At 39.1% G+C, this 144,179-nt stretch overlaps 2 protein-coding genes across 6 annotated transcripts; one reads left to right on the top strand and one right to left on the bottom strand.

Annotated features, from left to right (window-relative positions):
• Positions 1-60,445: 60,445 nt before the first annotated feature.
• On the bottom strand, positions 60,446-106,965 carry sec24a (SEC24 homolog A, COPII coat complex component). Of its 5 annotated transcripts, none has more exons than XM_051680564.1 (22): positions 106,713-106,965; positions 103,882-104,319; positions 102,446-102,568; positions 99,586-99,749; positions 98,618-98,799; positions 94,124-94,226; positions 90,760-90,886; positions 90,404-90,513; positions 89,776-89,888; positions 89,569-89,687; positions 89,434-89,489; positions 82,051-82,257; positions 80,224-80,347; positions 78,830-78,988; positions 76,513-76,686; positions 76,314-76,424; positions 75,588-75,763; positions 71,225-71,362; positions 65,933-66,037; positions 65,753-65,845; positions 65,150-65,250; positions 60,446-61,523 (listed from the first exon to the last, which is right to left on the bottom strand). In XM_051680564.1, the coding sequence occupies exons 1-22, from the start codon at positions 106,765-106,767 to the stop codon at positions 61,409-61,411; spliced, it is 3,093 nt and encodes a 1,030-aa protein (XP_051536524.1). In that variant the 5' UTR covers positions 106,768-106,965; the 3' UTR covers positions 60,446-61,408. The 5 variants fall into 5 exon arrangements, with proteins under 5 accessions (XP_051536524.1, XP_051536521.1, XP_051536523.1 ...); XM_051680561.1 differs by having other exon boundaries at positions 65,150-65,253; positions 106,713-106,964; XM_051680563.1 differs by having other exon boundaries at positions 65,150-65,253; positions 99,586-99,746; positions 106,713-106,964.
• A 1,493-nt stretch (positions 106,966-108,458) lies between these two features.
• Positions 108,459-143,216, top strand: sar1b (secretion associated, Ras related GTPase 1B). Its single transcript, XM_051680665.1, has 7 exons — positions 108,459-108,616; positions 114,319-114,393; positions 123,438-123,557; positions 133,571-133,636; positions 133,712-133,815; positions 133,899-134,030; positions 141,761-143,216. Exons 2-7 carry the CDS (start codon positions 114,336-114,338, stop codon positions 141,875-141,877), a joined length of 597 nt encoding a protein of 198 aa, XP_051536625.1. The 5' UTR covers positions 108,459-108,616; positions 114,319-114,335; the 3' UTR covers positions 141,878-143,216.
• Positions 143,217-144,179: the final 963 nt, after the last annotated feature.

Here is a 144,179-nt window from a genome sequence, read left to right as displayed (position 1 = left end):
CACTGCTACAGGGTGTCTATAAAGTAACTTAATCCAATCAATAAAAGTATTCCCGAACCCATACATTTCCAAAATCTTAAAAAGATAATCCCATTCTACCATATCAAACGCCTTTTCAGCATCAAGTAAGATGGCAGCGATCGGAGTCTGATCATTCGCCACTGCCCACATGACATCAATGAAACATCTAATGTTATCAGAAGAGTTATGGCCCCAAATAAACCCCACCTGATCTATATGTATAAGAGATGTCATAACTTTACTTAATCGGTTAGGCAAAATTTTTGACAGTATTTTAAAATCTAGTTGGATCAGGGAAATTGGACGGTAACTCTTACACTCACTTGGATCTTTGTCCTTTTTAGGAATCAGACTGATCCGGGCTTGTGTCATGGTTGGCGGAAGGTTTCCAGTCTTTAACGAGTCCATATAAACTTCTAGCAAAAGTGGAGCCAGTTCTGTAGCATAAGATCTAAAATATTCAGCGGCAAAGCCGTCTGGCCCTGGAGCCTTGCCTGTAGGCAAGGCCTTAATTACCTCGCCAAGCTCCTCCAAGCTTATCTCAGCATCAAGAGAATTTTTTTGCTCAGTCGTCAGTTTAGGAAGTTCTAATGGTTCTACAAAGTTTCTAATATCCTCATCAGTAGACAAAGACGTGGAACTATAAAGATCAAGATAGAACTCTTTAAAGGCATTATTAATATCAATGGCTGAGGTAAATATTTCACCACCAGCAGATTTCACTGAGGGAATGGTAGAAAAAGACTCTCTTTGCTTTATATATCTTGCCAAAAGCTTCCCTGCTTTGTCACCCGACTCAAAGTATGACTGTCTTGCCCTGAATAACCAAAACTCCACTTTCCACGACAAAATAGTATTATATCTATAATTCAATCGGGTCAATTCTCTGAGGCCATCAGCTGACATACGGCACTTCAGCTCTGCCTCTGCACTTTTAATATTTCCTTCCAACTCCATGAGTTCTCGTGCTTTGGATTTTTTGATGAATGAGGCATACTGTATGATCCGGCCCCTAAGAACTGCTTTAAGTGCCTCCCAAGCCACACCCACAGAGGATACTGAGGACCAGTTGGTCTCCACATAAACATTGATTTCAGTCTTTAACATTTGTTGGAAATCAGGATTTTGCAGAAGGGATACATTAAGGCACCAACTATATGATTTCTTTTTCTCTATATGTGGCATCACCTCTAAACTCACCAGGGCATGATCTGAGACTAAAATGTTTCAAATTGAGCAATCAACAACAAATGAAAGTAGGGATTTGGATTTCAAAAAAAAAAATGTATTCTAGAATAAATCTTATGGACTGATGAAAAAAATGTATAGTCCCTACCAGATGGGTTCAAAAGTCTCCAAATATCCAAAAGACCAAGATTTTTACACATCCTGTGAAGAGTCAATGTTGCTCTAGGGGGCTTACATACTTTTGCTTCACTATGATCAAGGACTGAATCCATCAAAAGATTAAAGTCTCCTCCCAATATTATATCATGAGGGGTGCCAGCGGTTTGCAACATCCCTTCAAGATCTATAAAAAAGCCCTGATCATCAGCGTTAGGTGCGTAAATATTAGCCAAAATCAACCTTTGCCCTTGAATTTCAGCTTAAAACAAAAATTACTCTTCCTAGTTTATCTTTAATCTGTTTGAGACATTTGAATTGTAAATGTTTATTAATCAATATAATGACTCCCTTGCTCTTACTTGTGCCAGCACTAAAGAAAGCATGTCCACCCCATATCTTCCCGAATTTTTCAGCTTCCTGCAGGGAGAGATGTGTTTCTTGAAGAAACACTATATCATATTTCTTACGTTTAAGAAAATAAATAACCTTCCTTCTTTTTATGGGGTGCCCCAACCCATTCACATTCCATGTGGAGAGAGATAGTACACTTATATTAACAACTGACATATTGATATAATAGAAAAAATAAATTGTGTGCCAAAAACAAAATTATGAAGACCACATTCCCCATTAGTGAAACAATCAACCCCCGAATATCCCCCCGAACAAAACAAACAGAAAAAAGAAAACGTGCGCATTAACCCCGTGCACGACAGCGCCAACCGGCGACAATCCCTCTAAACTCAAAAGGTCCATGAACGCCCTCGAGTCCCCACGACAACTTTGCCATCGGATTGCTCAATTTAATTACATAACAGAAAATACTTTGTGAAATAAATCCAGTCAATAGGAAGAATGAACACAAAGAACATGTGGATTCATTCACAGAACTGTCTCAAAGGTGTGATCTTCCACAAAACAAATTTCAGCTGATATTAAACCATTCAGATTCCTCGGACAGACAAACGAATGTTCAGTGAGCCAGCTGTTATGAGTTCAGCGGATGACATGATCATTCCAATGTCCCATAAAAAAACAAAAAAACAAAAAAAACAAAAACCACAGCCAGCAGGAGGAATAAGCACGAAGAACGAACAGATGAATCAACAGCTGTTCCAAAGGAATGCTATTCAACAGAACAAGCTCCAGCCGCTAGGCGGAACCAATACAAAAAGAAACAAAACCGGCATCCCGGTTCCCCTGGATGATCGAGTCAATTCACTCAGAGGCTGCATAGAAGTATATACCATGACTTACACAATCCGTCAGCTTTATAAAAGTCATCCTTTGTGTGAGCATGTAGATATTTTGCGGTCATCCATAGTGTCCACTCTCAATCAGTCTGGGAACTTCAATGCAAAAGTAATCTTTCATCAATGCAAATGTTTCTTTAAGGAAAGTGTTATTCACAAAACAAGCTCCAGCCACACGGCAGAGCCAACGCAAAAAACCTAAAATGTCGCCCAGCTTCCTCAAGAGTAAATACAGCAAGTCAGGCCCACTCACATGAGAAACATCCAATGGTTTACTCAGACATTGATTCTATAAAAGACATTGCCAGATTTGGACATGTAAATACTTTGCGACCGACTTTCGTTTCTATTCTCAGTTTGGCAGGAAACATTAGAGCAAACGAGATCTTTTTCTGATGTAAGAGTTTCTTACATTCCTTGAACCGATCGCGTTTCTCTTGTCGAACTCGCAAAGTCCGGGAACAAGAAAATATTATGGTTCTTCCAAGAAAGCTTCCCTTTGCTCCTTGCCTGGCGCAACACAAGATCTTTATCGGATGATCTCAGAAATCTGGCCAGAATCGATCGGGGCCTTTCTCCCTCAGCAGATCTGTGAGCCGGCACTCTGTGAGCTCGCTCGATTTCCAGCTTGTGGCCTGTTATGTCGAGCAGACTCGGGAAAAACTCGTCTAGGAATTTCACCATATCTCTGCCCTCCTCATGCTCAGGAATTCCAACAATTCGAACGTTATTCCTGCGGTTTCTATTCTCAAGATCTTCAATCTTGTCAAGGAGATGTTCCAAATCAACTTTGGTCGCGGGCGGATTAGCGGTTAATTCCCTCTCTGAAGATTCCAGAAAATGTATTCGTTTTTCAACATCAGTCACTCTTGTATCTTACTCAGAGAATTTTGTTTCCATCGCCGTAATCGATCGACGTATTACAGCGAGATCCTGCAAGTCAGCAAGAATCTTCGTCAACATCACCGACATGTTGGACAACTGACGCTGGATTCCTTCTCCCGCCGTGCCATCCAAATCGAGTCCCTGGTCTGTAGGCCTGTCGGGGCTTTCATCCTGAACACGTAAGTGTCTTTTAATGTCTCCAGAGCCCGAGGATTTTGACATCTTTGCCATGTTTTGCAACAAAGGGCAAATGTGTAACTGGGTGTATCAAATTTCACCAGATTATAACATGAGAATAATTGAAAATTCAGCAAAGTGCGCAGAGCTCGTTGCTCACACGTCCGCTCCTTGCATGGCGTCACGTGACCCCCCCACAATATTTAGTATTTTTTAACATTTTATTTGAATAAAGTTTACTTAATTCAATTTGATGGAATTTTATGATGAAACTGAAACGCATTAATCTTAAAATACTTATTTTTTGAGTGTTATTGGCTAATAAACCCAGAAAAGTCAGGGGGAACAGTGTTTACTGAGCTTCAAGGAATGTTCCGGGTTCAAAACAAGTTAAGCTCAATCGACAGCATTTGTGGCATAATGTTGATTACCACAAAAATAAATTCCTGTTCTTTAAAAAAAAAAAAAGCAAATATCGAGGTTACAGTAAGGTATTTACAATGGAAGTCAATGGGGTCATATTTAGCATATTAATATATAAACAATACTATTACAATCACAAGGCACCAGGTCAGAGAGTGAAATTTTTCTGAGCATCAGGTATACTGGTGAAAGGATTTTACTGACTTACTGTAAAGGGACATATGGTGCGTTCAAGTCATGTCAGAATGATCGTATTTACGAGTTGAGCGCACATGAACGCCAACACAAAGTCGTAATTATGAGTGAGGAAACTCAGGATTTTCTTTGAGCCCCGACTTTCTGAGTTGGGGCTTGTCAATTGAAGAATCATGGCGGAAGCAAATTGTTATTGGTAATAATTTTGTTTTGCTTATGTATTTTGACCGTGCAGTTCAAGGAGTTGTTTGTATGCATTTTTGTACTGTTAATGAAGAATAACAATAAAGCTTGCCATAAAATAAGACTCATTTTAGCTGGATTATGCAGCGACAGGCTTGTGTAATAAAACTACATGTCCCATCATTATATATAGCCACAGGAGAATGAAAAACTAGATAGATAAAGCATTAATTACACACCTAATGTGCAGCTTTCACTTCATTTTGTTGCATTGGTGCTGAAAACGCTTGTATAAGTATAAGAAAAAGAGAGAAATAAATATGAAATTGCAAAACGAGTCCATTCTTTCCGACTAAAATCACTTGAAAGCACATGACATCGTATGTAAGATTTCTTTGGGATGAATATAGTATCAAAATTATTCACAAATGCGTAAGCACTTATCCATCAACTCTATAAATGTCATACATGCATCTTACTATCCACACACAAATGCCTTTCAACTTGTGTTTGTGAAATTCTGAATTAAATGAATGTGCAGCGATTTGTACAAACAGAGACATATTTGTGAATACAAATGTTCCCATTTGTATACATGTAACACAATTTGCATGTCTAACCAAAGGAAGACATTCCAAATTAAACATAAAATGGCCTTGTGAAGCACTGAACGTGCATTTGTGGATCAAGTGACATGCGTGCATTCATTGACATGTTTTTGTGTCTATTCTGTTTTTTTTATTTGAATTTTGAGACTTTTGTTTAGCTGTTTTTACCATGGCTGACCCACACACAAACAACTACTAATGAATAAGTCCTAAATTCATCCATAAATGTGGGCACATCTACCCACCAATTTGGGAAAAATTCACAAATGCTTGCTATTAGCCTTAAACAAATGTCTTTTTACTTGTGTCTGTGTAATTTATTGTTAAATAAATGTGCAGCTATTTGTAAAAATAGGGACATATTTGTGAATATAAATGTTCCCTTTTGTACAAATAAATCACAGTTTGTGGATGCAACCAAATGAAGATGTTCCCAGTTAAACACAAAATGGTCTTGTGAAGTATCGAATGTGCATTTGTGGATCAAGTGACACGTGCTTTCATTGACGTCTTTTTGCGTGTTTTCTGTTTCATTCATTTGAATTTTGAGACTTCCTTTCCGCTGGTTTTGCCTAGCACGATCCACACGTAACTTTGTGTAATAAAAGCAGCTACCGCTAGACGGCGGTTTCATTTTACGGATGTACCATCAGGCGGGGCATGGTTTATTCACAAGTTCACTTGGCATGCGCAGTTTACAAGCGCCACTTCAAACAAACAGCGTCTAAGATCAGCAGAAAGAATCAAAGGTTTGTTTCAATTTTTCTCATATATAACCAAGAATAATGTCCTGTCACATTGTAAAAGGCGAAAAAAAGCCAATTTTAGAGTGTAAGTCCTGGTGACAATATGTTTGTGTTACATGTCAGTAGCTTTCTAGCTAATAGAATTCCAACACCTGGCTCACTGGGTCTTTGTTCCAGGATAGCGTTAGAGTCTGCTACTTCAATCTTAACTAAGTTTCTAGACTGGAAATCCTGTCTACACAATGGGAAATATCTGTTTGTGTAGTCAAAGCATGAGTACAGTTCTTAATATTGTAGTATCCAATAGGGCTGTGTAGAATAATGATAAATATCGTGGCGACGGAATAAAGTGTCAATCGGTAGAAATGTTTCTGTATCATGGTATGCAAATATCTGTGCATGCAATGCTCCACTTGGATGAAAGTAAGACTGATAGTCATAGAGATGAACAAACAAACACGGAGATAGATGAACAAACTGAATGCAGGACGACTCTGAAACAAATCAAACACAAGAGGAGGAATATATTTTTGCATTAAAGGTGCGGTCTCACGTTATTGGTTGAGAACCCTGTTTATGACGCGCATGTAGAGTGCGCGCCTCAGCTGCTGTTAATTAATTACCATTGACACCTACCGACTGTTCCTACTGACTGTTCTCCCGCAAGCACGGAAAGAGAAGCGATCGCAATTACATCAGAAATTAATAAATAACACCTTTGTCAACAGTGCATTTATATCAAGTAGACTATATAGTTACCAAAACGGTTTCCAGTATCTAATGGAAGACAAAATCCAGGCCAGGGGTTTTCAAAGTCAAAGACAGTGGGCCTCCTTTGTGACACAACGTACACTGTGTTGTCAGAGAGTGGAACAGAATCAAGCTTAGAAGCTGCTGCCTCTCCTACCATCAAGGAACACATATCTTTGGCTGCTGCAGAATCACTGTCTCTCCGATGTTATGTGCAATACGCAGCGCAACATGATATGAAGCTTCAGTGGCCTTTACATTTAATTTAACAAATTCTCAGACAACTTTTTTCTGAAAAGGCTTGAAGTTTTCTTTGGAAAAACTCAGGAGCCTCTCCCTCAACGTCAGTAATGGATGGACTCAAGATGGCGCCGAGTATGGCTGCTGCGTTGCGAGCTCCGACACAACATAGCAGTGTTTTGTTTGTTTTGTTCACAATTCTTATGTTTTTTGTCTTGGATGTTGTCTGCCTTATTGTCTACGACAGACAAACACTTTTGGACATTGGTTCAGCAATTTCACACCCTAAACCGGACTTCACATTCCTCAATGCCGACCCACTGTTTATAAACACGCAAGCGGAGCCCTTTGTCTGGGCAGCACGGCCGCGGAAACGCAAAAGGAAAAGGGGAAACAGAGCTGGCGTTCTCATCAGAGTAAGACGCCGTGCAAATCGACCCCCGCTACCCACTATTCTACTGGCAAATGTTCAGTCTCTGGATAACAATCTCTGCGAGCTGAAAGCGCGGATCTCTTTCCAACGAGATACAAGGGACTGCTGCATTATCTGCCTTACGGAAACTTGGATGTCTGCAGAGATTCCAGACTCAGCCATTGAACCCGCGGGGTTCTCCGTGCACCGAGCGGACAGAGCGAAAGACCTCTCAGGTAAAAGCAGAGGAGGTGGTGTATGTTTTATGATCAACAAATCCTGGTGTGATCAGAGGAACATACATTCTATCAAGTCTTTCTGCTCTCCTGATCTGGAATTTCTTATGCTTCTGTGTCGACCATTCTGGCTACCGAGGGAATTCACAGCGGTCATTATCACTGCTGTGTATATCCCCCCACAAGCCGACACAGACCGGGCACTCAAGGAACTGTATGGGAGTATAAGTGAGCAGGAAACCACGCACCCTGAGGCCGCGTTCATTGTGACCGGGGACTTTAATAAAGCCAGTTTAAAATTAGTTGCACCAAAATACCACCAACACATTAGTTTCAACACACGAGGGGACCGGGTTTTGGACCATTGCTACTCTCCCTTCCGGGATGGCTCCAAATCCCTCCCCCGCCCACCATTTGGCAAATCGGACCACTCTTCCATTCTGCTTCTGCCTGCTTACAGGCAGAAATTGAAACAGGAAGCACCCACCCTCAGAACGATCCAGTGCTGGTCGGACCAATCAGATTCTACACTACAAGACTGTTTTAATCACACGGACTGGGAGATGTTCCGGTCCGCCTCTGATGATGACATCGAGCTTTACGCTGATAGCGTAATGTGTTTCATCAGAACGTGCGTAGAGGACCTGGTTCCGACCAGAACAATACGGATCTATCCGAATCAGAAACCTTGGATTAATAGCGATGTTCGCGCGGCACTTAATGTGCGGACCTCCGCTTTTAATTCCGGGAACGCGGAGGAGCATAAACAAGCCAGTTATGCCCTCCGAAAAACTATCAGAACTGCAAAACACCAGTACAGGAGCAAGATTGAAGGACAGTTTAACACCACCAACTCTAGAAGCATGTGGCAGGGAATTAACATCATCACGGACTTTAAAGGGAATAAAAACTCCGCCATGTACACCGCTGCCTCTCTCCCGGATGAGCTAAATACTTTTTATGCTCGTTTCGAGGGAAATAACACCTCCCTCGTGGAGAGAGCTCTCGCGGCTGAAGCTACAGAGGTTAGTTCACTCTCCGTCTCTGTAGCGGATGTAACCCGATCCTTCCGATGGGTGAATATCCGCAAAGCCGCGGGCCCAGACGGCATTCAGGGCCGCGTCACCAGAGCGTGTGCGAACCAGCTGGCTGGTGTTTTTACGGACATTTTCAACCTTTCTCTCTCTTTGTCTGTAGTCCCCACATGCTTTAAAACATCCACCATTGTGCCTGTTCCAAAACATTCAAAAATAACTTGCTTAAATGACTGGTGTCCTGTTGCTCTGACCCCCATCATCAGCAAATGCTTTGAGAGACTAATCAGAGATTACATCTGCTCTGTGCTGCCTCTCTCTCTTGACCCGCTGCAGTTTGCTTACCGCAACAACCGCTCCACTGATGATGCCATTGCATCTACAATACACACTGCTCTCTCCCACCTGGAAAAAAAGAACACTTATGTGAGAATGCTGTTTGTAGACTACAGCTCAGCATTCAACACCATAGTGCCCTCCAAGCTAGATGAGAAACTCCGGGCTCTGGGCTTAAACAGCTCGCTGTGCAGCTGGATCCTGGACTTCCTGTTAAGCAGACGCCAGGTGGTTAGAACAGGCAGCAACATCTCCTCATCACTGACCCTCAACACTGGAGCCCCGCAGGGCTGTGTTCTCAGCCCACTCCTGTATTCCCTGTACACACATGTCTGTCAATCACTGACAATGATGAAACAGCCTACAGAGAGGAGGTGCACACTCTGACACACTGGTGCACAACCTCTCCCTCAACGTCAGTAAGACAAAGGAGCTTGTGGTGGACTTCAGGAGAAGAGATAGAGAACACAGTCCCATCACCATCAATGGAGCACCAGTGGAGAGAGTCAGCAGCTTCAAGTTCCTGGGTGTCCACATCACTGAGGAACTCACATGGTCCATCCACACTGAAGTCGTTGTGAAGAAGGCTCATCAGCGCCTCTTCTTCCTGAGATGGCTGAGGAAGTTTGGAATGAACCACCACATCCTCACACGGTTCTACACCTGCACTGTAGAGAGCATCCTGACTGGCTGCATCTCTGCCTGGTACGGCAATAGCACCGCCCACAACCGCAAAGCACTGCAAAGGGTGGTGCGAACTGCCAGACACCATCATCGGAGGTGAGCTTCCCTCCCTCCAGGAAATATATACAAGGCGGTGTGTCAAAAAAGCTCGGAGGATCATCAGAGACTCCAGCCACCTGAGCCATGGGCTGTTCTCACTGCTACCATCAGGTAGGCGGTATCGCAGCATCAGGACCCGCACCAGCCGACTCCATGATAGCTTCTTTCCACAAGCAATCAGACTTCTGAACTCTTGATCTCCCACGATCAAATACATCAGCACTGCACTTTATTACCCTTACTCTTATATCTCACACTGGACTGTCATAAATTATATTATTATTATATTAGATTCTCTCTTAACAACTGACTATCAACCGACAGCCTGAATGTCAATACAGTACAATACTGTACATTCTATATATACTATATATACTTTTTTTATACATTTTTATTTTTTATTTTTATTGAATAATGTGTATCTATATAGTGCGTATTGTATACTGTACAGTGTATGTTATTATTTGTATATTGTTGTGTGTAATTATGTGTATATCAGATGTTTAAATTGTGTTGTGTTAATTTGATGTTATTGTAAATTGGTATATGTCTCATCACTGTCACGACTGCTATGTTGATCGGAACCGCACCCAAGAATTTCACACACCATTGCACTTGTGTATATGGCTGTGTGACAATAAAGTGATTTGATTTGATTTGATTTGGAGGTTTTCCCGCTACCTCAGCAGTTCGCATGCTGTCATTAGCTAAAATCACCTGACAAATGACACATAAAGGTCATGGATAGGATCAGTTGATGCACCATGTAAATCCTAAACTTAAATACTGCTCATCGTATTGTCATCTTTTGGGTTTGACCCCTGAAACTGAAGGATTCTAATTTGGTTGTCTCTTGGTTTTTCCAGCAGGACAATGCTCCATGCCACACAGCCAGGTCAATCAAGGTGTGGATGGAGGAGCACCAGATCAAGACCCTGAACCCCATTGAAAACCTCAGGAATGTGATCAAGAGGAAGATGGATGGCCACAAGCCATCAAACAAAGCTGAGCTGCTTGAATTTTTGTGCCAGGAGTGGCATAAAGTCACCCAAAATCAGTCAGAAGCTGTTACTTCTTGATCTCATATAACACAATAAGATTATCCAAATCTTACTGCTTTGTTTTGAATTTTTTATTGAGAGAAATAAAAAGCATTAATGTAGAAGAACAGCAGCACAGCTAGAAGTGCCTTTACTAAACAAGAATCATGATAACAGACATACCATAAATACCTTTATATTAAAGTTTGTAAAAGATCTGCTGTTGTAAAAATGTATTTTTTTTATTTTTTTTTATTATGTAAATGTATTTCATGAAAACTATTTTTCCAATAAGGTTATCAAAATGAATTTCAAAAGCATTCTTTAACACTTTTGTGTTATGATAGACTGGCTCAGTGTTATTAATTAGAAAAACAAATGTTATATTAACCTTGTAAACAATGTGTATTACGTTTATTCACTCAGGAGATATATGGCTGGAAGTTACAGGAGGACCAAAGATCGGAGAAATTGTGGTCTCTGCATCACAAAAAGATGGACAGCTGCAGGGCTTTTGTGCAACTGGTAAGACATAAGGCTTCATGGCAACAGTCTTATTTCATTTTATTATATTTTATAAGAGGAACTATCTAGTTTTTTATGTACTTATTATTTTAATCTGTCCAGATTGCTCTTGCTCTGACTACAGGTACCAGTCCCAGACAACTGACACTTCACCATGCAGTAGCAATGAGGAAGGGTAACCTGAAGTAAAGTGCCAACTGTGATGTTTTATTCCATTGTTTGTGTGTGTACCTAAAATGTGTAGGGGAAAAATGCTGGTACACTGCTGTTTCCAGTTTAAGGACATTGTTTCAACCGAAACATTTCATTTTGTTTGACCTGACAAAGACTAATTCAGGGTCAAAACATTGTCTTTAAACTGAAAGGTTAGCATTGTGCAAGCCTTTTTCTCCCATTTATCTATGGATATTAAGTTGCAGATGTGCACCTGCATTTATTAGCTACAAGTTTCACATGTTGTATATGTGAATATAAATTCAATACCTCTTCAGCCACCAGACTTGCATGAGTCATTTTTATATTGACATGCTTTCTTAAAACTTACTAAATTCAAATACCTTTGTAAAATACTGAATGAAGAATTTACAGATTTAAAGGGATAGTTCACCCAAATATGAAAACTATCATAATTTACTCATATCCCAATAAAAGAAATGTTAGGCAGTATGTATAGAGACGGACAGCCTCAGTCCTCATTCACTTCCATTACATGGGAATAAAAGCAATGTCAGCATTTACAATTTGTGTTCTACAGGGGAAAAAATAGATTATATGGGTTTGAAACAACGTGAGGGTGAGAAAATGATGACATTTTTATTTTTGGATGAACAATTAATTGTAGCCAAAAGAAGACAATGTTAATCATTTAGGTAAATGTTTATTGCACTTTCATTTGAAAACATGGAATTATTACTTAAGTCTGACTTCACATCAGAGAACAATAAAGGAGCATATTATACAGTTGTGCTCAAAAGTTTGCATACCCTTGGAGAATTGGTAATATATGTACCATTTTTAAAGAAAACATGAGTGAGCAGGAAAAACACATTTCTTTTATTTCTTATGGGATTCATATTCAACTGTAGGTTATAACAGAATGGCACAATCATAAAACAAAACCTGGCAACAAAGAAAAAAATGAAATGACCCCTGTTCAAAAGTCTGCATACCCTTAGTTCTTAATACTGTGTATTGCCCCCTTTAGCAATCAATGACAGCGTGCAGTCTTTTGTAATAGTTGTCTATGAGGCCCCAAATTCTTGCAGGTGGTATAGCTGCCCGTTCATCTTGGCAAAATGCCTCCAGGTCATGCAAAGTCTTTGGTCGTCTTGCATGAACCGCACATTTGAGATCTCCCCAGAGTGGCTCGATGATATTAAGGTCAGGAGACTGTGATGGCCACTCCAGAACCTTCACCTTTTTCTGCTGTATCCGCTGGAGGGTCAACTTGGCCTTGGGCTTAGGGTTATTGTCGTGCTGGAATGTCCAAGAGCGTCCCATGCGCAGCTTTCATGCAGAAGAATGCAAATTATCCGGCAGTATTTTCTGATAAGATGCTGCATTCATTTTGCCATCAATTTTCACAAGATTCCCCGTGCCTTTAGAGCTCACACACCCCCAAAACATCAGTGAGCCATCACCATGCTTCACAGTGGGGATGGTATTCTTTTCACTATAGGCCTTGTTGACCCCTCTCCAAACATAGTGCTTATGGTTGTGACCATAAAGCTCTATTTTGGTCTTGTCACTCCAAATTACATTGTGCCAGAAGCTGTGAGGCGTGTCAAGGTGTTGTCGGGCATATTGTAACTGGGCTTTTTTGTGGCATTGGCGCAGTAAAGGCTTCTTTCTGGCAACTCGACCATGCAGCTCATTTTTGTTCAAGTATCGTCGTATTGTGCTCCTTGAAACAACCACACCGTCTTCTTCCAGAGCAGCCTGTATTTCTCCTGAGGTTACCTGTGGGATTTTCTTTGTATCACGAACAGTTCTTCTGGAAGTTGTGGCTGAAATCTTTCTTGGTCTACCTGACCTTGGCTTGGTATCAAGAGATCCCTGAATTTTCCACTTCTTAATAAGTGATTGAACAGTACTGACTGGCATTTTCAAGGCTTTGGATATCTTTTTATATCCTTTTCTATCTTTATAAAGTTCCATTACCTTGTTACACGGGTCTTTTGACAGTTCTTTTCTGCTCCCCATGGCTCAGTATCTAGCCTGCTCAGTGCATCCATGTGAGAGCTAACAAACTCATTGACTATTTATACACAGACATTAATTGCAATTTAAAAAGCCACAGGTGTGGAAAATTAACCTTTAATTGCCATTTAAATCTGTATGTGTCACCTTGTGCGTCTGTAACAAGGCCAAACATTCAAGGTTATGCAAACTTTTGAGCACAACTGTACATTTTAAAATGTATCCTGTATTGCAGCTGGAACCACTAAGTTTGGGAGCTGGTGAGTCAGTGCATGAAGTTGACGGGCAAAGCACGGGGAAAAATCTGAAAAGATAACAATTAGTCTGAATCTGAATATCTCATATTGCCTTACTGGGGGGAAAAAATTTTTTATATACATTTACATATCGTGGAAACCAATTCTTACAACAGCAGATCTTGTACAACTTTAATATAAAGGTATTTATGGTATGTCTGTTTTCATGATTCTTGTTTTGTAAAGGCACTTCTAGCTGTGCTGCTGTTCCTCTGCATTAATGCTTTTTATTTCTCTCAATAAAAAATTCTAAACAATGCAGTAAGATTTGGATAATCTTATTGTGTTATATGAGATCAAGAAGTAACAGCTTCTGACTGTGAGACAGGATGCAACACTGCCAGGTGTTTGGGTAGGGGTGGGCGATATGACCAAAATTCTATATCACGGTAACGGTATATATCACAATATAATAATTTTTCCTGAAACAAAAAAAAAAAAGGTTAAATAACCATGTGATGGGGTGGGCGATATAAGCAACAAAGTATATAATGTTTAAATTTTTGGTCAATAATGATATGTATGATATGGAATATAGCCTACAGATTTTGATGGAAGTGATTAAAAAAACTTATGAAAAAATAATAAGTTCCTTCCTAATGGAAGGCCTGTCATGTACATTACAATGAAAAACGTTATCAATAAATCAATACTCAAAATAATATTTGATCCGCTTTATCTTCTCTGCATCTCTTTTCAATACATGCACAAATAGGCTTTTCAATTTTGCATTTACTTTGATTCTGAAGCAAAGCCCTCAATCAGTTTAGTTTTGGATTTTGTCTTCCATTAGATCAGGGGTTCTGAATGGGGGAAACTTATTTTCTTTTCAATTATTTTTTAAATATATGAACAACACCACTTTTATTATTAGTTTCTGTCTTTGCATTTTCTTATTATAGGCCCTGGATATAGCCCTCCATCTGTTTGAATTCAAGAAACGCAAGGTTTGGTCTCACATTCATGACACGTAAGCCTGCTGCATTTATTAACGAAACTTAAAAATTATGCAATGCATCGAAGTTTCATCGAGAAAATTAAGTAAATAAAAATACTGAGTTTTGTGTTTTATGTTTTATAGGAGGGCTTTCATTTAAAAAAAAAAGGTTGAGAACCACTGCATTAGATACTGGAAACCATTTTGGTAACTATATAGTCTACTTGATTATACGCTTCTCTGTCCGTGCACTGTTAAAGATTTTCTTGTAAAGAAAACAGTTAAGAACTGGCAGCAGGGTTGCCAGCAAGTTACTGTAAAATTAACGGTGTCTTGCTGTTGCTGAAATTAACAGCTAGATACTGATTTTACAGCTGCAGTATACAACTGTAATTTAGCAGCATATAGCCGTCAAATTACGTACTATCTACCGTTGTTGAAATTAACAGCTATGTTCCCAGCATGCACTGCGGCATGAGGAAATTACTTAAATGTTTTACTATTTATTGGTTTATTTTGATGTTGTTTTTGTTGTAGTCTAAGTTACTTGGATTTTAATGTTCAGCTTTTTCTTTTTTACGTAAAAGTACAGTATGTTTGTTAATTGTCACCACTATTGCGTTTTGTATGCCGAGAGTTGATTTCTGTGTGTGTCTTGATTAAAAACTCGAGTTATGCTGTAAGTTCATCAGAAACATCAAACATTCATTTTGCTAATATCATTTTTCTGAAATATTATTGACTGTTTTTGCTTTTATGTGTAATGCATCACTATTGACACATATAGTGCCATTTGCAAGGAAGGATCATATATTCAGTTTGACCTTATGTTTTGTCTTCCAAGTAGCACAGTACAACAATTTGTGTTTTATTTAAACACAAATTGACTGGCTGGAAGAACATAATATAATAATAAAGAAGGTCCAAGGTGCCAGCTCAAGAGAACACTAATCACCATAATGGTGACTTCCAACAAAACACAACTATTGATAACAAAACAACAACACTAATTAAACTAATACTTCTATTAAATCTGAATAAAAACTTTTGTATGTTTTTTTTATTTTTTATTTTTTTGTACAATTTTTGTTCCCCAAAGCATACATCTTTATTCAAGCGCAAAGGCTTATGGGTATTTCACCATTATAACCCACAATGCAGTGCTATACTGTTATTTTACTGTGTACAGGTTGTTGTTGTTGTTGTTTTTTCCATAAAAATACACTGTTCAATCCTGGCAAAATTGTACATTTAAAATGCACATTGCTTCAAAGGTTGATTTATTATTATTATTATTATTATTATTATTTTACTTCTCATTAGACAGACAAGTGAAGGCTGATGTGAGATGATAAAGAACAGATTTTAATGATTTTAAATGTTCATTTTCCCCTAATGCCTTGCATAGAACAGCTATTTACCGTAAAACTAGTCACTTCACAGTGAGACTGCTCTTGATCTCCCAGAATGCTAAATTTCTAACAGCAAACTACTGTATTTAAGAATCACAGTAGATTGCTGTAGGAATTTAGCCGTAAATTGACAGCAATTTTTTACAGTGTGCTTGTGGGAGAACAGTCAGTAGGAAAGCTTGAAAGTGTCAATGGTGATGAATTAACAGCAGCTGAGGCGTGCGCTGTACACGTACGTTATAAACAGGGTTCTCATCCAATAACGTGAGACCACACCTTTAATGCAAAAATATATTCCTCCTCTTGTGTTTGACTTGTTTCAGAGTCATCCTGCATTCTGTTTGTTCATCTATCTCCGTGTTTGTTTGTTTGTTTGTCTCTCTCACCATCAGTCTCACCTTCAGCCAACTGGAGCATTGCATGCGCACAGATATTTTCATACCATGATATAGAAACATTTCTACCAATTGACACTTTATTTAGAGGCCTGCAACCTCACTTGGGCCCGACGGGACCCGAGAACCTGATGGGTTTCGGACCGGTTCAGGTCAGTTTTTCAAGTAGGACTTTGGGTTCAGGTTGGGTTCCGTTTTGTAATGAATGAAAAAAATAAACAGGCTTACCGAACTTGTTTTGTGCACACGCTCTCACTCCCAGACATGCGCAAAAGGACGAGTTAGGGGCCGTTCACACTGAACGTGTTTTTGCACGTATCTGTACATTTTTCCCATTGTTTTCCTATGTAAACATGCTGGACTAATGTCTTTGGCATTTGCACCACGTCTTACTTTTTCTTCAGTGTCTCGTGCAGGACCGGCACATTTTAAACACCATGTCAAGTTAAAAAGAATTTCAAAGGGGGCCTGGGTAGCTCAGAGAGTAAAGATGCTGACTTCCACCCCTGGAGTCATGAGTTCGAATCCAGGGCATGCTGAGTGACTCCAGCCAGATCTCCTAAGCAACCAAATTGGCCTGGTTGCTAGGGAGGGTAGAGTCACATGGGGTAACCTCCTCATGGTCGCTATAATGTGGTTCTCGCTCTTGGTGGGGCGCATGGTTAGTTGTGCATGGATGCTGCGGAGAAAAGAGTGAAGCCTCCACACACACTATGTCTCCACGGGAACGCGCTCAACAAGCCATAAGATGTGAGGATTGATGGTCTCAGACATGGAGGCAACTGAGATTCGTCCTCTGCCACCTGGATTGAGTCACTATGCCACCACGAGAGAGCGCATTCCAAATTGGGGAGAAAATTGGAGAAAATAAAAAAAAAAACGTAAAAGTTTCCAAAACACATGTTGAGACACCTGCACTCGGATTCATTCTTTGCACTCCATCTAGATTGTTTTTAGCGCAGTTGTCACAAAGATTCAACGTTCTGAACAAGTTCAGGCTGCATAGTGGGGACTGTTGCATTGCTTCATTTTATTCCAGACTGTTCTGCACCAAGTGAAGTTTCAGCGCATATATGGTAAGGCAATGCTTTTTTTCCCCTTCTGCTCTAGTGTAAGGGGCTACTGTGCCTTGTTAAAACTGTATGTTTACTGTTTCAGTACTGTTACGAATGTTGCCTATATGCTTACATAAAATTCAGCCTATTGCAACAGTACTTGCTAGAAGAAATTAGATTTCGGGTTTGGGTCAGGTTCGGCCTTATAATCTGATGGTATCTTTCGCGCCGGGTAGGGTCAGGCCATATGGTCTCAGGTACAGGTCAGGTTCCATTTTAAGGCCCATGCAGACCTCTAACTTTATTTCATTGCCATGATATATATCGCCATTCTGCCCAGCCCTATTACATACTACAACATTAAGAACTGTACTTATGCTTGGACTACACAAACAGATACTTCCCAGAGTGTAGACAGGAATTTCAGTCTAGAAACTTAGTTAAGATTGAAGTAGGAGACTCTAACGCTGACCTGGAACAAAGACCCAGTGAGCCAGGTGTTGGAATCCTATTAGCTAGAAAGCTTCTGACATGTAACACAAAACATACTGTCACCAGGACGTAACATTCTAAAATTGTATTTTTTCGCCTTTTACAATGTGAAAGGTCATTATCCTTGGTTATACAGTATATGAGAAAAATGTAGACAAACCTTTGATTCTTTCAGCTGATCTCAGACAGCTTGAAGTGGCGCTTGTAATCTGAGCATACCGAGTGACCTTGTGAATAAACCATGCCCCGCCTGAAGGTACATCTGTAAAATTAGACCGCCATCTAGTGGTAGCTGCTTTTATAACACAAAATTACTTGTGGATCGTGCAAGCCAAAACCAGCGGAAAGGAAGTCTCAAAATTCAAATTAATGAAATAGAAAACACACAAAAAGATGTCAATGAATGCACGCCTCACTTGATCCACAAATGCACGTTCAATGTTTCACAAGGCCATTTGGTGTTTCATTTGGAACATCTTCATTTGGTTAGACATGCAAATTGTGTTACATTTATACAAAAGGGAACATTTCTATTCACAAATACAGTATGTCTCTATTTGTACAAATTGCTGAACATTAATTTAATTTGGAATTTCACAGACACAAGTTGAAAGGCATTTCTGTGTGGATAGTAAGATGCATGTATGCCATTTATCGAATTGATGGATAAGTGTTTACACATTTGTGAATAATTTTGATACTATATTCATCCCCGAGCCATGGGCTGTTCTCACTGCTACCATCAGGCAGGCGGTATCGCAGCATCAGGACCCGCACCAGCCGACTTCATGATAGCTTCTTCCCCCAAGCAATCAGACTTTTGAACTCTTGATCTCCCACGATCAAAATACATCAGCACTGCACTTTATTACTCTAACTCTTATATCTCACACCGGACTGTCATAAATTATATTATTATTATATTATATTCTCTCTTAACAACTTACTATCAACCGACAGCCTGAATGTCAATACAGTACAATACAACCTACCGTACATTCTATATATACTATATATACTTTTTTATTGTATTGTGTGTATTGTATACTGTACAGTGTATGTTATTATTTGAATATTGTGTTGTGTGTAATTATATGTATATTAGACTTTAATTGTGTTGTGTAAATCTGATGTTTATTGTAAATTGGTATATGTCTCATCACTTTCACGACTGCACCCAAGAATTTCACACACTATTGCACTTGTGTATATGGTTGTGTGACAATAAAAGTGATTTGATTTGATTTGATTTGAGTTGCCAGTGTGTTGTTAAGAGAGAATATAATTGATGACAGTCCGGTGTGAGATATAAGAGTAATAAAGTGCAGTGCTGATGTATTTTGATCGTGAGAGATCAAGAGTTCAAAAGTCTGATTGCTTGGGGGAAGAAGCTGTCATGTAGTCGGCTGGTGCGGGTCCTGATGCTGCGATACCGCCTACCTGATGGTAGCAGTGAGAACAGCCCATGGCCCGGGTGGCTGGAGTCTCTGATGAATTTGCGAAAGACCTCTCAGGTAAAAGGTGGTGGCGTATGTTTTATGATCAACAAATCCTGGTGTGATCAGAGGAACGTACATTCTATCAAGTCTTTCTGCTCTCCTGATCTGGAATTTCTCATGCTTCTGTGTCGACCATTCTGGCTACCGAGGGAATTCACAGCGGTCATTATCACTGCTGTGTACATCCCGCCACAAGCCAACACAGACCGGGCACTCAAGGAACTGTATGGGATTATAAGCAAGCAGGAAACCGCGCACCCTGAGGCCGCGTTCATTGTGACCGGGGACTTTAACAAAGCCAATCTCAAATCAGTCGCACCAAAATACCACCAACACATTAGTTTTAACACACGAGGGGACCGGGTTTTGGACCATTGCTACTCTCCCTTCCGGGATGGCTACAAATTCCTCCCCCGCCCACCATTTGGCAAATCGGACCACTCTTCCATTCTGCTTCTGCCCGCTTACAGGCAGAAACTGAAACAGGAAGCACCCACCCTCAGAACGATCCAGTGCTGGTCGGATCAATCAGACTCTACGCTACGAGGCTGTTTTGATCACACGGACTGGGAGATGTTCCGATCCACCTCTGATGATGACATCGAGCTTTACGCTGATGGCGTAACGTGTTTCATCAGGAAGTGCGTAGAGGACGTTGTTCCTAGCAAAACAATACGGATCTACCCAAACCAGAAACCTTGGATTAATAGCGATGTTCGCGCGGCACTTGATGGGCGGACCTCCGCTTTAATTCCGGGAATGCGGAGGAGCATAAACAAGCCAGTTATGCCCTTTTGCTATCAGAATAGCAAAACGTCAGTACAGGAACAAGATTGAAGGACAGTTTAACACCACCAAATCTAGAAGCATGTGGCAGGGAATTAACATCATCACAGACTTTAAAGGGAATAAAAACTCCGCCGTGAACACCGTTGCCTCTCTCCCGGATGAGCTAAATACTTTTTATGCTCGTTTCGAGGGAAATAACACCGCCATCGCGGAGAGAGCTCTCGCGGCCGAAGCTACAGAGGTTAGTTCACTCTCCGTCTCTGTAGCGGATGTAACCCGATCCTTCCGATGGGTGAATATCCGCAAAGCCGCGGGTCCAGACGGCATTCCAGGCCGCGTCATCAGAGCATGCGCAAACCAACTGGCTGGTGTTTTTACGGACATTTTCAACCTTTCCCTCTCTTTGTCTGTAGTCCCCACATCCTTTAAAATGTCCACCATTGTGCCTGTTCCAAAGCAATCCAAAATAACTTGCTTAAATGACTGGCGTCCTGTTGCTCTGACCCCCATCATCAGCAAATGCTTTGAGAGACTAATCAGAGATTACATCTGCTCTGTGCTGCCTCCATCACTGGACCCATTGCAGTTTGCTTACCGCAACAACCACCCAACTGATGATGCCATTGCATCTACAATACACACTGCTCTCTCCCACCTGGAAAAAAAGAACACTTATGTGAGAATGTTGTTTGTAGACTACAGCTCAGCATTCAACACCATAGTGCCCTCCAAGCTTGATGAGAAACTCCGGGCTCTTGGCTTAAACAGCTCACTGTGCAGCTGGATCCTGGACTTCCTGTCAAGCAGACGCCAGGTGGTTAGAATGGGCAGCAACATCTCCTCATCACTGACCCTCAACACTGGAGCCCCGCAGGGCTGTGTTCTCAGCCCACTCCTGTATTCCCTGTACACACATGATTGTGTGGCAACACACAGCTCCAATGCCATCATTAAGTTTGCTGATGATATGACGGTGGTAGGTCTGATCACTGACAATGATGAAAGAGCCTACAGAGAGGAGGTGCACACTCTGACACACTGGTGTCAGGAGCACAACCTCTCCCTCAACGTCAGTAAGACAAAGGAGCTTGTGGTGGACTTCAGGAGAAAAGAAAGAGAACACAGCCCCATCACCATCAATGGAGCACCAGTGGAGAGAGTCAGCAGCTTCAAGTTCCTGGGTGTCCACATCACTGAGGAACTCACATGGTCCATCCACACTGAGGCCGTTGTGAAGAAGGCTCATCAGCGCCTCTTCTTCCTGAGATGGCTGAGGAAGTTTTGAATGAACCGCCACATCCTCACATGGTTCTACACCAGCACTGTAGTAATGAGCACTACACCAGCACTGTAGTCCTTTCAAAAGGCGATGTTTCATAAGCTATGCTGAATGCGAGATCTGCATCAGTTTACTTTACACTGCTAAGAAAGAGAGAATGCTCTCTGACAATTGCATTTTTATTATTTTGCCAAGATGAAACAAGATGCAGTTTTAATGCGAAGAAAGTTGAAGCAGCATTTTCCCGGCATCTTTCTGCTCTCTGCTGGTTGTGTAAAGTTTGTGGAGGCGTGTCAGATGGTGTGGAGGACTGTCCTGTCAGTGCCTGATTTCATTCATTCTGCCAGTGCAACAGTGTGATACAACGATGACAAAATGCGATAAATGATAAAACTATATGCGCTCAAAACCGCTTTTTTATGAAAGTTTATGAAAATCCTAATTAATGATAATCAGGGTTGGGAGGGTTACTTTTGAAATGTATTCCACTACAGATTACAGAATACATGCTCCCAACCCTGATGATAATAATGTTGACATTTATTGCTAGCCTGTAATATAAAGCAGCATAATTTAGTATTTTTGTATAGCTAAAATAGCTGGAAGTGGCTTATAGCAGAAGTGGTCCACATTCACGGTTGATAATGGTGCGCTCTAATTAGCTGAAAAATAAGGTGGATAGACATACCAGAAATACAGTAAAGCTTAATTTACTGTAATGTAAGTTTTTCAAAATATAGTAGCCTGGGATCATGCAATGCTAAGGAGTTCTTTCTATTTTGTATTTATTTCTTTTCTTTTTACTTTTTGCAGTCTCAAACAATTGATGTTCAGTATACTGTACATTTAATCTACCCCAAACAATGACAGGAGATATAATTAGCCTCTTTTCCTTTTGTTCCATTAATCATTTTTGCCATAAGGGCTGTGGTAGAATGCATAAACTTCATAAAAACAGAATACTGAACATTTCAAGATAACCCACAGCTTTGAAATGCAAACATAAACAGCTTCTCTAATTTATTATCAAGAATAGAATGTTAATTTAGGCAATATTTATAATATTCATAATATTTATAATACACAAGGCTGATGAAAAATGGGAGAGGACACATTAAAGAAGGTGGACAAAATACAAGTTTATTAAAGAAAATAATATTTCATATAATAATAACAAAAAGAAGAAGATTAATTTGTTGCAGATCAATGGTAGACTGTAATCTGGTCACATTTATTTTAATAAACTGCACTCTTAGAATATCCTATGGGATAGATAGAAGTCAAATTAAGTTCCCCCAAAACTACACTATTACATTTTACAATGTAGTTTTACACATGGGAGAGATTACATTAATATAATTTCAGATGAAAGTGGTAGCCAACATGGCCAAGCTAGTAGCTATGTAAGTGTAACTTGGTAACCTAGATAACCAAATACTAATATAGACCAAAATAAGAGAGCTAGATACAATAGCTAGTAAGCCTATTGGCAGAGTACAGACTAAAAAATATATTTTATTAAGGTTAAATAAAAACAGTTAAGACAACAAAATAACTGCTTTCGTGTGGTCATAGTGTTACACATTTTCTTTCTTGAAAACAAACTATCCCCTTCTCCTCTTCCTCTTGTTTTTATTAGCAAACATTTATGATCTGTGGTCTAGCCAGCCAATAAAAAATGTACCACCTAATCTATGATTGGCTGAAATTCTGGCACAATATAATGCTGTAAACTTGATGAGCAAGCAAGCGGTCAAAGCTATAAGCGCACGCAGAGTGGGTATGAGGAGAGAGCGAGTGAGATCTTACACACGCCAAAAACAGTGCAGTTACATACATTTTAGAAATCTGAATTTTGAGTGCAAAATTGATTTTTGTTTGCTCAAAATGAATTCATTTTTGCAAGAAGATACATTGCTTTACAAAACTGAGTTCAGGCGCATACAAAATACCTTTTAATGCACTCAAAATATCATCTTGCACGCGCAGAACATTTCTGTGTGCTCAAAATAAAATCTCGTATTTATTATATTTTGAGAGCGCAGAATTGTGGCACATATATAACTCCATAGTTTCCCATCATGCCTTGACTCAGCACAGACGGGGGAGAGCAACCGCGCCCAACTGCACCACCTGGCACAGCCGCCTCGCCGTCACGAGAGTTTTTTACATAGGTCAGCATGACATCAGAACAAGTCGGACCACACTCGGACCCGACCATGCTGCTGTTGCCACTGGTGCAGTCTGTGAGGTGAGGGTCTTTAATTTCTTTAATTTAGTGCTTTTAACTACTATCTATCACTATACATGTTAAATTGTTATGAAGCGTCGAGAGCCTGTAAGCTAATGCTGACTCACAACCTGCAAAATAATTATTTTATATTTTGTGCCTACGGCCTCGCCCACGTGTTCGTAGTTACCTCTTAGAATTTTGAGCAGAGGGAGGTGTCCAAGATGGCGTCCTGCTAACTTAACTTTTGCTGAGCTCTGCTGACAAACTTTATAACGGCATAAATATCATTCTTTAAAGCTACTTTTGTGCAAAATAGATTCGGAATATTAAGTCGACCGCTGACAAAAGGAAAGATATGTCGCATGTTTCATGGCTATCTGACAAGATGGACTTTCACAACTACGTGTCTGCGGAGGAAACTTTGACCGAGGCCAAAACATCGCTTCCAGATAGCCCAGCTAAACCTCCACCTAAAAAGAGTAAGGCAGATGATGATATCTCCTCTGTTATCGCAACGCTTTCTCATCTGATTAACACCCATTCTGACACCATAGAGAAAATGGTGAGTGAAAATGCCTTGAAAATTGAAGGTTTGAAAAAAACAGTGGATTTCGTATGTGCTGAATTGAATGACATCAAAGGCAAAGTTAGTCACATTGAAATGAGATTGAACACTGAGGAGAAGAAGATGGGATTCTGTGAACAATGTCTCACTGACTTGGAAAGATACTCCCATCGCTGGAATCTATGTTTACAAGGTGTAACTGAGAAAGAAAGAGTGGATGTATGAGCGGAGTCCATCCATATCTGTGAAGCTACGTTCCCTGAGGGAGAATGCAGTCTAGCAGACAAAATCGACACAGTTCACTGCATTGGAAGGAATCTCCAGAATAGTTCACGACCTCGGCCCATCATTATTCCGTTTTCTTCGCGAGTGACGAGAGAAGGAGTGTGGAAGGCAGCGAGGACATCGGAGTTTCTTTGTGCTAATCAGCTCGCTTCACTGAGGATCTCATCACGTCTGATCAGGAAAGAAGACAGCTGCTTTGGCCCGCTGTTGATAAGGCTCGAAAGGAGGGAAAGAGGGCTCACTTAAGCATGGTATACCTGTTTGATTTTGGTGGGTGTAAGCTTTCATTTTGCGTAAGCTCACTTATTTATCTGCGATTATGCCGAAGATTCATTTGACTTTGTTAGTCAGCTACCGATGCACTTTTATCCTTCGAGGGTTCTGCTAATTTTTGTTCTCTGTTATTTTTGTTCTGTTCTTTCGAATGTCTATTTCAATTGTTTCTCTCAATGCCAAGGGGTTACGTGATAATGTAAAGCGTAAAGCGTTGTTTTTGTATACTAAATCTTTCAAAACTGATTTTTGTATCACTCTGTTTGCAATTACACTAATTTCTGGAAAAACCAATGGGGCAATGACGTTTGGATGGCTCATGGTTCAGAGCATTCTGCTGGTGTAATGATAATGAAAAACAAATTTGCGGGATCAGATTTACAGAATTATATTGATCCTAAGGGGCACTTTGTTTTATTGGTAATTAGTATTAATACTTTTTTGTGTTATTGATAAACATTTATGGGTACAATACCACTCGGGAAAATGACTTGTCGTTTGAGGAGATAGGAGAATTTTTTTTTTGTTATGGCTTAATACACTTCCAGATGCTTTAATTTGTATTGGTGGAGATTTTAATATCACTCCTGATAATAATCTTGATAGATTCCCTCCTAGACAATCTGCATCTCCTAATTCAAAATTGGAAAGGTTCATGGAGAAGTTTGATTTAATTGACATTTGGAGGGAGAAGTTTCCAAATGCTAAGTCATACACTTGGGGTAATAAGAATCAATTAAGACTTTCTCGAATAGATTATTGGCTTGTACCATACTCTTTTAAATATTACAATGTTTCAGTTAGTATTCTTCCCTCTCCTTTTACAGATCACCACACTCTTTTCCTTTATACTTCTCTATCTACAGAATACTTGAATACAGGTTCTAGTTCTTACTGGAAAATTAATTCCTCTCTGCTTAAGCATGATGAATTAAAAAAAAGAATCTCCTTTCTGATTCGATACTACTGGGTGAAAGTTTCATCTGACAAACAATTTTGTCTAAATTGGGAGTTACTAAAATATGAAATAGGAAAGTATCATTCAAGGAGGAAATGACTAGAACAAGGAGAACAGAGCCCTGCTTATTTTTTTAGAATGGAGAAACCCAACTCTAGGAATCTTACTATTGGTTCATTGCAAATTAATGGCATTTTGACAGATAATCCTAAGGAAATTGCCTCTTTTTGTAGTAACTTTTATTCAAAACTTTATAAATCCAATTACTGTATGGATTCAGCTTCTCTTTTCTTTCAGTCTTCAGGAGGTTAAATCAATATCTAGAAATGAGCAGCTTGCCTGCGATAAAACTATAACCATCGCTGAAATAACTGAGGGTATTGAAGGCCTTAAGAATAACAAGTCTCCTGGAACTGATGGCCTAACAGCTGAGTTTTACAAAAGCTTTGCTGAAGAATTAGCACCGTTCATGCTAGAGATGTTTTTGGAAAGCATTCAATCAGAATCATTGCCTCCCATTTTAACACAAGCGCTACTGACTCTGATACCTAAACCTAAAAAAGATACTTCTTTGATAGATAATTGGCAGCCTATTTGTCTTCTTAATAATGACTATAAAATATGAGCTTGGGCTTTGACCAAAAGACTTAAATGTGTCCTGAGTTCTGTTATTGATGAGACTCAATCAGGGTTTATGCCAAAAAGACATATAGCAAATAATATCAGACTTGTTTTAGATTTATTAGACTATACCGAATTAGTCGATGATGACAGTTGTTTTCTTTTTGTAGATTTCTACAAAGCTTTTAACTCTCTCGAACATGAATTTATTTTTCTATCTCTTAAAAAGCTTGGGTTTGGTGATCCATTCTCTAAATTTATAATAACTCTTTACAATAATGCGAACTGTTCCATCAACCTTAAATCGAGTACCTCTCCTAGATTTCAGTTGTCAAGAGGAGTTAGTCAGTGTTGCCCTGTATCCCCTTATTTATTTATTTTCGCTGCACAACTTCTTTCTTCCTTTCTTTCGAGTAGTTGTCTGCAGGGTATAACTATTGCCAACAAATGTATCCTTATTAGCCAAATTGCTGATGACACTACCCTGTTTTTAAAAGATGAATCACAGATTCCGATTGCCATTGAGCACATACCATTTTTCTCCAAAGCTTCCGGCTTAAATCAAAATCTTGATAAATGTGAGTTGTTAGCTATTAAAACCTGTCCTTCTCTCTCTCTTTACAGTATACCAGTTAAGTCACAGGTGACTTATCTTGGTGTATCCTTATGAAAGGAAGATAAAGTCAGATGCAGATTGAACTTTGGCCCAGTTATTCAAAAAGCTAAGAGGAAATTCAATTCATGGTTACAGAGAGATTTATCTCTGAGAGGACGAACTCTCCTTGCTAAAACTGAGGGTCTCTCAAGAATGACTTACCCCGCTCTCTCGTAGATAAATCTGTATGTGCAGACATTGACAGAATGCTATTTGACTTTTTGTGGAAGTATAAGAGGCACTATGTCAGAAAGTCTGTGGTTATAAATAAATATGTATGTGGTGGTCTAAATTTTCTAGATTTTGCTTCCTTAAATAATTCTTTCAAGGTAAATTGGTTAAAACAGTATTTAACAAACCCCGACTCATTTTGGAATATTCTTCCTAATCTTGTTTTCTCTAAGGTTTCTTATTGTTATGTAACTACAACTAAATTGCCCCTTAAACTCTCAAATTTTCATAAACAAGTGCTTTTGGCCTGGCACCTGATTTATAAACATAATTTTAGCCCTCACTGTTACTTTATTTGGAATAACTGTAATATTCTTTATAAAAATAAGTCTTTGTTTTTCCCAGATTGGGTCAATCATAATGTTATTTTGGTCTCTCAGTTAATTAGTGCTGATGGTCACTTGTATTCTTATTCAGAGTTTTTGAATATATATAATATACCTGTCACTCCACGAGAGTTTGCTATTGTAAAGGACGCCATTCCTTATGGGGCCATAACATTTCTTAAAGACTCCGCTAGATTCCAGTTTTTTTGTCAGTAGCTCATCCTTTTGATACTATGATTGGGAATATCTGTTTCTTATCTAACTCTTCTGGTCAGAACAGGAGAATTAGACAACTATTTCAGAATGATATAGTTTCTCTCCCATACATTGTGTCCTGATGGAATGGCCAGTTTGTCAACATTCCGTGGAAGAAAGTGTGGACTTTGTCATCTAAATACTTAATAACCAATAAAGGTTAAGGATGTATCTTATAAATTATTTCATCTCTTCTATCCTGTTGAGCTCTACTTAAAAAAGATGTTTCCAGATATTGACTCTTTATGCTCCTTTTGTGGTGCTGAAGATGAATCTATTTCTCATCTCTTCTGGGAATGCTCATATACAACTTTGTTCTGGAAGGATTTCTGTATCTTTGTACATATATATTTATAACAGAGTTTTTCTTTGTTATATACATATATTTTATTTCGTCATCACAACTTTGATAAAAGTGTAAAGGACCAATATTTTTTGATAAACTTATTTATTTTTCTGGCAATATTTTACACAAATGAAAATTTCAGGGTACTAAGCCTTACTTTTTCGTTTTTTGTAAGGATCTTAAATCCTACCTGGACAGTCTCATTGCCTATCCAACTCCAAAGCCCTCACTATGTCTCACTATGTCATTTTTATGATATTTTCCTAATTTTGTAACATGTAATTGAATTCTCAACTGTGCTTACCCCTGGCATTGGTTTTGTATGTTCTTAATATTAATAATAATACAAATAAAAAATAAATACATAAAAAAAAATTAAAAAACACACTCGGAACCATTTCTAACCGGCATGCACCTCGTGGTGATGACGGTGATCGGTGCTGCGCAGATTTTGCTCATCTCGAATGAGCCTAAAATCTAGGTAGTGCGCGGCTGTGCTGATGACGCAATTTGCACCACACATACGCGTGGCATTCCGCAACACAACCCGAAGTATACTTTGGCCTTAAGGGATAAGGACCAAGATAGACATGGGAATCTTAGAATGGAACAAGAGTTTTAACAGCAACAACAACAGTAGCAGTATTAGCATGAAGCCTAATTGTTAACAATATGACTTTCAAAAGTTTGTTAATCATTCTCTTGAGCCACTGCCCTGAAACTGCACAGGCAGATTATTCATTTAATTAAATCACAGCCTTTTGCGGTTTAATAATTACACTCGGACACATCAAGATTTTAATTACATTAATTATGCATTCAAACATTCATTTTCATCCCAAATATGTCAAATTTCATGACATTACGCATTTAATAGCTAATGCAATTTTTATGACTGGATTCAGTGATTCCACTCATGTTTCCTCATCGCTGAAATCATAGGGCCCTACATGTGATAATGGCGGTATAAGTAAGAACAATCCAATTGTCAAACAATCAAATTGTCAAACAATCAAATAAAAATCAAACAATCAAATAAAAACCAAACAATCAAATCTCTCTCTGTGTGTGTTCTGCGTTGTGTGATTTTTTTTCTCTTTTTTTTTCTTTTTGTCAAATTTAAAAAACAAAGCTCTATGTTAGAGTCTCATCAGTTAATTTGTGTGTGTGTGTAAGTGTGTTTGTGTGTGAGTGGGTGTGTTTGCACTGAGGATGTTTTAGAGTCTCACCCTGTAATTTCTGTCTGTCTGGTTTATATATATATATATATATATATATATATATATATATACAGTTGTGCTCAAAAGTTTGCATATCCTGGCAGAAATTGTGAAATTTTGGCATTGATTTTGAAAATATGACTGATCATGCAAAAAAAAATATTTTATTTAAGGATAGTGATCATATGAAGCCATTTATCATCACATAGTTGTTTGGCTCCTTTTTAAATAATAATGATAACAGAAAGCACCCAAATGGCCCTGATCAAAAGTTTACATACCCTTGAATGTTTGGCCTTGTTACTGACACACAAGGTGACACACACAGGTTTAAATGGCAATTAAAGGTTAATTTCCCACACCTGTGGCTTTTTAAAATGCAATTAGTGCCTGTGTATAAATAGTCAATAAGTTTGTTAGCTCTCATGTGGATGCACTGAGCAGGCTAGATACTGAGCCATGGGGAGCAGAAAAGAACAGTCAAAATACCTGCGTAACAAGGTAATGGAACTTTATTAAGATGGAAAAGGATATAAAAAGATATCCAAAGCCTTGAAAATGCCAGTCAGTACTGTTCAATCACTTATTAAGAAGTGGAAAATTCAGGGATCTCCTGATACCAAGCCAAGGTCAGGTAGACCAAGAAAGATTTCAGCCACAACTGCCAGAAGAATTGTTCGGGATACAAAGAAAATCCCACAGGTAACCTCAGGAGAAATACAGGCTGCTCTGGAAAAAGACGGTGTGGTTGTTTCAAGGAGCACAATATGACGATACTTGAACAAAAATGAGCTGCACGGTCGAGTTGCCAGAAAGAAGCCTGGATACAATATACCCGACAACACCTTGACACGCCTCACAGCTTCTGGCACAATGTAATTTGGAGTGACGAGACCAAAATAGAGCTTTATGGTCACAACCATAAGCGCTATGTTTGGAGAGGGGTCAACAAGGCCTAGAGTGAAAAGAACACCATCCCCACTGTGAAGCATGGTGGTGGCTCACTGATGTTTTGGGGGTGTGTGAGCTCTAAAGGCACGGGAATCTTGTGAAAATTGATGGCAAGATGAATGCAGCATGTTATCAGAAAATACTGGCAGACAATTTGCATTTGTCTTTCTAGCACGACAATGACCCTAAGCACAAGGCCAAGTTGACCCTCCAGTGGTTACAGCAGAAAAAGGTGAAGGTTCTGGAGTGGCCATCACCTGACCTTAATATCATCGAGCCACTCTGGGGAGATCTCAAACGTGCGGTTCATGCAAGACGACCAAAGACTTTGCATGACCTGGAGGCATTTTGCGAAGACAAATGGGCAGCTATACCACCTGCAAGAATTTGGGGCCTCACAGACAACTATTACAAAAGACTGCACGCTGTCATTGATGCTAAAGGGGGTATTAAAGTATTAAGAACTAAGGGTATGCACATTTGAACAGGGGTCATTTCATTTTTTTCATTGTTGCCATGTTTTGTTTTATGATTGTGCCATTCTGTTATAACCTACGGTTGAATATGAATCCCATAAGAAATAAAAGAAATGTGTTTTTCCTGCTCACTCATGTTTTCTTTAAAAATGGTACATATCAAATCAAATCAAATCAAATCACTTTATTGTCACACAGCCATATACACAAGTGCAATGGTGTGTGAAATTCTTGGGTGCAGTTCCGATCAACATAGCAGTCGTGACAGTGATGAGACATATACCAATTTACAATAACATCAAATTAACACAACACAATTTAAACATCTGTTATACATAATTACACTCAACTTAAAACATCAAATTAACACAACACAATTTAAACATCTGTTATACATAATTACACAACTTAAAACATCAAATTAACACAACACAATTTAAACATCTGTTATACACAATTACACTCAACAATATACAAATAATAACATACACTGTACAGTATACAATATGCTGTTTTTGTTTTTTTTGTTTGTTTTTTACTATATAGATACTATATAGATACACATTATTCAATAAAAATTAAAATATATATGAAAAAAGTATATATATAGAATGTACAGTATTGTACTGTATTGACATTCAGGCTGTCGGTTGATAGTCAGTTGTTAAGAGAGACATAATATAATGACAGTAATATAATTTATGACAGTCCGGTGTGAGATAAAAGAGTAATAAAGTGCAGGGCTGATGTATTTTGATCGTGGGAGATCAAGAGTTCAGAAGTCTGATTGCTTGGGGGAAGAAGCTATCATGGAGTCGGCTGGTGCGGGTCCTGATGCTACGATACCGCCTACCTGATGGTAGCAGTGAGAACAGCCCATGGCTCGGGTGGCTGGAGTCTCTGATGATCCTCCGAGCTTTTTTCACACACCGCCTTGTATATATTTCCTGGAGGGAGGGAAGCTCACCTCCGATGATGTGTTTGGCAGTTCGCACCACCCTTTGCAGTGCTTTGCGGTTGTGGGCAGTGCTATTGCCGTACCAGGCGGAGATACAGCCAGTCAGGATGCTCTCTACAGTGCAGGTGTAGAACCGTGTGAGGATGTGGCGGTTCATTCCAAACTTCCTCAGCCGTCTCAGGAAGAAAAGGCGCTGATGAGCCTTCTTCACAACGACTTCAGTGTGGACGGACCATGTGAGTTCCTCAGTGATGTGGACACCCAGGAACTTGAAGCTGATGACTCTCTCCACTGGTGCTCCATTGATGGTGATTGGACTGTGTTCTCTGTCTTTTCTCCTGAAGTCCACCACAAGCTCCTTTGTCTTACTGACGTTGAGGGAGAGGTTGTGCTCCTGACACCAGTGTGTCAGAGTGTGCACCTCCTCTCTGTAGGCTGTTTCATCATTGTCAGTGATCAGACCTACCACCGTCGTGTCATCAGCAAACTTAATGATGGCATTGGAGTTATGTGTTGCCACACAGTCATGTGTGTACAGGGAATACAGTAGTGGGCTGAGAACACAGCCCTGTGGGGCTCCAGTGTTGAGGGTCAGTGATGAGGAGATGTTGCTGCCTATTCTAACCACCTGGCGTCTGCTTGACAGGAAGTCCAGGATCCAGCTGCACAGCGAGCTGTTTAAGCCCAGAGCCCGGAGTTTCTCATCTAGCTTGGAGGGCACTATGGTGTTGAATGCTGAGCTGTAGTCTACAAACAGCATTCTCACATAAGTGTTCTTTTTTTCCAGGTGGGAGAGAGCAGTGTGTATTGTAGATGCAATGGCATCATCAGTGGAGCGGTTGTTGCGGTATGCAAACTGCAGCGGGTCAAGATTGAGTGGTAATACAGAGCAGATGTAATCTCTGATTAGTCTCTCAAAACATTTGCTGATGATGGGGGTCAGAGCAACAGTCATTTAAACAAGTTATTTTCGATTGTTTTGGAACAGGCACAATGGCGGATGTTTTAAAGCATGTGGGGACTACAGACAAAGAGAGGGAAAGGTTGAAAATGTCCGTAAAAACACCAGCCAGCTGGTTCGCGCACGCTCTGATGACGCGGCCCGGAATGCCGTCTGGACCCGCGGCTTTGCGGATATTCACCCGTCGGAAGGATCGGGTTACATCCGCTACAGAGACGGAGAGTGAACTAACCTCTGTAGCTTCGGCCGCGAGAGCTCTCTCCGCGAGGGCGGTGTTATTTCCCTCGAAACGAGCATAAAAAGTATTTAGCTCATCCGGTAGAGAGGCAGCGGTGTTCATGGCGGAGTTTTTATTCCCTTTAAAGTCCGTGATGATGTTAATTCCCTGCCACATGCTTCTAGAGTTGGTGGTGTTAAACTGTCCCTCAATCTTACTCCTGTACTGGCGTTTTGCTGTTTTGATAACTGCATAACTGGCTTGTTTAGGCTCCTCCGCGTTCCCGGAATTAAAAGCGGAGGTCCGCACATTAAGTGCCGCGCGAACATCGCTGTTGATCCACGGCTTCTGATTCGGATAGATTCGCACAGTTCTGGTCGGAATCACTTCCTCTACACACGTTCTGATGAAACACATTACGCTATCAGCGTAAAGCTCGATGTCGTCATCAGAGGCGGACCGGAACATCTCCCAGTCCATGCGATCAAAACAGTCTTGTAGCGTAGAGTCTGATTGGTCCGACCAGCACTGGATCGTTCTGAGGGTGGGTGCTTCCTGTTTCAGTTTCTGCCTGTAAGCGGGCAGAAGCAGAATGGAAGAGTGGTCCGATTTGCCAAATGGTGGGCGGGGGAGGGATTTGTAGCCATCCCGGAACGGAGAGTAGCAATGGTCCAAAACCCGGTCCCCTCGTGTGTTGAAACTAATGTGCTGGTGATATTTTGGTGCGACTGATTTTAAACTGGCTTTATTAAAGTCCCCGGTCACAATGAACGCGGCCTCAGGGTGCGCGGTTTCCTGCTCACTTATACTCCCATACAGTTCCTTGAGTGCCCGGTCTGTGTCGGCTTGTGGGGGAATGTACACAGCTGTGATAATGACCGCTGTGAATTCCCTCGGTAGCCAGAATGGTCGACACAGAAGCATAAGAAATTCCAGATCAGGAGAACAGAAAGACTTGATGGAATGTACGTTCCTCTGATCAAACCAGGATTTGTTGATCATAAAATATACACCACCTCCTCTAGTTTTACCTGAGAGGTCTTTCGCTCTGTCCGCTCGGAGCATGGAGAACCCCGTGGGTTCAATGGCTGAGTCTGGAATCTCCGCAGACATCCAAGTTTCCGTAAGGCAGATAACGCAGCAGTCCCTCGTCTCTCGTTGGAAAGAGATCCGCGCTTTCAGCTCGCAGAGCTTGTTATCCAGAGACTGAACATTTGCCAGTAGAATAGTGGGTAGCGGGGGTCGATTTGCACGGCGTCTTACTCTGATGAGAACGCCGGCTCTGTTTCCCCTTTTCCTCCTGCGTTTCCGCGGCCGTGTTGCCCAGACAAAGGGCTCCGCTTGCGTGTTTGTAAACAGCGGGTCGGCATTGAGGAATGTGAAGTCCGGTTTACGGTGTGAGATCGCTGAGCCAATGTCCAAAAGTGTTTGTCTGTCGTAGACAATAAGGCAGACAACATCCAAGACAAAAAACATAAGAATTGTAAACAAAACAAACAAACCATTGCTATGTTGTGTCGGAGCTCGCAATGCAGCAGCCATACTCGGCGCCATCTTGAGTCCGTCTCAAGATGGCGGTAATATATTGTATGTGAATTGGTAATATACATACAGTATATTACCAATTCTCCAAGGGTATGCAATCTTTTGAGCACAACTGTATATATATATATGGCCAAAATTTTGGAATAATGTACAGATTTTGCTCTTATGGAAAGAAATTGGTACTTTTATTCACCAAAGTGGCATTCAGCTGATCACAATGTATAGTCAGGACTTTAATAACGTGAAAAATTACGATTACAATTTGAATTTTTTTTAAATAAATGTTCAGAACTTCTTAAACTACTTCAAAGAGTTCTCATCAAAAAATCCTTCACATGCAGCAATGACAGCTTTGCAGATCCTTGGCATTCTAGCTGTCAGTTTGTCCAGATACTCAGGTGACATTTCACCCCACACTTCCTGTAGCACTTTCCATGGATGTGACTGTCTTGTTGGGCACTTCTCACACACCTTACATTCTAGCTGATCCCACAAAACTTCAATGGGGTTAAAATCCATAACACTCTTTTCCAGTTATCTGTTGTCCAATGTCTGTGTTTCCTTGCCCACTCTAACCTTTTCTTTTTGCTTTTCTGTTTCAAAAGTGGCTTTTTCTTTGTAATTCCTCCCATAAGGCCTGCATCCCTGAGTCTTCTCTTTACTGTTGTACATGAATCTGGTGTTGAGTGGGAAGAATTCAATGAAGCTGTCAGCTGAGGACATTTGAGACATCTACAGTACTGTGCAAAATTTTAGGCATTTTGTGAGAAATGTTGCATAGTGAGGATGTCTTCAAAAATAATGACATAAATAGTTTTCATTTATCACTTAATGTCATGCAAAGACCAGTAAACTTAAACAAGCTAAATCAATATTCAGTGTAACCACCTTTGCCTTTCAAACTGCACCAATTCTCCTAGGTATACCTGGACACAGGTTTTCTTGGTTGTTGGCAGATAGGATGTTCCAAGCTTCTTGGAGAATTTGCCACAGTTCTTCTATCTATTTAGGCTGTCTCAGTTGCTTCTGTCTCTTTATGTAATCTCAGACTGACATGATGCTCAATGGGGGGCTTTGTGGGGGCCATGACATCTGTTGCAGAGCTCCCTGTTCTACTATTCTAATCTTTTCTATTTGCAAAAGTAATGTTTGGGAGTCTAACATTTATATTTCCTATTGACACACTAAAGCTGAAGATATAAATAACCATCATAAGACAAATGCTTTTGTGAAACATCTTATGTGCCTAAGACTTTTGCACAGTACTGTATTTCTGTAACTAGAGAGTCTGATGTACTTATCCTCTTGTTCAGTTGTACATCTGGCCTTCCACATATCTTTCTGTCCTTGTTTGAGCCAATTGTCCTTTGTCTTTGAAAACTGTAGTGTACACCTTTGTATGAAATCTTCAGTTTGTTTGGCAATTTCAAGTATTGTATAGTCTTCATTCCTCAAAACAATGATTGACTGTTGAGTTTCTAGAGAAAGCTGTTTCTAATTTTGCCATTTTTGACCTAATATTGACCTTAAGACATGCCAGTCTATTGTATACTGTGGCAACTCAAAAACAAACACAAAGACAATGTTAAGCTTCATTTAATGAACCAAATAGCTTTCAGCAGTGTTTGATATAATGGCAAGTGGTTTTCTAGTACCAAATGATCAATTTATCATGATTACTCAAGGATAAGGTGTTGGAGTGATGGCTGCTGGAAATGGGGCCTGTCTAGATTTGATCAAAAATGACTTTTTTCAAATAGTGGTGGTGCTGTTTTTTACATCAGTAATGTCCTGACTATACTTTATGATCAGTTGAATGTCACTTTGGTGAATTAAAGTATCAATTTCCTTCCGAAACAGCAAAATCTGTACATTATTCCAAACTTTTGGCAGCCAGTGTATATAAATATATATATATATACACAGGTGCATCTCAATAAATTAGAATGTCGTGGAAAAGTTCATTTATTTCAGTAATTCAACTCAAATTGTGAAACTCGTGTATTAAATAAATTCAATGCACACAGACTGAAATAGTTTAAGTCTTTGGTTCTTTTAATTGTGATGATTTTGGCTCACATTTAACAAAAACCCACCAATTCACTATCTCAAAAAATTAGAATACATCATAAGACCAATAAAAACTAACATTTTTAGTGAATTGTTGGCCTTCTGGAAAGTATGTTCATTTACTGTTTATGTACTCAATACTTGGTAGGGGCTCCTTTTGCTTTAATTACTGCCTCAATTCGGCGTGGCATGGAGGTGATCAGTTTGTGGCACTGCTAAGGTGGTATGGAAGCCCAGGTTTCTTTGACAGTGGCCTTCAGCTCATCTGCATTTTTTTGGTCTCTTGTTTCTCATTTTCCTCTTGACAATACCCCATAGATTCTCTATGGGGTTCAGGTCTGGTGAGTTTGCTGGCCAGTCAAGCACACCAACACCATGGTCATTTAACCAACTTTTGGTGCTTTTGGCAGTGTGGGCAGGTGCCAAATCCTGCTGGAAAATGAAATCAGCATCTTTAAAAAGCTGGTCAGCAGAAGGAAGCATGAAGTGCTCCAAAATGTCTTGGTAAACGGGTGCAGTGACTTTGGTTTTCAAAAAACACAATGGACCAACACCAGCAGATGACATTGCACCCCAAATCATCACAGACTGTGGAAACTTAACACTGGACTTCAAGCAACTTGGGCTATGAGCTTCTCCACCCTTCCTCCAGACTCTAGGACCTTGGTTTCCAAATGAAATACAAAACTTGCTCTGATCTGAAAAGAGGACTTTGGACCACTGGGCAACAGTCCAGTTCTTCTTCTCCTTAGCCCAGGTAAGACGCCTCTGACGTTGTCTGTGGTTCAGGAGTGGCTTAACAAGAGGAATATGACAACTGTAGCCAAATTCCTTGACACGTCTGTGTGTGGTGGCTCTTGATGCCTTGACCCCAGCCTCAGTCCATTCCTTGTGAAGTTCACCCAAATTCTTGAATCGATTTTGCTTGACAATCCTCATAAGGCTGCGGTTCTCTCGGTTGGTTGTGCATCTTTTTCTTCCACACTTTTTCCTTCCACTCAACTTTCTGTTAACATGCTTGGATACAGCACTCTGTGAACAGCCAGCTTCTTTGGCAATGAATGTTTGTGGCTTACCCTCCTTGTGAAGGGTGTCAATGATTGTCTTCTGGACAACTGTCAGATCAGCAGTCTTCCCCATGATTGTGTAGCCTAGTGAACCAAACTGAGAGACCATTTTGAAGGCTCAGGAAACCTTTGCAGGTGTTTTGAGTTGATTAGCTGATTGGTATGTCACCATATTCTAATTTTTTGAGATAGTGAATTGGTGGGTTTTTGTTAAATGTGAGCCAAAATCATCACAATTAAAAGAACCAAAGACTTAAACTACTTCAGTCTGTGTGCATTGAATTTATTTAATACACGAGTTTCACAATTTGAGTTGAATTACTGAAATAAATGAACTTTTCCACGACATTCTAATTTATTGAGATGCACCTGTATATATATATATATATATATACAGGGCTTTCTCAAATTAGTTTAAAATTATTTTGAAACCAGTTTAAGGGTTTTCTTGTCTTTAGCAAGTTTCAATGACTTACTCAAGAGTTTTAACTCATTCTTCCAATGGTTTAAACTGGGCTTAGTCTTAAAGTTTTTACAGTACATTTATGTATAAATAAACTTTCCAAGTGACAACAAAATGTTGAGAACAAAGTCCAAGTTCCTGTTTCCGACAAAAACACCAATCTTAATTGTCTTCACTGTCAGGGGTGACAGTTCAATCTTCTTGGATCGTAGCCAGCTCTGCATATCACTCCAGAAATGTTGCACTAATTCACAATGTAAAAACACATGCTCCAAACTTTCTATTTCCATTTCACAAAATACACAGTTATTCACATCAAAACTGAATCTCAGTCTTAGAAATTCATTTGTTGGATAGATCTCATTTAAAATTTTGAAGTTCACCTCTTTTACCTTAGGAGGAAGTGGAAATGAAATATATATTTTCCTTATTTTCTTAACCTCTTCAGCTCCAAATTCCAAAAAAGAACATATTTTCTTCTTAATGGGTTCGGGTAACATTCCTTTAAAAGAATGTTTCTAATAACTAATGTTTTTGTAATTAACATTTTTTATTGATTCCTACAAAACATATATACAAGAGCAAAACATAACATATATATACAGTATATGGAATCAACATTTAAACCCCACAACCAATTTTCCTAGTCTTCTAAACGACCCTTCTTCAAAGGCCGCCACCCTCCCCATCTCCGAGCACCACTCATGAAATGAGGGCACTCCAGCCGACCTCCAACCCCTTAAAAGAACCTGTCTGGCGATCATGATGCTAGTTACGACCCAACTCTTTAGAATCAGAATCAGAATCAGCTTTATTGCCAAGTATGCTTACACATACAAGGATTTTGTCTTGGTGACAGGAGCTTCCAGTGTACAACAATACAAAAACAATACAAAAACAGCAGCAAGACATAGATAATTATAAAAAATAGTTATACACATATGTACATACACACACAGACACACACATACATACATACACACATACACATACGTTGTGCAATCTAATACAAATCTGTTATCTGTTATGTACAGTGCAAATACCAATCTGTTATGTACAGTGCAAATGTTTGTTTTTTGTTTTTTGTTTTTTTTAATCCCAGAGGAATGAAATGGCAGAAGAGGTTGGATGTGTTGGATAAATATATAAAAAGACTAAACTGTGTATTGCACATAGTTATTTCTCAATGGGGATATTTAACTGTTCATGAGATGGATAGCCTGAGGGAAAAAACTGTTCCTTTGCCTGACGGAAAAGTATCTATTCTCAACGTCGATGACTGCCCCATCGCCCATAATACAGAGTCTGGGGCAAAATGAAAGCCGAGTGCCCAATACATCACACACAAGACTCTGAACCTTCAACCAAAACTCCTGGATCTTAACACCCCCCCAAAAGACATGGGTTATGCCTCCATCCTCTGATTGGCATCGCCAGCAGGTGGATGTGTCTTTAAGACCAAGCCTATACAATCTAGAGAGGGTCCAATAAAATCTTGAAGGTCACTCTGACCAGCAGAAAGGGGACTTATTAATACATAATTTGGGGTTAAGCCATAAGCTCGAGGCAACATTTAAATAAATGTCTGAATTAAACACTCTGGACACTTTTGTCTATACCGAGTGTAAATGCGAGATAAAGGGGTGTTACATAACTTCTCCGATTAGTTTGATAGAAAGGCTTTGCAATGGCGAAATAGTGGCAAGAACTTCCTGTTCAATACAAAACCAGGGAGGGGATCTCTCAGGTGTAAGTGACCAATGAGCTAGATGTCTGAGACCGAACACATAATAATAAAACAAAATCTTGTGTAGGCCTAGCACACCTTTTTCAATCGGCCTTTGCATCTTACTGAAATGTAAACTGGGACGTTTCCCATTCCAAATGAATGACTTCGCTATGCTATCAAATTGCTTGAAATAAAAGAGGGGGACATCTATAGGGAGTGACTGTAGCAGGTAGTTGAATTTTGGAATACAATTCATTTTAATAACATTAACCTTCCCAATCATCGAAAAATGTAATGAAGCCCACCTGCCCACATCGCTCAAAAACCTTTTTATTAAAGGGTCAAAATTAACTCTAACTAAATCACACAAATTTGCTGGGAATAAAATCCCCAAATACTTAATGCCCTGTTTGGGCCACTGGAAGGCGCCCGGCTAAAAAGCCGTTATCGGGCAGTACGCTTTCAGAGCTAAAGCTTCGGATTTAGACCAATTAACTCTGTATCCCAAAGATTTTGAAAAAGGAATTAATAATTCAGTGGAGACAAGATATAGATCTAGTGGGATCGGAGACAAATAATAAAATATCATCTGCGTAAAGTAAAAGCTTATGCACCACGCCTCCCGCTGTCACCCCTGGAAAATCATCCTCCTTTCTTATCGCGGCTGCTAATGGTTCCAGGGCAAGACAGAACAATAATGGGGAAAGAGGGCAACCCTGCCGAGTGCCCCTATTCAGAGTAAAATAATCTGAAATTAACCAATTTGTTTGTACCGCTGCTACAGGGTGTCTATAAAGTAACTTAATCCATCCAATAAAAGTATTTCTGAACCCATATATTTCCAGCATCTTAAAAAGGTAATCCCATTCTACTATATCCAACGCCTTTTCGGCGTCATGTGGGATGGCAGTGACCGGAGTCTGATCATTCACCACTGACCACATGATATTAATGAGACGCCTAATGTTGTCAGAAGAACTGCGGCCCATAATAAACCCCACCTGATCTATATGTATAAGAGATGTCATAACTTTACTTAATCGGTTAGCCAGAATTTTTGCCAAAATTTGTATATCTAGCTGGATCAGGGAAATTGGATGGTAACTTTTACACTCGCTTGGATCTTTGTCCTTTTTAAGAATCAGACTGATCCGGGCTTGTGTCATGGTTGGGGGAATCTTTCCATTCTTTAATGACTCTGTATAAACTTCTAACAAAAGTGGAGCCAATTCTGTATCATTAGATCTAAAAAATTCAGCGGCAAAGCCATCTGGTCCCGGAGCCTTGCCAGTAGGCAAGGCCTTAATTACCTCGCCAAGCTCCTCCAAGGTTATCTCAGATTCAAGAGAATTTTTTTGCTCAGTCGTCAATTTAGGGAGTACTAATGGTTCCATAAAGTTTCTAATATCTTCATCAGTAGACGAAGACGTGGAACTATAAAGATCAAGATAGAATTCTCTTTGGAGGGCTCTGGTGAGCAGGCATGGAGTAAGTTCTGTTTTTGGTGAGCTCCTTTAAATTTCGTTAAATTAATTATATTTTTGGGCATTTTATTGCTTTAAATTATTGCTCTTGTTTTTGAACAACTTTTTTTTTTAATTACTGTGGCACATAAATGGCAAAAAGTCTGCGACAGTACACATATACGGGGAAGAGTATTGCGAGTAGGCCTGGCACCTCGTGCAGTGACCAGAAATCACCGGAGAAACAAACAGAAATGGCGGATATGAAAGCAGAAATTCTGTTGCTGATGAGAAATGATATCCCTACGCTGCTCAGGGCTGAATTGAAGACTGTTCTTGTGGACGAATTCAAGAATATGAGGTCAGAATTACACGCCGTTAAAACGGAGGTTGTCTGCTGTTGCGCTCAGATTTAGAAACTATGAAAAAGACGGTAACCAATATAGAACACGGGTTATCTGCATGTTCAGATGATGTGACCTCGTTAAAAGCATCTGTGAGTAAACTTGAAACAGCAGTTGCGGGTCTACAGGAGAAATGCATTGATATGGAGGGGAGGATGAGCACGTCAAACATCCGTATACTGAACGTGGCAGAGGGGCCAGGTTCGAGCTCTCCAGCCTCAGTCTCAATGCTGCTAAAAGATGTTCTTGGCATGGACAGGGAAGTGCTTGTGGACAGATCACATTGCGGTCACATCTGCCTCGACTGGGGGTAAACCTCGGGTAATTGTGGCCAAATTGCATTATTTCCAGGATTGTGTCGAGATTCTATGCAGAGCCAGAGAGGCTGGAGCCCTGCAATTCAAAGGATCCACAATTTTCATATTCCCAGACTGTCCTCCCAGCATGGCTCACGCAAGATCTGCGTTTAATGATGTTAAGAAGTTGCTAAGAGGCCGAGACGGAGTACGCTATGGCATCTTTCACCCAGCGAAGCTTCGAATCACTCACAATGGCAACGAGGAGGAGTTTTGCGACCCAGTCGAGGCCATGGCGTATGTGAAGAGAAACATCGTGTTGGATAATGTTGCATAGCAGATAAACTTGTCGTGGACAGATACAGCATACATATTTACACACACTTAACGTGTGTATTCTCTTTTTTTCCCTCTCTCTCTCTCTCTGTCTCTCTCCAGTTGGTGAGTAGATGACTTTTCTGCGAATATATTGTTTAATATTTAAAGATGTATGGCATGGCACTACATTTTGCAGTAGACATTTTGTTTTGGGTTTTTTTTTATTTATTTTTTTTGGACGTTAATATTCATTAATATGTCATTTTTTATTTTATTTTTGTAAAAGGACCACATTGCCTTTGAGACTAATATTGATAATAGGTTATACGCTCATTATTATTTTTTATTTTTTTTGACTAGGAGCGCCTTCTACACTGTGATTTCTCCATAACAAACACTTAAATGTGTGGATGTCTTTTCAATGGGTTTGGGGTTCACTCTGTTCTTTTGGGTGAATGGGGGTGGGTTTTTACTGCACCAGATTCTTATTTTGCACTTTACTCAATCTACATTTTTTCTGTTAATTTAGAGGAGGGACTACTGTTATACTTGCTCAGATCCTATGCGGTCATGGCTGGATTCTGTTTTTTTTATTATTTTTTTTTATAGAAAAAATGGTTAATACAGCCAGTAAATCAGCAGGCTGCAATATACATTTTGTTAGCTGGAATGTTAAGTCCTTAAATCACCCTGTCAAGCATAGAAAAGTACTTCTGCATTTAAAACAACTTAAAGTGGGGATTGCCTTTCTTCAGGAAACTCATTTATGTAAAAAAGACCATTTTAGATTGAAGTGTGAGTGGGTAGGTCAGTTATATCACTCAAATTTTAATTCTAAATCTAGAGGCACAGCAATTCTTATTGAAAAAAATATCCCATTTAAGGTTTCGATGGTCATAGCAGACTCTACAGGTCGCTTTGTCATAGTAGTTGGTAAACTTTACAACATACCAGTTGTCCTAGCTAATGTATATGCATAGTCTTTTTTCACAAAATTTTTTTCTAGACTACCAAAACTGGACACACACTATTTGATACTAGGAGGAGATATGAATTGCGTAATGTCTTCATTGTTAGATCGTAGTTCTATCAAAGCTACCATTCCATCCAAATCAGCCGATACCATTAAATTATTTCTTGACACATATGGGATATCTGATGTCTGGCGTTTTCGCAATCATGGGTCAAGAAGTTATTCTTTTTTCTCACCTGTTCATCAAACTTATTCGCATATAGACTATTTTTTCCTAGACAAGAATCTTCTCCGTTTAATTAGTTATTGTGAGTATCATGCTATTGTTATTTCAGATCATGCCCCGCTATCAATGACATTACGCATACCAGTTACATATGACAGATATCGTCCCTGGCGCTTAAACACTTTGTTGCTTTCAGATGAAGCATTTGTTAAACTTATAAATATCGTCTAAGATTAAAAACATTTCTTGAATATAACCAAACCCCGGGAATGCCTTTTTCAGTTATATGGGAAGCAATGAAAGCATATTTGAGAGGAGAAATAGAATCTTACAGTTCCCACATTAGCAAAGCACAAACAGCCAGACTTGAGGAAGTAAACACATTGAAAATCTGATGAACAAAACATGCTATAAAACATATGAACATGGTGAGAAGGCTGGGAGAGTTTTGGCTCATCAACTGAGACAAAAGACGGCGGATCACACTATATCCCAAATAAAAGATAAATTAGGCCTTAGGTATACAAAACACACAGATCAATCATTGTTTTTATGAGTTCTATTCAAAATTATATACTTCTGAATCCCATAAGGATAAGAAGCTGTTTTCTTCATTTTTTGATAAGATTACTATTCCTTCAATTGGCAGCGAGACAGCAGTTGAACTCGAAACTCCCTTTTCGGTTGAAGAAATTAACGCCTCAGTAATGTCAATGCAAAACAAAAAATCGCCTGGCCCAGATGGGTTTCCGAGCGAGTTTTATAAAAAATTTAAGAATGAATTATCTCCACTTTTATTAAGTGTATTTGAGGAATCTTTTTCTTCTGGTACCCAACCTCCAACTATGCGACAAGCAGTCATATCGCTCATTCTCAAGAAAAAAAAAATATCCTCTTGAATGTGGCTCTTATCGCCCCATTTCTCTTCTTAATGTGGACAGTAAAATCCTGGTTAAAATGTTGGCTCGTAGGTTAGAAACTGTTCTGCCTTCTATAATATCCAGTGATCAAACTGGATTTATCAAAAATCGACAATTGTTTTTTAATATACGTCGGCTCTTAAATATTCTTTATGATCCCACTCCATCTGATGTCCCTGAGGTAATACTATCACTCGATGCTGAGAAAGCTTTTGCCCGGGTGGAGTGGGACTATCTGTTTTAAGTTTTGAAGAAATTCGGGTTTGGTTAAAAATTTACTAAAATTAGTTCTTTATACATCCCCTGTGGCGGCAGTACGTACAAATAATAACTTATCTCCATTTTTCTCTCTACAGCGTGGCACGAGACAGGGTTGTCCTTTATTGCCCCTTCTATTTGTGTTAGTAATTGAACTACTAGCTGTGGGTTTACGTGAGCAGATTGCCATTAGGGGAATTCACAGAAGAGGTATCGGACATAAAGTTTCTCTCTATGCAGATGATATGCTTGTATACTTGGCTCATCCACTTACAAGCTTACAAGTACTGATTGGACTGTTAGATGTGTTTGGCAAAATCTCTGGATATAAAGTTAATCTACAGAAAAGTGAACTCATGCCTATAAATCTAACATCTCATTCAACATTATCTAACTCTATAAAGCTAACTTCTGCCCACTCATAAACAATTTAAAAGAGGATCTTGACCATTGGAACCTGCTCTTATTATCTTTAGGAGGTAGAATTAACACGGTCAAAATGAATGTGTTGCCTAGATTTTTGTTTTTGTTTCAAAGTCTTCCTATTTTTTTAACAAAATCTTTCTTCATGCATATAGACACCCTGATATCCGACTTTATCTGGAATAGGAAAATCCCTCGGATACATAAAGATATACTACAAAGACATCGTTCTTGTGTTGGACTGTCCCTCCCTAATCTTCAGCATTACTATTGGGCTTCTAATATTAAATTTATGTTGTATTGGATCAACCCTTCTGACAACCTGGCATGGCTGTTGTTAGAAAAAGCTTCTTGTAGGCCCACAACATTACCTGCTCTACTTTGTACAAGATACCTCTTTCTGAGTCATTGTCTAAACATTCTTTAAACCCAATTGTTAGAGCATCTTTTAAAATTTGGAACCAGTTTAGATGTTATTTTTCTTATATCTGACCCTGTGAGGCCATGATAATATGGTACAGAAAAACCTGTAAGATAATATGTAATGATGCAGTGGGGATGGGGAGCTCTGTTGGAGCAAGAGAATTGATTTCATCTTAATCTGTTTTTGAAATTGCTGTTATATTATATTATGTAAAATATTAATAAAAAGACTTTGAACAAAAAAAGATAGAATTCTTTAAAGGCATTATTAATATAAATGGCCGAGGTAAAAATTTCACCAATAGCCGATTTCACTGAGGGAATGGTAGAAAAAGACTCTCTCTGCTTTATATATCTTGCAAAAAGTTTCCCTGCTTTGTCCCCCGACTCAAAGTATGACTGTCTTGCCCTGAATAACCAAAACTCCACCTTCTGCGACAAAATAGTATTATATCTGTAATTCAATCAGGTAAATTCTCTGAGGCCATCAGACGACATTTGGCACTTCAGTTCTGCCTCTGCACTACACACAATATTCTCTTCCAACTCCACGAGTTCTCGTGCTTTGGATTTTTAGGTGAATGAGGCATACTGTATGATCCCTAACAACTGCCTTAAGTGCCTCCCAAGCCACGCCCACAGAGGATATTGAGGACCAGTTGGTCTCCATATAAACATTGATTTCGGTCTTTAACATTTGTTGGAAATCAGGATTTTGCAAAAGGGACACATTAAAGCGCCAACTATTGATTTATTTATCTCTATATGTGGCAACACCTCTAAACTCACCAGGGTGTGATCTGAGACTAAAATGTTTCTAATTGAGCAATCAACAACAAATGAAATGAGGGATTTAGATATCAAAAATAATCTATTCTAGATTAAATCTTATGGACTGATGAAAATAAAATGTATAGTCCCTACCAAATGGGTTCAAAAGTCTCCAAATATCTGTAAGACCAAGATTTTTACACATCCTGTGAAGTGTCAATGTTGCTCTAGGGGGCTTGCACACTTTTGCTTCACTATGATCAAGGACTGAGTCCATCAAAAGATTAAAGTCTCCCCCCAATATTATATCATGAGTGGTGCCAGCAGCTTGCAACATCCCTTCAAGATCTATAAAAAAGCCCTGATCATCAGCATTAGGTGCGTAAATATTAGCCAAAATCAACCTTTGCCCCTGAATTTCTGCTAAAACAATAATGACTCTTCCTAATTTATCTTTACTCTGTTTGAGACATTTGAATTGTAGATGTTTACTTATCAATGTAATGACTCCCCTGTTCTTACTTGAGCCAGCATTAAAGAAAACATGTCAACCCCATATCTTCCCAAATTTTTCAGCTTCCTTCAGGGAAAGATGCGTTTCTTGAAGAAACACTATCATATTTCTTACGTTTAAGAAAATAAATAACCTTCCTTCTTTTTATGGGGTGCCCCAACCCATTCACATTCCACGTGGAGAGAGACAATCCACTCATATTAACATTTGACATTTTGACATATTAGAAAAAATAGATTGTGTGTCAAAAATAAAATGATAAAGACCACATTCCAACATTAGTGCAACAGTCAAACCCCCAACTTCCCCCCGAACCAAACAAACAGAAAAAAGAAAAACGTGCATGCATGACAGCACCAACCGGCATCCATCCCTCTAAACTCAAACAGTCCATGTACGCCTATGAGAGCCCCTGTGACAACTTTGCCGTCGGATTGCTCAAGTCCGGTGTTCTGTACAAATTTTGTGAGACAGAATTACATAACAGAAAATAATCTATAAAACAAACTCCAGCCAATAGGCAGAAAAAAAGCACAAAGAACGTGTAGATTCATTCACAAAACTGTATCGAAGGTGTGTTCCTACACAAAACAAGCTCCAGCCGCTAGCGGAACCAGCACACAAAGAAGAGAGAGAGAGAAAAAATAAAAGCCGTTCAGTTTCCTCGGACAGTCAAACTAATGTTCAGTGAGCCAGCTGTTCATGAGCGTAGCAAATTACATAATCCTTCCAATGTCCTGCAAAAAATACTCCACAAAACAAACTCCAGCCAATAGGAGGCATAAACACAAGGAACATGCAGATTCATCCACAACTGTCCCGAAGGAGTGTTATTCCACAAAACAAACTCCAGCCGCTAGGTGGAGCCAGCATAAAATGAAACAAGAAATGCGCCCAGCTTCCTCGGACGGTCAAGTGAATGTTCAGTGAGTCAAGCGCACTTGGTAGCAATGTGAGAAACACACCGTGACTTCCTCGGTCCATTGATTTTATGAAAGACATCGCTTGTTGTGGGCATGTAAATATTTTGTGGCCATCCTTAGTATCTATTCTCAATCTATTTCTCAGGTTTACAAATCAACAACATAACATATAGTTATCAAATTACCAGAAAATTACTATGTGGTAACCAACCCCTGTTGCCGATGAACCACGGTAACCCCTATAAATTGTTGTAGTTTATAGGCTGGTGTATGATTGTTCCCCTTTTCCGTCTGTACTCCCAATAAAGTTTTGTTTAGAAAAATTATTTTTGCTTTTGGCTTATTGATATGGTGTATGGCTGTATGTATCCCATGACATGTGCTAGTCTGTCCAGTAACAAGATACCCAGGTACAATCCTCTGAACCTTAATATAACATAATATAATATTTTAACATCAAAATCTAACATTCAGTTGGCTAGATTTGAGAAAAGTTTTGGATTAAAATCATTATGGTGTTTCCATATTCAGTTACAGAGGCTCAGTGCAATATGACAGGCTTTATCTAAAATCTACAGTGTTGTATAGTGAAAATATATAGCTTTTGTTATGACAGTAACCTAATGTTTTTCAATCTTTTTTAAAACATATTTTTTTTTTATTATTATTATTATTTTTTTTTAACCCCAGTCATTGTGTATCACAGCGTATAAAACATTAAACATATTTGTTTGCAAAGTGTTTGTGGTTTGCAAAAGCACTGACATGTTTTATGTGGTTGTTTGTGTGCCACTCCACCCCTATTTTTTTAGCCTGTTTCATTTGTCTATAACAGGGGTTTTCAACCTGTGGGGTGCACCCTGTTAAGGGGGGCTCCAGCACCTGTTAATTCAGAGGCATACACTGGAGTGAAACAGCTGCAAATGTGAGCTAGCAAATCTTTAGTCATCCACTAGATGGGGCAATCTGATTAGTCCCCCAGCTAATCAGGCGATCTTTACATATCCTCGTTGGCTACGGTTACGGCAGAGTTGGTGTGATCGAGTTTGAGAACAAATAACTAAAAACAAAATGGACCACTGGCTTGTAAAAAAGAATACCAGTGATGGTAAAACAGTTAAACCGACTGACAAAAAAAGAGGAAGAGTTCCCGACTGAGCCCGTACGTCAAACTGATGGCGAACCCTCCACGTCAACAGGGCTTTCCACATAGAGGGGATTAATTGCAAAAATCAAAGGCCTGGGTACATCAAAACGACGGAAGTATGATGAACAGTACATAAAATACGGATTCATGTGCATCACATTAAATAACGAACCACGTCTACAGTTTGTTGTATGTTCTGATGTGCTTGCAAATGACAGTTTGAAACCTATGAAACTGATAAGACACTTACAAACCAAACACCCAACGTTAAAATATAAACCGGTTGACTTTTTTCGACGTAAAGAATCAAGCTTAACAAATCAAAAACAAACTATGACCAGCCAAACCACTGTGGCAGTCAAAGCGCTTACTGATGAGGTGGCGTATTTAGTTGCCAAGGCCAAAAAGCCTCATACAATTGCAGAGAGCCTCATTCGTCCAGCAGCAATAGCCATCTGTAGAACTATGTTTGGTGATAAGTGTGCCAGTGACATTGAACAAATTCCACTATTAGACAACCGTCAGCCGCCGTATCACTGAGATGGCAACCGACATTTAATGTCAATTGAGAGAATAAAGGACGGACATTTTTTTCATTGCAATTAGATGAGTCGACAGACATCTCAAACTCCTCCCAACTACTATGAATTCAACCCTACTAACAATGTCTGACAAAATTGTGGGGTTTGTGAGGAAACTGGAGCGATGGAAAGGGCAGGTTGATGGGGGTAATGTGAACATGTTCCCAACCTTGGATGAATTTCTCATGGAAAATGGGCTTAACTGGGATGTTACAAAAAAAGAAATCACTCTCCATCTGCAAGCCCTGTCTGCATATTTCATGAAGTATTTTCCTGAGCAGCATAGCTGGAACCGGTACAACTGGGTTCGTAACCCCTTCATCGAAAGCGCAGGGAGTCTGTCATCAGATCAGCAGGATGCCCTTCTGGACCTTTCAAGTGACCGCACTCTGAAGGCAGTTTGACTCAACCACACTGTCAGAATTCTGGCTGTCAGTGGAGGCAGAGTATACTGAACTTGCGAGACTTGCAATTGAGGTACTTTTGCCTTTTGCCTCAACTTGGCTCTGCGAAGCCACATTTTCAGTATTTACTTACATCAAAAACAAGTACTGCTCACACTTATTGACAGTGGAAGATGATTTACGGTTAGCAGTGTTGGGTATTGAACCACGGATTGGCACGATGTGCTCTCAGAAACAGGCTCAGCCGTCACATTGAATTCGGTAAACTGTTTATATATTTAATGTTTCAATGTAACTAAGGTTATGCATGCTATACGCAGCACATTTAAGTAATATGTTAATGATGATCTTACGCATTACTTTTGCGAGTGAAATTAGACAAAAGTAGGGGGGCACATGTCCTAAAAGGTTGAAAACTCCTGGTCTATAAGATGCTGTGCTGATCTCCCCTAATAATAACAACAACACAAAAAGCAGTATATATAGAAAATAATATGTTTACTAGTTTTGCTGTATGTCACCATCACTTGCTTTAATAAATCTCCTTTAAAAAATACTCTTTTTTTGTATAATTTGCTGGCAAATAGTCCTGTTTAGCTTGTATAGATGAGGCCTGTCAGATGATCTATGCTGCTACAAGGCAGATATCAATAGTCATCCAAACCATTTTGGACTGGAACTGTTAATCCTTTAAAAGACAAAAAGAACACTTGTTTAAAGATTAAGAAATGTATGAGCCCTTAACAAATATTTAACAGGACTAAAGATCACAAGAGAGACACAAGTAAAGGTGACGGTGCGAGTTGGAGCTGTCTGTGACGCTGACGGACGCGGACGGAGGCGCAAGTAACGAGTGAGAGCTGCCTGCGACAAAAAAAAAAAAAAAAAGCATTTATTAGGTGTTTGTGAGGTGTTGGTGTTCATTAATATATTTTATTTACCCTATGTGAAAGGTGTATGGTTTTGTAGACTTTTGAATAGGGCAGGTGTATGCTTTATAACCGCAGTTTACTGCATTACTATTAGATAATATTATAAATTAAATATTTCTACCAAGGATCTCTCATTGTAAAAGTCATTAATATGTACCTTGTAATAAACTTTGAATTGTTGAGTCCTGTAGAAAAAGCAAATCATCTTTATGTGATAGATAGATAAGATAAGATAAGATAAGTTGAACACTTCTTGCCAGTAGCGCCTGCAGCTGTACGGCCGTTCGCACTGTGTGTACCATGAGCTCTCCGACTGACATCATGAAATGTGCCCCGTATTTCTGTTGGCTGTTTAAAAGAACTAACAATGTCCAATTTGCGAATGAATAATTCTTTTGAGATTCAGTGAATTGGCCAAACGGGCTTGCAAAATGTTCTGAATCAATTCATGATTCAGTACAATTCGTTCAGAGCGCTCTGTCACTGAATCATTTGGAGCGGTTTCTCACACAGTAAAACAGTATCGGGATATTGACGAATACAGCACTGGATGCAGTGTAAATTTACCTACAGTCAACTGAAACAAAAGTCTGTCTTTTTGAGAGGTAACTTTGAGAAACTTCAGCTAGTGCTGTGTCATGTGAACAAGGGGCTGTTCAAACTGAAGGTGTTTTTGCGTGCGTCTGTTCTGTTTTCCCACTGTTTAAACACTTGCTGGATGAATGTCTTTGACATTTGCACCACGTCTCGCTTTTTCAGCGTCTCAAGCTGAAACCGGAACTGTTTAAACACCATGTCAAGTTAAAAAGACACTTGCACTCTGTTTCATTCTTTGCGCTGTATCTAGATTGTTTTTATCGCAGATGTCACAAAGATTCAACATTCTAAACAAGTTCAGGCTGCAAAGAGGGGACTGCTGCAGTGTTTCATTTTATTCCAGATTGTTCTGCACCAAATGAAGTTTCATTAAATAAACGGTAAATCCATGATTTTTCCCCCCTTCTGCTCTGGTGTATTAAGGTTCTGCTGTGCCTTGTTAAAACTGTGTATGTTTACTGTTTCAGTACTGTTAAGAATGTTGCCTATATGCTTACATAAAATACAGCCTATTGGAACAGTACTTGCTAGGAGAAGAAATTAGATAGTAAGCGAAAGTACATTTAAATAAGTAGAAAACATTAAGGCCCAATTCTTGCAAGGGACCTCCCACACTAAATTAGACTAAACTAGGAAATATGAGTGCCCATTTCTTGCATATTTATATAAGCATATGTACTGTATCAATTTGAAGTATAATGCGTCCATTTTTTGCACAGTGAAAGACCTATAAAATGTTATGTTCAAATAAGGAGAAAAAATGAACAGTTCTTAATGTTGACCTTCCAGAATATGTACCCTTCATATGAAGCTTTATTACTGTTTCAATCTGTAGAAATATGCACATATATTCAGGGGCGGGTTTACGACTTCTGCAACCGACCAAGCTGTGGCCCCATTTTGAAAATATTTCCATAAAAATTTCCATAAAATGTATTTTAAATCATAATTTTAAATTCCTCCTATCAATTTAACCACATTCCTCATATTGTAGCCAAGTATATTCAAAATATTTAATGAAATAAAAATCTAGTTAAAGATAATTAATGCATGTTTTCCTGTTTTTCCACAATACAGTAATAAAAAAACAGCAACATTTACCTACATAAATTTATACAAAACAATTTTTTTAAACAGGGTGTGCAAAACCTACTACTTCACCTAGTAAAATTTTGGAATTCAGTTGTTATTTATTAATTTTATAACCCAACAATTATTTATTGTTGTCCAGTTTGTCATTATAATATGATACAGTATTAGTATTATTACTTTGAGGATTTGTTGTATACAATAGTAATATATTCCTGTCTTATTTACTTCACTTTCACCTGGAGCTTATACTCTGATGCTGAGGCTGTATTTTATGTAAGCATCGTAGGCAACATTCTTAACTAACAATAAACATACAAAGCACGGCGGCCCCTCAGCACACTAGAGCAGAAGGAAAAAAAAACATTGCCATTTATCAAGCGCTGAAACTTTGCTTGTTGCAGAACAATCTGGAATAATGTTAAAGATTGTAACAGTCATCTCTTTGAACCTGAACTTGTTCAGAACGTTTAATCTTTGTGACACCTGCGTTAAAAAAAAAAAAAAAAAACAATCTAGACACAGTTCAACGACTGATACAGAACGCAGGTGTCTCGGCATGCATTTTTGAAACCTGAAGCTCTTATTAACTTGACACAGTGTCTAAAAATGTGCCAGTCCTCCGTGAGACACTGAAGAAACATCGAGACACGGTGCAGCAGGTATGGACGTTTGTCCAGCGCGTTTACACAGGATAACAATGGCAAAACAGAGCAGACGCAGGCAAAAACACGTTCGGTGTGAACAGCCCTTAACTCATCCGTTCGTGCGTATCGCGTATCTGTGAGTGAGAGCATGTGCGTGAAAAAAGTTCAGACGGCCTACAGTTGTGCTCAAAAGTTTGCATACCCTGGCAGAAATTGTGAAATTTTGGCATTGATTTTGAAAGTATGACTGATCATGCAAAAAAAAATTGCCTTTTATTTAAGGATAGTGATCATATGAAGCCATTTATTATCACATAGTTGTTTGGCTCCATTTTAAATCATAATGGTAACAGAAATCACCCAAATAGCCCTGATCAACATTTTACGTACCCTTGAATGTTTGGCCATGTTACAAATCAAAATCAAATCACTTTATTGTCACACAGCCATATAAACAAGTGCAATGGTGTGTGAAATTCTTGGGTGCAGTTCCGATCAACATAGCAGTCGTGACAGTGATGAGACATATACCAATTTACAACAACATCAAATTAACACAACACAATTTAATCATCTGATATACACATAATTACACTCAACAATATACAAATAATAACATACACTGTACAGTATACAATACGCACAATATAGATACACATTATTCAATAAAAATAAAAAATAAAAATGTATAAAAAAGTATATATATATAGAATGTACAGTATTGTACTGTATTGACATTCAGGCTGTCAGTTGATAGTCAGTTGTTAAGAGAGAACATAATATAATAACAATATAATTTATGACAGTCCGGTGTGAGATATAAGAGTAAGGGTAATAAAGTGCAGTGCTGATGTATTTTGATCGTGGGAGATCAAGAGTTCAAAAGTCTGATTGCTTGGGGGAAGAAGCTGTCATAGAGTCGGCTGGTGCGGGTCCTGATGCTGCGATACCACCTGCCTGATGGTAGCAGTGAGAACAGCTCATGGCTCAGGTGGCTGGAGTCTCTGGTGATCCTCCGAGCTTTTTTCACACACCGCCTTGTATATATTTCCTGGAGGGAGGGAAGCTCACCTCCGATGATGTGTCTGGCAGTTCGCACCACCCTTTGCAGTGCTTTGCGGTTGTGGGCGGTGCTATTGCTGTACCAGGCGGAGATGCAGCCAGTCAGGATGCTCTCTACAGTGCAGGTGTAGAACTGTGTGAGGATGTGGCAGTTCATTCCAAACTTCCTCAGCCGTCTCAGGAAGAAGAGGCGCTGGTGAGCCTTCTTCACAACGACTTCGGTGTGGATGGACCATGTGAGTTCCTCAGTGATGTGGACACCCAGGAACTTGAAGCTGCTGACTCTCTCCACTGATGCTCCATTGATGGTGATGGGACTGTGTTCTCTGTCTTTTCTTCTGAAGTCCACCACAAGCTCTTTTGTCTTACTGACGTTGAGGGAGAGGTTGTGCTCCTGACACCAGTGTGTCAGAGTGTGCACCTCCTCTCTGTAGGCTGTTTCATCATTGTCAGTGATCAGACCTACCACCGTCGTGTCATCAGCAAACTTAATGATGGCATTGGAGCTATGTGTTGCCACACAGTCATGTGTGTACAAGGGATACAGTAGTGGGCTGAGAACACAGCCCTGTGGGGCTCCAGTGTTGAGGGTTAGTGATGAGGAGATGTTGCTGCCTATTCTAACCACCTGGTGTCTGCTTGACAGGAAGTCCAGGATCCAGCTGCACAGCGAGCTGTTTAAGCCCAGAGCCCGGAGTTTCTCATCTAGCTTGGAGGGCACTATGGTGTTGAATGCTGAGCTGTAGTCTACAAACAGCATTCTCACATAAGTGTTCTTTTTTCCAGGTGGGAGAGAGCAGTGTGTGTTGTAGATGCAATGGCATCATCAGTGGAGCGGTTGTTGCTGTAAGCAAACTGCAATGGGTCAAGAGAGAGAGGCAGCACAGAGCAGATGTAATCTCTGATTAGTCTCTCAAAGCATTTGCTGATGATGGGGGTCAGAGCAACAGGGCGCCAGTCATTTAAGCAAGTTATTTTGGATTGCTTTGGAACAGGCACAATGGTGGATGTTTTAAAGCATGTGGGGACTACAGACAAAGAGAGGGAAAGGTTGAAAATGTCCGTAAAAACACCAGACAGCTGGTTCACGCACGCTCTGATGACGTGGCCCGGAATGCCGTCTGGGTCCACGGCTTTGCGGATATTCACCCGTCGGAAGGATCGGGTTACATCCGCTACAGAGACGGAGAGTGAACTAACCTCTGTAGCTTCAGCCGCGAGAGCTCTCTCCACAAGGGCGGTGTTATTTCCCTCAAAACGAGCATAAAAAGTATTTAGCTCATCCGGGAGAAAGGCAGCAGTGTTCATGGCGGAGTTTTTATTCCCTTTAAAGTCTGTGATGTTGTTAATTCCCTGCCACATGCTTCTAGAGTTAGTGGTGTTAACTGGCTTGTTTATGCTCCTCCGCGTTCCCGGAATTAAAAGCAGAGGTCCGCACATTAAGTGCCGCGCGAACATCGTTATTTATCCATGGTTTCTGATTCGGATAGATCCATATTGTTCTGGTCAGAACCACGTCCTCAACGCACTTTTTGATGAAACACATTACGCTATCAGCGTAAAGCTTGACGTCGTCATCAGAGGCGGACCGGAACATCTCCCAGTCCATGTGATCAAAACAGTCTTGTAGCGTAGAATCTGATTGGTCTGACCAGCGCTGGATCCTTCTGAAGGTGGGTGATTCCTGTTTCAGTTTCTGCCTGTAAGCGGGCAGAAGCAGAATGGAAGAGTTGTCCGATTTGCCAAATGGTGGGCGGGGGAGGGATTTGTAGCCATCCCGGAAGGGAGAGTAGCAATGGTCCAAAACCCAGTCCCCTCGTGTGTTGAAACTAATGTGCTGGTGGTATTTTGGTGCGACTGATTTTAAACTGGCTTTATTAATGTCCCCGGTTACAATGAATGCGGCCTCAGGGTGCTGTAGAGACAAATTCTAATAAGTAAAAAAAAAATATTGACCACTTTCCTTAGGGGACCTTCCAGACTATATCATGAGGCATATATACTGTGTCAGTTTGGAGTAAAATGTGTCCAAAACCAAAAGAAGGCACGAATACATTGCCATTTCTCAAACTAAGTGACATGTAGAAAGTTGAATTTAGCTGAATTTAATAAGTAGAAAAAAAAATGCATGCCCATATCTTTAAAGGGTCCTCTCTCACTATCAGCACACTTCATATGAAAAAAAAAAGAGGAAAATATGACAAAAGGGAAGAACCACCATTATGCCAGATGCACTCTTATGTTCCCGGGTTGTCCACAGTATGAGAGACACAATATGACACAGTAAATATGCTTCTTTTTGAGGGTTCAGACAGTGTTGGAGGTCCCTTGCAAGAAATGGGCCTTCAGTTTTTCTACTTATTTGAATTGACCTTTCTATAGGTCTCCGAGTTGAGGAAAAATCACAATGTCTTTGCACATTTTGCTGACTTTGGACCTTCATTTCTCTACTTATTTAATCATAGAAAAATCACAATGTGCGCATTTTGGTGATTTTGGACACCTTTTACCCCAAAATAACACAGTAAATATTCTTCATATTGAGGTTTCAGACAGTGTGGGAGGTCCCTTGTTAGAAATGGGCCTTCATTTATTTTTTTTTAAATCTGCTTTATACAGGTCTCTGACCTCTTTGACGTTTTTGTTGAGTACATCCATCTTAGTTCAAAGTGATCAAGTAAATAGGCTTTTTATTAAGGCTTTTGATAGTGTGGGATGTCCTTTGCAAGAAGTGTTCATCTTATATATCTCTATATGTATCTTTATCTATCTATCTATCTATCATATAAAAATGATTTGCTTTTTCTACAGGACTCAACAATTCAAAGTTTATTACAAGGTACATATTAATGACTTTTACAATGAGAGATCCTTGGTAGAAATATTTAATTTATAATATTATCTAATAGTAATGCAGTAAACTGCGGTTATAAAGCATACACCTGCCCTATTCAAAAGTCTACAAAACCATACACCTTTCACATAGGGTAAATAAAATATATTAATGAACACCAACACCTCACAAACACCTAATAAATGCTTTTTTTTTTTTTTTTTTTTTTTTTTATTATAGTAAGAGTCGCTATCCTATCCAGTGAACAGGAGTCAGAAAGCAAATTTCCGTAATTATCGCAATAGGCGCACATCCAGATTTTAATCGCGGCTGGCTTTACAGTGAAATTCTGAACCGCGGCTGGCTTGACCAGAGTCTTTCTCAGCAAGCGACACCCTTCAGGAGAGCGAGGATAAAATGGTTTTGTTTTTTATATTCCAGACACATTCAGCGATAATTCTTAAACGGCTTGGCAAATACTTTCCAACATAGTATTACTGTAAAACGTGGAAAGGTAATAATATTCCACAAGCTTGTTTTCACTCGATATTATTGGCCTGCAAAAGCCGTCGCAATGCGAGTTAACAAGAGTTCCTCTTGTCTTAGCAGTAAGTAAGGGACCATGGAGAAAGTGCAATTTTCCTTTTTTTAATGACATTTTTTTTTTTTTTTTTTTTAAATATATACAGTTTGGTGTGTGAACTGCATGTCCAATATAAACCTTCTTTTTATAATAGCATTTTTGTTGGAGATAGAGGCACGAAACCAACGTCATTCAATAGAGGACAGTGCGCAACTTTCACAACCTTTCATTTTAACCCTAGTAGTTGAATAGGGAACTGCATGTCCAAAATTAGCCTTCTTTTTGTAATAGCTTTTTTGTTGTTTTTGTTTTATTCAACCACTTGGAGTTAAATGAAAGGTTGTGAAAGTTGCACACTGTCCTCTATTGAAAGAGGCACGAAACCAGCATCAATCTCATTCAACAAAAAGCAATTACAAAAAGGTTTATATTGGGCATGCAGTTAACACCAAGCTATTACATTTTTTTTTTTTTTTTTTTTAATATACGTATATATATAACAAAGGAAAACTGCACTTTCTCTACGATCCCTTACCGCTACTACAAGAGGAACTCTTCCCGGGGTAACTCACATTGTAAAGGCTTTTGCAGGCCAATGCTCATAATATCGAGTCAAAATAATGAAAACAAGCTTGTGGAATATTATTAGCTTTCCACGTTTTACAGTAATACTATTTTGGAAAGTATTTGCCAAGCCGTTTAAGAGTTATCGGCATTTATTGCTGAATGTGTGGAATATCAAAAGCTATCTTAACCTCACTCTTCAGGAGTCGATGGCTCAATCACATCATCACTCTTGAAGTGAGACGGCAGACTCTTGCGTGAGAAGTGATGTTAAAACCCTCCTGTTGAACGCCGTTTATCCACTTTTTGTGTGCTTCTTCGTCTACAGAGAAAGTGTGTAAACTCAGCATAGGCTGAGTCTCGTTTCGAAGGCTGCGTGCTAGGTAGGATGCGTCCTTTGAAGAATGCAGAATACTGAGCGTCCTCCTTTAAACAAGCCTCGTTTAAAGATGGTCTTCGTAGGACAAATGGAAACGGAATGTAACATGGTTGCTATGACGTCACTTTAACAAGCGGGAGCGCTTTGAGTGAGAAGGGAACAAAGTCCCTCTAGAAGGGAATGTATGAAGTACATTTTAGGAGAGTTATAATGATGAAAAGAGAAAAGAAAATAGATTTTACATGTGTAGTTTTAGTCTAATACTTTATTTTAATTCTATATTAATATAATTATACATATTATATACTCTGCACCCATCTAGGTACTTAAACTTCGGAATTAACATTTCTTGCGTTTGAACATCATATTTACGGGCAAATTGGCGTCATTTTTTTTTTTTTTTTTTTTTTTGACATTTCCGTTGAAGCAAAGAATTGTGGGTTATGAGTGCCCACGAAGGAAACACCTCCGAATTCCCATGAAAGAAGGTCACATTTGAAGGCTGCATTCGAAGTGTCCTACTCGCTTTTATGAAACGAGACAGCCTCGATGACGTATGCGGCCAACAAATGCGACCTCCGGAGGACGCAGCCTTCCAAACGAGACACAGCAATTAGAGTTGAACTTTGAGGAAGCCTCACACATCGGGATAAAACAATGTTCGGCCGAACTACTGTTTTCCCGTGGTTGAAATTTAAACTTTCTGGAAGTCATTACTAGAATTAGATATTATATATGTGTGTATTTATAACAGTACTTAACTAAATAATACTTATATAATTAACTGTTGTTTGCAATTCAGTTTCTCCGCTAGTACACTTTGCAATAGGCAAACGCTATACCGGAAGTAAATAAGCTGGCTGAGATTTTAGCGGAAATACGTAGGCTGCGTGCCATGCATAGAGTAAAACCCAAACGGCATTAAAAAAAAAAGAAAAAAGTGTTAATTCTGACGAAATACATTTTCTTTTAAAATCGATTTAGTAAAGCCCTTACTTGCATAAGTAAAAACAGTTTGTTCTTCAGTCAGCGCAAGCATTCCCTGCTGGAAAATCCATCTTAAACTGGCAGCTGTGTTTAGGGACATAGTAGCTGGTTTCTGGCCGCTCCAAACTGGTCATTTGCTGGTCCAAGCTGGGAGACCAGCTTAGACCAGTTACCAGCTGGTCATACCAGCTTAAGATGGTTTTTGGAACATTGTAGCTTGTAAGGACCAGCTCATGACCAGCTACCATGTTCCAGAACACAGCTACCAGCTTAAGATGGATTTTCCTGCAGGGCAAGGTGGTTTTGAAATCTTTAGGTAATCATCAAGGTCTGTAAACCATTTAATCATTGAGTTCACAATTTTATTTGATGTTCATGGTGTTTGTTCTTGATGTTTAAGTCCCCTTTTAGCAAGTGTTGTGTTTTCACAATAATCTACCCTGGTTAAAAAAAAAAAAAAAATCAGATGAGAATATGAATGTAAACCATGCTAAACTGTGATGTTTGCAAACAAACCACACACTTAAAGAAGAAGAAAAAAAAAAAAGACAACCATGTTTATGGGGAAACTATTCAGCAAAGCTCATAAGAGACTATTATTAAAACCTTTCAGAAGTTTACATGTATAAAACTGTTGACAATTTGCAAATCATTTCTCAAAACTCAGTTGTTTTGTGTGCTAAAATGAGCAGAGGAATCATTTAACAAATAAATACGACTCTGATTTATGTATTAAATTATCCAACAAAAAAAATCTGCAAATATCAAGACTCAGATTGAAGAGCAGATATTTAGATTTTTTATTTTTTGAACAGCTTGTGTCTTACCTTCATTAGGACTTAATTCACAAACAGTTCTAAAAATATTATTTGCAGAGAAAGCTGAAGAAACATTCTTCTTTTGGCTTAATTCCTAAACACACTGATCCTGTCTTATGATGGGAATTATATGCCAAATATTCCTTCACAGTCATACGGAGTTGATCATTTTTGCCTAAAGCATCTTAAAACACTGAAAATGTGTAAAAATGTTTTTTCCATTACTGACAACAAAAAACCTTTTAAAAGTCCCAGACATCATATCATCTGAATAATGCTCATACTAAAATCAACAATCTTTCAGTATAATGTAGGTTTATCAATGTACATGTTTATAATAAAGAATGTTGTGTGTCTGATTCTTCCTGTGTCCTATTTAAACATTACATACAAAGTATTTCTTTAAACAGCTTTTGCAATAAGACGACTTCCATTTAAGGCAAATATTGAATGAAACCGAACTGTGATTCTCAAACTTCAGATCTGAACAGACAAAAGCGAGACAGTGAATGATGACTGACAGGAATCATAAGATGAAGAAATTTGAGTCTTTTAGTCTTTTTCTAATTAAATAAATTACAAAGGATTGGATCATCTAAAGATCTGTCCAGATTATAGTCGGACACAATGCTAAAGACTAAAAAGTGATCTTTGAGTATGAAATTCCTGCATGAGATTTTCATGTGTTACTGGTGTGTCCGCTCTAGTCCCAGAGAGCAAGCAACAGTCCTGCACAAACCTTTAGTGTGCGACACAGATGGCTTTATTGTGCCACTGCATTCGCTGTGTCAATTCACATGAATATGTCAGAAAAACAATGAGTGAGTGCAGTCTTTATTGGATTTCATCTCTGTGGAAGCGTCACGGGGCCGACAGCGCTGGACTCTGGTCATCAGAACTGCTGAGGTGTGTCAGGACCACTCATTTGGAGATCTGCTGCTGCAGGTGGAGCAGGAACTCGTAGTAAGAGAGTGCTGATTCAGTGCGATCCTCAGTCATGTTGTGCATGAACTCGGCCTTCAGTTCACTCTCATCTCTGTCGAACAAAACGTTTGTCAGTGACAAATGTACAACAATGCTCGACTAATCAAACGCTGGCTCTGTTGGCCGTATTATGGATGAAAGTTCTTAAAACTGATCACTGACCATTATTAATCAGCTGTTGACTGTTAACCAACAAACCTTAAATCAAACTCATCACCAGACTAGGGATGTGCAAAACCACAATTTTCATAATCGACTCGTCGGGTGTTCAGGAACCCATGTAAAAAATAAGAAAGGCTCCAATGGAGATGCAAAACCTCTTATGCACCTCTGAAACGCAGATGACGTTTTTTTTTTTATTTCCAAGATAACTGAACACCCCTCACATGCAACGTGATGAGGTCAAGTGACAACGAAGCATGCTACTGTTATCACTGAATAATGCCTACTGTTCCACCTACTACTAGCAAAAACATTAATAGTATGCAGTATACAGTGTGTGTCATTGACAGTTTGTTTGTTTGTTTGAATGCAAGCAACTAAATGCTGAATGTTCCTGGAGTACAGAGAGCTCCATCAGCACACGTGCGGGCTGCTGTTTTTCATCCGTGGCCAACAGGGTCTGATGTGAGTTGTGAGATACAACATCAAAGTTCAGTATTGTCAGACAACAAATCCGCTCTTGCCAATTCAGATTTTGTACTGCTCTTTATTGGAGCCTTTCTTATTTGGATGGTTGTGTGACTCTTCAAACACATTTGTAACTATGGCCCCGTTTCCACCTGCTTAAGATCAGGTCAGGTGAGACACATCGCTGTTTACACCTGGTCGTTTAAATGCATCTCCTATGACCACTTGTGATTGGATTTGGAGGGGAGGGACTCTGTTTCATGACGACATACATCAATCATTATATTACTGTTCCTGCATGATAATAAACTGCAACAAAGTCAGAAAAGACAAAGAAAGTGCGAAAAAAAAAAAAAAAAAAACCCGAGCGCTATTTCTCTCAGATGCAACTGAAATTTCAAGCAGAATTGGCCATTATTTTAGTGAATTAGTTGTATTAACCTGAGCTGCAGATGTTCGTGCTTCTCATAAGTGTCTCTTCATGTTGATTTCAGACACACCGAAGAAGATCTGTGACGTACTCATGCTTGTGTACATCTCCGCTTTTTTAAATGTTCCTTTCAAACCCCTCACAGCCGGCGAAGTTTAAGCTCTTGTTTTAGCGCAGCGGTTGATTGACAGGTGAGGGGTGGTGCTTCGCTGCTGCTGGGACGCATACACATACTTATGTGTTTTTTGTGATCCGATCACAAAACGTTTTAGACCCCGTTTAGACTAGGGATGCACCGATCCGATACCTGGATCGGTATCGGCTCTGTTTCTGAAGCTTTTAGATGGATTAGGTATTGGTCCGACAAGCCCGATCCTAATCCGATTCTGTGTGTTAGTCATGTTCCTGTCAAGTTCCAAAAATTACAAAAGAACCATTAAAACACCATTAAAGTAGTTCATATGACTCGTGCATTTTATTCAAAGCCACTTGAAGACATGCGATAGCTCTGTGAATCACAAAAGGCTGTGTTTTATTAGTAAATATATAAAATGCACGCGCAGCTCCAGCGTGTCAGTGAATGGCGCTGCTCTGTTTACACACACACACTCGCGCCTATTTTTAGCCTTCACGCCATGCGTAATATTTGAGCGCTACTCACGAACAACATCTCAGATGTAGATGCTCAATAGTTCGGTTCACTTATAATATGCATTAGGAATGGCACTGGAGGTGCATTTTACCAGAATTTGAATAAGAAGTGAATTAAAATACTGTGAACTTGTCTACAAACCGGCACATACAGGACTTCCTGGAGAGTTCAGAATGTCAAAATAAAAGCGTGAGGGTTTAAAAGTTAAAGGTGCACGATTGAGATATATTACTAAATATTACTATAATATATTATTTGTTTACAAATTATAATAATATTTAAGTTGAATAGGTTCCAAAAAATAACTGTGTGAATGAAAAGTGAGCTGATATCTTACAACTAAATTGAAGAAAAAAAGAGATCTGAATCCTTTAAAGTCAAGATACAAAAAAACAACGCTTTTCTACTGATGACTTGTACTGGAATTACTGTTCATTTTGCTGCTACATTATCCAGTATACTTGTTGTGTTTCTTAATAAGCTATACATTTATATTGAAATAATGTGTAGTTAGAGGTTTGTGTTTCTTTACATATTAAAGAGTACACCCAAATTAGTTCCACACAATAATGTAAAGATTTTCTAAACTGATTATGCAAAAATCGGAAGAGAAAAAGTGGTATCGGTGCATCCCTAGGTTAAACCTGTATTTAGTGCTGAACACATGTGATCCGATCACCAAAAATGCATGTTAATAACAGGTGGAAACGGGGTCTATGAAACATGTTTAGTATACATAATGCAATCTTATTATACACGAGTTCCTCAACACTGACTAGTCGATTTTGAAAATTTGTAGTTTTGCACATCACTAGTACACAGTCAAATGAATGATGTGACACTCCAGTAAACATAAAAATACACAGCAAACACAAATAAAGGGTACATTTGTCAATTTTGAATTGAACTATTTTCATTCAATTCTTTTCAGTCTATTCACAGTCAACATTTCTCTTAACTCATCTTGGACAACCTTCGATATGCTGTTAATCACTTGCATATGCAAACAAACTCGCCACTGGCTAGTAAATGTTCAATGTTAGTTGAAATCCTTTCACTGTGTCGCATGAGCACTTGAGGAAATGTACCTTATGGATTGGCTGCATGGGTTTTCCATGGACTGTTTTACAGTATATGGCTCGACAGACTGTCACAATAGCTAAATAATATCTTGCAGTATGATACTGATCCCACTAATGTTGTTTGAATAACAGGCTGAAAGGCAAAACTGTTCTGTTGTTGTCTTGATCCTTTCCAATTTCATAAAGATACTGTTTTTATTGTATTGAATATTAGAATAAAAAATATGCTTCTGAACTTTGATCTTAATTTCATCATTTTAATCCGGTTAAATCCAGTTTTACAGACTGCAGTGGGAAGTCAATGCGTTCTTATATTCCATCTGCGCTATTTTTTTAATTGTTGGTCTATCTTTTGCTGTTGCGTCTTGCACTTTTATCAGTGTGTTGCACTATGAGGAATGACTTTTTAAAAATGCTGTGTCAAGTTCAAAGGAGTTCAGTTTCAAAATGATTCAAGTGAAAAGCGTTGTGGTACCGACGGAATTTAACGCTGAAGTACTGTGACAGTGGAATACAGTGCAACACCACTATAGACCAGTGTCACATGTCTATGCAGGAGTTTGGTAAAAATCCCTGCCCCATAAACCTAATGTTGACCTAGAAATATTACTAGTCCTGACAATTCTCTAAAAACAGAAATGGAAATGTGTCCGGGTTTCAGCTGTTAGGTTCACTGGCTTCTTGCTTTGAAATTAAATATCCTCAATGTCCTTCTAACAATCGTCTCTGGTATCGTTTGCTCAGAAGGAAAGCAGTTTCTTTTATTCTAGTCTTTCAGCAAATCAGCTTACAATGTATCTAGTTGCAATAATGAAACGCTTGCTGCTGCTCTCTGTTGTCCAAGATTTTTCAAATATCTACCCTAAAATGCATGTAGACATTACTTGATGATATGCAGGATGGGGTAGAACGGCCGCTGTTCTCTCAGCCAATCAATGAAAGCTCGGATTCTGGAAGATTCTGTTGTGTCCAACTCCGGAAGCTGCTTCTGGAACAACACCAACACTTCCACTTTACAGAACACTTTACCACTTTTCATTTTTTTATATACTGAGCTTCCATACACTCATGTAAACTACAGGGCTCCCACACATTTCACCAATGAATACTCAAATCATTTTTTACAAAAATCATCAAGAGATTTCTGGGGTGTTATCCATTTGTATGTATCTTGGAATTAATACATTTTAAAGATAAATATCTAGCAATTAAATTGTAGTGCAGAAGTGTATATTCAGTGTATATACTGAAATATATATATTGAAATACTGTATTCGTTGCTTTTCCAAGCCTGGAATTTACAATTTTAAAATTCCCTGATATGTTTCAGGTTTTCCACGACCGTCAGAACCCTAAAAACTAAAAAATAAAATACATGCTAATTACAGATTTTCCATTTCCACTAAATCTCAAAAATTCACTCTCTGTTACGGACAAGTTTGAATTGTTTCCTAAAAAGCAGACAATGAAGAGCTAGTGAATTTTACCATGTTTTGAGGAACAGCAGCATAACTTTGGACTCCCAGCACTTGCGTGAGGAAAGTTGGGCTGCAATTTCTTCCGATCCAGAGATACAGGACCTGAAAGAACACCGTTTCCAATAATATAATGTGCATGTGAGACTCAATCAAAAAGAGATGTTGATGTGATGGCTGTGCTGCACTCACTGTGCCGTGATCCATGAGGAAGGCTCCATCTCCGCTCAGCTTCTCCACAGTCAGCTGCAGCACTCTTGGCTGTGGGACGGTGCGCTCGTTTATGTTCAGCGCCCCCTGTGGACAACAGCACAAACATACAGGTCCTGACTTACAGAGATCAAACTAAAGCAGAAATCCAGGCAAATGACCAGCTTAAGTACCAAGATGAACTGGGAATTCAGTGATACCATTTTTTTTATTTTATTTTTTACATTTGTTAACATTTAACATTAACATTTTATTGATTTAAAAAAACAAAAAAAAACAAAAAAAAAAACAAAAAAAAAAACAGAATTGAAGAAACAGAACATACACACACAGAATCAAATTATATGTCCCTCCCCCTGAACATTCCCCCTCCCCCCCACACTTCAAACATCCACTGGTCCAACACAAAATGAAAGTATACACACATACAAATAAAAATTTAAAACAGACAAGAGGAAACAGGAGAATATATATAAAAAAAAATAAAAATAATCTATTTAAACTACAAACCTCCTGCCACTGCCCCTCCCCGAGAGCCTTCTAAAAAGACTAAATAGCTGCCCCATGTCGCCTAGCCTTCTATATGACATTGCTTCAAATGCCACTACTCTGTCCATCTCTGTGTGCCACTCTTGAAACGAGGGCGCTCCATCCCCCAAGTATGATCTGTCTGCTGATCAGAACACTGGCTATGTCCCAATTTTTTTATGTATTCATCTCCTATATTAATGACCGCCCCATCGCCTAAAATACAGAGTCTGGGGCTAAATTAAATTTGAGTGCCCAATACATCACACATAAAACTCTGAACCCTCAACCAAAATTCATGGATCATAACACCGCCAAAAAACATGGGTTGTGTCCCCATCTTCTGATTGGCATCGCCAGCAGGTGGGTGTGTCTTTAAGACCAAGCCTATTAAATCTAGAGGGGGTCCAATAGAATCGATGTAAAATCTTAAATTGCATAAAGCACACCCTTGCATCTCTAGATGTAGTTTTTTAGAATCCTAGCCCACACTCCCCCCTCCAATACCAAGTTTAAATCTTTCTCCCATAATCTCAAAAGAAGTTGAAGCTCCATCCCACAGACTCTGAATTAGCAGGGAGTAATACACTGATGCCTCATGACCTTTTCCAAAAGCAGTGATCACCACTCCCAAAGTATCTGCCGCTTTAGGGGGGTGTATGCTACTCCCAAAAATAGTACAGAGCAGGTGGCGCAGCTGTAAATACCTAAAGAATTGAGACCTGGGAATCCCAAAATTTTGAACCATATTTTCAAAGGACCTCAACTCTCCACTCTCATATAGGTCACAGAGCATATTAACCTCCCTCACAATTCACTCTGTCCAGCAGAAAGGGGACTTAATACATAATTTTGGATTCAGGCATATGCTCGAAGCAACTTTTAAATAATGTCCGAATTAAACACTCTGGACACTTTTGTCCACACAGAGTGCGAATGAAAGATAACGGGGTGTAACTTAACTTCTCTGGTTAGTTTGATAGAAAGGCTTTGCAATGGCGAAATAGGGGCAAGAACTTCCTGTTCGATACAAAACCAGGGAGGGACCACAAATGAGCCAAATGTCTAAGACCGAATGCATAATAATAAAAAAAAAAATCTTGGGTAGGCCTAGCTCACCTTTGTCAATCGGCTTATGTAACTTACTGGAGTGTAATCTGGGACGCTTACCATTCCAAATGAAGGACTTCGCTATGCTATCAAATTGTTTGAAATAAGAGAGGGGGACATCTGTAGGGAGAGATTGTTGCAGGTAGTTGAATTTTGGAATACAATTCATTTAATAACATTAACCTTCCCAATCATAGATAAATGTAATGAAGCCCACCTGCCCACATCGCTCGAAAACCTTTTTATTAAAGGGTCAAAATTAACTAACTAAATCACACAAATTTGCTGGGAATAAAATACCCAAATACTTAATGCCCTGTTTGGGCCACTGGAAGGCGCCAGTCTGAAAAGCCGATACCAGGCAGTATGCTGTCAGAGCCAAAGCTTCGGATTTAGACCAATTGACTCTGTATCCTGAGAATTTAGAAAAAGAATGAATAATTCTGTGGAGGCAAGGCATAGATCTAGTTGGGTCGGAGGCAAATAATAAAATATCATCTGCGTAAAGCAAAAGCTTATGCACCACACCTCCCGCCATCACCCCTGGAAAATCATCTTCCTTTCTTAATCGCAGCTGCTAATGGTTCCAGGGCAAGACAGAACAATAAGGGGGAAAGAGGGCAACCCGGCCGGGTGCCCCTATCCAGAGTAAAATAATCTGAAATTAATCCATTCGTTTGTACCGCCTCTACCAGGTGTATATAAAGTAACTTGATCCATCCAATAAAAGTATTCCAGAACCTGTACATTTCCAAAATCGTAAAAAGATATCCCCATTCTACCATATCAACCGCCTTTTCGGCGTCAAGTGAGATGGCAGCGACCTGGGTCTGATCATTCACCACTGACCACATGATACTGATGTAATGCCTAATGTTAGCAGAAGAGCTGCGGCCCGAATAAACCCCACCTGAACTATATGTATAAGAGATGTCGTAACTTAATCGATTAGCCAAAAGTTTTGACAATATTCTAACGTCTAGCTGGATCAGGGAAATTGGACGGTAACTCTCTTGGATCTTTGTCCTTTTTAAGAATCAGACTGATCCGGGCTTGTGTCATGGTTGGCGGAAGCTTTCCATTCTTTAATGATTCTGTATAAACTTCAAGCAAAAGTGGAGTCAGTTCTGTAGCATAAGATCTACAGAATTCAGGGGCAAAGCCGTGTGGCTCCGGCGCCTTGCCTGTAGGCAAGGCCTTAATTGCCAAGCTCCTCCAAGGTTATCTCAGAATCAAGAGAATTTTTTTGCTCAGCTGACAGTTCAGGAAGTTCTAATGGTTCCACAAAGTTTCTAATATCCTCTTCAGTAGACGAAGATGTGGAACTATAAAGATCAAGACAGAATTTTTTTTAAAGCATTATTAATATCAGTGGCTGAGGTAAATTTCACCACCACCAAATATCACTTAGGGAATGGTAGAAAAAACTATCTCTGTTTTATATATCTAGCCAGAAGCTTCCCTGCTTTGTCCCCCGACTCAAAATATGACTGTCTTGCCCTGAATAGCCAAAACTCCACCTTCCATGACAAAATAGCATTATATCTGTATTTCAATTGAGTCAATTCTCTGAGGCCATTAGACGTCATTCGGCGCTTCAGCTCTGCCTCGGCACTTTGAATATTCCCTTCCAATTCCACGAGTTCTTGTGCTTTGGATTTTTTTGGTGAATGCAGCATACTGTATGATCTGGACCCTAAGAACCGCCTTAAGTGCCTCAGAGAATACTGAGGACCAGTTGGTCTCCATATAGACATTGATTTCAGCCTTAAGCATTTGTTGGAATTCAGGATTTTGCAAAAGGGATACATTAAAGCGCCAAATATATGATTTCCTTTTCTTCATATGTGGCAACACCTCTAAACACACCGGAGCATGATCTGAGACTAAAATATTTCCAATTGAGCAATCATCAACAGATGAAATGAGGGACTTAGATATCAAAAGAAAATCTATTCTAGAGTAAATCTTATGGACTGATTAAAATAAAATGTATAGTCCCTACCAAATGGGTTCAAAATATCTGTAAGACCAAGATTTTTACACATCCTGTGAAGCATCAATGTTGCTCTACGGGGCTTGCACACATTTGCTTCACTATGATCAAGGACTGAGTCCATCAAAAGATTAAAGTCTCCTCCCAATATTATATCATGAGGGGTGCCAGCGGCGTGCAACATCCCTTCAAGATCTATAAAAAAGCCCTAATTGTCAACGTTAGGTGCATAGATATTAGCCAAAATAAGACTTTGTCCCTAAATTTCAGCTAAAACAATAATGACTCTTCCTAATTTATCTTTACGCTGATAAGTAAACATCTACAATTCAAATGTCTCAGAGTAATGACTCCCCTGCTCTTATTCGAGCTAGCACTATAAAAAAATGCCCAACCCATATCTTTCCAAATTTTGTGCCAAATTTTCTAGCACAAATATTTTGAGAGACAGAATTACACAGCAAAAGATAATCTATAAAACAAACTCCAGCCAATAGATGTAATAAGCACAAAGAGCGTGTAGCTTCATCCATAAAACTGACATGAAGGTGTGTTCAAACAGTCAAACGAATTTTCAGTGAGCCGGTCCAGTCAGTTGCAACATGAGTGCGAACAAATGACTCACTCCAATGTCTTTACAAGAAATACTTCACAAAACAATCCCCAGCCAACAGGAGAAATAAGCAAAAAGAGCATGTAGATTCATCCACAAAACTATCCCGAAGGTGTGCCACTCTATAAAATAAAATCCAGTCGCTAGGCGGAACCAGCACAAAAAAAAAAAAAGTGTGCAGAATCTTCAAACAGTCAAGCCAATGTTCAGTGAGCCAGTCCACTCGGCTGCAACGTGAGTACAACGAGATGCCTTGCTCACTCCATTGACTTTATGAAGGAGCCTGAGGAGCTTGAATTCTTTGACATATTGTCCTCCTAGAACAGTTATGGAACAAAGTGTATCGAATCTCACCGGTTTATGTCATAAAAAGTATTAAAACTAGCAAAGTGCACAGAGCTCGCAGTTCACAAGTCCGATCCTCACATGGCATCATGCGACTCCCCCAAGTGATACCATTTTTAAAAATTAAAAATGTTATGAAAATTGGACAAAGAAAAAAGTAGACTGTGCACCTCATATATTTTTATGAGGGAATTGAACTGAATGATGTAATCAGATCATAAGTAATGATGCAATTTAGACTTAATAGTCATTGATATGTGTTAAAATGTATTTAAAGTTTTTTGTAAAATGTGCAGATTTAAATTCAAATATATTAGTATATTATGTGGCCAGTCAATGCTGAGCTCATTTGAGTATCTTCGTTAGGCAGAATGACCTCAGTCACCATTCACTTGATATGTTTGGGAAAAAAAAAAAGATGCAATGAAAGCAAATGGTGACTGAGGCTGTCACGTTGCCTAACATGTCCTTCTGCATTCCACGGGGGAAAACAAAGACAGGTACAGGTTTGGAAAGACATGAGCGTGAGTAAATGATTATAGAGTTTTCATTTTTGGTTGGACTATCCCCTTTAATAACCTCAGAGCTCATGGTATGCGTGTATTAAAAGGTTTATTTGTTATTAAAAATCAAGAATGTAACTGCTGCACTCTATTGTCCTGACAAAGTGACATGTCCTCACCTCATCTGTCATGTTATCCACACGGTACAGGGCTGGATGCACCATGAGCATTAGATACGCTAGCGGCTGGTACTTCAGCTGACACATGGCAAACACACGCTCGTCCAGTCGGGCACTGGTGCCTGTGCGAAATGCTTTCTGAAATAAGGAACATGTTAAATACTTCAACATGACTGTAGGTTTGTTATCATATGCAGCTGTGAAGGTAAACATGTATGATAGAGTAGGGCCAGTATGTAAACTCACATGTTCGAGCAGTGTGAATAAGTAAGAGTACATGTTCGAGTAGGATGAGTATGTTGGTTTGTTTGTTAGTGAATTAACGCAATGTCAGCTTCCCTGGCTATTTTCATGGCAAAAAACAAGTTCAAATACAATAAAATGTACAGTTGAAGTCAGAAGTTTACATACACCTTAGCCAAATACATTTAAACTCAGTTTTCCACAATTCCTGACATTTAATCATAGAAAACATTCCCTGTCTTAGGTCAGTTAGGAGCACTACTTTATTTTAAGAATGTGAAATGTCAGAATAATAGAAGAGAGAATTATTTATTTCAGCTTTTATTTCTTTCATCCCATTCCCAGTGGGTCAGAAGTTTACAAACACTGTTAGTATTTGGTAGCGTAGCCTTTAAATTGTTTAACTTGGGTAAAACGTTTGGGTAGCCTTCCACAAGTTTCTCACAATAAGCTGCTGGAATTTTGGCCCATTCCTCCAGACAGAACTGGTGTAACTGAGTCATATTTGTAGGCCTCCTTGCTCGCACACGCTTTTTCAGTTCTGCCCACAAATTTTTTCTATCGGATTGAGGTCACTCCAATACCTTGACTTTGATGTCCTTAAGCCATTTTGCCACAACTTTGTAGGTACGCTTGGGGTCACTGTCCATTTGGAAGACCCATTTGCGACCAAGCTTTAACTTCCTGGCTGATGTCTTGAGATGTTGCTTCAATATCCACATAATATTCCTTCCTCATGATGACATCTATTTTGTGAAGTGCACCAGTCCTTCCTGCAGCAAAGCACCCCCACAACATGATGCTGCCACCCCCATGCTTCACGGTTGGGATGGTGTTCTTCGGCTTGCAAGCCTCACCCTTTTTACTCCAAACATAACAATGGTCATTTTGGCCAAACAGTTCCATTTTTGTTTCATCAGACCAGAGGACATTTCTCCAAAAAGATCTTTGTCCCCATGTGCACTTGCAAACTGTAGTCTGGCTTTTTTATGGCAGTTTTGGAGCAGTTGTTTCTTCCTTGCTGAGCAGCCTTTCAGGTTATGTTGATATAGGACTTGTTTTTACTGTGGATATAGATACTTGTCTACCTGTTTCCTCAAACGTCTTCACAAAGTCCTTTGTTGTTCTTCTGGGATTGATTTGCACTTTTCGCACCAATCTACATTCGTCTCTAGGAGACAGAATGTGTCTTCTTCCTGAGCGGTATGATGGCTGCGTAGTCCCATTGTGTTTATACTTGCGTACCATTGTTTGTACAGATAAATGTGGTACCTTCAGGTGTTTGGAAATTGCTCAAGGATGAACCAGACTTGTGGAGGTCCACAATTTTTTTTCTGAGGTCTTGGCTGATTTCTTTTGATTTTCCCATGATGTCAAGCAAACAGGCACTGAGTTTGAAAGTAGGCCTTAAAATACATCCACAGGTACACCTCCAATTCAGTACACCTATCAGAGTCATGACATCATTTTCTGGAATTTTCCAAGCTGCTTAAAGGCACAGTTAACTTGGTGTATGTAAACTTCTGACCGACTGGAATTGTGATAGTCAATTAAAAGTTAAACAATCTGTAAACAATTGTTGGAAAAATTACTCATGCCATGCACAAAGTAGATGTCATAAACGACTTGCCAAAACTATAGTTTGCTAATATGAAATCTGTGGAGTGGTTAAAAAATTAGTTTTAATGACTTCAACCTAAGTGTATGTAAACTTCTGACTTCAACTTATATAGATTTTTAATCACTATAAAGTTTAAGATCTATTTTCATTAAAAACTCAAAAACCGAATTAGGCCTGGCGAGTGTGTAAATGCACGTTTGTCTAGTGAGTATGTAAACACACATTTGAGTAGTGAGAATGTAAACTTACATGTAGTAGGACAAGTGTGTAGACACACGTTTGAGTAGTGTGGGCATGTAAACGTACATGTTTGAGTAGGACGAGTCTTTAAACGTACATGTTTGAGAAGGGCAAGTGTGTAAACCTACATGTTTAAATCCGACGAGTATGTAAATGCATGTTTGAGTAGTGTATGTAAATGTGCACATTTGTGTAGGATGACTGTGTAAACACGTTAGAGCAGGACAGGTGTGTAAGCGCAAATTGAGTAGGACGAGTGTCTAAACGCACCTTTGAGAAGGAAGTGTGTGTAAATGCACGTTTGAGTAGGATGAATGTGTGTAAAAACATTCGTAAGTAGGATGAATGTGTAAATGCACCTTTGAGTAAGACGAGCTTGTAAATGCACGTTTGAGTAGTGTGAGCATTTAAACATACATGTTTGAGTAGGGCATGTACGTAAACGCACATTTGAGTAGTGCGACTATGTAAACACACGTTTAAGCGAGAGTGTAAACATAAGTTCGAGAAGGGAGAGTATGTAAATGTACATGTTTGTTAAGGGCGAGTGTGTAAACGTACATGTCAGTTTTGAGAAACACCACTGGCTTATCCTAAAGTACTGTATCTCTTCAGGTATAAAGTTCAATCATACAGACAGAACTTTAGGTTAAGATTCAGAAGAGCTACGCTACATGATTGTCATCATTAAACTTTTTTCCCCATAAGCACTTGGTCTGGCTTACTCTTCTTTATGTATTAGAAGAACTCTGATACATTGGTGAGCCATCTGATATCTGGTCAGCCAAATAAAAGATCTAAAAATAGTGTATATAAACGCATGTTTGAGTAGTGTATGTAAACACACGTTTGAATAGTGTATGCAAATGTACATGTTTAAATAGGGTGACTATGTAAAATTACGTTTGAGTAGGATGAGTGTGTAAACACATGTTTGAGTAGTGTATGTAAATGTACATGTTTAAATAGGGTATGTAAATGTCATGTTTGAGTAGGATGAGTTTGTAAACACATGTTTAAGTTGTGTGAGCATGTAAGCGTACATGTTTGAGTATGTCAACATGTTTCAGTAGTGTATGCAAAATTACATGTTTGAGTAGGATGAGTGTGTATGAGTAGTGCAAGTGCATGCACGTTTCAGCAGTGTATATAAACGCTCCTTTCAGTAGTGTATGTAAATGTATGTTTGAGTACGGCGAGTACGGCGAGTACGTAAACGTTCATTTCAGTAGTGTGAGCATGTAAACGTACATGTTTAAATAGGGTGACTATGTAAAATTACGTTTGAGTAGGATGAGTGTGTAAACGCATGTTTGAGTAGTGTATGCAAATGTACATGTTTAAATAGGGCGAGTATGCAAATGCACGTTTGAGAAGGATGGGTGTGTAAACGCATGTTTGAGTAGTGTATGTAAACACATGTTTGAGTAGTGTATGCAAATGTACATGTTTAAATAGGGCGAGTATGCAAATGCACGTTTGAGAAGGATGGGTGTGTAAACGCATGTTTGAGTAGTGTATGTAAATGTACATGTTTAAATAGGGTGAGTATGTAAATGTCATGTTTGAGTAGGATGAGTTTGTAAACGCATGTTTAAATTGTGTGAGCATGTAAGCATACATGTTTGAGTATGTCAACATGTTTCAGTAGTGTATGCAAAATTACATGTTTGAGTAGGACGAGTGTGTATGAGTAGTGCAAGTGCACGCACGTTTGAGCAGTGTATATAAATGCTCCTTTCAGTAGTGTATGTAAATGTATGTTTGAGTACGGCGAGTACGTAAACGTACGTTTCAGTAGTGTGAGCATGTAAACGTACATGTTTAAATAGGGTGAATATGTAAATGTACATGTTTGAGAAGGGCGAGTTTGTAAACGTACATGTTTTTGTGGCACAAGTGTGTAAACGCACGCTTATGTTGTTTGTAAGTGTACATGTTTAAGTAGGGCAAGTATGTAAACATATGTTTGAGAAGAGCAAGTAGATAAACTTATATGTTTGAGTTACATGAGTGTGTTACCGCACATTTGAGTAGTGCATGCAAATGTACATGTTCGAGAAGGGCGAGTTTGTAAACGCAAGTTTGAGTGGCGTATTTAAACGTACATGTTTGGGTAGGACGAGTACATAAACTCACGTTTGAGTAGTGCGAACATGTAAACGTACATGTTTACGTAGGGCGAATATGTAAACTTACATATTCCAAAAGGGTGAGTGTGAAAACACACGTTTGAGTAGTGTGTGTATGTTAACGTACATATTTGAGCAGGGCGAGTATGTAGAGTGGGAACAGGCACAGACAGGCCGGGGAGAGCAGTCCAGGCTGTTGTATGGTCAGCACTGATGTGCGGTAAGATGTCAGGGAGTCAATGGCTGCGTTTGTCAAAGCATCCCGAGCATCACTCAGACTGGCACTCACTGAACGGTCCACCGCTAAACATGAGCAGTCACAAAACAAAACCAGCATCAATACACTGTGATAGACATCAGAATTATGGGAGTATGACCAATTATAAGCAACCCAATGAAGACAATACAGGTCATAATTCACCGCAAATCAAATTCAATTATATTCAAGCATTATGACAATTTTCATAACAATAAAGCACATTTTCTGACCAAACGTCTCATTACTGTAACACACTTATCAAAATCGTCCTGTCCAAATACATGTATTGACAGTGAGATTCAGCTAAACGTTATTAATTTTATTTTGGAAAACATCATCTTTTTCCCACACCAAATACAGTACACAATGGCATTGGAAAAGTATATATATATATATATATATATAAAACAGAAATAGACTGAACTCGCCTATTATGAAGCATTTTAGGAGACTTTGACCCTTTTGTAAAAATCTAACCCCCACCACAAAAAAAAAAAAAAAGCCTTGTCAGATCTGCAGGAATAATTTCAATGACAGCAGTGGAGATAAACTGAATGTAGTCAGTAATGCGTGTTGAGATTGAGTTGTTTGTACCCATGCTTGCAAGCAGAGCAGTGACTGCCTGAACATCAGCACCAGCAAAGATGTCTGACAGAGAGCTGACCACCGGCAAACACAGCGTGTGCACGCGGATCCGCCTCTCGCCTGAAACACCAAAAAAGCAGGGCAATGATCACATAACCGTAATCACTCGTATGAGAAGAAACGGTGATGTATTCTGACAGTTATGTACCTTTGCTGGAGGTGTAGAGTAGAGCGGCCTGGAACGACACCACCTGCATGTCTAGAAGATTCTCCTCGATAGACATCTGAACAGCGAAGCCAGCATCAGGATTCACATTCGGCAAAGACAATAGATCTGTCGAGCGGACGAAGAAGTTGCCGTGGAAAGTGTGTATGGACAGACCTGGACAATGTTAGATACAGAAATTTTGCGTCAGGAATTTTTATGCACATATAAGAACACTTGTGTCACAACTATGACATTTAGCTGATGATTCACTGTCAAACAAATAATTGCGATAATATTCTGCTCTAATCTGATTGTTTTGGAAGGCTGTTTACATTACATTTTAAATGTAGCCAGCAAGTGATGGAGAAAGACTGACTTGATGGATAAAGTATTTTTAAATTTGCCTTTGTATGGTGCAATTTAATTATCATCGAAGCAAAAGAGTGTAACATTACTTAGTGAAATGCACCATAAAATCGAAGGGCAGCATGACAAAGGCATAACATTTATGTAATTAAGAGTTGTCATTATATAATTTTCAGATTTCCATTGACTTGCTTGCATTCAAGTTTGGATACAGTATGTGAAATGCAGTGCATTCATAAAGTATTCAGACCTCTACATTTTTTCACGTTTTGTTATGTTTCAGCCTTACGCTAAAATGCTTTCAATTGTTTATTTTTTCACATCAATCTACAATCCATACCCTAGAATGACAAAGCAAAAAACAGATTTTTGATAACTTTGCAAATGTATTAAAAAGAAAAAACTGAAATATCACATTGACATAAGTATTCAGACCCTTAACTCAGTACTTAGTTGAAGCACCTTTGGCAGCGATTACAATCTCAAGTCTTTTTGGATATGATGCAACAAGCTTTGCACACCTGGATTTGGGGATTTTCTGCCATTCTTCTCAGCAGATCCTTTCAAGCTCTGTCAGGTTGCATGGGGACCATCGGTGGACAGCCATTTTCAGTTCTCTCCAGAGATGTCCGATTGGGTTCAAGTCCGGGCTCTGGCTGGGCCACTCAAGGACATTCACAGAGTTGTCTTGGCTGTGTGCTTAGGGTCATTGTCCTGTTGGAAGGTGAACCTTCGGCTCAGTCTGAGGTCCTGAGCGCTCTGGACCAGGTTTTCATTAAGGATATCTCTGTATTTTGCTGCATTGTCCCAGCTGCTGAAAAATACCCCCACAGCATGATGCTACCACAACCATGCTTCACCGTTGGGATGGTACTGCACAGGTGATGAGCGGTGCCTGGTTTCCTCAGACATGATGCTTGGAATTGAGGCCAAACAGTTCAATCTTAATTTCATCAGACAAGAGAATCTTGTTTCTCACAGTCTGAGAGTCCTTTAGGTGCTTTTTTTGTGTCTTGCAATGAGAGGAGGCTTCCGTCTGGCCACTCTGCCATAAAGAGTGTTGCGGTGATTGTTGTCTCCCATCTCCACAAATGATCTCTGGAGCTCAACCAGAGTGACCATCGGGATCATGGTCAACTCTCTTACCAAGGCCTTTCTCCCCCGATTGCTCAGTTTGGACGGATGGCCAGCTCTAGGAAGAGTCCTAGTTGTTCCAAACTTCTTCCATTTAAGAATTATGGAAGCCACAGGTGGAATCCAATCAAAGTGTAGAAACATCTCAAAGATGATCCAGAGAAATGGGATGCACCCGAGCTAAATTTCAAGGGTCATAGCAAAGGGTCTGAATACTTATGTCAATGTGATATCAGTTTTTTCTTTTAAATAAATTTGCAAAGTTATCAAAAATCTGGGTTGTGCTTTGTCATTATGGGGTATGGAGTGTAGATTGATGTGAATATAAAAATTTAAAGCATTTTAGCATAAGGGTGCAACATAACAAAATGTGAAAAAAATGAAGGGGTCTGAATACTTTATGAATGCACTGTATAGGAACTGTGCGAACATTTACATTTACAGTACATAAATCTATCTCTGCAACTTTTCATGCGCATACTTTACAACGTGTAATCTAAAGTAAGCACTGCACCCAACTGTTGAGCCTGAAATTTTTTTTTTCCTTACAATAGAATTGAATGCATTAACTAGAAAAGATATCACTCGCTACTAAAGTTTCAAATAATAACACGGCAATATATGTTGGAACTCAAGTGCGCAAATGACAAATGTTGAGTTGATTGATGTAAAAATCACATTAAATCTGACCTGACTGTTGGCACACTGGATAAAATCTGATAAGTATCCGATTTATTTCCACATATGAAAGTGGCCCAGATCGGATTTGAAAATGTCAGATTCACTTTTGCTGTGCTGCCACAGACACATGACAGACCTTTAGTGCAGCGTATCCTCATGACAGCCTCGAAGCCGATCTTGCGTGTCAGATATCTCTTGAAATCTTTCTGGAAGCGTTCTGTCTGTGAGGGGTTGTGATGATTGTGATATGATGGGTAATAATACACACATCCTGCGGAGTATCTGGATATACAACCTACAGAAGAGACACACAACAAGAATGAATGAGAGTCATCAGCAGATTTTGATGTCACAGATGAATGTTTGAGGTCTGTGGTAAAATCCTCAGATCACTGCTTGCTCTCATCACCGACGCTATCATTTTCAACTAGGGTTCAAATTTAAGGGATATTTGGGCCAAATTTACAACTGCAATTTAAAATGTTTTTAGTTGTAAAATCAGAATTGTCATTGAGTTCTGTGCATATCTGCTTATACGGCTGTCACATACTCTTCGGTGTCTGCTGATATCAAATATCAGTTGGATTATTAAGATTGTTTTTGATACCACAGTTGATGAATGTGGATCCAACATGGAGCAGTAACTGACTTAAAATAAATTACAATAATACAAAAAAAATCTAATTAAGAATTCACTCAAATATGCCACAGTCTCAGTCACCATTCCCTTTCATTGTATGGAAAAAGATGGAATGAAAGTGAATGGTGGCTAAGATTCTGCCAAACATCAAGAAAGTCATATGTCTTTAGAATGACATGAGGATGAGTGAATGTTTTTGGATGAACAATCTCCAAGTATGGTTTACCTCTGCACTTCTCAGTGAGTTTTGCTTCAGGACCCAGATTTTACCTTGGACATCAAGTGGTTACCACAGTAAACTAAGACGTCCTGAAAATCAATTGTGAACTGTTTGTTGATTAGTTTTGATGTGTTCAGATCCTGTTGCTTTCTCTTGATAAACTTAACAGGCTTGTCATCTCAGTTTAAGCATCTCCAGTTTTCATATGCTGCCAATAAATCACTGCACAAAACACACTGTGGTCGACATGGACCATGTTTCTCCTTGCTGCAAGTAGATCTGTATTTTCTTTGACCTTGTTCAGTTCTGCTGATGGTTTTTAAGGGATGAGAATGAGGGCATGTCACACAACCCGTCCATGTTGATATTGGTCTAATCTGACGAGCTTCAACCAAGTGATGGATGAATTTGTGCCTAAGTACCATAGAGTTTGATTGGACACAAAGACATGGTAAGCGTTTTCTCCATTTTAAAAGATAAGCCTGTTTATTTTACTATGGTAACTCTAAATTGTATGGTTAGTTTTAGTGTTTTTTTTCCCCTGCTGTCCGTGACCCGTGATCAGAGCAGACCTGCGACCCACCAGTCGAGAAGCACTGGTTCAGATATCCGACAGACTAGATGACTTTGAAAATGTGTAGTTTTGCAGAAGCAGTTGTGTGTGACTGACCCAGAGATGCGAGATCACAGTACTGAGCGCTCAAGAGGAAGAGATCCACAGCGATCTGCTGACCGGAGCAGTCCAGAGCCAGTTTCTTATAGAAGTCAGTCGCAGGAGACAGATGCTGGACGTCCTGACAATACAAACGCACACATACTTACACATATAACAAGCAGTCCAGACATTTTACAGGCAGAGAAGATAATTATTTTAAGCAGGATAAAACCATTCATTGTTTCCCCCTCGGTTTATTGAAGAGCATTTATTAAACTTGAACTGAAAAAAATTACTCATTCTGAACTTCACATAAATTAACAAAATACTGCCCATTTTATCATAGGCTGCTCATTTCAGTCTTCACAACAGTAAAAACTCGATGTTGGGCAGAACATTAGTCTCAGTCACCATTCACTTTCTTTACATGGGGAAAATATAGAATTTCTTTATACTGCACTACTGCTGATGACATCTTTGCACAATACCGTGAACATTTTGCACACCATTCTACATTTGATCTACCTCAGCATCACACACACCTGAAGACTTGTTTTTGCACAACAATAATCAGCACTGCCTCATACACTTATGACTAAAATATTTTTATCTGGCCTACTCATTTTGTGCACCTTCATGTTAACTTATTATTTATTGTATACCTCTACTGTAAACACTTTGCACACCTTTGTACATTGCATCTACATCATACTCCCCCATAGACTTTCAAGCAGCTTCATGCTTATTATTATTTGTTGTATATTTGTATTTTTCTGCATTCCTGTATATTTAGATATTTCCTAGATTCTATATTTTCTGTATTTTTATTTATGGCTAGTCTCTACACTCTTTTCGAAGTTTATGCAACAGCCAGTGGAAGGACAATGATTTCATTGTACTTGTACAATGACAATAGAGCTTGAACTTGAAAAGATGCAATGAAAGTGAATGGTGACTGAGACTGTCAGTGTGTTTCACAACTTGAAGGTGATTAAATGATTTTGTAAATGTAACAATTGCCAATTTTTATGAACTATCCCTTTAAAGAGAAATCAATGATTTTCATTACCTTTTCATGCAAACAAAGCAACAACATACGCCAATCAGTAACAACATTAAAACCACCTGCCTAATATTGTGTAGGTCCCCCTCGTGCCACCAAAACAGAGCAACCCGCATCTCAGAATAGCATTCTGATATGATATTCTTCTCACCACAATTGTACAGAGGGGTTATCTGAGTTACCATAGACTTTGTCAGTTCAAACCAGTCTGGTCATTCTCTGTTGACCTCTCTCATCAACAAAGCATTTCCGTCCACAGAACTGCCACTCACTGGATGTTTTTTGTTTTTGGCACCATTCTGAGTAAACTCTAGAGACTGCTGTGTGTGAAAATCTCAGGAGATCAGCTGTTACAGAAATACTCAAACCAGCCCATCTGGAACCAACAATCATGCCATGATCCAAATCACTGAAATCAAATTTTTTCCCCATTCTGATGGTTGATGTGAACATTAACTGAAGCTCCTGACCCATATCTGCATGATTTTATGCACTGCACTGCTGCCACACGACTGGCTGATTAGATAATCGCATGGATGATTGTTGGTGCCAGATGAGCTGGTTTGAGTATTTCTGTAACGGCTGATCAGAATGCTATTCCGAGATAGGGGTTGGCGCTGTTTTGGCGGCACGAGGGGGACCTACACAATATAATGTGTATATGAGGTGGAAAAATATAAAATGATGTGTGATATTTATATGTACATATAAATCCTTAAAAAAAAAAAAGAAGAACTGACATGAATGACAAGTACAGAATGTAAAGCTGTAGTGGTGACCTTAACAGCAGCTCTTTGACTGGGCTCTTCTCTGGGCTTCAGCGCTCCGGCACCCACCGCTGGCAGTTGAGTCTGGAACACTGACACTCGTCCTCCGGTGGGCGACAGTAATTTAAACGCACCCTGCAGCGCTGGACCCAAAGCTGACTGAGTCTCCATCGTCTTACTGAACATCTGTGGCAAACTCCTCAACAGATCCTGTACCAACTACAACACACACACACACACACACACACACACACACTTATGTATCTTACTACAACAGTTGGCTCTGCTTCTCTCATCTAATTGTCAAGCGGCATTCAAGAATGCTGATATATGCTTCACCCTGCTTGTCAGTGCTTATGGCATTCCAGACCAGAGTAGTTGAGCGCTGCGGAGTGGACACTGGACGGGGAGTGGAGTTGTATGATTTTGCCTGTAGCGAGGAGGGGGTTTCTGCTGGATTCAAGCAATTACAGAACACTTTGAGCAGGGAGGGGAAATCTGTGGCTCCACTCACATATGCTGGCCAGATCACCTTTCAGTCTGTGTGTAGTCTGATGCTTTGGCTTTATTTGGAACTATCGTCTTTGGCGGAGAAAAAAAAATTGTAGGGCTGTTGATTTAATGCATTAATTCTGTGTGATTAATTATATAAAAAATAATGCATTAAAAAAATTATGTCTCCAGACTGTAATAAGGAATATTCCTACCATCAGAGCAATTCAAGCTGTTTTCTCCAGGGGGCAGTAAGCGAAACTCCAGCTGTTTAGGCACCATGCATCACCTCTGTGAAGTTGGCACCCCATATAATTAAATCATTACCAAATCTATACCATTTGTTTGTGCTGATTTGTGCCGCAAAAATTAACGCTTGTGCTGGTTCGGTGTTTGAGATATCAGACATTATTTTTTTGGCTGTGTGACGTCACTTTCCAACCCCCTTGTGGTCCAAATCACTCCAAACTGGTGCTGTTCGTTTGTGCTCAATTTGTACTGTTAAAAGAATCACTGTAACTATTTCCCTTCCTTAGACAGGCCTATGGCAAAAAACATTTCGGGAGCAGTGACCCCTTGGGGTCTAAAATGCTCCGAACCGGTGCCATTTGTTTGTGCTTGATTTGTGCTGTTAAAATTAATCTTGTATCCGTTTTCCTTCCTTAGAAATAACAGGTTGTATTCGGGAGCAGTGACATCACTCTCCACCCCATGTCATCCAAATCGCTCCAAACTGGCGTTGTTCATTTGTGCTCGATTTGTGCAGTTAAAAGAAACATAATAACGTTTTCTTTTCTTTGTATTTAAAAATATAGCTTTTGGGAGCTGTGGAATCACGCAGGCTAAACCCCATGTCACCTGTCTTCATCGTTTGTGTTTGCTTCTGGTTTGTGCCGTGTTTGGTATCGTTGAAGCATTAATTTTTTGGCAAAAATTTAATCTTTCACCACATCAAACTCCAAATGCAAAATAAATAAATTGTCCGTGTTTCTGCTGCAAATTATTATTTGTTTAAAGGTTATGTGACATTGCTGAACAAAGCTGTACATAATGTTTATATAGGTTAATTATTCAGACTTTCTTTCGCAAGTAAACAGCCACAGTATTCAGCTCTGAATTTGTTTAGTAGTTTTAATTTTGCTAGAAGCTGGCGCGACTTGTGTTGACGGTGTTTGTGTAATTTCATAGTCCTATATGTTAGCTAATATTCAAAATATTTGTTTGAAATTTCAGCATAATGTTTGAAAACATGTTAGGTGCCGTTCACATGCTGGAATGCGTTGTTGCACTAAAATTACATGCAGTGCCACAAAAGAGCAAAACGTAGGTGTCCAGACGTTTAACAGTTTAGTTTTTTTTTTACTTGACATGGCGTCTAAAAACACGAACAAGCTGTCAAAGATGTCTATCTACCGCACATTTACATTGAAATCAATTATAAAACAGCACGGACGGCCACAAAAATGCACTCAATGTGAACGGCCCCTCAGTGTGAACGGCCCTTCAGTGTAAGACTAGAACTCTTTAGAAAAGTTTGATCACAGTTGCCTATTCTTTATTATTTGTTACTGCACATTTTAGATTTTAGAGTATAACATCATCAAATCTAAGAAGTAACACAAAAAGTATTGAAATTATGCAGTGACCAAAACAAATTAAATAAGAAACATCTTCTATTTGAATTTCTTCAGTATAGCCTTTTGTCTATTCCAGCTCTGCACACAGTTTATTTTCTCAATCAACTTTAGGTGCATACTGGGATGCTTTTTAAATAGTATTGAATGACTTCATATGCTGGACATTTGTTGGCTACTTTTCTTTAAAAAATAACTAAATAAAAGATTAATAAAAAAAAAAAAATGTTTTATTAAAAAATAAATAAAAGGTTTGTATAGACATCTATAATTAGGCACAATTTATTTTTGAGTACAGAAATAATCCCAAGCGTTTGACCATAAGCCTTTAAATCAAAAGGTCTTAAGACTATGAGAAACAAAATAGTTAGTATCCTTTGGACTGGTTGTGTAGGCTATATTTATTTTATAAGTTCTTGATATTAATTTTAATTACTAACTTTTACTATTTTTTATTTGATTTGCATTGTATCTTGCTATGTTTTGCTATTGCTGTAGATAAATCGAGGATAACTGAGTTTCAAGTTTTTAGTTTAAGTTTTTAAGCTTAAAGTAACCATTTAAAGTGGTTTTAATAAGGACAATTTAGACATTTTACCAAACAATTTGGTCAAATTAGCTTCAGAAAAAGTGACTTTAGCTGAAAAGTTAGTTTGCATCAGTGGTTTAAATATCAGACCAAATCTGATATTTCCTGACAGAGAGATGTGTTTGAGTTTGATGTGGTGAAAGATTACATTTTTGCCCAAAAATTAATGCTTACATTTTTCCAAACACGGCACAAAACAGAAGCAAGCACAAACGATGAAGACGGGTGAGAGTGATTAACATGGTGTTTAGCCTGCGAAATTTCAAATTTCATCTTTTTAATAGAAAGGAAGGAATATGTTATGATATTTCTTTTAACAGCACAAATCGAGCACAAACAACACCGGTTTGGAGTGATTTGGAGTGACGTCACTGCTCCCAAAAAGTTTCATGCTACAGTTGAAGTCAGAAGTTTACATACATTTATGTTGAAGTCATTAAAACTAATTTTTTAACCACTCCACAGATTTAATATTAGCAAACTATAGTTTTGGAAAGTCGTTTAGGACATCTACTTGTAATGTTTCCAACAATTGTTTACAGACAGACTGTTTCACTTTTAATTGACTATATCACAATTCCAGTGGGTCAGAAGTTTACATACACTAAGTTAACTGTGCCTTTAAGCAGCTTGGAAAATTTCAGAAAATGATGTCAAGCCTTTAGAAAATTAGCTTCTGATAGGAGGTGTACTGAATTGGAGGTGTACCTGTGTATGTATTTTAAGGACTACCTTCAAACTCAGTGCCTCTTTGCTTGATATCATAGGAAAATCAAAAGAAATCAGCAGAAAAAAACATTCGTACCAAAATACTAACAAAGTCTAAGTAAACGTCTGACCCACTGGGAATGTGATGAAAGAAATAAAAGCTGAAATATATAATTCTCTCTACTATTATTCTGACATTTCACATTCATAAAATAAAGTAGTGCTCCTAACTGACCTAAGACAGGGAATGTTTTCTATGATTAAATGTCAGGAATTGTGGAAAACTGACTTCAACTGTATATCTAAGGAAGATAAATAGTTACAGTGTTTCTTTTAACGGCACAAACCGGCACAAACGAACGGCACCGGTTTGGAGCAATTTGGACCACATGGGGTGAAAAATGATATCACACAGCCAAAAAAAAAAAAATATGTCTAATATCTCAAACACAAACTAGCACAAACATTAATTTTTGCTGCACAAATCAGCTCAAACGAATGGTATAGATTTGGTAACTATTTAATTATATGGGGTGCCAACTTCACAGAGGTCACGCATCTTATACAGAGAACAAACCACACTTACCACATCAGACAGCACAAGATACACTATATTGCCAAAAGTATTCGCTCACCCATCCAACTCATTGAATTCAGGTGTTCCAATCACTTCCATGGCCACAGGTGTATAAAATGAAGCACCTAGGCATGCAGACTGCTTCTACAAACATTTGTTCTCAGGAGCTCAGTGAATTCCAGCGTGGTACTGTGATAGGATGCCACCTGTGCAACAAGTCCAGTCATGAAATTTCCTCGCTACTAAATATTCCACAGTCAACTGTCAGTGGTATTATAACAAAGTGGAAGTGATTGGGAATGACAGCAACTCAGCCACGAAGTGGTAGGCCACGTAAAATGACAGAGCGGGGTCAGAGGATGCTGAGGCGCATAGTGCGCAGAGGTCGCCAACTTTCTGCAGAGTCAATCGCTACAGACCTCCAAAGTTCATGTGGCCTTCAGATTAGTTCAAGAACAGTGCGTAGAGAGTTTCATGGAATGGGTTTCCATGGCCGAGCAGCTGCATCCAAGCCATACATCACCAAGTGCAATGCAAAGCGTCGGATGCAGTGGTGTAAAGCACGCCGCCACTGGACTCTAGAGCAGTGGAGACGCGTTCTCTGGAGTGACGAATCACACTTCTCCATCTGGAAGTCTGATGGACGAGTCTGGGTTTGGTGGTTGCCAGGAGAACGGTACTTGTCTGACTGCATTGTGCCAACTGTGAAGTTTGGTGGAGGGGGGATTACGGTGTGGGGTTGTTTTTCAGGAGCTGGGCTTGGCCCCTTAGTTCCAGTGAAAGGAACACTGAATGCTTCAGCATACCAAGAGATTTTGGACAATTCCATGCTCCCAACTATGTGGGAACAGTTTGGGGACGGCCCCTTCCTGTTCCAACATGACTGCGCACCAGTGCACAAAGCAATGTCCATAAAGACATGGATGAGCGAGTTTGGTGTGGAAGAACTTGACTGGCCTGCACAGAGTCCTGACCTCAACCTGATAGAGCACCTTTGGGATGAATTAGAGCGAAGACTGCGAGCCAGGCCTTCTCATCCAACATCAGTGTCTGACCTCACAAATGCGCTTCTGGAAGAATGGTCAAAAATTCCCATAAACATACTCCTAAACCTTGTGGAAAGCCTTCCCAGAAGAGTTGAAGCTGTTATAGCTGCAAAGGGTGGGCCGACGTCATATTAAACCCTATGGATTAAGAATGGGATGCCACTTAAATTCATATGCATCTAAAGGCAGATGAGCGAATACTTTGGCAATATAGTGTATGTCTCAAGTAAGTCTTGCATTCAAACACAGCTTGATGCAGTGCAAATTCAAGCGCAGGGATCTCAATACGAGTTTTACTACATTTCAAACTACGTTAAACTTGACACAGAGATCTAAAAACAGTATGTTAAACACGTGAACCAAACCAAAGTGAGACGCTCCAAAAGCATCCGTCTGACACGTTTACATTGATGTGTCCTTAAGCCCTTGTAATGAATAGAATTCAATAGCAAAATGGATTGCTGTGAATTGTAGGCCAATGATTGGCTTATGTTCAATAATATGGAAATAAACAACATATTTGACTCTAAAGCCACTTTTTGTATTGCTTTGTCAATGCTTTACTCATCTGCCACAATAAATTTTCCATCGGACTAAGGTCAGGGCTTTGTGATGGCCACTCCAATACCTTGACTTTATTGTCCTTAAGCCATTTTGCCACAACTTTGGAGGTATGCTTGGGGTCACTGTGCATTTGGAAAACCGATTTGTGACGAGCTTTAACTTCCTGGCTGATGTCTTGAGATGTTGCTTCAATATATCCACATAATTTTCCTTCCTCATGATGCCATCTATTTTGTGAAGTGCACCAGTCCCTCCTGCAGCAAAGCAACCCCACAACATGATGCTGACACCCCCATGCTTCACGGCTGGGATTGTGTTCTTCGACTTGCAAGCCTCACCCTTTTTCCTCCAAACATAACAATGGTCATTATGGCCAAACAGTTCAATTTTTGTTTCATCAGACCAGAGGACATTTCTCCAAAAAGTAAGTTCTTTGTCCCCATGTGCACTAGCAAACTGTAGTCTGGCTTTTAAATGGCAGTTTTGGAGCAGTGGCTTCTTCCTTGCGGGGCAGCCTTTCAGGTTATGTCGATATAGGACTAGTTTTACTGTGGATATAGATACTTATCTACCTGTTTCCTCCAGCATCTTCACAAGGCCCTTTGCTGTTGTTCTGGGATTGATTTGCACTTTTCGCACCAAACTACGTTCATCTCTAGGAGACAGAACGCGTCTCCTTCCTGAGCGGTATGATGGCTGTGTGGTCGCATGGTGTTTATATTGCATACTATTGTTTGTACAGATGAACGTGGTACCTTCAAGCGTTTGGAAATTGCTCCCAAAGATGAACCAGACTTGTGGAGGTCCACAATTTTTTTTCTGAGGTCTTGGCTGATTTCTTTTAATTTTCCCATGATGTCAAGCAAAGAGGCACTGAGTTTGAAGGTAGGCCTTAAAATACATCCACAGGTACACCTCCAATAGACTCCAATTAGCCTATCAGAAGCTAATTGTCTAAAGGCATGAAACTTTCCAAGCTGTTTAAAGGCACAGTTAACTTCTGACCCACTGAAATTGTGATATAGTCAATTAAAAGTGAAACAATCTGTCTGTAAACAACTGTTAGAAAAATTACTTGTCATGCACAAAGTAGATGTCCTAAACGACTTGCCAAAACTATAGTTTGCTAATATGAAATCTGTGGAGTGGGTAAAAAATTAGTTTTAATGACTTCAACCTAAGTGTATGTAAACTTCTGACTTCAACTCTATATACATACACACACTTAACTTAATTAACTTAATCATTAATTTTAAAATAGGTTTTCAAACAAATTTAAGGTAATATTTTTCATGAATTTCAACAAGTTTAAGGGTTACACCATATGACCCAAACAAAACATGCTTTTTCAAAAAAAAAAAAAAAAAAAATCAAAATATCTGATTTCTAAAAAAAACAAACAAAAAAAGAGGGTCTAAAGGGATCTTCTCTGTTGAAGGTTTTTTTTGTTACATGACAAGTAAAAAATATAAAATGACTGAATCATGAAATCTGTTCATCATATTAGAGATGTATTCAAGTAATCGTTATGTGTGAATTGTGTTTAATGTATTTTGAAAAACGTACTATCAGATAAAAAAAAGGTGATCTTCACATCATTGACCCAAAATCACACAATCAAACTGTTGGTCAGAACATCAGTAACACTGTGATTCCCTGCGGCGCAGTCACAGCCGTGCTGATATTCAGATATTCAACTATTTGAATATCGGATCATTTCAGATATTGCACTTTTGCTTCGAAACAAATGCAGAGCGTTCATGATCAAGGTGTAAAGTTGCTCACCTCTTTGCATTCGCTGAGGTTGACTAGAAGGCTGTCTGGTGTCGGCAGAAACACATCTGAGGAAGGAAGAAGAGGACCAATCAGAGCGCTGATATTTCACTTCACATTTATCTAGACACAGATATAAAGATTCACCTTCAATGTCTGACACGATGAGCATCTGAGGTTGTGAAAGTCCTTCCTGCAGGTTGTAGAAATGAATAGTGCTGTCAAAAGTGATGAAGCCGATCTTTGTCCGAGCGTCTCCGGGAAGCCTTCGTCATCCATCAGAAATAATCATGGTTACGTACAGCTCACTGAATCTACACACTGTATGAAACATGGCTAATGTTTCTCACTTACGAGTTCAGATTGTCAAGAAGTGACTGACAGACCACATCAAGATATCCTGTTTCCACAGCATTGTGAGACACGTCCAGGACGAACAGATAAACAGCAGGCTGCGGTGGTCTCAACTGCACAAAAACTCTCAAATGTCAGCTTCAGTTATGATGGGACTTTACAGTAATTTCATCTTTATAAATGGCTGAAAGATGCTTGTCACTTTGTATGCTGAAATCTGCTTATAATGCATAATGTTACATAACTGTGAACAACGTCTGTCTTATCGCATAGTTTTTGTTAACGTTAACACATTCAGTACTAATAAACCAAAAACATAAGGCCTGTTTTTAATGATTAGGTTTGGTATTGTGCATATATGACCCTCATAATGTAGATTTATGCAACAGTGCTCTTTATTTGCATCAATTGCATCAAAACTCTTCCAATTCAGAAACATATGCCACACAATAATCCGAAAAAAAAAAAAACTTCTCTTCTCAATTAGAAACATGTTTTGGAATTGAATATGTTCCAATTTTTTCTTTCCGATTCTTATTTGTACGTGTGAAATACAGACAGAAACAACAAAGGAAGACTTCTCTAAAGATAGATGAAGTGAAGTGTGATTCTGGATGAGCAGGTGTACCATGTACTCTGACGGGGCGATGAATTCGATCGTCGCGTTCTGAACTTCTGGCCTTTTGTGAGGCTCTCCATACGATCTGCTCACTGGATTATACATGAACTCTTCTGGAACTGACATTAAAGCAGACAGTCCTTTAAATGAGAACACTTTCTGCATCCCCAAAGCTTTCCTTCAAATACACTTCCAGTCAAAGTTTGGACACACCCACTTTTCCTCATTTTAAAATAATAGTAAAGTTATTGAACACAAATGGGAGTGTGGGAAATACTGTATATAGTGACCAAAACAAAAGTACCCTAAACTGTTCTGTGCACATGAAGTGCAATGTGACTGTGGAACCATGTGTGTGCACTCACCATCGTTGACTCTGTAGCATAGATTGCACTTCCATCTTCTCTGGTCCAGGAAGGACACAAACGGGTTGATGTATGTGCGACAGGAGCGGCAGCGCACAATAGTACTGGAAGTCACCACAGGCAGTTGCTGAGGAGACAAATCCCTTAAATTATCATCACTTCAGTGTCAGTTCAAAACAACAAATCTAAACAAATCAAAACCCCTTAAATCGGAGCGGTTACCAAATTCATCTGACTCACTTACTGAACCACAAGTTACAGTTGAAGTCAGAAGTTTGCATACACCTTAGCCAAATACATTTAAGCTCCGTTTTCCACAATTCCTGACATTTAATCATAGAAAACATTCCCTGTCTTAGGTCAGTTAGGATCACTACTTTATTTTATGAATGTGAAATGTCAGAATAATAGTAGAGAGAATTATATATTTCAGCTTTTATTTCTTTCATCACATTCCCAGTGGGTCAAATGTTTACATACACTTTGTTAGTATTTGGTAGCATTGCCTTTAAATTGTTTAACTTGGGTCAAATGTTTTGGTTAGCCTTCCACAAGCTTCTCACAGTAAGTTGCTGGAATTTTTGCCCATTCCTCCAGACAGAACTGGTGTAACTGAGTCATATTTGTAGGCCTCCTTGCTCACACATGCTTTTTCAGTTCTGCCCACAAATTTGCCCACACAGATTAAGGTCAGGGCTTTGTGATGGCCACTCCAATACCTTGCCTTTGCTGTCCTTAAGCCATTTTGCCACAACTTTGGAGGTATGCTTGGGGTCATTGTCCATTTGGAAGACCCATTTGTGACCGAGCTTTAACTTCCTGGCTGATGTCTTGAGATGTTGCTTCAATATATCCACATAATTTTCCTTCCTCATGATGCCATCTATTTTGTGAAGTGCACTAGTCCCTCCTGCAGCAAAGCAACCCCACAACATGATGCTGACACCCCCATGCTTCACGGTTGGGATGGTGTTCTTCGGCTTGCAAGCCTCACCCTTTTTCCTCCAAACATAACAATGGTCATTATGGCCAAACAGTTCACTTTTTGTTTCATTAGACCAGAGGACATTTCTCCAAAAATTAAGATCTTTGTCCCCATGTTCACTTGCAAACTGTAGTCCAGCTTTTATATGGCAGTTTTGGAGCAGTGGCTTCTTCCTTGCTGAGCAGCCTTTTAGGTTATTTCGATATAGGACTCGTTTTACTGTGGATATAGATACTTGTCTACCTGTTTCCTCCAGCATCTTCACAAGGTCCTTTGCTATTGTTCTGGGAATGATTTGCACTTTTCACACCAAACTACATTCATCTCTAGGAGACAGAATGTGTCTTCTTCCTGAGTGGTATGATGGCTGCGTGGTCCCATGGTGTTTATACTTGCGTACTATTGATTGTACAGCTGAACGTGGTACCTTCAGGTGTTTGGAAATTGCTTCCAAGGATGAACCAGACTTGTGGAGGTCCAAAATAAATTTCTGAGGTCTTGGCTGATTTCTTTTGATTTTCCCATGATGTCAAGCAAAGAGGCACTGAGTTTGAAGGTAGGCCTTAAAATACATCCACAGGTACATCTCCAATTCAGTACACCTCCTAACAGAAGCTAATTGACAAATTTTCTAAAGGCTTGACATCATTTTCTGGAATTTTCCAAGCTGCTTAAAGGCACAGTTAACTTAGTGTATGTAAACTTCTGACCCACTGGAATTGTGATATAGTCAATTAAAAGTGAAACAATCTGTCTGTAAACAATTGCTGGAAAAATGACTTGCGTCATGCGCAAAGTAGATGTCCTAAACGACTTTCCAATACTATAGTTTGCTAATATTAAATCTGTGGAGTGGTTAAAAAATTAGTTTTAATGACTTCAACCTAAGTGTATGTAAACTTCTGAATTCAACTGTATATATTTTGTCATGTCCAACTCTAAATGAAACCAGAACTGTTTTGTGTTCTTAAGACTCGTGGAACTTCAATCAGTGCTTGTTTATTTGAAAATTGATACACAGCATGGGCCTCATTCATGAAACATGAACAGAATGAATTTGTGTAAATAGTTCATAAGGCTTTCTAATGTAAATTCTCGGATTCATGAACGTTTTTGTATTTTAAAAGTGTTAGTTGGTAGAACGTACACCTGCTCCCGACCATGTGTAAATCATGTGTAAGAGTGATTGTGATTGAATCATGTGTTGTGTTCTTTCAGACAAACTGCCATGATTAAATTTTGATAGAAATTAAGTAATTAAAAAAATTAACTAAATATTAAATGAGTAAAATTAACCTTAACATAAATTAGTAAAAAAAAAAAAAATTGAAGCAGTTTGTGGTTTGCTTTTCTTTCGTGCTTGCATTTCTTTCTTCAAAGTATATCTTATTCCCAACGCTGCTCTTAAATTTATATAGTTTTTCCAACATAAGTGCTTAAAATTTTCTCGAAAAAATTAATGCCCTCTAATGTGACAGCTTGGACAGTTTATTTTTTTTATATGAGCTCTATAATTTAGGTTTCATAATTCATTGATATCACATTCAGTTAATAACCTATGGTCAATAATAATGCTGTTAAAACCTATAAATAAACATGTCATGGACAGGTGCATGCACAATACAATGGGGGGGAAAAAAATGGAAAAAGCCCCGCAAACTGTTGTTTAGCTTGCAAATCTTTATTAGTTTACAGCGTTTCGGTCAAAGACCTTCTTCATGCATTCTATTAATTTCTGTAAAGATTATTCCAGATGCATAGGAAATACTGTTACCAGAACTTTCACCAATGATGCTGGCGATGCACTCAACTGAACCAAATAAGGTTAATGGTGGTGGATCTCCTCCTGCCGCCATGAACTGAACATTTTTTACACTAAAGCTTCATGACAAACCATTTTCATTGACCTTATGGACTAATCGATTCACAGAACGTGCAATGACAGCGAGATCTTCACTTTCTTTGTGACCATATCAGTGTTTTTGCCAAGTCAAAAGTTTGTGATTTGAAAGCACTTCATTTTAAAACCCTTTCATTACTGTTCCGTATATCCCTATTTGTATTTATTAGTGCATCTGTTCATTGTGAATGATATTTACAAATGTTTGGAACTCACTAAAATACACACATTTAACTAACAAATCTGGGGGGTATGAAGTGTTACAAATAAAGAAACTGAATGAATGCAAGGTAATTAAAAACGATACAAAAATAGATACAATCAATTTATAGTTGGCACCAAATACTGGATTGCATTTATGCCACATTAAAAAGTCTGTAAACACACCTTTTGCAAGAACTGTATAAAGTGAGCTTTATTTTACTTTAACTTTTACATTATGTAAATGAATGCAGGTGAATGAAGACTGTGTGACTTACAGAGAGATCTTTAAACGGGTGCAGCAGCAGACCGAGAGGAAGCTTGGCTTTATTCAGCAGAGTCTGAGTCTGAGGGATGCTGGTCAGTGTACAGCGAAACACCCTGAGACCACACACACACACACACACACAGATCAACACTTCACACAACCAGTGCTGGGGAAGATACTTGAAAATATATGAGTTTCAATGTAGTTCAAACTACCAATTACATATACATACATACATACATACATATATATATATATATATATATATACACACACACACACACACACACACACACACACAGTTGTGCTCAAAAGTTTGCATACCCTGTCAGAAATTGTGAAATTTTGGCATTGATTTTCAAAATATGACTGATCATGCAAAAAAGGATAAGGATAGTGATCATATGAAGCCATTTATTATCACATAGTTGACTGGCTCCTTTTTAAATCATAATGATAACAGAAATCACCCAAATGACCCTGATCAAACGTTTACATACCCTAGAATGTTTGGCCTTGTTACATACACACAAGGTGACACACACAGGTTTAAATGGCAATTAAAGGTTAATTTCCCACACCTGTGGCTTTTTAAATTGCAATTAGTGTCTGTGTATAAATAGTCAATGAGTTTGTTAGCTCTCATGTGGATGCACTGAGCAGGCTAGATACTGAGCCATGGGGAGCAGAAAAGAACAGTCAAAAGACCTGCATAACAAGGTAATGGAAATTTATAAAGATGGAAAAGGATATAAAAATATATCCAAAGCCTTGAAAATGCCAGTCAGTACTGTTCAATCACTTATTAAGAAGTGGAAAATTCAGGGATCTCTTGTTAACAAGCCAAGGTCAGGTAGACCAAGAAAGATTTCAGCCACAACTGCCAGAAGAATTGTTCGGGATACAAAGAAAAAACACAGGTAACCTCAGGAGAAATACAGGCTGCTCTGGGAAAAGACAGTGTGGTTGTTTCAAGGAGCACATAATAAATGGCTTCATGATTACTATCCTAAAATAAAAGATGTTTTTTTTTGCATGATCATTCATATTTTCAAAATCAATGCTAAAATTTCAAAATTTCTGCCAGGGTATGCAAACTTTTGCGCACAACTGGCTGCCAAAAGTTTGGAATAATGTACAGATTTTGCTGTTTCAGAAGGAAATTTGTGCTTTAATTCACCAAAGTGGCATCCAATTGATCACAAAGTATAGTCAGGACATTACTGATGTAAAAAAACAGCACCACCACTATTTGAAAAAGTAATTTTTGTTCAAATCTAGACAGGTCCCATTTCCAGCAGCCATCACTCCAACACCTTATCCTTGAGTAATCATGATAAATTGATCATTTGGTACTAGAAAATCACTTGCCATTATATCAAACACTGCTGAAAGCTATTTGGTTCGTTAAATGAAGCTTAACGTTGTCTTTGTGTTTGTTTCTGAGTTGCCACAGTATACAATAGACTGGCATTTCTGTAGGTCAATATTAGGTCAAACATGGCAAAATTAGAAACAGCTTTCTCTAGAAACTCGTCAGTCAATCATTGTTTTGAGGAATGAAGACTATACAATACTTGAACTTGCCAAAAAACTGAACATTTCATACAAAGGTGTACACTACAGTTTTCAAAGACAAAGGACAACTGGCTCAAACAAGGACAGAAAGAGATGTGGAAGACCAGATGTACAACTAAACAAGAGGATAAGTACATCAGAGTCTCTAGTTTGAGAAATAGATGCCTCACATGTCCTCAGCTGACAGCTTCATTGAATTCTACCCACTCAACACCAGTTTCATGTACAACAGTAAAGAGAAGACTCAGGGATGCAGGCCTTATGGGAAGAATTTAAAAGAAAAAGCCACTTTTGAAACAGAAAAACAAAAAGAAAAGGTTAGAGTGGGCAAAGAAACACAGACATTGGACAACAGATAATTGGAAAAGAGTGTTATGGATCTTAACCCCATTGAGCATTTGTGGGATCAGCTAGACTGTAAGGTGCATGAGAAGTGCCCAACAAGACAGTCACAACTATGGAAAGTGCTACAGGAAGTGTGGGGTGAAATGTCACCTGAGTGTCTGGACAAACTGATAGCTAGAATGCCAAAGATCTGCAAAACTGTCATTGCTGCATGTGGAGGATTTTTGATGAGAACTCTGAAGTAGTTTAAGTTTAACATTTTTTCCAATTGTAATAGTAATTTTTCACGTTATTAAAGTTCTGACTATACACTGTGATCAGCTGAATGCCACTTTGATGAATAAAAGTAACAATTTCTTTCCATAAGAGCAAAATCTGTACATTATCCCAAACTTTTGGCTGCCAGTGTACATATATAGTTGCAATCAAAATGATTCAACCCCCCTGACCAGCAATACGTTCTGGTGATATAAATTAAAACACATCAACTAAAACCTCAGTAAACAGTCAAAGTAAGTTTTTAATACACATGCAAGTGATTGAGAACAAAGAGTTCAGTTTACCCAAATTTAAAAATAAAACAATAACTAATTCTCTCCACAAATGGCATGTCAAAAATATTCAATCCCCAAAGTCAATCATTTGTGGAGCATCCTTTATCCTTAATAACATCAAATAAATGTTTCAGGTAAGTGTTCTCAGGCTTCAGACACCTCTCTGTTGGAATTTTTACACATTTCTCATGAGTAAAGGCTTCCAGCTCATTGACATTCTTTGGTTTCTGTGCTGCCACTGCTTCCTTGAAATCCCAACAAAGATGATCAACAAAGATGACAGATGGGCTAGTTTGAGTATTTCTGTAACTGCTGATCTCCTGGGATTTTCACACACAACAGTCTCTAGAGTTTACTCTGAATGGTGCCAAAAACGAAAAACATCCAGTGAGTGGCAGTTCTGTGGATGGAAACGTCTTGTTGATGAGAGAGGTCAGCAGAGAATGGCTAGACTGGTTTGAACTGACAGAGTCTACGGTAACTCAGATCATCGCTCTGTACAATTGTGATGAGATGAATATCATCTCAGAATGCTATGCTGATGCGGGTTGGTGCTCTTTTGGTGGCACGAGGGGGACCTACACAATATTTGGCAGGTGGTTTTAATGTTGTGGCTGATTGGGGGGGGGGGTGTGTGTGTGTGTGTGTGTGTATATATATATATATATTAGTTGCAATCAACATTATTCAATTATTCATGTAAAGCATCTACATTGTAGCATATATAGTGTATATACACACACATTTATATATAATTTTTTTTATTTAGTTTTTTTTGCCATCAGAAATATTTCTCTGGCACAAAAAAAAAAAATAATTCCATGAGCATGACTACAAAGAGCATTTGTACAGAGACATTTACGTTAAGGCTACAAAAACTATATCTGGATATTTTTTAGCCTATTGACAACAGTTGATGTACATCACGGTTATTATGTATTTATTTTATATTATGTATTTAATACCACACGAGGGATTAGGGCTGGATATTGGTACAGATTTCCTGATTTGATTAGATTCTGTGTCACAAGCTCTTGATTTACTTTCAATTTCGATTTGATATTTATTCATCTGGGTATGTTTCAGTTATAATGTCCCTTTTGCTTACAAATGACAGTAATTCTCTCCCAGCTAATGCTGTTAATTATACAGAGGACCTTCTAACTAGGTACATAATGAAAATATTAATTTCACCAATTTTATTAGTTTTCCATCATTTTGGCTTCATAAAAATGAACAAATCCATGTATTCAATCAATAAGTTACTGTATATATATATATATATATATATATATATATATACACACACACACACACACACACACACACACACACACACACACACACACACACATATATTTATATTACATGTTTACTGTTTAATAGCATGATTTGTACTATTTAAATTGAACACGTGCTGAAAATGGCACTGTCTCTTTAAGAAAACCGGCAGTTCTGTAAAGTGCATCTGTAAATGAGCATGTTAATGAGAGAGACTCGAACAGCTATATCTCAGCTGTGCTATGTATGATTACAATTCCATGTGTATTTGTTGTTTTGATCAACAATTGACTGTAAAGAACAGAAAGAGACAATGACAAATGGGTCATGTGGATCTCGCCTTTGGACACACATTACATGGAACAAGTCAAATCATACTTTTACTCTCAACACGCAGTGAAAGGATCTCGCTGCTGAAGTTCTTCACTATATTAATCACTGCTGAGTGAAATCTGAACATTTACCAGCCAGTTGCCAAATATATACATTTTTGGTTGCACAGCACAAAATTTGGTTGCAAATGCAAGTGATTTCCTCTCATTGTAGTGGAGGATTGCGCATAGAGTAAAAGATCAATCTTGGGATTTAAAAATCGAGTTTCTTAAGAAAGAAATCTTTTTGTTGTGCTATAACACTACTACAGATGTGGCTTATAACTGGAACAGTATTGTGAAATCAGCTGAACTAGTGGCATCACTTTGTGCAATTAAAGAGTGAAATGAAGCATCGGTGTGAACATGACTCACTCGGGGCTGCAGTTGAGTCTCTGCAGGTCTTGCGGCAGGCACGGGGTGGGTGGTGTCACTGCTCCGGGAGGAAGCAGGCTGCGCTCCTGAAGAAGGTTGACAACCCTCAGCGCCTCAGGCATCTGTGACTGCAGGTTTAACGCTGCTAAAGACGGACCGAGCTGAGCCGCGCTCACAGTTGGCTGCACATGCACACACACACAATAAATACATGTCCACAAACAGCAGCCATAACCTGTTCCCCTACACTAGTCACCAGACATTACTACAAACAGAAGACCACTACCTGTAAATGATGGAGCTGCAGATGCACGACTCAACAATAAGATGACCTGATGACAAAAACACCAGTTGACATCTCAGTGCTGAGTTGTCATTCTGCCATGTATTGAACTTTGTTGTAGCTATGCAATCTGTGCTGATTTAAACCTAACAAGGTTTTTGTGTTCTGGGGATACTGGAGAGGGGGGTCCCTGCAAATCCTCAAATCATGTGACTTCATATAAAAACTCTGGCATCAACTCACAGTCTTTATCTAAAAGTTCTACAAGCTGTACAAATGAAAATAAAAACAATATTTTGAAGAAAAACATGGAAATATATTATTTGGGCCCTTATGTGTAGGAAAAGAGCAATTAATACATTTTCTGAGGTGTCTATGTTCTTGCCCTTTTAAGAGTTAAATGTGTCACCAAGGTAACCATTAACTAGTTGCTTGGCAGAAATCTTTTCTTGGAAATCAGTGAAAAGTGCAAAAGCTTGCGTATGAATTCATAGATTTCATAGTTACAGTAACTAAATTATTGCAAATTAAAACCTACTAAATTATTTTAAGGAAATTGTTGTTTTGTTCTTTATAAAGAAAACTCAACATTACTGTAAATATTTGTTCCTGACAGATGAAATCTGTTGCTGTATGATTTGTTTGTGGTGGAAGGGTGCAGACATGCCGTCGCAGCTTCAGGTACCTGCTGGTATTGAGGAGCAGCTGCGGTGCTGTATGGCTGCGCTGCAGGCTGCATGTGAGGGGGTTTCTGTGGCGTGGGCACACTCTGGTATGCGGGCTGCAGTGAGGGGTACGCTGTGCCCATCAGCCTGTTCATCGCTCCTGGCTGAGCCGAGTATGGTCCTGCTACAGAATCAAAACTGGGAGTTAACTGGGAGAAAACTCAGATTCCTCTCACTAGCCGATTTTCCCCTCAGATTTTCAGTCGTGAGCTTTATTTACATAATCGCTGGCCAGTCGGTGGGAGGCAGATCACGTCAGCATCTGCCAGTAGAAAGACGTTAATAACTTAACCGACTCACCTCCTGCTGAGTTAATGGCTTGAGCAACTGGAATTTAACTCCCACTGTGTTTGAAAAATCGGAATAACTGAGGACAGACAAGACCTTGTCCTACTCTGATCGAGTGTTTGACATAAAGCCACAGATCACGAACACCGAATGTAATTTGAGTGTCACCGAGCGTTTGTCTGCGGTTCTCCTCAACTTAAAAGACTCATTACATCAGATGGCAGAGACAGAACATCCTGTGTTTATTGATCCTCCTTTTCTCACCGACACGATGGAGAAAGAATCACCATTGGCCAGTAAATCTTTGCTTTTACTTGCCAGACTTCGGACATGTCAAGCAAACTGTGAGGGGGTCTTCACATACAGTACTGCGTAAAAGTGAAAATCGCTGTAAAGTGAGGATATTTAAAACAATAATTTCCTTTCATCAATGAACTTGAACTTAACTTGCCATAAATATTTATATATTTACACATTCATTACACATTTAGTAACACGTTTATTGTTTATATTCAGAATTTGTACTATTTTCAAGTACTTCCATTGCGCATACATTAATATGTAGAACAAGGCCTAAAATGTACCTTCTCTTTAATAATACCGGCAGTTCAGTGCTATTCAGTGAGTGTCACCAGAGACCCACTGGCAAGTGTAATCTGAACATATACTAGCCAGTGGCATTTTTGAAATGCATGATTAACTCGCACTGTAGAGTGCTGCTCACTGAAAGCCGTCACGTCGTCTCAATTCTGAATGGGTGAGTGCGACAGGCCTCAGACTGAAGAGAGACTGCAGCTCAAAGTCTGGTCCACTATACAACTTCTTCAATCCAAGAACCGCCCACTTAGACAGGAAGAGACTGTCTGACGGACATGTGGAACAGGACTGGGCAATATGTAAAAAATATTTTATTGATAACCACCTTAAATATTGCGATATACAATTATATCGTCAACCCCCCTGCCGAGGGTCGGTGAATATTTTTGCTTTATTGGTTTTGCTTTACAAATTAAATTCATTTATTGAAACATGAAAAACATAAGACATTTCTAAATTCAAATTGCACTTTAAATGAAAAAGCATTTAAATCTTATTTAACCAACTCCCAAAGTCCAAACATTTACCATCTCCAATGGCCCCATTTGCCATCACGCAAGTATCAGTCAGTGACAACAGGTGGAAAATTACTAATAGCCTAGAGATTAAGAACTAAAAATAATTATAAGTGTAAAGATAATAATAATCATAATAAATAAGCCTAATGAATTCCCTTGTGTTCCCAAAATAATGCTGCCTAATGTGTGTCCTTATTGAATTTGTGTTAGTATTGCATTTTGGTAAATCAGTTAATGCTGCCTAAAGAAAAGAGAATATAACTACATTTTAGGTTCAAGGTGAACATGTCTTGCATTATTTTATGATTTAATCACTTTCGTCTTTGTTTCTTTAATACAAAGATATTGATTACTGAACCTGCAGAGTTGCGTTCACAATGTGTAAGAGCGAACTGCTCCATGGAAATAAAGCAAACTAAACTCTCAGCACCTCCCGAAATGATCGGATATCATTTGCAGCATTCTTATTGATGACATTATTCTTGCAAACAGTTTTCATATGAAAGAAACATAGAAAAAAGAGTGATAACTCTTTACATGCGCTTGTTCCACAAGACAGGCTCGTGCTGCACGCCTCTGAACAAACAGTGAATCAGACACAAGCATTGACGGCTTTTCTTTTGTCAGTTCTTAAAAATATAATAAAGTGTGTTTCTTCAAGCGTGTGACAAACAGCATTTCTTGTCATGTGTCACTCTGAGACGTCTTACAGGTTGTCCGACTGTTGCAGGTAGATGAGCAAAATTACCCACGCATGAAATACATTTGGACCAGGAGCTTGCAAACTGGATTCAGCCTCATCACATTTTGCAGATGGTGGGTGCTAGTTTTGCACCCTGGGATACTGTTTAATATATTTGCTGACTTCCCAGATCCATGGTTTTGCCATTTCCTGATATTGTCAAACATCGTCTGTCAACTGAATGTCTCAATCAGCATCGGGATCTTTGTAAGATATCGTTGATATCCGATTACAAAGTCCCATTGCCCAGCCCTAATGTGGAGTGGCCAACCACAGTTCAGTTTATCTGTACTTGCCAATTAGGGGGAAAGGTTTATTTTGAAATAAATTATACCACAAGACTGGCATTGAAAAAATTATGTAATTAATGGTGCAGCAGTCTCCACAGAAACACACAATTTATATATATCAGAATTTCAAAACAGACATAACTCCAAACCTGAATATATATTCTAGATATCATGAATATTTAGTTTATTTGTTTTTTATTTGACAGTGTACATGTACATGAGTGTGCTGTTGGACTATGAGCATGCTTTAACCCCACCAAGGACTTCTCTCTAAATTCATCTTCACAGAACCACCGTAAAAAAATAAAATAAAAAAAACCTTTAAAGCTAAAACAGAAAAAAACAAAAAGTCACTAGTTGCCCTAAATAGGGGTCACTCTCTTACCGTCATTGTGTGTCACGAGGGGTGGTGGTGGTCCGGAGGGGGGTGGAGTTCCTCTCAGGGCTGCTGGTGGTTTGCCGAACGAATGATGTGTGTGAGGGGCCACTATGTTCAGCGCAGGTGCTGCTGGGACACATTACACAGGTCTCAAGTCCAACTTTAGAAGACATTATAATATCTACAGAACACACCCGCTCTCATTCACTGACGATGTGTATGCGGTATGCACATATTTGTGAGTTTAACCTCTTTGCAAACATGCTTTATGTAGAAAACAAGAATCATCAAAAAGTACATTTTTTGGGATAAAATACAGAACTAATGCAAATCACACATGCATAAAATTCACAAACTCCAAGCGGCCTTAGAAACATGAAATATGTTAAGCTGAGAAGTATTATACATACACTCACTGAGCACTTCATTAAAAACACTATACTAATATAAGGTAGGGCCTTCCTTTGCTCTCAAAACAGCCTCAGTTCTTTGTGGCACAAAGTCCACAAGATGTTGGAAACGTTCCTTTGAGATTCTGGTCTATGTTGACATGATTGCATCACGCAATTTCTGCAGATTTGTCAGCTGCACATTCATGCTGCGGATCTCCTACCACATCCCAAAGATGTTCTATTGTTGAGTGTTGTGTGTGAAAGTCCCAGTAGATCAGCAGTTACAGAAATACTCAAACCAGCTCATCTGGCACCAACAATCATGCCACGCTCCAAATCACTGAGATCACATTTTTTCCCCATTCTGATGGTTGATGTGAACATTAACTGAAGCTCCTGACCCGTATCTGTTTATTTTATGCACTGCAGCCACACGATTGGCTGATTAGATAATCAAATGAATAAGTAGATGTACAGGTGTTTCTAATAAAGTGCTCGGTGAGTGTACATCATTTTATAGTGTGTGCATGCAAAGCAATTAGTGTGAATCTAGATATAAACAGAGACTACATTTTCTGTTCAATGAATTGTATGTCAGCTACCAATCTTTTGAAATAATAGATGTAAACAATTCTACTAATTAGTGTACAAATGTCTGTAATAAGACTCCCAACAGACAAAATCTAAAACCAGCTGGACGGAGTGCAACAGAATGGAACAGAAAGCAATGCTCTGCAGACAGGTTTTAAAAAATTGTCAATTTTAACTTCATATTTACAATTTTAATATGTCATGAAAATGGAAAGCTTGTGACGGAGCTTATAAAAAAATAAATAAAAAGTGACAAAAGACTTTGGTCTGAATGTATGGCTGTAGTGACAATGCTTTAAAAGGGATGAACCGTAAAGACACAACTTTACCGAGATGGTTTTACCAATACAAACTGTCTAATAACTACAAAACAGCATGCTAATTGATAAATTATGCTAAAAATATGATATAATATCTAAGTAAACTAGTATACAGTAGGTGATTGTACGGGTGTTGTACCAGGCATATGAGTGTTGTTGAGAGCAGAATATGGTGGCAGCGGTGCGGGCGACTGCATAGTGTTCTGGAAGACTAAAGGCGTGCTGGTTCCTGTGCTGTAGGGTTGTTGAGGCGTGGAGATCAGTGCGGGACTCGCGTGGTTCACTGCAGGGGGAGGCCATCTGGGTGGCTGCTGCGGGTGCTGCTGGTAGAAGCTGTTGGTCAGCGGCGGGGTGTGTGCGGGTGGGACCAGGGCTGGTCTGTGGTTGGGAGATGACGGCAGGGACAGGGGATGCTGGGACATGGCGACCGGTGACGGCTGCTGCCGGCTGGGGTTATAGCAGCTCGGCGCGGGTGGCGTCGGTGCTTTGGCTGGCATAGCATTCAGGTATCCTGGCTGAGGTGGGGTCATGTAGCCCTGATTTGAGGGGTAAAGTGCAACTGGATTCTGCGACAGACCTACAGATTCAAATAACCATGAAACAGTCAGTTACAAATGAAACCAGCACAATTAACTCTATTGCACGCATGATTCAAGCTGTGTTCAAAAAATCTTGATGTCGGAAAGAAATTACTGCTAAATGACAGAATCTGATTGAATTGGCTCCTAGGACAACTGTAAAAATGACTTCAATGTTAAATACTAAAAAACTAGATTTAATCATTTAATAAGATTTAATAATGGATATTAATAACATATGCAATATTTTCTTAATGTCCATTCCACCATCACACAGTGTTGCTTCTCAAAAACAAACACATTTATGCAATTGCTCAGAATGTACAAATTATGTAATGTAACAAACATAACATTTATTTCTGATGGATGGAAAACGAACAAAACAGTTTTTCTGAGGCAGTTCTCCAGAGGAGAAATGTGCAGAATCCCAAAGGTGTACCAGAAAAATTCAATTTCATTGCTCTCTTACATGCATCATGTGATGTAAAGTCAAGAACACGGGTTTGTAACCCTGAACCAGGATCAACAGGGGGTATTTTTTCTGCTGGTTCGGTCAGTCTAGTACTTGCCCTGCCAACATTTTAATTGGCCCCCCATAACCCCCCCGTCAATTTATTGTGTTAATTCAGTGTGATTAATTATGTAAGGGATAATGTACAGTCAGAAGATTGTTATAGCACCATAAACCCACCGGAGCCTCGTTGTTTTGCGATAACAATCGACTGACTGTACATTATCCCACTTATTACACAGCTACTAACCAAAGAAATAAATACATGGAGATTAAATATTGATTTGCATTGAAATTATGTAATTATGTGAGAAGAAATAAATCACTGAACAGCTGAAATCCACCTCCGGTTTTCATTGGAGTTCTGTTGGTGTTTATTTTGTAATTAATGACCGTCTGATTCCTCATTATCCAGCTTACTACAAGAATTTTTGCCAAATAAAATAAATACATGGAAATTAAACATTAATTTGAGTTGAAATTATTTTATTAGCTTACTTGTAGAGACCGCACAATAATTTGAGAAGCAGGAAAGATGACTTGCAAAATTAGATTTAACAGGTTTATACCCATATATGTAAAATCTAAAGTTCAGTAAATATGCGCTTCCCCGTCCTTTTTACTGCAAATCTACACTTTCACTTCCATATTCTGGTGTATAAGTGACTTTCACATTCTGCCACCTACTGGTTGGGGCTAAAAAAGGACTTTAATATTGATCTGTTTCTCACCCACTCCTATCATATCACTTCTGAAGACATGGATTAAACACTGGAGTTTTATGGATTACTTTTATGCTGCCTTTGTGCTTTTAGAGCTACAAAGGTCACAATTCACTTGCATTGTATGGACCTACAGAGCTTAAGTATTCTTCTAAAAACCTTCATTTGTGTTCAGCAGAAGAAAGAAAGTCACACACTTCTGGGATAGCATAAGGGTGAGAAAATGATGAGAGAATTTTCATTTTTGGGTGGACTATACCTTTTTAAAGTTCAATGAATGTAAGCTTGATTGAAAATACAACACTGGCCCTAATGGTAAAGTGACAATCCATCACACTGACTCCAGGCCAGCGGGCCACGTTTATTGTTGAGCCCTGATGATGAAGCATATTGTTTTATAGAGGGTTAATGATCCTCATAAAGTGTATTTATTAGCCTACTTCACTACAGAGACAGCTGTAGATATAAGGTCATCAGACTAGTCCTCTAATCAGATTATAACTCAGTAACTAAGTACTTAATCTTCACCTGAAAGGAGATTCTACATATTCACTCAAAAATGTACAATTCTCAAGTGAATAGAACTGAGCTGAAGCGGAGGAATCGGTTCATTCGAGTGTTTGACTGAGACAGACATATTTTCTGATTCAGAAGTGAAACTAATACTCATACTAGTTTCACACTTGATTTGACGGAATGGGGAGACTTTAGCAGCACTGTTTTGCATCCCTTTAACGATTTTGCTCCAACAGTGCAGAAGAATCTGACTTTATTCTCTGCAGAGTGTTGCGTCACATCTAGAGTTTAAGTGACTCGACGAACTGTTCGGATTTACTCGTGGACTGATCGTTTATGAGCTCAGGATTTGCTCTCAACGCATCGAGCGACGCGACAACGAAACTGTTGAGTCGTGCGTCGCGTTTCTAGCAGTGTACGCCGCTTTGTTGATTAGACCGGGAGCGTCCTAGTTTGACGCGTCGCTTTACTGGCAGTGCTGAGGTGAAACTCAAGAGAACTCGGCCTAAGAAGCAGACGGTTGCGAAACACCTCACTGCCTGCCGGCAAAAACATAGAAAGAGCCCGTAATTGACGCGTACTTTAATAACGCGTCAGAAAATGACAGCTGCGTGTCATAGAGAGTAATAATGAGTTTATTCACCGTTAGCATAAGTCGCTCCAGCGCCGTTCTGTGACGCGAAGCCGCTGCTGGACATCGTGAAACTCGCGCAGATCAGTCTGATCGATAACGCAATGAATCGCGCTTCTCTCCGCGTGGCTTTTCGGACTCTCCGAGAGCTGAAGTGGGTGTCGGGCGTGTGGATCACAGGCCCGCGTCTCCGGCCATTCCTCCGCTACTGCTGATAATCGAGCACCTTCCGCTCACCGGAAGCCTCCTAGAGCTCTGACATCACGCATGCGCACTTGGTACACGTGGCATTTCCTGTGGAAGAGCACTTTCGGCCGTACTGGAAACACACAACGCGATAAGTGACGCCAGATAATGGAAATGGCCCTGAAACTCTTACACATTTATTTTGGGCTTGTCCGCAAGTGCAAGCACTTTGGAATGATAAAAATGCCTTTGCAAAAAATGTATTCATTTGAAAGCAATAGAGAATATGTTTAAGCATGTTCCAAATGCAAATAATGCACATTTTATGTTTTTATTTGCTTTAATTACTATAATTGCACGGAGTTAAATGGACTAAAAAACGTCTTTGTTTAAACAGTTTAACATTGAATTCAACACATATGAAAACTACATACAAAAGTAACTATGTGAAAGCATTACTTCTGTCCTTGTATCTACAGTAGTATTAAAACTGTACAAAGTAGAAACACTTCAAAGCTGTTGCAGTACATGGAAAAAAATTATAAATGTTGTGTTTACTCCGTGGGAACTTGCTGTCCTCAAACAAAACTAAAAAAAAAACTAAAAAAAACTATATATATATATATATATATAGTTTCCTCGGAAAATTTGGTACAAACATTCCGCATTAAAATCACACTATTATTCACAACACACATAATGTCACAGACAATAAATACAGACAATTTATTAAAAAAATAAATAATGATCATGTATTGTGTTCACTCGTGTTGTGTTTTATCAGGCCATTAAATGTGTGTTTGTGCTGTCATGTTGTTGTTTTCATTGCAAAAAATTAAACAACGCAAAAAAAAATCCATATTCATCAAATGTGTACATGTAATTGAGCAATATCAGTTTATAATGTACACAGAACACAGAAAAACATCAACGTTATAAAAATAAAAAGAATAATACAAATAAATATGTAGGCCTATTATACAAATGTATGTTCTTTTGGATCTTATGTATTTTGAAATTATTTACTTTGCACACATAAATACACATTCTTTTCACATTTCTTTTTGGTAAAATACAAGCAACATGTATTATCTATTGTACATTCATATATACACACGGGGGGGGGGGGGGGGGGTTGCAGTGTGAAGAATTGCCATGTTTCCATTGATCATGGTATAATTATTGGGGGGTTGTACTTGCTTGTTTTTATTATTGGGGGGTTACTTCCCCCCATCCCCCCTGGAATCTACATATACATATTTAGTACATGTATGTAGCAGTGGTGTAGTCAAGGGTGGGAATATTAGAGATTATTCTTTGACTTAAAATATATATTTATAAAATAGTATAAAAATGCAAAAATTCTGATTTCTGAAAGTGTTAAAGAACTTTTTGAATGTGCCACTTCCCGGTTGTTAAGGAAAATTAGGTTTAACATTTTTTTGGCGAAAACATGGCCCATCCATTTTTATTGAGGCCCACCCAAAAGTAATTTTCTGACTACGCCCTTGGTATGTACTAAATTCATAGGTCAGTTTGGCCCGTGAGTGGATTTCTCTGACGGTGCTGTGTTTCCGGCCGGTCGAGTTACAGTGACACACAGTGCGGAAGTGGAGCCATTGCTGTGTGTCGTGGCTGTGAGCAGACAGGATCTTCACTCGACTCTACTGTGATACTCACTTATTGAACAGCACTGAGGAGAGTTCGACCCGTCTGTACACACACTTCAGGTATATGTTTCTCTCTCAATGTGTTGAAATGTGTGTTCTTGTGCGTAAAGTGAAGTTTTCACTTTTGCCGGTCGCTCGCGCTAAAGCTAATGAGAGGCACTGGCTGCACACAGTTGTGTAACAGTGAAGTGCATTAAATCGACACAAGTCACCTAACAACACACTCATATCAGCATTCACCTATATTAATAACGTGATTCTATCATTTGAGGGCTGTCATTAGTCATGATTGTGCTGTTTGTGACATTTAAACGGCTTAGCTCTATAGAGCCGCCTGTATTAGCATCATCAACAGTGACACGTACACACACTTACAAACTAACACACACACATTTACGCACTAACGCACTCGCACACAAACACACACTTACACGCGCACACGGTTTTGTTCTGTTAGTTGCTAAATGCTGTTTTTATGTTAATCAACTTGTTCATGCTGTCATTTATAAAGGTATGTCAGAATGATTACCTTTGTGAAGATGAGACATCCCATACTTTGACTTTTGTTTTTAGCCCTTATGTTCTGTAGAGGTCTGAGACACATCAAGGCTCTTTTACTAGGTCTAAAAAGAACAAACATTGAGGTGTCAGATTGAGACTCAATGATTGTCCTAATCTTCACAATCTTGATAAACGTCCTCCACGAAGAATGTTACATTACAGGTGTAAAATACAAAAAACTTTTACATGCTAAGATTTTATGCTTGGTTTCCATGTAGCAGTTTACTCCTGCCTGCTGTTTATTTGAAGTTTCTTTTATTATTTTGTTCAGCAATTTGCTGAGGTCAAGTTGACCCTAAACAGGACAAAAATGTTTGAAGAGAAAACAATAGGTCACTTTCAAAAGTACTATTATTATTTTGCAGCTTTGGGGTCTCTGGGGCCCTAATATAAAGACAGTAAAGTGAACTTGAACAGATCTTGAGGGTTCAGCATTTTGTCACCTCTTGATTAGTTGTAGAATTCCTTTCATGAGTTGATGTTTTGATGAAACAGCAGTGTATTTACATGAACCCTGACTGAAATCTGATGAGCAAACGGCTTTGTGAGGCATTTGAAATTCCCATTACCTGTCTTGACAAAGTCCAGAGTAATTTGTGTATATGGAAGGTGCGATTCAGTATTGGTGTTTTTTGTTATTTCATTGATTTAGTTGTTTGAATGAATTTTTGTGCTCAGTTTTTGTGTATACCTTGCTGTGACTGAGTAAATGTGAGTCACGGGCTGTTTAAAGGTACAGCTCACTGTCATTAATTTACTCTCATCATGCTGTTCCAAACCCGGCAACTTCCCTTTGTGGTGCACAAAATGAGAAGTCGGGCAGGATGTTATTCTCAGTCACCATTCACTTTCACTGTATGGAATAAAGATTCAATGGAAGTGAATGGTGACTGAGTCTGTCGGCTCATGACACTACCTAACGTCCCATTTTATTTTCCATGGAAGATAGAAAGTCATACAGGTTTGAAAGGACAAGAAGGTGAGTGTGTCGACGAGAGGATTTTCCCTTTTGTGTGAACAGTTCCTTTAAATGCATCAGGCTGTGGTGACGCGTAGCTCGGCTGCTTCACCTTTAATACTACTGGTCTTTACTCCAGTGACTGCTGCAGCTTATGTCATGACAGAAACGCATTTCACACCGCTTCAGGACAATCACCAACATGATCTGAAAGCCTGTGATTTTCCTGTTGAAGTGGGTTTGTCAAGTAATCTGTCATTATATTAGTTTGACAAGCCAAGAGATCATTCAGAGGCAGGTCATTATCGCCAAATAATCCCTGACAGGGTGATCAGGATCCCCACACAAAACACTTATTACATGGCGGCAAACCCAAGAATTGAATGAACATGATGATATTCAATAGAGTTTAAATTATTTATGCAAGAAGAGGACTGAGAGAGAAAATAAGATCAGTTGTAGACTGTAATAGTGCTTCTGTGACACATGTCACACAGACTTTGATCTTTTAAGTTTGTATAGGGCACATTTGTTTCTCTTATCATGCAGATTTCACCTCTGCATCTGCCTCCCAGTCAATCATACAATATTCAACAGTGTAATAGACATGTGGCCGTTTTAATACAGGACAAGTTTTCTGTTGTACACATTAATATACCAATAAAAGAGAGTTCTAACTAATGTCATGTAAAGCAGCAGGCAATATATTCACCTTATCTGTCTTTTGACAATCAATAAATGTCTTGTGTTTGCTCTGAAATGGGTTCAAATTGTATTTATTTTTTTCAACCAAACAGCCAAAATGTTTAAAGCAAGAACTATAACTAGACATGTTGTCCATACTTTTTTTGAACTAAATTAACACAATATTTATTCTTTTTTTTATTTCTTTACACCAATACAACAAAACATAGTAATACATTTTTACCTACATGTATTGTCACAACATTTTAATCCATGAAAAATGTCAAACGCAGACTTTGAGTGAAGACTTAAACAAATTGTTTAATGATTTAGTGTTTTCAATCAATTCATTAAACAAATCATTTGAACTGATTCACAGACATGATTGAACTTACGAACTCTTAACACTGTTTTTACAACTGAAGTTTAAATGAAAGATACTATTAAAGCATCTACTGTAAGTGCTGACATTTTGCCAGGTGAAAAACAATCTGGTATCATGTGTAAAAGTCACATTAAATGAACAGTTCACCTAAAAATGAAGATTCTCTCATCATTTACTCACCCTCATGCCATCCCAGAAGGGTATGATTTTCTTTCTACTGCTGAACACAAATACAGATTTTTAGCAGCATATCTCAACTCTGTAGGTCCATACAATGCGAGTGAATAGTGGCCAGTATTCAGAAGGTCCAAAAAGCACATAAAGGCAGCATAAAAGTAATCCATAAGACTCCAGTGTTTAATCCATGTCTTCTGAAGTGATATGATAGATGTGGGTGAGAAACAGATCAATATTAAAGTCCTTTTTTACTATCAATCTGCACCTTTGACCAGCCCCAACCAGTAGGTGGCTGAATGTGAGAGTCACTTACACACCAGAATATGGAAGTGAAAGTGTAGATTTACAGGAAAAGGACAAAAATATTGATCTGTTTCTCACTGTAAGGGAGTTCGAGGAAAAGAGGCGAGAAGCGAGGTTTCCCAGTTCAGGTGGGTGTTTTAATTTGTCCAGCTTAGTTTACAGCTTTCCAAGAAAAATATTGACTCTTCACACATACAACTTCACAATAACTTTCGTGGCAATATGGCTTTTCTTGTGCCGGTCTCTCTCTCCCCGTCTACTGGCGGTGTGGCTCTTTTATGCCACTCTCCCCGTGCTCACTGAAATTAGAGTCAGGTGTTAGACATCATTTAGCTCAGGTGTAAGCGCCCTTACCGCTTTCTCTCTCTCTGGAGAGATGCTTGACCACGCCCCTGCTGCCACACTCACCTACACATATCATATCATTTCTGAAGACATGGATTAAACTACTGGAGTCTTATGGATTACTTTTATGCTGCCTTTATGTGCTTCAGAGCTGAAATGTTTTTCTAAAAATCTTTTTTTTAGTTTTAATTGTAATTATTGGGTGAACTATCAGAGCTCTACACTTAAATTTTTTGGTAACGTTAATGTGCCACGATATAACGCACAAAAAGGCATGAGAAAACTGAGCTCATCAATTATCACATAATTCAGGAACATAGTGAGAGTCATGACAATGACAATTAAATTCTTATAAACCAAATTTAATATTTTCAGTTAATTTGACAGGCTGTCTGCTAAAAAAAAAAACAACAACAGCTCATGTTAACCTGTTTCACCTTGTGAACATAAATATACAAAAACACAATGTTCAGTCTTTGAAGTGTAGTCCTAAATGTATTTAAGAACTCTAAATTGACATCTGCTCTGCTGAACACAGTTAATGTTCCTGTCACACAATGTACAACAATCAGATGCTGCATATTTCAGTTGGCCAGACTCTGTAAACGTTCAACTTATAGTAAAATCGTATGCTTTTCATTACATTCAAGCTGACTAAAACATCTCAAGTTTTTCATGCTTGCTCGGTTGACTGAAGGGTTGAAAAGCAGCCAATCGCAGTGTGAAACGGAACTATTGCACAGCGTAGATGCATTTGGGAGTTGTAATTTTTATTCCGATTGTACAACACTTCATGAGCTTCAATCTAGGGTCGGGAATCTTTAGGCACCTCACAATTCCATCTGATTCTGGGAATCACGATCCGCTTTCAGAACGATTGCTGATACATCTACATTTTCTTATTGATTTTCTGCTGTGCAAAGGCAAAACACAGTAACTTCACATTTTGACGCTCAACTATAATCAGGTTTTGAGACAATTGCAGTAACTACAAAATCCACACTCAAATCAAGGGACTGTTTTGTTGGTTTACAGTGTATTTACAGCCTTTGTATGGCTATATTGTCATCATACAAAGTGATAAACACTGACCTCTTTACGCAAGAAAATAAATGAAAGAAAAAGTTTTCAAAACACAAAACTATTAAATTCAACATTTAGTTAAATAACTTTGTTTAAAGCATTGTTAATCATTTTTATTTAATAGTATTCAATTTTTAATTCGAATAAATCTATCCGAGGCCTTTTTATTTTTTATTTTAACTATAACTACAGATTGTGTAGTTATTGAATACATGAGATGCTTCTGTGAGTGCAGATGTCAGCTTCTCCTTTCCTCACCACAGGTGATAAAGCAGCACAAATAGCGGGATTATTATTTAAATCTATCAAGCATCTTGTATGTACTGTTCCATCCGTTTGCTCTGCGAGTAGAAGTCTCACCTGCTTAACATTTATCTAATGAGCCATCAGGTGTGTGCACTCTTCCCGATGAGCGAAAGACTGGCAATGTGCAACAGCAAATGAAAGGGTGCAAGAGGAGTAAAAGACATTGGGAAGAAGCAGACAAAAAATAATTGGAAAATAAAATCATCACCCACGTCTCCTGAACCACTGTCTCGTCATTATTTTCTGGTGTTTTTTCTTGTGCAAATTAGTGCAATAACGGGCGTGAGCTTTGTTGATATGTAATCATGAAATCAACACTCCCGTTGCCATGTGCGCAAGTTTGTGAATTAATTTTGGGATCGTAGTTTTACTAGGAGACGAATGGTGTGTTGTTGATACATCCAGTCTAATTTCTAACATCTGTCTCTAGTGCGCGCATAAGCTGCACTACTGCCGCGTTCTCGGAATCGATTCTGAATTTGAGAATTGATCCAGAATCGTTGGAAAAAGAATTGCTATGCATAGGAGAATCTTTTTTTTTTTTTTTTCTCCCACCCCAACTTCAGTGGTGTCTAAATATTTTTTCAGTCGCACACAGTAATTTTCAGTCACAAATGCAACTGAAATGGACGCACTGTAGAGCCCTGACTATCCCTTTAACGCTCTCATACGCACGAGTTAAGAGACAAGGAATGATCATGAAATGAGTCTAATGACATGTTCTTTAGGCAACTTAATGGCCAAATAAAAAAACACATTAAAATTATCACAATATTCACAGTGACGCTTAATTTTATATCGGCAGCAAAACCATCGGCAATCATGAATTGTCTATGTCATCCAGCCTGGTTTAGATTACCGTAATCTTTTCTACTAGACCCATTAATGAATGTAGAAAATGGCAAGTTTTGTCCTTGATGAAGTTTGCATACTTAAATGTTTTAATGAATTTGCTTTCAGATTCCCACAGCCTGGATATGTCCTTCATATTTGACTGGATTTATAGTGGATTCAGTAGCGTTCTACAGTTCCTAGGTAAGTTTTTCTTTGTCACTTACACAGTCTAATACATCATCACATTTGCTTGGGAAATGAACTGAAGCTTTGTTTATATTTCGGGGCTCACCATTAAGCATTGTGATGTGCTTGTCCTCTGAGTAAAAAAAAGTTACTTGTCCAGATAGAAAAAAGGACATTTAAGTTACATGCTCAAGTAACATGTAAAAGGTTCTGTTGTATGTTTCCTAAAATTACGACCAATGCCCCACCTAATAGGGTACCTATGCAATCAACTCAATTCTCTGTGACAGAAATGTAAACTGCACTGGGTAGGGGAGGAGACTATTGTCATATGATAATTATTTTATACGTTACGTATGGTAGTCAAATAAAAAAAGCCTCCACGCCATCATTAACAGCAGAGGGATGCTCACACTTCTATGGAATGAGATCTACTTTTTCATCATGATATTGCTGCAAGATCTACCATGTACAGTGCATCCGGAAAGTATTCACAGCGCTTCACTTTTTCCACATTTTGTTATGTTACAGCCTTATTCCAAAATGGATTAAATTCATTATTTTCCTCAAAATTCTACAAACAATACCCCATAATGACAACGTGAAAGAAGTTTGTTTGAAATCATTGCAAATTTATTAAAAATAAAAAACGAAAAAAAATCACATGTACATAAGTATTCACAGCCTTTGCTCAATACTTTGTTGAAGCACTTTTGGCACCAATTACAGCCTCAAGTCTTTTTGAGTATGATGCTACAAGCTTGGCACACCTATTTTTGGGCAGTTTCTCCCATTCTTCTTTGCAGGACCTCTCAAGCTCCATCAGGCTGGATGGGGAGCGTCGGTGCACAGCCATTTTCAGATCTCTCCAGAGATGTTCAATCAGGTTCAAGTCTGGGCTCTGGCTGGGCCACTCAAGGACATTCACAGAGTTGTCCCGTAGCCACTCCTTTGTTATCTTGGCTGTGTGCTTAGGGTCGTTGTCCTGTTGGAAGATGAACCTTCGCCCCAGTCTGAGGTCCAGAGCGCTCTGGAGCAGGTTTTCATCAAGGATGTCTCTGTACTTTGCTGCATTCATCTTTCCCTCGATCCTGACTAGTCTCCCAGTTCCTGCCGCTGAAAAACATCCCCACAGCATGATGCTGCCACCACCATGCTTCACTGTAGGGATGGTATTGGCCAGGTGATGAGCGGTGCCTGGTTTCCTCCAGACATGACGCTTGCCATTCAGGCCAAAGAGTTCAATCTTTGTTTCTCATGGTCTGAGAGTCCTTCAGGTGCCTTTTGGTAAACTCCAGGTGGGCTGTCATGTGCCTTTTATTAAGGAGTAGCTTCCGTCTGGCCACTCTACCATACAGGCCTGATTGGTGGAGTGCTGCAGAGATGGTTGTTCTTCTGGAAGGTTCTCCTCTCTCCACAGAGAAACGCTGGAGCTCTGTCAGAGTGACCATCGGGTTCTTGGTCACCTCCCTGACTAAGGCCTTTCTCCCCCGATCGCTCAGTTTGGCCGGGCGGCCAGCTCTAGGAAGAGTCCTGGTGGTTCCAAACTTCTTCCATTTATGGATGATGGAGGCCACTGTGCTCATTGGGACTTTCAATGCTGCAGAAAGTTTTCTGTACCCTTCCCCAGATCTGTGCCTCGATACAATCCTGTCTCGGAGGTCTACAGACAATTCCTTGGACTTCATGGTTTGGTTTGTGCTCTGACATGCACTGTTAACTGTGGAACCTTATATAGACAGGTGTGTACCTTTCCAAATCATGTCCAATCAACTGAATTTACCACAGGTGGACTCCAATCAAGTTGTAGAAACATCTCAAGGATGATCAGTGGAAACAGGATGCACCTGAGCTCAATTTTGAGTGTCATGGCAATGGCTGTGAATACTTATGTACATGTGATTTTATTTTTTTTTTCTCGTTTTTTTATTTTTAATAAAGTTGCAAAGATTTCAAACAAACTTCTTTCATGTTGTCATTATGGGGTATTGTTTGTAGAATGTTGAGGAAAATAATGAATTTAATCCATTTTGGAATAAGGCTGTAACATAACAAAATGTGGAAAAAGTGAAGCGCTGTGAACACTTTCTGGATGCACTGTACAATAAAAGCTAAACATTATCACAATACCAACATTTCAGTAGTCGGTAGTGAAATTTGATGATTTGTTAAGAATTGTTTAAGTTCTCAAGTAATTATTCAACAGTAGTAAACAGTCAGTATTAAATTAGCAATAGAAAAGTGATGTATAGAACAAATTAAAAAACACTAGAACAAAATACAAATTATTTAAAATTGCTTTTTTAACAGCTATCAAGCATTCAAGTAAACATTCAGAATTAAATGCAACATAAAACTACTACTGGTCCTTACTGTATCATTATAATACATCAATACTTTTTAAAGCTACTAAAGTTATTCATTCAAGAGCAGTAAGTGGTTTTCTTGTTCTGGTTGTTTGATTATTATAATGACACACTAGACAGCAGCAGGTCTATGAGCTTACATTTATACTTACAAGTCCCACATTTTAATACAAATCCACTGTTTACGTTCACTTTAGACATCACTCTCTGTGTTTACATGAATACCTCACCAAGACAGGCATTTTGGTGGAATTTTGAAGTGGATTTGACTGTTCAGGTGCGCATTAGCGCAAGCATTTTCTGCACACACACATACGCCGCCTGTCAATCAAACAGGGTGCAGCTGTTATTGATTACTAGCGAATTATAAAATGACACACTCTAGGTTTTTTTCAACAGCAGAATAAGAATATAAACATTTTAATAAGTGAGACAGGCCTAGGCACATATATATTGAGTTATTTTTTCGTTATTGACATTTTAATCAGTCTGCTTGTCTGGTCGGACAAGTAAAAATTACTACAAATTAAGATCTAATAAAAATTATAATTGTAAACATAATAATGATAACTGAAATATAAATCAGTTTTAGGTTCAAGGTGTCTTTTGTATTTCATTATTTGTGAACCTGCAGAGTTGCATTCACAATGCAAGTTAAACTCGAACTGTTCTGTGGAAATAAAGTGAACTTAACTCCGAGCACCACCTGAGAATGTCTTGGGTCATTTACAGCATTCTCATACACAACACTATTCTTGCAAACTAACCAAAATTACCTGCCACCGCGCATGAAATAGGCAACTCGCATTTAGCTGGTGCTAATTTTAAACCCTGGACTACTATTTCATATTTTTGGCAACTTCCCAGCTCCATGATTTTGTAATTTCCCGATATAACATCGTCTGTCAATGAGCGTTGATATCGGCATCGCGATATTTGTCAGATATCATTGATATTACATTGCCCTGTTGCCCAGCCCTAAAATATGTGTAATTAATACAGCAATTATGGGGCCAAGCACCTAAATGGCCTACAGGACTATTTGACCATTGCCGATGCACTGTGGTTTGAGTCGCTTCAAGTAGGGTTTGAGCCTGTACCTTTCTGATCTCCCATCCAGTGCACAATCTACTGCACAACATGGTCACAACATTAAAGGAATAGATTTTCCCAAAATGTTTAATTCTGATTACTCTCATTTACTCACCCTTATGACATCTCAAACTCAAATTTATTTTTTCTGCAGAACACAAACAAATATATTTTGATGGAGATATGATGAATATGATGCTGCTATTTAAGGTTTAGTGGCTGTAACATGAACCAGAAATATTTTAATGAGAAATAAATGAGAGTACACTTGCATAAATTGTTTGGTGTCCATTTACATAAGTGTTAAAGTAATCCTGATGAATTGCTAACAGAGAAAGTATAATGAACTTCAAACAGCTGTAATAATGCATTTAACCAAAATGAGGTGGTGGACAGCATGTAATGAAAAATAAACAACAAAACAATACAAACCCTAATCTCTATATACATGTTGGTGGGCCCTATTTCAAGAGCACTAGCACTAAACGCAGCACTATACCATAAGTCATAAGCGCAAAGTTAGTGGGCATGGCCATTTGCAATGTGCAAATGGGCTGGATCAAGTGCAATTCAATTCTGATGTTTTCTCCGGTTATTGCAGCATCTGCATCCTATAATATAGTTCATTCCTTCAAGCACCAGCGATATAAACCAAGACAGCACATTCATTAGAAGTTAGTAGTGTAATTGGACTGTATGCAATGAATTAGAAGAATAAAAAAATTACGTTCTTTTGTGCATTAACTTCGTCCTTGATGATTGTCGGGTATATTTGTATGACAATGACACGCTCCTTTTATAGGCATGGAAAATTAGATTGTCGTCAGAATTTGGATGTAGGCTGTAAGTATTATTAATCATTTTCGTCTACCGACACACAAATCATGGCTAGTATTAACAATGATCGTATCGGCACGCACTTCACTTATACCGGTCGATTTTGATTTAAAACAAAAAAAAATGTCATGTATTGAAACATGAGACAAATTAAACCAAAAATATTTCTAAATTGAAATTACACTTCAAACAAAATGAAAATATAATCCAATTAACGAAATGGTCAAAATATCATACCAATTTAAAAATATTTTACTCCAACTTCTTCCAGTGCCCATGTTGCAGTGACTTAAAAATCACTCTACGACAACAGGTGGAAAAATACCAATGCAAATTAGATCATAAATAAAATTGTAAGGTTAAACATTATAATAATACTTAAAAAACCATGACTTATTGATAGTTTAACATAAATCTCATAAATATTTGTTTCATAAAATACGGCTACAACTCTGATCATAAGGGACATAATTTGAAAATATTGTTGAACATCAGAGTTTGGACATTAAGTTTATCACATGCTGGTGTAATCTCCCAACTACAAATGCAGGAACAGGAGAAGAAACACTCACCCACGGCCACTTGCGCATTGCGCTGGCACAAAAATTGTGATTAGAATTGGCGTGCTCACGAAAATAGAGCCCGACGTGTTAGTGGTGGCAGTCAGACTGTGAGTGCAGCGGTGGTTTGTGTGTTATGTGCACACACTGTGAAGACGCTTATTACAGCACTCATCTGTGACAGTTCCTTTATATAACTTATAAAATGTTAACACAACAATCATAATGATAATAGGAAACATTATACAGATCAAATAGTCGTGATTTATAATGTTAAAGTCTCAACTCGTAAAATACAAGTAGTTTCACTAGTGTTTTTAGCCATCTCACATCGCTTTGAGGATTATTTCAAGATATATGCACCGTGCTATGTTGTGTGTGGTCGTGATTTAATCGCAGTTCTTTGCTGTAATGAATGATGCACTATTTTCCATATTCTGTTTGTTTCATGAAGTAATAAGAGAAAATAACTGCCCCCAAGTAGCATACTACATGTTTTGTCGTGTTTTCATTTATTGCTTGATGAAACATAAACAGAATATAGGAAATGGCATCTCGTTACTCACAGCAGATGATCCTGAATTTAAAACCAGATCAAAACAACATAACATGTTGAAATAATCTTCACAGAGCGACATGAGCTTGGCTCTCACTCACATGTATACGCAAGTCGTGTGAGACTGCCCAAGTCTCTGTCTGAAGGAAAGCTGCCGCAGGTAGTCAGAGATTCTTAGCTGCAAGCAAATAAACCATAACAAATTATCTGCAAAAGTTTCTTTCTTCATCAAAACAGAATTTAAGACTTTTAGGATTTCATTTCAGGCCTCCTCCTCTAAACAATGCAAGTGAATATCTTCAATTTTTTGACGGTCCAAAATGCATATTTAGGGTGCTTCAAAATAATCCACATGACTCCAGTCGACAAATAAAGTTCTTCTGAATGCAAACGATTTATTATTTTAAGAAACAAAACAATACTTATATACTTTTTAACTACAAATGTTCGCTTCCGTACATCTCTGTGACGTGCGCTCTGGAAGCCGTAAACTCGTTGGTAAGGTCACGCGGAGGAGGAGTCAGGAAGTGCGTCATTGTTTTTTAAAATTATTATTATTTGGAAATTATTTTATATTGTTTTGAAATTGTTTTGGACTGTTTTGATTTGTGAACCGCACAAGTTTCTCTTGTAAACAATGACATGCTTCCTGACTCCACGTGTCGCCTGACCTTACCAATGAGATTACGTCATCCCTCTCATGAGCGCACGTCACAGATGTACGGAAGCGAACATTTGATCCATCTTGGATGGCCTGAGGGTGAGTAAATTATCAGCAAATGAACTGTTCCTTTAAAGTAGGGATGTGCGAGACTAGTCGACTAAACGGTTCTGATGCTGCTAGTCGACACTGGAATTACTAGTCGGTTAATTTTTTCCCCCTATTAAACTAATAATTTTTACACATTTACGTTTGGCTTTATATTTTTACAGAGGCTGCACTTAAATTACTGTCATATTAATGTTACATATTTTAAATAGAATTAATAATACAAATATTATTTTAAAAAAGAGGATATCTGGAGCAGATCTACTGTCACGACTGCTATGTTGATCGGAACTGCACCCAAGAATTTCACACACCATTGCACTTGTGTATATGGCTGTGTGACAAAGTGATTTGATTTGAGATACAGAGTTTAATTTCACCTCAGGCTACGCGTGCTTCTTCCCTCTCTCACTCGCGGCGCGCGCAGGAAAATGTCCTCTCTACTCCGCTCGTTATTTTCCGGCTGAGCGGGCTTTTTCAAGTAAAAGATAGACGCCTTAGGTGAGTCAAGTCCCGTCTTTCACCGGACCATGTTAATTGTACTCATCAAAAAATTATGCTTTTAAGTAGCCTAGAAAAAAACTGTTTTAGACTAGGTATGCCATTTTCTTTCTTTTTTTTATTTTCTTTTTTTTTTCATCTGCTGATTAAGAAGGCTATTTTCAACGAGGTGTCGACTGCTTAACGTGTTAAATCTTTTATTCTGTGTGCACGTCATGTTTAGAATACATTAGGTTTATTGCAGGCTACATCACAGGCCTATTTTTTTCTATCCTATAAAAGAATATGAACATGTTCAGTCACGCCTTTTTAAAATTGAATATGGTTGAATGTCTATTGAAGCTGGTTTGCACCACAGTTACAAAAGTGATTTTGTAAGTCATTATAATGAAAATATTTCTCATTGATATGAGATACTAAGTAATTATTATGAAACAGTTTCTTTGTTTTGAGATACGGTACTAAATCTACCAAATGTAATTTTTTAATCAAAAAATTAATGATTGATGATGATAATAATAATACTAATAACAGCATAACGTTGTGGTTTCATTCATGGTATATTAGTAATACAATAAATCTTCATTCTATTTGTCATGTTTATTATGTTTATAATGATTAAAAATAATAACAACGAACTGCCAACAGGAAAAACCACATATGAACAAGTGTATTTAATTTATTTCATATAATTATTTAATATCACGAAACTCTCTCCAGCCAGATCTCCTAAGCAACCAAATTGGCCCGGTTACTAGGGAGGGGAGAGTCACATGGTGTAACCTCCTCGTGGTCGCTATAATGTAGTTCGTTCTCGGTGGGGTGAGTTGTGCGTGGATGGCGTGAAGCCTCCACACGCGCTATGTCTCTGCGGTAACACGCTGAACAAGCCACGTGATAATGCACAGATTGACTGTCTCAGACGCGGAGGCAACTGGGATTCGTCCTCCGCCACCCGGATTGAGGAGAGTCACTATGCCACCATGAGGACTTTGGGCATTCCAAATTGGGGAAAAAACTGTGCTGCGTTTAGAGAAAAGATCACGGGTGCATAGTGTCCTCATCTGAACAGTACTGATGTAATCAATAACAATCATTAATAAGATTAATACATTACCTACAGGTGATAACCCATTATTTGAATAATACATCCTATCATTTCCTCTGTGTACAGTTTTCTGAGTTCAAAATGTCACCTCAGGAAAAATAAGAAAAGACACTGAAAAACACTGGTGCATTAAGATGGGGTAAAAAGCAGCAAATCATTATACATTTATTAAAAACAAATATATATATATATATATATAATATATATATATATATATATATATATATATATATATATATATATATATATATATATATATATATAGTGAGAGAGAGATTTGAATATAGATTGTGATCAAATATTGTTGATGTGTTAAATGTCAAATTTACCTGTAAATTGAACCTTGTTTAATTGAAATCTTACGTGTAATGCAAACTAATCTAAGAACAGTAACTGTAACAAGAGTACAACAGAGTTTGGTTTATTATCATTTAAATTAGTGATTTAAATTGTCCTTTTGCACAGTTGATCTATTGTTATGAAAATATGAAAAGCAACATGCAATATTTGCTTCAACAGTTTTTGCATTTTAAGTTGGACACTCATAATATGTGCATCAGTTTAAGATGAATTCAATAACCGCTGGCACTGTAGTGAGTCTGGTGTAAAGACCTGAACAATTACAATAGTTGTAATAGTAATAGCAGCACCTTCATGGTTTCATGGTCATGTGGGTTTGGAGTGACATTAGGATAAGTAATAATTCCTTAAACTGTATTTGGGTAGGGACATGAGGCAGGTTGTCTGTATTGACTCGTGTCCAATAAAAAGTCACAACGTAATGGATAGCTGAATCTGTTGGGTGGTATCCATACGTCACACATGAGTCATATATTATGTGTGTTCTGCTCATAGTTCAGTTTCTACAGCACACAATCAGAGTCTCGTCTGCTCTTACTGGCCTTGATTTTCCTGTTCATCCAGCGCACACTCGCGGCAGCACTGTGACTGCTCTCAAAACACACAATCTCTATCATATATACAGAACTTGATCAAAACTGCTGGAATTGTTCTGTTCTTTCCACTTTATTTTTGTACTTTTTCAACATTCTGAGTTTGTGTGTGTTCGGTTATCGTAGTCAGCTCATAATCCTAAATTCTGCTGCTAGTTCAGGTTTTGAAACTACTGTATGCATATGTGTTTGCTGTGTAGTGGAAATCACAGTGATATGAAACTATGAGTCTCTCTTGTGCATTTTGATGTGATCTCGCCTGATGCCGGTCTTGAAGTGTTCTGTACTGAATTCTTGGCTCTGTCTCTGTATTTCAGGGCTGTACAAGAAGTCCGGCAAATTAGTATTTCTTGGCCTGGACAATGCTGGCAAGACAACGTTACTGCACATGCTTAAAGATGACAGACTGGGTCAGCATGTGCCAACCTTACACCCCAGTAAGTGCACACTTCGCCACACTAACCAAACAGATTCCTTATCGGTACTTGAGACTGAACAAACAAAATAGCAGCTCAGTGCTGGTGTACAGTAAAGGCACAAATATACTCATAGTGAAACTGAAGAACGAACGGGTGTGACATTTCAAACAAAATCTTCGTACTGGCTGTTAAACAGCTTACTGCCTTTTGTCCACATCATTGGTGGGTGTGCCCAGTTCTCCACCTGCTTTGATGCAGACATTTGCCCAGGTCAAGATCAGTCAACGTGAAAACACTGGAGTCACTCTGTTGTTTGAAATGCTGCTTTATTCATGTGGTGTTTGCAGCTGAAAGCCATTAACACATCTGCCCAAAAAATGATATGCCTCTAATAGGGATGTAGACGATTAACCGGCATGAACAATTTGCTCGACTAATAAAATTGGTTACAAATTAACCAAGAGTCTAATTCAAGAAATAACAGAAATTATTTGATGGGTTTTACATATAGGGCATGTTATGTACACATGAGGGCACCGTTAACACATTAAACCACAGTCTTTCGCCCAGTCTGAATGACAAGGAAATATGAAGTATGCGCTGTGCCTTTGGGACTGTTTTGTCAGTGAAGACATGTTCCAGTACAAATTGTAAATGGGATGCTAAGGTTTAGTAGTAGCACAAGTACAATGCGGTACCTACAGCTGTCACGATTATGAAAATTGTCTGACAATTAAATATCAAACAAATAATTGTAATTATGACTATTAATTGTCTGTTTTAGGGCTGTGATGATTATCTTGTTAAGGGCTTTCACGATTAATTGTCTTATAAATTGTCAAATTTTTTAAGGTGTGGTTTTTTTTTCTGCACGTGTGCTTGATACACCTTAAGAAATCACATTTAACTTCAAATATATAAATCAAATAATTGTTGGGCCTCATGTATTTAGATAGAGGACAAAGGCAGGCCTAACACAGTCGTAAAACCTAACTGAGGCCCACACACTCCGTCATAAATCTTACTGACAAAAACCACGCCAAAATCAAACAAAGGGATTCCAAAACAGACTACAAATCCCATGAAGCCTTGCACACTAAAGGATTGAACTTTCAACTCCTATTGGATGAGGCACATGACAGAACGCCCCTCAACCATGACGTCATCAGCAGTAGAAATATCTCTAAGATGCTTCCGGGCATTGCTTCCAGCAACTTTGCTCGCCGAGTGGAGACGCAGCTCATCGCTGCTCTCAGGTGTAGCCTCGTGGCACAAGGAAGTAACATCCGACTTGAAAATGTGGCCATACAATCTCCATCTCACTGGACGAGTTGAGATTACTCTGTGTTCCACCGAACACTCTAACGGATCCGAAGGAGACCGCCGAGCAATCCGCATCTTCATCCTTTTGCCTGCAGAAGTGAAGAGAGAAACACATCTCTTCCCTCTTCAATCAAGTCAAAGTTGCTGATTTCTCTGCCAGCCCACTGAGAATCAGCAGCCATACCGCCTGCCGACAGAGTGAGGAAACGGCCTCCCATCATCACCCGAGCCTCGAGGAACTGAGTCGGAGTTAAAGGACGGATGAACACACATTCGTCTGTGTCCTCATATGATTCAAGTAAGAGGTTTACGTCTGGGCAGAGATAGAATATTATAGTGTGTTATTCTTGTGTATCAAGGTTATTTCTTGTACAGTTTACAGACCGCCGAGTCCGCTCATTGCTGCTAATAATACCCAAGGTATTACTTTAATGTACGGTTATCACGAATGAGATCTGCTGTGTTGTAGTCCAACCACATTGGACTGTTGTGTATTTCTACCATCGCAGGTGAGACCGGCACACTGAGTTTATCCATTAAAGAACCAAAGACCGCAGAACGTTTTATGAGCCGTCCACCACGTCTCTGAGTGATAAACTAACAGCTGCTTTCTCTCCCACGATCGCGAAATCGGCTTTGGTGCCGCCATTTTATTCCCTCTCTCGTACTAACCACACACACGCGACCCCTCCAAACATTCTCACACACACACTTTTGGCTAGTAGATAACTTTGTGATTAAAGCTCAGCTTTGTCCCTAAGTTATCGTACAAGCAGACGCCATTAGCCGGCTTCTCTCCGCACACATTCGTGGCCATATTCTCTGGCCGGAAATCTCACGATGTACTCTCCACGAGAGTCACGTCCGCCATTTTGTGCGCATCCCTCCTTATACACACACACACACACACACCCATTCTCTCTCACTCACACACACCTTCCTCTCATGTGTTATAGGATTATTTTGGTTACCGTATCTAATCATATCACTGTTTAGTTTGTAGTTGTAAGTCGGAAGTTTATTGATTGCATTGTATTAATTATTAATTGATATTACTGCATAAATAAACTTCGTTATATTACAAAGAGAAGTGTTTTGGTTTGTTTGCATACACCTGTGTCAAAGGCTGACAGGGGATGTCAGTGCTCGGATTCAAGCCTTCATTGTTTCTTTTTGAAAATCGATATTCTTCGGATGGCGATTTTCCTAAGAGAACAATCTAATATTGAGACTGTTTTACTATCTGGTTATTAGTCCCTGATTCCAGGGTGGTGCCCCGGTGATATTAATCCTTATTAATATTCTATTGATTTTTGATAATTGATAATTATCTTTGATTGTTGAATTTGAAGGATCAATTAGCTAGTGTTAGTTTCATCGATGTTAACAATTAATGATTATCTTTGATAATTATTAATTATTGCTAATAACCAAACCCGCTCCTGAACATAGCGCACTACATTTACTGGAGCCCCATATGAGGCTTTAATGAGTTAGATTCTATTAATAACTAAAGAAATAATTATTAATTATTTCTGATAGTAACACTGATCTAAACAACCAGTAAAGCCCTACATAATAAAATAGGAATAAAATATGATCTCCTTTTAAGGCTTTAAAAACTTATAAAAGACATGACAAATAATGTTTAAATATCAAAATATTTCTAAAAACTTTAGTTTGGGTCAATTTTACATTTACATGTGTTTTTTGAACTCCATATATTTTATAGTTTTTTTAATATAATTTTTTATATTTTATTATGCAATAGTAAAACATTTCTTTCCTAATTTCTTTACTTTCACATGTTATTTCTTGTAAATGTTGCTCTGATTAAACCCATGAGCACTTATTTGTGATCAGGCAAATCACTTTATCACTCCACAGAAATAAAGTGTGCGTCATCTCCTCATTTTCACTGTGTGTATGAACCAGGAACATTTGCCATTACACGATCGTTTAAATTGAAATTGGAGTGCTTTGCGTTCACTATCATAGTTTATACTTGTTTGATTATATTTTCGTGGGAGTTTGGCACAAGCCTCTTCTGACAGCGCACGCATCAGAACGCTTCACACGCTCTTCAGGACAGGAGCTTGTTGACCTCTGCAGTGCGGCTCAGTGACGCTCAGACTCGGAGTTCAACTGAATAACACACAAACATGCCGTTCATGGCATTAATACAGTATATTCACTTAAAATTCCCTTATTTGAGCATTAAAATGGCATAGGAACTTGAATGCCCAATAATCGCAGTTGTCTCAAATAACCGCGATCACACGATTATTTAATAATTGCGACAGGCCTAACGGTACCATATTAAAAACTGTCACTGCCGGTCTGATTAGCTCTTCACCATCAAAGACCTCTTGACGAGCACAGTTTTCTGTCCTTGCTGACCTATTTCCTACTGAAACAGGAACATATTGAATTGCTGACAGCCTTTAGTTTACGACACAGCCATGAACCATGATTTTCTTCTTGCTATTGCTGTTCCGAGGCAGGTGGTATTAGGGGGAGGGACATTCTGATTCTAGAGAACGTCAGGGCTCTATGCTTACCTTTTTTTTAGGAGCACTTGTGATCCTAATAAAAATAAATTAGGAGCACAGTCAAATTTAGGAGCACAGTTGTAGTTCACTTTTTTTTTTCTTTTTTTTTTTTAGAGATGGTAACGTTATTGTTAACCTGTTTCACCTTGTGAACATAAATATACAAAAACACAATGTTCAGTCTTTGAAGTGTAGTCCTAAATGTATTTAAGAACTCTAAATTGACATCTGCTCTGCTGAACACAGTTAATGTTCCTGTCACACAATGTACAACAATCAGATGCTGCATATTTCAGTTGGCCAGACTCTGTAAACGTTCAACTTATAGTAAAATCGTATGCTTTTCATTACATTCAAGCTGACTAAAACATCTCAAGTTTTTCATGCTTGCTCGGTTGACTGAAGGGTTGAAAAGCAGCCAATCGCAGTGTGAAACGGAACTATTGCACAGCGTAGATGCATTTGGGAGTTGTAATTTTTATTCCGATTGTACAACACTTCATGAGCTTCAATCTAGGGTCGGGAATCTTTAGGCACCTCACAATTCCATCTGATTCTGGGAATCACGATCCGCTTTCAGAACGATTGCTGATACATCTACATTTTCTTATTGATTTTCTGCTGTGCAAAGGCAAAACACAGTAACTTCACATTTTGACGCTCAACTATAATCAGGTTTTGAGACAATTGCAGTAACTACAAAATCCACACTCAAATCAAGGGACTGTTTTGTTGGTTTACAGTGTATTTACAGCCTTTGTATGGCTATATTGTCATCATACAAAGTGATAAACACTGACCTCTTTACGCAAGAAAATAAATGAAAGAAAAAGTTTTCAAAACACAAAACTATTAAATTCAACATTTAGTTAAATAACTTTGTTTAAAGCATTGTTAATCATTTTTATTTAATAGTATTCAATTTTTAATTCGAATAAATCTATCCGAGGCCTTTTTATTTTTTATTTTAACTATAACTACAGATTGTGTAGTTATTGAATACATGAGATGCTTCTGTGAGTGCAGATGTCAGCTTCTCCTTTCCTCACCACAGGTGATAAAGCAGCACAAATAGCGGGATTATTATTTAAATCTATCAAGCATCTTGTATGTACTGTTCCATCCGTTTGCTCTGCGAGTAGAAGTCTCACCTGCTTAACATTTATCTAATGAGCCATCAGGTGTGTGCACTCTTCCCGATGAGCGAAAGACTGGCAATGTGCAACAGCAAATGAAAGCACACATGAACCCATTTCATGGAACAAAAATACCAACACATCATATTTCTGTTCAACAACAAACCAAATCAATGAACACATGGTAGTTTTGTGTCCTCATGCACATGACTGACAATTGCTTTTTGCATGTGCCTTGCAAGTGTGTGCTCTGCATTTGGAACACAATGCTTGATGATAGAAAGATCATCAAAGAAAGATTCTATTGGAGAGGGGTCACTGTGGGGCAAAGACAGTTCTGGTGTGTGTGTGGTAATGTTGGATGGATGTTGGATGCATTTCAGGGTAGGATAAAGTTAATCTCTGAAAAAGAAAACATGTAATACTCAGAGTTTGTGAGCGTGTGTGTGTGTGTGTGTGTGTGTGTGTGTGTGTGTGTGTACGCACACGTGAACAGGTCCGAAGCATTTATGTTTGCAATCACACATGCACATATGTGAATATGAACATGATGAACATCCTCCTGAACGCTCAATTTTTCTCTTATTTTTGATCTCCCCCATTCATTTTCAATGGCCGGGTCATTTTTGACAAACTTCCTGGTTAAACTTTAAAGCACACTAGTGTGATAAATAGTACAGCATGTTTTTATATTTTATTTAATATTGCCAAAATTATCCACAAATATTTTTTTCACTCAAAAACTGAGGTGCATAAGCTCAGGTCAATGAGACCTATGATCAGTATGCTCCAAAAAGAAATACAAAACCTGCGTGTGACAGGTTCTTTAACTCTCTGCAAGGAGGAAGTGGGAGATGGCAAGATCCAACTTCTGGAGAGGAAGTCCGCAACAGCCATCTGAGCCCCCGGCCTGTGGACCACCTCAAACTTAAATGGCTGAAGAGCCAGATACCAACGGGTGATCCGCGCGTTGGTATCCTTCATGCGATGGAGCCACTGGAGCAGGGCGTGGTCCAAACAGAGGGTGAACGCCTGTCCCAGGAGGTAGTACTGAAGGGTGAGGACTGCCCACTTGATGGCCAGACACACTTTCTCAATGGTGCTGTACCTCGCCTCTCTCACCGAAGGTTTCCGGCTAATGTACAGCACCGGGCGCTCCTCTCCCTCAACCATCTGGGACAATGAATGAATGAACATTACATTTATTTAGCGCTTTTCTGACACTACACTCAAAGCGCTTTACACAGTGAACAAGGGACTCTCCTCAACCACTACATCCACCTGGATGATGCGACAGCAGCCATAGTGAGCCAGTACAACATGGCTCCCAACCCCCCTGTCCGACACGTCGGTCTGAAAATCAAAAGGGAGAGAAAAATCAGGAGAATGTAACAACGGCCCACCACAAAGCACAGCTTTCACCTTTAAAAGCCTGTTCCCACTGCTCCATCCACTGGACTGGGTCTGGTTCTCCCTTTCTATTGAGAACAGTCAGCAGGCTGGTGGCGTCCAAATAATTAGGCACAAATTTCTATAGTAGCCAGCCAGCCCTAGGAACTGTCTCACCTCCTTTTTGGTCTTGGGTCTCAGGCAGGCCGCAACTGCTGCCATTTTATCAATTTGGGGATGCACCTGCCTGTGGCCCAAGTGGAACCCCAGATACCGTACTTCCACCCGTACAATTGTGCACTTTTTGGGGTTTGCCATGAGTCACGCACGTCGCAATGACCTCAGAACAGCCCTCAGATGCTCCATATGCCACTGCCAGTTATTACTGTATATAATGATGTCATCCAGATAGGCAGCGGTGTAAGCAGAGTGCTGTATGAGGACTCTATCCATAAGGTGCTGAAACGTAGCCGGGGCCCCCGAACAAACAGAACGGAGGGGTCATGAATTGGTGTTGGAACTGGTGGGGAAAATGCTTTTTTTTTTTTTCGCGGGACATGGGAGTTAAGGGGATCTGCCAATATCCCCTTGTCAAATCCAGTGTCTAATAAAAGCAAGCCGCGCCTAACCGATCGAGCAGTCCATCAATCCGAGGTATTGGGTACGCATCAAATTTAGACACCACATTGACTTTTCTATGATCCACACAGAACCGGACCAAACCATCACTCTTCGGAACCAGCACCACCGGGCTGGCCCAGTCACTTTATCTCCCGTAGCCGTGTACCCCATTATACAGCTGGCTGTGATGTTTTTGAGCCTGGAGCAAATTCTCCTGTGTTAATTGCCACAGTGTATGGAGTTTTGCTCTCAGGTCAAGAACGTATTGAACTTCGTTTTTGCTGTTTGAAGGTCCCTCCTCCCAATTTTCCCGTAGGATGTCGAGCACGCTGTGCGGTTGATGCCGTACAATAATTCAAATGGGGAGAACCCAGAGTACCTCCCGTACTGCAAATAATAGGGGTTTGAGCCACTTGTCCCAATTTCGAGCGTTGCCTTGCACAATCTTACGAATCATATTCTTTAGTGTCTGATTAAATCATTCGACCAAGCCGTCCATTTGGGTGTGGTAGACGCTGGTCCGAATCAATTTAATCCCCAATAATTCGTACAGTGTGCATAGTGTACGTGACATAAATTTCGTGCCTGGATCAGTGAGGATTTCTTTTGGAATCCCCACTCGGGAGATTATTCTGAAGAGTGCCTCCAACACAATGTGCTGAAATGTTGCGCAGTGGCACTGGTTCCAGATATCACGTTGCATAGTCCACCAGAACCAACACAAAGCGACGTCTGTGTGCCGTCCGCTCTAATGGCTCGACGAGGTCCATACCAATTCTCTCTAAGGGAATCTCGATCAGTGGAAGGGGGCACAATGGTGCTTTTAGGGTGGCCGTGGGATTCACCAACCGACAATCACGACATGCTGCACACCACCTGTGAACATCCCCGTGAATGCGCGGCCAATAGAAGTGGGCCATCAGACAGTATGTTTTTCCCTGCCCTTAGTGACCCACCATCGGATTATAATGAGCCGTCTGGAATAACATTTCCCGAAGGCTCTTCGGTACTAACAGTTGAGTTGTATATTCCTTTTGTCTGAGCATCCTGTGTCACTTGATACAACCGATCCTTAATAATAGAACAATACGGATATGCGAGTGCAATGTCTGGCCGGAGGAGTTGACCATCAATCACTTCCACTTGATCAAAGGCATGCCTAAGGGTCTCGTCTCGCATCTGCTCCAGAGGGGAAATCCCTAGCAGGGAATCCTCTAAGGGCTGGACTTCCCCCTCCCTTATGTCCTCCTGGAATAGAGCTGATGTAGACTGCCCTGGCTCCACCTCCCCAGCCAGCAAGTCACACACCACACATCGATATTCTTTGTTGCAGGACCCATCCACACACATTCCCCTTCATAAGGTAGTAAATGCCAACAATTAGTTCCCAAAATTAGTGGATGGGTGAGGCGGGAATTAACTGCAGCCTCGACGCTGTTTTTGTCCTGAAATTGAATAGTGACCATCACTACAGGATAATTTTGCATATCCCCGTGCACACACCTTACCTTCACCCACTGGCTTGTATCCAAAGCCTTGGACTGAACCAAGCATTGGTGAAAGGAGGTTTGATTACAACCTGAATTCACCAAGGCTTGATATGTACCCACCTTAATACAGGTATGCGGTATGTTCCAGCTTGATCAGGGGCGATCTCACCTCCATCACCGGGCACTGGTCCTGGAAATGACCAGGCTCCCCGCAGCTTCAGCAAACTGGCCCAGACTTCCCGCCCGCGGTGGCGGATTCACCAGTCTGGGGGTGAGAGCGGAGAGGGATAGGGGAAACTTGTGGGTTGTGCAATCCCAAGCTCCAGGAAGGCCTCCAGATCATCTTTCGGACTCATCTTGACGAGCAGAACCTGGGACGGGGCAGTCGCAGGGTCCGGGGTCACAGCGGGAGATGGTAAGCTCCGGAGCACCTGCTGTTCCTCCTCTTGGGCCTTGAGGAGTGCGATGAACTGCTGCTTCTGCTCTGTGTCCAGCTTGAGGAGGGCCTGATGCTGGGACTGGTGGATGCTGGCGAGAATCTTGAACACTCCCTCCAGAGGCGAGGCTTCACTGGCGGCGTTCTTCCTCCTTAAATCCCGGGTTTCAGCACCACTGTGAAGGGTTCTTTAACTCAAGGAGGAAGTGGGAGGCAGCGAAATACATCTCAAAAGGGTATTTATTTTTCTCAATACAAATTCGCTTTTCAGCATATCATAACGTGTACACAGCACTCTGCTGTGTGTCTTTAACCCCCTTGACTGGCATCTGGCTTGCTCTTAAAACCATCTCCCACTTTCACTGCAATGACAAACAGCTGTTAGAGACAATCATTGACAGGTGATGATCCTCACAATTCTCATCTCCCGATCTCGCTCTCCATTCATAAGCCGGCGCTCAACCACGCCTCCACCCCCACACTGTGCTAATTGAAAGAAAACAAGTTTACAAAAAGATCTAATCCAATATTTGGTGATAATATAGCATAACGAGAGATTTATACACTTTTTTTAATAGGCCGGTCATTTTTGACCGGGAACACAAAATTAGGTAAAACATTTCAACAGCACAAGGGTTAAATTGAAAATGTTTTTTCTTCATGTTTACATTTCATTGTACTGTTACTTTAATAGTGGCCAGAAAAAAAGATACCGACAACTTAATACAATGTACTTAATAATATTTTAATCATTGCTTTTGTCTTTAGTACATTGACAATATAAAAGCCAATAATTAAATTTTGCGAACACCACGTTGTCTTAATGAAATCACACTGGCTATTTTTCTCACACAGTATAAACGGATCTTTGAAAAAGATATATTTTCGTATACATGAACAAATGTATAACTGCCTTCATCATATTTGTGGGTAAATTTTGAAGCCCCTGGACTAAATGACACAAGTCCAATTTTGTTTTCATGGGGTCTTTCAGAGAAACGAACCAGATGCATGAGGAATTTCCAGCATTGAGTTATTTTTAGAATCATTAATTGCTTGAATTTTTTTGTTTTTGTTTTTTTAGCCTCTGAAGAGTTGACGATTGCTGGCATGACCTTCACGACCTTTGACCTGGGGGGTCATGCTCAGGGTGAGTATCACACCTCATGTATAACTGAATGAGCTGGCTCGTGTGCTGACGGCTCTGTTGTATCATTCTGAACAGCTCGACGTGTGTGGAAGAACTACCTCCCTGCCATCAACGGCATCGTATTCCTCGTTGACTGCGCAGATCACGAAAGACTGGCCGAATCTAAAACAGAGCTGGACGTGAGTCACTTCAGCAGTATTATCAATACTCGTTATGTACTAATGAACATGATGTCATAGCTGAATTTGTATTTGAATCCCAGGCACTCATGACAGATGAAACCATTGGAAATGTGCCTATCTTGATCCTTGGCAACAAGATTGACAAACCTGAGGCCATCAGTGAGGAGAAACTGCGTGAGATCTTTGGACTGTACGGTCAGACAACAGGCAAGGTAAGACACCGCACCTCTTGTGCAGTCAGTACAGTGACACGGTTCAATGCTGTTAATCTAGGTGTGGATGCTTTGGGGTATTAGGCCTGTTTCACACCACCAGCCAAAGCACATCTTTTTTTTTTTTTTTTTTACTTTTTTGCCACCAATGTTAATAGGTTAGAGCAGTGTTTCTCAATCCTATCCTACCACTAACAGTACACATTTTGGATGTCTGTCTTATTTGACACTCTAATAATGAGCTAATCAGTAGAACCAGATGTGTCAGATAAAGGAGAGTGTTAGTGGTACTCCAGGAAATAATTGAGAAACACTGGGTTAGAGTATTCACACTGGTAACGCACATCTCAGGAGTGTCCCAGAGTTTTGGTGCTGACTCTATTGTTTGCTGTGCATAGTGCACTGAACCCAGCTGAAAATACAGTGAAAATGCACTAAAAACATATTTAACCACATTATCTTTTGCAAGATAGCCTTTAATGAAGCAATATGAAATACTGGAGCAAACTACGCCACTGTTGTTTGAAATCAGACATTTGTTGGGCTTGCTGCAAGTTCCACATGCATTGACAGGCACACACACTTTCTGTTCATTAAAACTGAAGAACCCAGCAGCTTACAACTTTGGTTTGGGAAAATTACATTTCATGACAAACATGTTTGTAGTAATTCTCAATGGTCAGCTCCAGATAATCATTTTATCATTTGTGTGAGTTATTAAAGGAAATATTCATTATTTTCTGTATTGAGCGGCAGCTCTGTCAGTGTAAGCTCATCACGTGTCTGCTGCTGTAGTTACGCGTACACTCTGCTTGTCGTGCAGTGTGAAACAGGCCTTAGATTACCATTTCTTACATTGTGGCACTGAAATACTGCAGATGTTGATATGATCCAGTGTTTACTATACGAATACTAAACTAAAGTCTGTCGAATGTTAATTTAGTAGCCACTCTGATTCAGTGTGTAATTCGTTCACTTAATTCAGACTGAAAACTCAGTTTTTGAGCCAATTAATAAGATCCAAAGTTCCTTTGAGGAAAGTCACGTCACTTGATATTCATATTGGTTACATCAGTGGTCAAATGGTTTCTGGGCTTACTCTCTATTGACTTGAATGTTGAAAACTGCAATCTCCCAAACTGTTTGTCAACATTACATTTCAGCAATTCATAAAATGAGGAATAATTTCACACAAAAATGGTATCATAAATGTTGCTCAAATCTCCCAAAAAATGCTATTTCTCATGCTACTGTACGTGAGGCGGTGACCGCTGCCATATTAAGCATTACGATTTGTCCCAACCCCCCTGCCGAGGGTTGGTGAATATTTTTGCTTTATTGATTTTGCTTTAAAAATTTAATTCACTTATTGAAACAACAAAAAAAAAAGACATTTCTAAATTCAAATTACACTTTAAACGAAAAAAGCAATTAAAATAACAAAGAAAAAATAGTATTTAACCACCTCCCAAAGTCCAAACATTTACCATCTCCAACGGCCCCATTTGCCATCACGCAAGTATCAGTCAGTGACAACAGGTGGAAAATTACTAATAGCCTAGAGATTAAGAACTAAAAATAATTATAAGTGTAAAGATAATAATAATCATAATAAATAAGCCTAATGAATTCCCTTGTGTTCCCAAAATAATGCTGCCTAATGTGTGCTCTTATTGAATTTGTGTTAGTATTGCATTTTGGTAAATCAGTTAATGCTGCCTAAAGAAAAGAGAATATAACTACATTTTAGGTTCAAGGTGAACGTGTCTTGCATTATTTTATGATTTAATCACTTTCGTCTTTGTTTCTTTAATACAAAGATATTGATTACTGAACCTGCAGAGTTGCGTTCACAATGTGTAAGAGCGAACTGCTCCATGGAAATAAAGCAAACTAAACTCTCAGCACCTCCCGAAATGATCGGATATCATTTGCAGCATTCTTATTGATGACATTATTCTTGCAAACAGTTTTCATATGAAAGAAACATAGAAAAAAAGAGTGATAACTCTTTACATGCGCTTGTTCCACAAGACAGGCTCGTGCTGCACGCCTCTGAACAAACAGTGAATCAGACACAAGCATTGACGGCTTTTCTTTTGTCAGTTCTTAAAAATATAATAAAGTGTGTTTCTTCAAGCGTGTGACAAACAGCATTTCTTGTCATGTGTCACTCTGAGACGTCTTACAGGTTGTCCGACTGTTGCAGGTAGATGAGCAAAATTACCCACGCATGAAATACATTTGGACCAGGAGCTTGCAAACTGGATTCAGCCTCATCACATTTTGCAGGTGGCGGGTGCTAGTTTTGCACCCTGGGCTACTGTTTAAAGAGCACCTATTATGGTTTTTAAATGTGCCTAATTTTGTTTAAGGTCTCATACAATAGATTTACATGCATCCAAGGTCAAAAAAACACTTTAATTTGCTCATAATTTAAATTGCATTACCTTTTTTTCCCAGTGTCAAACAAATGACTCGTTCAATGATCCATTCTAAAGGATTCATTCTAAACTCCTCCTTTCCGAGAGCCTACTCTGCTCTGATTTGTCAGATGTCCCAGTCTGTTATGATTTGTCTACCACTTAGTGCAGTGTTTGAGGGTGGGTCAAAGCTGTTTGCGAGCAGCCAATGAAGCCCAGAGGCGGGTTTTTTGTTACCAAATTACATAGGTTAGTACAGGAAGTAAGCCTGGAATTACTAACGACTCGTTTGAGGTGTTCAGAATCGGTTCTTTCTTTTGGGAGTCAATAACTCCATTTGTCGTGCACTTTGATTTTTGAAACTTTGCAGACTTTTTGTACATTCACAAACAGCTATATAACACACTACATGAAAGGTAATATTTGAAAAATCATAATAGGTGCTCTTTAATATATTTACTGACTTCCCAGATCCATGGTTTTGCCATTTCCCGATATTGTCGATCATCGTCTGTCAACTGAATGTCTCAATCAGCATCGGGATCTTTGTAAGATATCGTTGATATCCGATTACAAAGTCCCATTGCCCAGCCGTAGTCTGTATCCTCTATAGACTGTCTCTACCGATTGATTAGAAGCAGCACTTAATAAGAGTCATTCGTTTGTGAATTGGACTCCATTGGTCGTTGTCAAAGTCCCTTTCAAGACAAGTCTGGTCACACTTTGGCCATCTTTAGAATGTTCCTGTGCAGCTATTTTTCAGTGTAAACAAGAATCAGAATCAGCTTTATTGCCAAGTATGCTTACACATACAAGGAATTTGTCTTGGTGACAGGAGCTTCCAGTGTACAACAATACAAAAACAGCAGCAAGACATAGATAATAATAAAAAATAAAACTAATTATACACATACATACAGACACACACATACAGTGCATCCGGAAAGTATTCACAGCGCTTCACTTTTTACACATTTTGTTATGTTACAGCCTTATTCCAAAATGGATTAAATTCATTATTTTCCTCAAAATTCTACAAACAATATGCCATAATGACAACATGAAAGAAGTTTGTTTGAAATATTTGCAAATTTATTAAAAATAAAAAACGAAAAAAAAAATCACATGTACATAAGTATTCACAGCCTTTGCCATGACACTCAAAATTGAGCTCAGGTGCATCCTGTTTCAACTGATCATCCTTGATGTTTCTACAACTTGATTGGAGTCCACCTGTGGTAAATTCAGTTGATTGTACATGATTTGGAAAGGCACACACCTGTCTATATAAGGTCCCACAGTTAACAGTGCATGTCAGAACACAAACCAAACCATGAAGTCCAAGGAATTGTCTGTAGACCTCCGAGACAGGATTGTAGATCTGGGGAAGTGTACAGAAAAATGTCTGCAGCATTGAAGGTCCCAATGAGCACAGTGGCCTCCATCATCCGCAAATGGAACCATCAGGACTCTTCCTAGAGCTGGCCACCTGGCCAAACTGAGCGATTGGGGGAGAAGGGCCTTAGTCAGGGAGGTGACCAAGAACCCGACGGTCACTCTGACAGAGCTCCAGCATTTCTCTGTGGAGAGAGGAGAACCTTCCAGAAGAACAACCATCTCTGCAGCACTCCACCAATCAGGCCTGTATGGTAGAGTGGCCAGACGGAAGCCATTCCTCAGTAAAAGGCACATGACAGCCTGCCTGGAGTTTGCCAAAAGGCACCTGAAGGACTCTCAGACCATGAGAAACAAAGATTGAACTATATGGCCTGAATGGCAAGCGTCATGTCTGGAGGAAACCAGGCACCGCTCATCACCTGGCCAATACCATCCCTACAGTGAAGCATGGTGGTGGCAGTATCATGCTGTGGGGATATTTTTCAGCGGCAGGAACTGGGAGACTAGTCAGGATCGAGGGAAAGATGAATGCAGCAATGTACAGAGACATCCTTGATGAAAACCTGCTCCAGAGCGCTCTGGACCTCAGACTGGGGCGAAGGTTCATCTTCCAACAGGACAACGACCCTAAGCACACAGCCAAGATAACAAAGGAGTGGCTCCGGGACAACTCTGTGAATGTCCTTGAGTGGCCCAGCCAGAGCCCAGACTTGAACCCAATTGAACATCTCTGGAGAGATCTGAAAATGGTTGTGCACCGACGCTCCCCATCCAACCTGATGGAGCTTGAGAGGTCCTGCAAAGAAGAATGGGAGAAACCGCCAAAAAATAGGTGTGCCAAGCTTGTAGCATCATACTCGAAAAGACTTGAGGCTGTAATTGGTGCCAAAGGTGCTTCAACAAAGTATTGAGCAAAGGCTGTGAATACTTATGTACATGTGATTTTTTTTATTTATTTATTTTATATATATATATATATACATATATATATATATATATATATATATATATATATATATATATATATATATATATATATATACACATTTGCAAAGATTTCAAACAAACTTCTTTCACGTTGTCATTATGGGGTATTGTTTGTAGAATTTTGAGGAAAATAATGAATTTAATCCATTTTGGAATAAGGCTGTGGAATGTGGAAAAAGTGAAGCGCTGTGAATACTTTCCGGATGCACTGTACATACATACACACATACACATGGGTAGTGCAAATCTAATACAATCTGTTATGTACAGTGCAAATGTTTTTTTTTTTTGTTTGTTTGTTTTTTTCTCTCTCTCAGAGGAATGAAATGGCAGAAGAGGTTGGATAAATATAAGAAAGACTAAACTGTGTATTGCACATAGTTATTGCTCAGTGGAGCAATTTAACTGTTCATGAGATAGATAGCCTGAGAGAAAAAACTGTTCCTGTGCCTGACGGTTCTGGTGCTCAGAGCTCTGAAGCGTCGGCCAGAAGGCAACAGTTCAGAAAAGTAGTGGGCAGGGTGAGTGGGGTCCAGAGTGATTTTTCCAGACTTTTTCCTCGCTCTGGAAGTGTATACTTCTTGAAGGGGGGGCAGGGGGCAACCAATAATCCTCTCAGCATTCCGAACTGTCCTTTGTAGTCTTCTGTCTGATTTCGTAGCTGAACCAAACCAGACAGTTATTGAAGTGCAGAGGACAGACTCGATGACTGCTGAGTAAAACTGTATCAGCAGCGCCTGTGGCAGGTTGAATTTCCTCCGCTGGCGAAGGAAGTACAACCTCTGCTGGGCCTTTTTCACAGTGGAGTCAATGTGGGTCTCCCACTTCAGGTCCTGTGAGATGGTAGTTCCCAGGAACCTGAATGACTCCACTGCTGCCACAGTGCTGTTTAGAATGGTGAGGGGGGTCAGTGTTGGGGTGTTCCTCCTAAAGTCCACAATCATCTCCATCGTTTTGAGCGTGTTCAGCTCAAGGTTGTTTTGACTGCACCAGACAGCCAGCTGTTCAACCTCCCTTCTGTATGCAGACTCCTCATCATCTCGGATGAGGCCGATGACACTGACACTGGTGTCGTCTGCAAATTCAGGAGCATGACGGAGGGGTTCTTGGCGATGCAGTCACTGGTGTAGAGGGAGAAGAGTAGTGGGGAGAGCACACATCCCTGGGGGGCACCAGTGCTGATTGTACAGGTGCTAGAAGTGAGTTACCCCTGTCTCACAAGCTGCTGCCTGTCCGTCAGAAAGCTGGTAATCCACTGACAGATAGACATGGGAACAGAGAGTTGGTGTAATTTATTCTGGAGTGTAGCTGGGATGATGGTGTTGAAAGCTGAACTGAAGTCCACAAAAAGGATCCTTGCATATGTCCCTGGTCTGTCCAGATGTTGCAGGATATGATGTTGACTGCATCATCCACAGACCTGCTTGCTCTAAGCAAATTGAAGGGGATCTAGAAAGGGTCCAGTGATGTTCTTCAGGTGGGCCAACACCAGTCTCTCAAATGATTTCATGACCACAGACGTCAGGGTGACAGGTCTGTAGTCATTAAGTCCTGTGAAGTCCTGTGATTTTTTTTTTTGAAGCAGCATGGGACTTCACACTGCTCCAGTGATCTATTGAAGATCTGTGTGAAGATGGGGGCCAGCTGGTTAGCACAGGATTGAAGACTCGCTGGTGAGACGCCATCTGGGCCTGAAGCCTTCCTTGTCTTTTGTTTCCGAAAGACACGGCTCACATCATCTTCACAGATCTAGAGTAGCAGGAGGGTTGCAGGAGGTGTTGGTGTTTGTTTGAAGTGAAGGTCAGAGTGGGTGTGGGGTGTGAGATTGGGCCTTTCAAATCTGCAGTAGAACACATTCAGGTCGTCAGCCAGTTGTTGGTTCCCTACAGGGTTGGGGGTAGGAGTCCTGTAATTTGTGAGTTGTTTCATGCCACTCCACACTGATGCAGGGTCGTTAGCTGAAAACTTGTTTTTCAGCTTCTCAGAGTATCTTCATACAAGTGCAACTCCTATCTACTTGAATGGGGAAAGACTGAAATCTCCAAAACGGCTGGTCAAGATTACTATCAAAGAACATATTTCAAATCAGCAGTGAAATCTGTCAACAATGAAATCATAAATAGTTCTACATAATCTCAGATCACGGCAAAAAACAAACATTTTCAGGCTGGTCCAGCTAATGCGAATACGCGTTCCCGATTAGACTGATAGGTCCTTATTTAAAAGGTTACTGGCTCTTTTACCTGCAAGGTGGGTGTCTCTACATTTGCCATAATGGCGTTCCAATTTCTCCCATTCATTTTAATACAAGTGCTCCGTCTCAGAAGTTGATTGTCTCTGTCTCTGATGTGGTGCTGTAAACGAAGTGTTAAATAATGGAAAATGTTCAGTTGAATCGTGCTCTCTCAGGTTTTTCACTCTATAATCCCTTGATGGTATGAATGAATTGTTTCAACAATGTAAACATTTTTCCAATTAAAGGGAAAATACAATTTTGCTAAATGTTACCATATGCCAATTCTGTACCACAGGAAAAAAATGTTTGTGCTAAAGATGGTGTTAAAATCTTGTCTTAAAATCTAATGTATCTTTGTAGAGTGGCTGTTATTGATTAATGTGGCAGTAAAAAATGACATTGGATTTGACAGGAAACTCGTGTGAATGCAGCCAAGCACTGTTACTCATCACATGTGAAGGGTGCGTTCTATAAAGGCACAATAGCAAATAACAGACCTTTTAATTGTAAGGGTCATAGAGAGTGAAAATAGTTATGAAAAACTAAATTCAGATGTTTTGCTAACACTCTGAGTGATCTGTGAGGGAAACAAGTTTAAGATGAGCCCTTTAGGAACGTGTATCTATTATCAGGAGGAGGAACTTGTGCATTGTGTGAATGTCTTATGGTGGTTTCATGTTTTTCAGGGCAACGTCCCCCTCAAAGAGCTGAACACGAGACCACTGGAGGTGTTTATGTGCAGTGTGCTGAAGAGACAGGGCTACGGCGAGGGCTTCCGCTGGCTTTCACAGTACATCGACTAGAACAATACACACACACACACACACACACACACACACACACACACACACAGACAGACAGCCTGCCTTCACTCTCAGAAACACACAGCTACTCGACTCCAATAGACTGTTATTGGACACGAGCGTTCGGTTCAACTACTCTTTTCTCACATTAGTTCTTAAGAAAATAACTAGAAATGATTCTGCAAATGTGCTAAATCCAAAACCATGAATCTTTGCATTTATGCCACTTTTATTTACGCTGTAATTTGATGTTTTGCCATTCATCTGTTGTCTGTTCTCTCATGTGGAGCTGTAAAAATCATGCAGCGACTGTAAATGATGCTACACGTGTACTGGCAACCCCAATGTAACTGTACACATCACAATACATACTTCAAACGGGAAATGCTTTGACTTTTCTCCAGTGTTTCACTTCCTATCACATGTGGCCACAGTCCTCAGACTTTAAGATAAAGTTGTGACTGTCTGTGCCAATACAGTCCATCAGTGTGGTCAGTCTGAATTGCATATCAGTTTTTCTTTCAGCAACTTTGGAACTTGTACTGCCACATTCAGAATGTCATTCCCAAAGTCTCTTTTAATGGATACAGACCTTTAAGTTGTTCCTTTTGAATTATGTTATGGAATTCCAGAAAGTTATGGCAATAAACTGCAGGGCAGAGTAAATGGAAGAATATCATTTTTGGGTTTGTCAGGGTGGGGCTTTCACACAAATACATAGATTATGATATTTAACTGCTAACAAATAGTAACAAGATAGTGAAAAGTGGAAAATCTAGTTGAGGCACAAATAAAATGTTGCCGTTTAAAGCCATTCTGTAGCTGCATAACAGATCTTGCCCTGAAACAGCGCAGGGTGAGTGCTGGTGTGAGAAATACTCACGCACAGTTATTAATGACATGGACCATATGTAATTTATAGAAATGCCATACATGGATTTTTTTTTATCTGTCTTGAATAGCTCTTAATTTGATCAATGTGGATAAAAAAATAAATTAAAAAAAAACTATTATGCATGCCTTGTTCCATGATAGATATATAGAGATAGATATATATATATATATATATATATATATATATATATATATATATATATATATATATATAATATTTTTTTTTTTTTTTGTTTTGTTTTACAAACAAACAGAGTGCAAAAGCATCTGCCGCAGGATGAAATGCCATGGGTGCGTCTTCATGCTCCTGTTCCGTTGAGCTCTAATGGAATGGCACATACATCAATGATTTAGATTTTCTGTACTGTCCCTCCATGTATCATCGTTCATTCCATAATCTGTTCCATTTATGAGAGATAACATTGTTTGCATCATAAATTGTAATAAATGTTTGCAATGAAAACAAACTCTGTCTGTGTAACAGTTTCTATAAATATTCATTTAAATCATGAGAGGGGAACAGATTTTCTTGATGTCTCTATAATGAGTTAAGTTTTGGCTTTTATGGTTGCAGCAACTGTGCCATAGCTCGGGTTGGTCAACATTTCAGTAGTCGGTACCAGGATAAATCATATCTGTAAAAAACTAGATGCAGGATAACACAATATTATTTTTTCCTTTATTTTCACATCAGCCCATTGAACTTCTGTAAATAAATCCCAAGACTCTCTTTACTTTAGATGCAGTGTGTCTGGTAGCAGAAGATTAGAGCAATGGTTCTTAACTGGTGGGACACAGACAGCAGGGAAATACAATGCTACATGCAAATAATAAAATGCAGTTTATCACATAATTCAAATAGCAAAACTAAGTAAAAACGAAAGCAACTTTTAAATGATTCCCATATTTTTGTTTTTTGTCAAAGACCACGCATCCAATCAAACTCTATGGTATTTTGGCATGAATTCATCTGTCACTTGGCAAAAGCCAAATTAGATGCCAATATGGACACTGGACAGGTTGTGTTACAAGCCACCATACTCCGTGTTTGGCCTACACTTCATGCTTATATTGAAACATTTCAAGGGTTGATTTTGAAAGAACATTACGGGTTCAAGAAGAGTTAAGCTCAATTAACAGCATTTGGGTCATGTTTATTTCCAGGGGGGCTGTTGTCAAATGCTGTTACAGTATGACACACAATAGAAGAGAACGGGGTCATTCCAAAAACAGTAAAATACACCTTTTCAAAAGCATAGTTACAAGATGTAGCCTACACATTATGCAAGTTAAGATGATTTTAGTGTGATAAAATCTTACCTGTGTAATGTTATATCCAATATTATAACTTGCTGCCAAGACAATGAAACCCTCTAATCCCATTATTGGATAGAACTTTACACATTTG

Source organism: Myxocyprinus asiaticus, chromosome 40 (assembly GCF_019703515.2).
Source record: "Myxocyprinus asiaticus isolate MX2 ecotype Aquarium Trade chromosome 40, UBuf_Myxa_2, whole genome shotgun sequence".
Classification (NCBI taxonomy): Eukaryota; Metazoa; Chordata; class Actinopteri; order Cypriniformes; family Catostomidae; genus Myxocyprinus; species Myxocyprinus asiaticus.
This window is presented reverse-complemented; position numbering and strand designations above follow the sequence as displayed.

Excerpts from the sequence above, each read along its gene's own strand:
- sec24a (XM_051680561.1), bottom strand. The coding sequence starts at position 106,767 with ATGTCCAGCAGCGGCTTCGCGTCACAGAACGGCGCTGGAGCGACTTAT. Across the intron at positions 104,320-106,712 it reads TGGAGCGACTTATGCTAACG|GTCTGTCGCAGAATCCAGTT; the intron begins GTGAATAAACTC and ends TTGAATCTGTAG. Across the intron at positions 76,425-76,512 it reads ACTCTACACCTCCAGCAAAG|GCGAGAGGCGGATCCGCGTG; the intron begins GTACATAACTGT and ends TTGGTGTTTCAG.
- sar1b (XM_051680665.1), top strand. The coding sequence starts at position 114,336 with ATGTCCTTCATATTTGACTGGATTTATAGTGGATTCAGTAGCGTTCTA. Across the intron at positions 123,558-133,570 it reads TGTGCCAACCTTACACCCCA|CCTCTGAAGAGTTGACGATT; the intron begins GTAAGTGCACAC and ends TTGTTTTTTTAG. Across the intron at positions 134,031-141,760 it reads ACGGTCAGACAACAGGCAAG|GGCAACGTCCCCCTCAAAGA; the intron begins GTAAGACACCGC and ends CATGTTTTTCAG.